This window comes from Sminthopsis crassicaudata, chromosome 1 (genome assembly GCF_048593235.1).
Source record: "Sminthopsis crassicaudata isolate SCR6 chromosome 1, ASM4859323v1, whole genome shotgun sequence".
In the NCBI taxonomy this organism is placed as follows: domain Eukaryota; kingdom Metazoa; phylum Chordata; class Mammalia; order Dasyuromorphia; family Dasyuridae; genus Sminthopsis; species Sminthopsis crassicaudata.
In genome coordinates, this window is record NC_133617.1 from 697,471,019 (window position 1) to 697,613,265 (window position 142,247).

General features: G+C 43.8%; 4 protein-coding genes across 13 annotated transcripts; 1 reads left to right on the plus strand and 3 right to left on the minus strand.

The window, feature by feature from the left end:
- Positions 1-1,941: 1,941 nt before the first annotated feature.
- On the minus strand, positions 1,942-14,372 carry ABTB1 (ankyrin repeat and BTB domain containing 1). The gene is made up of 12 exons (XM_074283761.1): positions 14,091-14,372; positions 10,573-10,635; positions 9,625-9,680; positions 9,038-9,182; positions 8,351-8,510; positions 7,994-8,039; positions 7,243-7,359; positions 7,011-7,129; positions 6,774-6,872; positions 6,150-6,317; positions 3,580-3,780; positions 1,942-3,399 (listed from the first exon to the last, which is right to left on the minus strand). The coding sequence occupies exons 1-12, from the start codon at positions 14,144-14,146 to the stop codon at positions 3,193-3,195; spliced, it is 1,437 nt and encodes a 478-aa protein (XP_074139862.1). The 5' UTR covers positions 14,147-14,372; the 3' UTR covers positions 1,942-3,192.
- A 3,092-nt stretch (positions 14,373-17,464) lies between these two features.
- On the minus strand, positions 17,465-55,280 carry PODXL2 (podocalyxin like 2). 6 transcript variants are annotated; one of them, XM_074283773.1, is made up of 10 exons: positions 50,300-54,709; positions 45,959-46,028; positions 43,501-43,579; positions 35,259-35,537; positions 27,775-28,589; positions 27,331-27,405; positions 25,134-25,290; positions 23,918-23,979; positions 21,767-21,946; positions 17,465-20,562 (listed from the first exon to the last, which is right to left on the minus strand). In XM_074283773.1, the coding sequence occupies exons 3-10, from the start codon at positions 43,520-43,522 to the stop codon at positions 20,350-20,352; spliced, it is 1,803 nt and encodes a 600-aa protein (XP_074139874.1). In that variant the 5' UTR covers positions 43,523-43,579; positions 45,959-46,028; positions 50,300-54,709; the 3' UTR covers positions 17,465-20,349. The 6 variants fall into 6 exon arrangements, with proteins under 6 accessions (XP_074139874.1, XP_074139875.1, XP_074139873.1 ...); XM_074283774.1 differs by lacking the exon at positions 45,959-46,028; XM_074283772.1 differs by having other exon boundaries at positions 43,501-46,028.
- Positions 55,281-56,417: 1,137 nt separating this feature from the next.
- MCM2 (minichromosome maintenance complex component 2) lies at positions 56,418-70,857 on the minus strand. Of its 2 annotated transcripts, none has more exons than XM_074283770.1 (16): positions 70,758-70,857; positions 68,699-68,943; positions 67,709-67,884; positions 67,020-67,280; positions 66,199-66,418; positions 65,557-65,764; positions 64,451-64,585; positions 63,814-64,005; positions 62,578-62,671; positions 61,933-62,183; positions 61,654-61,780; positions 59,840-59,952; positions 58,855-59,103; positions 57,919-58,101; positions 57,488-57,643; positions 56,418-57,378 (listed from the first exon to the last, which is right to left on the minus strand). In XM_074283770.1, exons 1-16 carry the CDS (start codon positions 70,761-70,763, stop codon positions 57,268-57,270), a joined length of 2,727 nt encoding a protein of 908 aa, XP_074139871.1. In that variant the 5' UTR covers positions 70,764-70,857; the 3' UTR covers positions 56,418-57,267. The 2 variants fall into 2 exon arrangements, with proteins under 2 accessions (XP_074139871.1, XP_074139870.1); XM_074283769.1 differs by lacking the exon at positions 70,758-70,857 and adding an exon at positions 69,921-69,939.
- A 34,111-nt stretch (positions 70,858-104,968) lies between these two features.
- Positions 104,969-134,542, plus strand: TPRA1 (transmembrane protein adipocyte associated 1). Of its 4 annotated transcripts, none has more exons than XM_074283780.1 (12): positions 104,969-105,342; positions 117,321-117,448; positions 117,624-117,756; positions 121,376-121,462; positions 121,803-121,875; positions 122,010-122,089; positions 123,370-123,480; positions 123,749-123,809; positions 124,149-124,251; positions 124,383-124,463; positions 133,003-133,023; positions 133,123-134,542. In XM_074283780.1, the coding sequence occupies exons 2-12, from the start codon at positions 117,339-117,341 to the stop codon at positions 133,241-133,243; spliced, it is 981 nt and encodes a 326-aa protein (XP_074139881.1). In that variant the 5' UTR covers positions 104,969-105,342; positions 117,321-117,338; the 3' UTR covers positions 133,244-134,542. The 4 variants fall into 4 exon arrangements, with proteins under 4 accessions (XP_074139881.1, XP_074139879.1, XP_074139878.1 ...); XM_074283778.1 differs by adding an exon at positions 105,886-108,619 and having other exon boundaries at positions 104,971-105,342; positions 133,003-134,542; XM_074283777.1 differs by having other exon boundaries at positions 104,971-105,342; positions 133,003-134,542.
- The last annotated feature ends 7,705 nt before the right edge of the window (positions 134,543-142,247 follow it).

Genomic DNA, 142,247 nt, shown 5'->3' on the forward strand with positions numbered 1-142,247 from the left:
GGAGTTTGAAATGTTCATGAGACACCTACATGAACTGCAGCCAGCAGCTGGAAATCACGGGCTTTGGGGTTGGGGGGACCATCACCAAACTCGTCTCTTTATAAAGAAATTGGGCTTCCATGGGGCTGTCATTTGTCTAAGGGCACATGACTATTAAGTTTCAGAGCCCAAGGTTGAAGCCAATTCTTGTTAATATAGGGCTGGAGCTTGAAAGTTTGGAGCTGAAAACAGAAATTGGGGGAATCACCCACATTAAGACAAAAAACACGGGGAAGAATGTTGCGGCCAAATGCAGAGAAAGGGCAGCCAGTGCCGCCTTTGAGGGAGCGGGGCCTTGAGGGGAGAAGGTTCACAAGAGCTAGTGATACTGGGAATTAGCCGAAGGTAAGTGAATCCATTAGGAAGCAGCAGTGGAGGCCCAGCTGAGGCAGGCTAGCTGGAATTTTTAATGGAAACAATAAGCTCGGTTGGGTTTCCTTCTCTAAGAACACAGCAGAGAAAGCAGATGGCTGAATTGTCATGGCAGCCACAGGGGAGGGGAGGGTTGGTTTTAAGATCCTGGTGGGAGAGCATCACTGAGCCCGTGAGTTCCTCCTGGCTGGGTAGGGAAGCAGGTAAAATGAGAAGCCGTTGATAGAATGGAAATAGAGGGCAGGATAAAGACCAGAAGACCATAAAAAGGAGGCCAGGCTCAGGTGACTTTAAAGGAAGCCCAATGTGGAGGATTAAATAATTCGCCAGTCAGAATACAAGCATGCTTCTCACTTGAAGAATTTCTTTCCTGCCCTTCCCCACAGGAGGGGTCACAGGCCCACTTACCCCATGTTTTTGGAGGGAAATCTGACTACTTAGAACAGCTCAGGCCAGGAAGTCAAGGAATCAGCAAAGTGAAACCCCTAAATATCAACCAAGTGAAATCCAGAGATTTCCAGGAGGAAAAAGTGAGAAAGGACCCTGATTGCAGTGCTAGGAACACATGGCGTCCCGGAGGGGCTTATCCATTCAGATTCTGACAGCGAGTTACCTAGGAAAGGGTTGTAGGCCTCTGCTGGGGACCAGGAGGCAAATGTGGCCGGTCTGGACAATGAGCCGAGAGGGCTGCGCCCTCCCTCTCCGAGTTCCTCTTGGAGCTAGGGCCAAGGGCCCTGCAGGAAGAGAGCATGCTCATGTTTCTCTTAGGCCTTTATGGTTCCCCAGGAGAAGATTCAGTGAAGGAGGCAGAGCAGGTACTGGCCCCTCTCCCTTCAAAGTGAAGCAATTTTGCCCAGAACCACACAGTGAGTTGGCTCTGGGGTCAGGTCTTCTGGCAACAAGACCAGTACATGACCCATAGAATGCACTATAATCCACACCACTAAGCGCCTTTGGAAATCTGGCTCCAGACCCCCACTTCTGCCACCGGAACAGTGACACACCCCCTCCACGGCAAGCCAGTGGTGTAAACTGATGGAGACGGCTCTGCTTCAGAAATCAGTCTTCTCCCCAGAGCTCGCACAGGGAACTTGACACACTCAGAAGCTATTGCCAAGCATGCCCAGGCTGCAGACCAGGACCCCATGGCCACACAGCAGGCCACACCCCCACCTCCTCATCAGGGATTCATCCTTCCCTCAGAAAGGCTGATGCTTCTTCCCCAAGCTGGTTTGTGCCAGTCCTGGGCCAACCTTCTCCCAGCAACCCCATCAATCCCCTGTGCTGGGACCCAGCAGGAGCCTAGAACCCAGAGCTCCAGAGCTGATGCCTCAACGGGCCATCAGAGCTAAGAAACCAATGCCTTCAAAGGCTGGTGGATTTGCTGGAGGCAGAGAAAACAGATCTTGGCTGGGAAATGAGGAAGACAGAGCCCCAGGGAGCAGCTTCCAAAATAAAACAGATGAGAAAACGCAGCCAAGCCCCAGATATAATAAACCCCAGATAATTAACAAGCCGTCGCCGAGATAATCATAGGGAAATATATTTTTATTGCCGCACACATGCTCTTCTGTTTTATTTTTAAATAGTATATATTAGAATAGATCTTAGCTCTGAAAACCTGCAGTTGGGTTTTTTTTTTTGTTTTGTTTTGTTTTTCTTTTCTGAGAGAAAGGTGCTGGGTAGCCCTCAGCCCCTCTCCTCTCCTGTCTGAGCAAGGGTACCTGGGGAGGCCTCCAGTAACTAGTGCCGGGGGGAGGGGAGTGAAGGGGAGGGGGAACAAGTCTCCTCACAAGCCCAGATCAGTTTTCTCTGGGGTAAGCATAATCCCCAGGCTTTACCTGGCCTTGGAGTCCTGGGGAGAATCCAGTTTTCCCTAATCCCAATGTTCCCAGGATTTTAACCAAAAATCACTCTCCTACATCCCCCCAGGAAAGTCTGGGAGAAACCTGTTTGTGCTTTGAGAAAACAAAAGGAAAGCACCCATTACAGGCCCCAAGGACCAGAAGGACTCAGCTGGGCCCCAAACTGTACCCTGACAGTCAGGGAAGAAGCCTCCGGTGTCCTGAGTGGGGCCCCAGCAGAGCCACCTGCCTCTCTCTCCCTCCCACTCAGAGCCTGAGCTAGAGACTACGGCCCATGGCCAAGGGGCCACACGTCGAGGGGAGGGACATTCCCTGATGCACTCCACTCTCTGGGACCAGGACTCTCCGGTCCTTCTAATCAGAGGAAGATGATCCCAGCTGACAGGTCCTCCCCCTACCCAAGAGGCAGCATGAGGGCAATCCTGCCCCCTACTAAGCCTTCTTTTCCCCACAGTGAAAGGGCCAGAGGGGAAAGCTCAGTAACCTGGATGGAGTAAGGCAGGCTGGGTTAGCATGAGTTACAGAGCCCACGTCCCAAAGCAGGGGAAAGCACATCTGCCCCGTAGCCAGGGGTGCAGGGAGGGCTTTGCCCACACGTATGTGGTCAGGAAGAGAAGTCGACCTTGTCGACGCTTCTCTCCTTTGCCAGCAGAAAAATACATTCTTAGCTTCTAGAAACAAAAATTCAAGACCTACAGTGAATGAGGTTTTCAACCCCAAGGATATAATCAGTGCTTCCCCTCCTAACACTCCCAGATTCAGGGGAGGGGCGTGCTGAGACAAAGCTGTCCAGACACCAGAGCCGGGTGCCCGCCTTCAGGCTGATGCTTCTTGGCAGCAAAGGGGAAGCCATACCAAGCCCTTGGCAGAAAGAGGAAGGGGACGTTCGGGACCCCCGGGCATCAGCATCTACAAGTCAACAGTCCAGGCCAATGTTGGCCAAGAGCTCCTCCAGGACCTGCAGCCTCTGACTGGCCTCCTCGATGGCACTGTAGGTCTGCACGTTGCTGGTGATGTGGAAACGGATGTCGTCCACCAGGGGGATGGAATCCGTCTCCTGACGCTCCGCCACGGCTGCAGCCTCCTCCTTCACAGCTGCCACAAACTCCTCCCGCTCCACCAGCTGGAGAAGGGAAAAAGGACAAAGATCTGGCCAGAAGTCCTGGGTGGGAAAGTGGAGGGGGTGGGGGGGGCAGACACTGCAGCTCAGGGAAGCTCCATCTCTCCTACAAGGAAGCAGCTTGTACTGAGCCTTCCACACTAATTCCTCCCAACCTCACTGACTCCCAGCCTTGGCTCCCACCTTCTCGATGACCTTGGCCATGAACTCCGTGCACTGGTCCTCCAGTCGGGTCAGCTGGAACAGCTTAGCCACCTTCCAGACACCAACCACGCTGTCCTCCTCCAGCACCTGAGCCAGGCTCCGGCCACACAGCCGCTTCAGGCCAGGCAACAGGTACATATCAGCCACACACAGCACATCGTAGGCGATGTCGGGAGACAGCTGCAGGGCAGACGGGGGATGGCCTCCTGGGTGAGGACCCTCGCCTAGGACGCCATCCCCCCACAGCGGGACCACTGAAAGAGCCCCCGAATTGGACCCCTCCAAACAGGGAGGAGGAAGTGATTCAAAGCACTCCCTAATAGGACTACTTCCCTGCCTTAACAGCAGAATGAAGTCATATTCTTTAGTGTAACATTCAAACCCTATAATCCAGCCCCTGGCTACCCGGTGAGACTTCTCTCAACCAATCAATAATCATTTATAAATAAACACTATTATACTATTATGTTACATTATATATTTCATATGTAACATAATAATTCTAATAATCACATTATAAATAATCATTTATACTATGTGCTAAGCACATGACATGCTAAGTTCATGCCTTAGATTTAGCCCCACCCAATTCAACACCAGGTACTGGAGTTACAAAAGCAAAAATGGCAACAGTCTGTCCTCGTCCTCCCAACGACATTCTACTAAAGGCCTGGAGGCTGGCATGGAAACAAGTACACAGACAATTCAATATCAAACATGGCCAAACCAAATCTAAAGTAATTTCAGAGAACAGGATCAACTGGAAACGAGGGAAGGACTCCTGAGGGGAGCTCGGTTTCCAAGAAGCATTCCAGGTGAGGGGCCTCCTTGTTCACAGCTCCATATGGTGGGGTGAGGGCTGACCCAGAACGCCTTTCCTCCCCACCCCTACATCTTCACTTCTCTAAATAGCCCAGTTGTTCTAGAATATCTTCGTAAAGGGATGGCCAAGCCAACTCCTCCCTGTAGGGTTATTCAACAAACACGAGGGGGTGCTCTATCCAGTCTGCTAGATGGGCATTATATATAACTGTCACTCATGCTATTCCTATGGACTGGATAATAGGGCAGGCAGAGGTGAACTTGGACTTGGCTGGACAATCAGACCCAGAGAGTTGGTCAACAAAGGTTCTCCATCAACTCGGAGAGATGTCTCCATCTATGCTTGTTCTAACTTTGTCTTTAAAAAAAATTTAGCTAAAGGTATAGATGGTCTGCCCACCCAATCTTTAGATACACAGCTGTGAGGGACAGCAAACTCTTGGGCAACAGAATTAAGATCCAAAAAATTCATGGCAGCCTAGAACACTGGGGGGCAGCAAAGTACAGTGGGAAGAACAGTGGGAGACCCGGGACCTGAGTTTATTCCCAGCTCTGCTATGGCTCATTAGCTATATAACCATAGGGGAACGGCCTAACCTCTCTGAAACTGTTTCCTCATCTGTAACATGAAGAGACTGGGTCGCTAAGGTTATAATCCTATTATTAAGCAGCATCTAAGAAGAAGATGTTTAAATTTTAATTTTAAAAAAGATGAAATTTAATTGTAAAGTAAAATGTAAACTTTTGACATGGATTTTTTACTCTTTTTTCCCCTTCTACCTGGGGCTGGGATAGAAGGGAGAGGAAATAAAAGCCTGTTAACTGAAAAGGACAATAACAATTCTCTTTCACCCCAGTAGAAGCTAAGCTCGTTAAATTCAGAGATGGGCTTATTTTTGTAACCTCTGCCTAACACAGTGCTGAGCACAACTGAGGTGCTTCATAAATGCTGAATCAGATTCAGAAAACGATTTCACAAGGACAAGACGAGAGCAGCCGAGCTAAGAGCAGCCGCTCATCTGGAGGAAAGCCGGGGCTTTCTTGGAACCTGGTGATGAGGCAGCCAGAGGAATTAAGGCTTCCTTAGGCTGTAGCTTCCAAGTGAGGGAAGGACAGACATTCTAGGCTCCCTAGCTGCGGTCAGAATACGCTGAGCAGCCAGTTCTCAGTCCTGAGTGCTACATTTCAGGAAAGGTATCAGTAATCAGGAATGCCCAGCAGGGGGCACTGAGGACAAAGATGGGTTTTGAAACAGCCATCTGAAGTCATCCTGGCTGAAAGAACCAGGATATTTAGCTTGATGGCCCAATTCCTAAGTGTCGGAGCTGTCCCAAAGTGCTGTGAGCTGCTGTGGAGGGAGTGAGCATCCCATGCACAAAGGGCTTCAGGCAAAGGCTGGATGGTCATTTGTTGGAGACGCTGTAGGGAGCTGGTTTGGCTCAGAGTTTCTGTCACTCAGGAACGGTCCAGCTCTTCCTCAAAGGTCTAGTGTGAACATCCATTCTCCCCTACGAGCAATATCTGTCCCACACAGAGGGTCAGCCTCCTGTTACACGCCCAGTTACCTGTACGTCTTCTCTGCTCCCTCCCCCAACCAGGTAATAACCTACTTGCACAAGGGTAGGACCTCTTATTCCTTTTATCTCCTTCCCTGCACTCCACTAGCGGGCATCCCAAACCCAGTCTGTGTGTAAGGAAATAAATGCCTGCAGAATGGGGAGCCTGACCTCCGTGTCATCGCTGTACACGTAGTACAGCACACGGGTGAAGATGTCAGGGGAGATGCCATGCAGAGTGACCGCAGGGAGGCCAGGAGAAGCCGCCAGCTCTTCACTCTCGCTAAAATGGTCATCCAGCAAGGCCCGGAAGTAGTCACTGCGGCCACAGAAGAAGGCCTAGGGAAAGTGAGGAGGGGGAGAGGTCAGCCTGGAGGGGGCTCCATCACACCATCATGGGACCATAGATAGAACTAGCAGGTGCCCGGGAGGGTACTCAGTCCAACCCCCTCAGGCTAAGCGACCTGGGGGAGGCTGGGACCTCCTGCTGCCAAGGCCAGCACTTCCCCCCCACACTGCCTGTATTTATCCCCTAAGGGCCCAAGTCTTTTCTCCAAGGTCTTCACCAAAACTCCAACCTCGGCCTCTCCCCACGTACCGCCAACCTACCATCAGGGAGCCTGTGTAAAGGATCTGGGAACAGGCAAGCTCTGGAAGACGTGAGGTCAAGGAAGAGAAGGAGCAGGCACCGGTGAAGGATTGGGAGGACAGGGACAGGTTTTGGAAACTGGGATAGAGTGAGGTCTGGATGAGCTTATTAATAAACACTTGGGGGCAACAATCCGGGGCAGGCACCTTGTGACATAAGAAGTTGTAATCACCCACACGAAAGCAGACATCCGGACAGCTGCTAAAATTGTCGGTGCTGTCAAAAGGTAACTCTCCGAAGCCCACCTGAGGAATCAAGGAGGAGGCTGGGATTGCAGCCTGATGATGTCCCAACACCAGCCTCAGAATAAAGAAGTCAGGACACGGTCCAGCACTACCCTAGATATCCCACCCTCAGGGCTCTGGAAAGGGGTCTGGACATACCCGGAGCTCTGGAGGCAAGGCACAGTCTGCCAGCAGCGCCAGGTCTTCCCGGAGCCGGCAGTCGGCAGAGGGTGACTCAATGGTCAGCACCTTCACACAGGTCCCTGGCTTAGAGGCCACTGCCAAGAGAAGAGCACAGCTTCTTTCTGTCTCTATCCCCAGCTTAGTGCCAGGCTGGCCTGATCCGGTGCCACCCCAGGCCTGCGTGCTTCCAGTGGCCAAAGGGACTCACCAAACTCATAGGCCTTCTTGCACTTGGTCTCCAGGCCGGTGATGAGCTCCTGCAGCTGACACTGCTTGGCCAGCCTCTTACAGTCACTCACATGCTCCACATCTATGTCCAAGCGACCTGCAGAGAGAAGAGCCGGCTGGCATTCAGAGGGATCCTTAGTTTTCCTAGTCAGGCAGGATGTGGGGGGGCAAAACTCAGAACAGAAGGACACCTGGTCTCTTCCTCTAACTTGCTGAACAAAAGGAGGCTGCACAGCAACCTGCCTCTGTCTCCTCATCAGTAAATTTCAGAAACGCAGAGCTGCTCAGAAGTAGGGAAAAGTTTGGTCAGGACTTGTCTCTGATCTATCCACTAGGAAACTGATCATCCAGGACAGAGAGATGCAACACACCTGGAGGGTGACTGCAGTCACAAACATGCCAAGGGACACTGTGGGTAAGGGACCAAGTGAGTGCAGGGAACCCCTTCTCAACACAAAAACTTACTCAAGATTAAGGAGGAGGGGCAGACCACCAAACTGAACTCTGTTCTCAAGCCAACTGTCCCATAAGGGACTCTGTCCTAATCCCCAAGTGGTCCCAACTGAAGGCTAAGATTACTAAGTACTATGGAATGAGTTCTGACTGTTGCCCATCTCTTAAATGGGCTAAATGGACAGAAATGAACTGATTGATAGAGATAAATGAGTTATGTCCACCCCACCACGGCCACCCCAGCTCTGCCAATCAACAGCCCCCAGGAGAGGGGCCACCTGTGTAGAGATACTGCAGAAGGGAGCCGAAGGCCATGGGATTGATCTGTGGAAAAAAAGGAAAAGTCAGAGCACCATGGGAGCTCAGAGTTCCCCTTCCCACCCTTGGGAAGGACACCTTATATTTCCTAAGTATCCCCTCTCCAAAGACCAGGCTGACAGTTCCCCTCTAAGACTTTGCACTCTGCTGTTTACCTTGGTGGGGTGGAGACAGCGGGGGCAGGAAAGGAGCCCAGGATCCCACAGAAAGGAGACGTCACCCAGGACAGACACTGTGACTTTCTATTCCTGAGCATCTGAAGTCTAGGGGCAGCCCCTTTCATGGATGAGTTCTCAAGGCCATGGCCCAGGACATACCAGTGGGTGTTTGAGTGCAATCACACTTTTCCCCTTCCACTTGGTATCAAACATGTTGGCAAAGTAGCTGCTTCGGGCACTGAGGATGCATCGGTGGGCACAAAAGGATTTCCCATGGACGATGAACACGATGTCACTCTGGTAGCCTTGCTCCAGGAGCCTGGGGGGAGGGGGCTGGGTGGGCAGGGGCACGGAGGGGGAGGGGGCCATGGGCCATGAGGGGGAAGTGGCTATGATCTCCCCCACCCCTCCCTGTCCACTCCTCAAGCCCCAAGTCCTGCAAATCCCTCTTTTCAGAGCCAGAACCCAAGATTTATAAACAGGACAGCAGCTGGAGGAAGCTTATCTCCCCCCAACACTCCCAAGCCCGTGAGTTGGCTCTTTTTGAGTCTGTACAGCTTAGTCTCTGATATGAGGAAAAATGATACTCAAATTTCCAGTTTTATGCCTTGAGAGGACATCTAGAAAAAAATCTCAAGTTGGCGTGGGGACGTCTGCCACTTTTTGGCCTTCTCATAGCCACGGGAAATGGCACGATGAGCTTTGGCCCGAGAACGATTCTGAGGCATAAAAGGAGGCCCCCTAAAATGCTCAAATGGGCTGGTGACCCTGAATTTCCTTCTCCTCCTCTGTCCTAGAGAAGGGAGAAAGGAGCCCACAACCCTAGGCCCTCCCCCAGCCCCTCACCGCTGCAGGAAGTCATCATAATAATCCCTCTGCATTCGAGTGGAGGTGATCTGCTTGTAATCCTTCAGCTCCCGACGGATAGTATCGCTCAGCGCCCCATATAGGCAGCGCTCCCCATCAAAAGTGTTAGCTTCACACCTGGCACCTGAGGGATGAGGCGAAATGAGCACAGTCTGCTCTTCCTGCCATCTGCCCAACCAACCCAGTCCCCGGCCCCACTCTAGATACCCTCCAGTCCAGCTAAGGCTCCCTGGGGCTTCATCCTTTCTCAGCCCTTCAGTGGGGGTCCAGGCATAAATGCCACGTGCTCCAACAAGCCCCAAATGGAGTTTTTACAGGGTGAGAAGGAGGGGGTGCCATAAGGATTTATGCTAAAGCAAAAGGCAGGACTCTGATACAGATGGATGGTTACCCAGGGCATGGCCCCAGGCTGGCAAGAGAGGAAAGAGAAGGGTCTCCACTGGGCCCCCTAGTAGCTTGCATGCGCGCGCATACACACACACACACACACGCATACACACACACACACACACACACACACACACACACACACACACACACACACACTCATGCCTTCCTGTCCTTACCATTGGCCAGGAGATAACGTACAAGCTCCTCATGTCCACACAAGCAGGCATAATATCTGTGAGGGAAAAAAATCCACTCTGCAGAGCTCATTATAGCACATTCTGCCCCCTTTCCCCCTCATATTGGGGCAAAAAAGTATCAATAAGGTAGTGGAATGAGCAGGAGCTACCTCTGGGGAGGCCAGAATTCAGATCCCAACTCTCCCACTGACTAGCTGGGTGGCAGTCTTCCCAGCTCTCAAATGAGGTGGGGGGAAAGGAGGGAACATCACACTTAAAAAACCTGCCTCACAACTGTTACAGGAAGTGCCAGGAAGCCTTTAAAGGCTCTAGAAATCAAATCACACCCATGGCCAGCCCCTCCTCAAGAACCCAGCTTTTAGCTCGGCCTCCCATCCTTCCTCCCCAAGGCATGTTTCTTCCTCTGACATTGAACTCTAATGGTTTCCTGTTGCCTCAAGCACAAAAGAGGAACTATAATTAGCCTTTAAAGCCCTACAAACCTGACCCCAACCTATCTTTCCATCCCAACAGCCATTCCTTCTTCTACTCACTCTGCAATCCAGCCTCATCAGCCTTCGCTCTGTTCCCAGGACAGGAGACTTCACCTCTCAATTCTATACCTTATTATCAGCCATCTTGCCATATCTTCCTCTATTTCAAACCATCTTTCCTTTTCTTTTAAGACACTGCTCGAGCACCTCCCATCACCCACTACCCACTAGTGCCCTCCTTCCCTTATACAACATTGTATAAATCTTTATTTATTCACCTTACATTTGTTCTGGGTATATTTACATATGCCTGATGAGAATATCACATCTTTAGAGTAGGGCTTGTCTCATTCTCTGTATTCATCCTCATTACTTACCCTTTAATAAATGCTCAATGATTGACTGATATGAGATTGGGGGATTCTTTCCCCCTAAGGGAGGTGGAGATACTCACAGAGGGGTACTGTCCCATTTGTCCCGGACGTTGATCTCCACATCTCTCTGCTCCAGAAGGTACCTGAGAGCAAAGAGGAAAGCAAAGAGTGATTAATGCCTCCTCAGTGGAAGTCATCCATCCCCTAAAGGAGGAAAGGAGCTCTACTGATCCATGAGACTGGGGGGCTCAATGGGGAATGACTAGAGAAGAGGACTCTTCTCACAGGACAGATAATGGCCATGGGAACAGAAAAGATGGAAGTATTTAAGAGCAAGATCATGAAGGAAGAATCTACAAGATTTCATGACTGATTAGCTATAGAGGGCAAGAAAGAAAAAAGTGAACCAAAGGACAGAAATAGGGAAGTTGGAAGGAAGAGATGATTTCAGAGGATAAGATAAGCCTGATTTGAGAAACGCTGAACTTACAATCTTAGCAGAATGCTGAGTAGGAAATTCTCAGAAGCTAATTGGAAAAATGAGGCCTGAAATGCAGGGGAGAAGATGGTGTGGGAGACAGAGTTATAATAAGAGCTGCAGAATGGTTAGAATCCCCAATGGGTGAGGGGAAGGGGCTCAGGGTCAGGAAATCCTGGACACAAATCCTGCAAAGACATACCCTGCATATTATTCTGGACAGGTCACTTCCCATGTCAGTGCCCCCAGCAAGGGTTCAGGTTCTCATTAGAAGCTTCTTCAAAAACTAAAATCACAAGTATGCCAAAAAGGATAATAGCAATTGAAATTTCAGAGGCCCCCCGGAGACAGAGGCATCAAACACAGGGCCTACTCCTGCCCTAACCAGATGCTGAGAAATATTTAACAAAATAATTAAAATTACAATATAAAACAATAAAATAGAATAGACACTATTAATATGTGGTTTGCTCATTTAATATGTGGCCTGAATGGATCCTCATATATATTTTAATGGTCCCAGTTCTATGAGAAATTGATACTCCTGCTTTAAGGTATCAAAAGCAGGCTTCAAGGGTCAGCTAGATGGCTCATTGGATAGAGCACCAGCCTGGAAGTCAGGAGGACCTAAGTTCAAATCTGGTCTCAGACACTTAACACTTCCTAGTTATGTGACCCTGGGCAAATCACTTAATCCCATTTGCCTCAGCAAAAAAAAAAAAAAAAAAGCAAAAAACAAAACAAAACAAAACAAACCAGATTTCAAGGTGTTCCAGTTGCTATTATTGTTTATAGGTGAGGAAACTGAGGTTTGGAAAAATTAAATGTCTGAAGTACCAGATCTATTTGAACTAGAGCCTGCCCTGCTTCTGAGTCTGAAATCTTTTCCCCACATCTCATATATATATATATATAAAGAGAGAGAGAGAGAGAGAGAGAATATATATATATATATATATATATATATATATAAATCCAGTGATTGCGAGGTGTGTTGGTGGGTCACTGGTGCCACGGAAAATAGTCCTAAGACCAGTGATTGTAAAGGATAAGAAAAAAAAGTGAATAGAAGCAAAGCATGTGTTCCATTTCATTTCTCAACAAATCTGGAGGAGACTAGAAAGAGAAATACCAAAAAGGAGAGCAGCAGGGAGTAAAGACTTTTTTTTTTTTTTCATTATAGAGACTTGGGACAGTTTGGAGAAAGAAGTCAGTGGACAGAGAGTGACTAGATTTGCTAAAGGGAGAGAAATAACTGATGGAGTAGACTCAGAGGAGGGAGAGGGAAGCAGGGACAGGAACATGAGGTACTAAGATGAATCCCAAAGGCAAGAAAGATAAATATGCTAGGTAGAAGGAGGCAAGGAAATGAAGTCCAGAGCAATGGTCATTTTCTCTTAGGGAAGCAAGAGAGGAAATCTTTGGCTGCATATCAGCTGGAATTTCTCCTAGGGGAATAGTGCATTAGGCACGCCCTCCACCAACCCCCGGTTCCCAGTTTGGGATACTCCTAGTATTTGGGATGTTCCTAGCAGTGAATCAGGGAGGCTTCCTATGAGAAGATAGCTTAGCCTGGCTAGAGCAATCAAAGAAGTAGAGTTTTCATACATGAGGATGATCCCACTCGGCAAGACCTCAGACTGACAGGTGATGAACCAGGGTGAAAGGTCTCCTCTGGGGCCTCTCCCACTTAAGTGTGGTACACTACCCTCTCCCTCCCCCTCCCACCCCCAGGCCTTCTTGCTCTGTGTCCAAAAGGCCTATCTCAGGTCCCCGAGCTCTCCCACCAGATACATAACCCCTCCAGTTCCCCAGGAATTGGGTTCCTCCTATTAAGACCGTTTTAGGAATCTGGCCCAACCTCAGGCTGGAGAGGCTCTGCCTTGATTCTACCTGGCTCATGCAGGTGGGAATGCTTGCAGTGGACAGGGCACTAATGGACCTAGAAACTGAGTACTTGTTAGAAGGACCTCCTTCGAGGTCTGCCCAGCGTCAGGTTTAGAGGTGCTGCCGTGATTCTATCTGGCTCATGGAGGTGGGTATGCTTGCAGTGGATAGGGCATTAATGGCAAAGCCGGAGAAAGAACAGACTTTTGGTGCTCCTTGGGTCAGTTTCATGCAGTGCTCAGGGAGGCCAGCAGAGGGAGGAAGGAAAAAAGACTGTCCTGATGGCTGATCTCACCTTTATACAGGCCTAATTCTCAGGATATATTGAGGTGGTCACCTCTATTAGTTGCCTAAGTTGGGCCCTGAATTCCCTTACAGGAAAACACAGTTCTTCTCCCTCCCCAAAGACAAGAAGCAGAGTTGGAGGGCAGGAATTTGGCCGGGGAGCTCATCCCTTTCCGCCCCTCTTCCTTCCATCTCCCTCCCCCCTCCCCTTCCATCATTTACTCTCCTGCTTACAAATACACTGGGCTATCGAGATGCCCTCGTCTTGGCTCTGGGGAAGAATGCGGCCCATGATCCTCTTTGTCTCCATGGAGAGCAAAACTGCTATGAGGAGGACCCTCAGGAGCTACTAGTGTGCCCCTCGCCCCTATTCTTCAGTCTTGGCTTTGCACCCCAAAACTCCAGGGCACAGCCAGAAGGGATTCTGAGACTCCCCCCCTCCTCAGTCCTTCTCAGCCTCCACGCCCATTACGGCGTCACCCTCCTTCCCAAAGCTCCTGGAGCATACAATCCCTGAAACTCTCCAGTGCTCCTCCCTCTCCCCACCTCCCCGCATCTCTCTCACCTTTACCCTCCCCCCTTCCCTCTACATACTCCTCCTCCTCCTCGACAACTTCTGCCCAGTCCAGGCTCCCCAGATCTCTGCCCGCCTCTCCCCGTCCCCAACCCACTCTCTCTAAATATACCCCCTCTCCCTCCCCCGGCGCGTCATCTCCTTCTCCGCGCACCAGCTTCCATCACACACCTGATCCCATCCCCCATCGCCCTCATTCCTACACATCTCCCATCCCCCACGTCTCCCAATCTTTGCACACTTTCTCTCATCGCGCGCAGTCCCTCGCGCCATCCCATCCTCTATCCCACCTTCTCCCATCCCCCAGTCATTGCAGACCTGCCTCGCCCCCACGTTCCCCTCCCCCGTTCCCCCGGACCCCCGGCCTCCCTCACCGGACTCGGCATACGTCTCCTTTCTTGCAGCTGATAAAGAGATCGCTGGTGTCCATGGCCCGGAGCGCTCATGACCCGGTGGGTTCGGGCTCGGCGGGGGTTCGGGAAGACTCTGGCGGCGGCGACGGCGGCGGCGGCCCTTCCCTTTTCCCGGCCCTTCCTCGTCCCAGTCCCGGGGCGGATGTAAACACTGCAGGCCCCAAGGCCCGGCTCCGCCCCCAGGGCGGGGCGGCCGCTGCGGCTTCTGGGGCCCGAGGACCAACGACCCACTGCCCGCACGCCGGGTTCTAGGTGTGGGGAGTCCCGCCGCCGTCGGGCTCTAGAGCGGTCGCTGCGGCAGCGTTCTAGGCTGCGCGGCCTGGGCCGGAAGGGAAGCCCCCCGCCTCCACGAGATTTTAAGCTCCTTTCCTAAGGACAGGAACAGGACTGCTAGACGTGGAGCCAGAGGACTCGGGTTCGAATTTGGGCTACGCCAATTTCCTGAACCTCTCTGGGCCTGTTTCCACGCTTACGATAGTGAAAGCGATCACCTCTGTGGTCCCTTCCAGCCCCCAATCCACAGTCCCGATCCCTGCGGGGCCTCGGCCAAAGCACTGACCGAAGACACAGGGACTTAGCTTTAAGGCCAGGACTCTGCAAGTCTTTGGGAATTGCTTGTGGCGGCTATTTTGTATCCTTCCTCAGAGGACCGAGTGTGCTTATTGTTGCTACCTTGTATCTCCTCCACTTACTAGTATAGCTTTTGCCCTAGGTAGGCACTTAATAAATGATTAATTCTACAAGGACACAAGACCCTCCCTTCCACCATCTCTTCCTAGTGCTGAGAACTTGTCTAACCTCGGGCCTGGGGTCAGAGGTCATGGGGTTCTCAGAAGATGGACTTTGGCCACCTGAGGACTTGACCTGGGTATGGGATTGACATTTGCTTTCAGAGGTCCTCTTCCCCTTCCCATTTAAAGGGCCATGGGCTTTGCTGGCTTTCAAGTAATTCCTTCCAGGGTAATTCCTTCCATTCCCCTGGCCACTAAAAGGACCCCAAAGTGAGAGTCTCAAAGGAATCAATCTCTAAATCAGTGATCCTCAAACTTTTTAAATAAGGGGCCAGTTTACTGTCCCTCAGACTGTGGGAGACCCGGACTATAGTAAAAACAAAACCTTACACTATGTCTCCCCCCCTCAGCCCATTTGCCATAACCCGGAGGGCCACATATACGTCCTCAGCAACCGCAGTTTGAGAACCCCTGCTCTAAATGATAGAGAGCCTGGACAAGTAAGTTAAGTTTATTCATAGAATGTTAGAGCTGAGAGGCTCTTTAGAGATTATCTAGTCCAAACCCCCACATTTTCTATATGAGGAAACTCAGAGCAAGACAGGTAAAATGGTGTATCCAAAATGGAACAGTTGATGGGTGGTGAAGCTGCAGCCAGTCTATATGTTTTCTATCATAATAGAAAGGGTTAGGGAGATCCATACTCTGTGTCCAGGATCCTCAAATTATACCTTGTTGGCCAACTTTAAGGATAGTAGGATAAGGATGACTGCAGCAAAATACCTGGTGAAGGTTCAGGAAAGGCTACTGACATATCAAAGCCACTTTAGACACACTTGTCCACCCTGTGGGTATGTCTGCACTAAGTAATCTTTGGTGACCTTAAAGAAGGTTCAGGGTCTGGCCATGCTACGACAAAGGAAGCTTCTGAGTTTGACCTCCAGCAAATCCCTGATTTGGTGGTTTGGGGGTAAAATGGGGACAAATGAAAGTGCTGAGGCCTTCCTTAGCTCTCTAGCTGAGAGAGGCTGCAAGGAGATGAGGCAAAAAATCAGAATTGAAGCTGGAAGTCATCTGGTATCTAGTCCAACTTGGACCCATTGTGAAATTATTAGTCACCCAGATTCTCTTTAGAGCTCTCCCAACCTCCCAAGTCAGCTTGCTCTAATTTGGAACATCTCTTACTGTTAGGATGTTCTTCCTTACATTGTCACTTCTGCCTCATTATTATTAGTCCTTCTGGGACTGATTCCCACAGGACAGCCCTTCAAATACTTCAAGATAACTATCCTGTTCCCCTGAGACTTCTCCAAGCTAAGCACTCACAGTTCCTTCAGGTAAGGCTTGCTCTCCTTTTTTTCTCTACCTTATCAATCAAGTACTTAATGTGGACTATGAACTTTGAGAAACTTTGAGGTTACATAAAAGTCCCTGCCTTCAAGAAGCTTACAACAATATCTTTGTTAAAACTGGTACTTGAGGCTGAACACATTGTTCCAGCTGTTATCTGAACAGAACAGAAGGCAGAGGGATTATCATCTCTATATTCTAAATATATGGAAAACAAGCTCACATTAGAATTTTGTTTTTTGGGGTTTTTTTGGGCTTCTATATCATACTGCTGACTCATATTGAATTTAAAGGTCACAAGAACCTCAAAATTTCTTACAAATAATTGTCTTACTGTGCCTCCTTCCCATCCCTCTCCCTTCCCCATCTCATATTTTTGAGGTTAATTTTGTTTAACTCAAGTGTATACATTCACCTCTATTGAATTTCATTTCATTGGATTCAATCCAATATTCTAATCTCTTAAAATCTTTTTAGATTCTGTTTCTCTGACTATTTCCTTTTCTTCTCCTTGGTAGTCCAGGAATATGGCATCTCTACAAAGTAGGGAAGTGCATTCTTCTTATACTGTCCTCCCATATATTCACAATCTCCTGGATGGGGCCTTTCTGCCAAATTGCTCTGGGAGCAATGGCTCCTATTTCTCTGGTCAAACCCAGATCTTGTTATGAGTTCCTTTCACTGACCCAACCACGTATCCTATAGGTCAACTAAGTGGGACTACTGACACACTTAGTTGCCCTATAGAATCCTTGGTTGGATCCTGTAGGATGGTGATGTGATGGTTCTCAAGATCACACATATTCAGTATGCTGTAGTGATGTAATTGTACTAAGGTATATAAGGACTGGAAATGAGACAGTCCATTTTTGACCATCCTGCTGGTGGCTTCTCCTGCCTCTTGCACTCCTCTACTAAGACCAGGGACTCAGGCTGGTCCTGAGGTCCTCCAGAGAGCTAGTCTGGATGGTATATTTTGGCATCCTAACTCAGGGGCTCTAGAAAGCACATTGCACTTTCCCTGGAGACTAATGGCCAATGTCTTTTGTCAATTTCTTTCCAAATTCTTCTGTATTGTATTATTATCTGTTTACATTTCTTCATCTTTCCTATGAGAATAGTTTAAGAGATTTTGTTTTGTTAAAATCCAGATATATTTCTATATGAACATTCCCGTGGTCTACTAGTTTAATAATTTTGTTCAAAAAAAAAAAAAAAAAAAGAAAAGAAAAAAAGAAAATGAATCTAGCAAGCCCTGTTCAAAGTGAATGAGTTAATAAAGAGAATGGAAAGAAAACACGGTCTTGTTTCCCAGTTTCCAAACAGTAGAATACTCTGTGGCTCTTTCTGAGAACTAAAAGGAGGTGATTAGGGGACAATGGAAGACATACCTCCTTTATCCAAAAGAATGTTTGCTAAGGTAGAATTAAGTAACTCCCTTTGACAGAGAGCTATTTAAATTTTTGTCTAGATAGCCACAATGCCTTACACTGTGTGAATATTTTATGAAAATCTCTTGAATTGGAAGAAGCTTTGAATTGAAAATATAGTCCCTTCTCTACTGATTCATTGTGTTACCTTGGACAAATCGATTCTCTGTGTCTCAGTTTCTTTGGCTATAAAATGAGGGAGTTAAATTATTTGAAAGATCCTTTCCCAGCTTGGAAACTCTATGACTTTGCTGGGATTGAAAAGCAGGGTGTTGTAATAGGACTCTCTGGTCCCCTGATCTTTGGGGGGGGGGGGGCTGGGTCAGAAAATCCTGAATCTTCTGGTTCTGGCTCACCCCCACCCCCACTCAATTCACCTGGCCTCAAAAAACTTCTAAAATAATCACCCTCCTTAATTCATCTGGAAATTACTCCCTAGACCACTACTCTAGGTTCATCCGGAGATCGCTCCCTGGCCCATGCTACAGACCACCAAATAAAATTAAAATCTGTCTCTCGATTCCCTGCTATCTTCCAAATCAGGATCCTACCCCTCCCCCCCCCAACTCTCAGTGTCAATAAACTCTTTTGCCAAACCTTAACTTGGAGACTGGGACTTCGAATTCTTTTGCAAAACCTGCGACATCGGCCTGAGAGCCCCCAAACGCTTTTAGGGTGTCTCATTCCTCAACAGGGTTCACATAATTTAACCAAATCACACATTAGTCTGTGATAGCATTTGAACCCAGCTCTCCTGACTTCTGAGTGGAACACTCTCCGAAAGTCAGACCTTCTCTCCCTAGAGTTGGAGCTGCTTTCAACTTCGGGGATGAGTGGGGTCGCAAACAATGGCCTCCGACCCCATTACTGTCCGCTTCCATCACCAGGTGGGCTGCTGGGCTGAGTACAGTTGGGGAGAGAGTGGAAAGACCCTACTTCAACCCCGCAAAAGACTCCACATACTCAACTAGGAGAGAGGATTATTCAACTGAGCATGCGCAGCTACCGAACCGGAGCTAGGCCCAAATGAGCATGTGCAGACCTAGGCGGTGACGTGAGTTGAGGGTCTCTTTAGAAGTGTTCAAGAGCTTCCTTTGAGGCTTCCGCGCCGCCCCCTCCCTCCAGCTCCGCCTCACAGATGAGTCCCCGCTATTGAATCAAGACAATACATCCCGAGCCCACTTTGCTATCAAGCCGAAAGTGGGACCAGCTCTCGGGATATGCAGCCCCGCGAGTGACAATGAATTCTGGCTCTGCAGGGTGGGGCCTTAGGTGCGGGCAGTTCTATGCCTCTCCTGATTGGCTCCTGGCTCTCTGACCCCGCCTCTTTGGTGCTCTCGAGGCCCGGTTCCCACAATTGTAAGTGCTCTATCCCCATCCCTGACCGAGGCTGGCTCTTGTTATCATGACCAACCATTTCCACGGGCCTAGAAATGACCTAGCTGTCGAGAAAAGGGACAGGAGGCACGTTTCTGCTCAGCATCCTTAATCCAGGGCCAGTTTAATCAGTTCCACAGTGCCTGGAGGAGAGCTGACTAGAATAGGGAGAGGATGTCATCCGCCCTTTCTTCCCGCTTCCCATCTCCCCACCCCATAACTATATAACAGCAGCTTCCACCTTCGGGCACCTTGCCTCGAGCCTCAGGGGAAACGCACCGAATGCCTGCCCTGAAGAGCTTAGAATAAATCACTGCTGCTACTGGGGGGTATGCAGGGATTTTGAAGAAAACCCCATCAGCAAATTGAGGTCGATCAATAGCACATGAGAAGTCAACTTGGCAACAGCACAAGAGATCGAGAGGGGCCGGAAGTGAAGAGCTGTTTCTCTAAACCAAGTTTGGGGAACCGGGATTGGGCAGGCTTTGTGGGCTGCTTCTCAGACCTTGGTTGCCTAGACCAAGGGAAGTCGTCATGGCTCCAGAGATAGCTGGGGACAGGGAGGCTCCCAAAGAAGGGGCAACATCATGTGCTAGCTTTGGCATACGGACCAGGATCTGCTCCACACAGCAGAGGGGCAATGGGGATTTGTCGTGCTAAGGTTGTGAGAAGCAGAGTGGGCTGCATAGTCCTAATCCCTAGCAGGTTTTGGGCACCCAGTCTGTGCTTTGGGGTTAGCCAAAGCAAGATATGGAAGACTGAGGCTGAGGAAGGAAGTGGGGGGAAGGGCTGTAGCTTATTCGGGTTTCTTGGTGGTGCTTTCTGGAGGAACAAAAAATGAAGGGTGACCTTTCTCTTTATCCCAGGTGCTTAAGCCAATATTCTAGATTCAGACACCTCTGCCATCATCTACAGTGTTCTTTCTTCTGGGCCCCTTTTTCACCTCATCAATCAAGAGTTAAACAAGGGGAGTTTCCCATCTTGGAGATGGGGGGAGATCAGGTCATCGGCTCTCTGCTTGGGATGCACAGGGCCAGCAAAGAGATAGATGCCAGGCTGCAAGGGAAGGGTGAGAGGTGATTTAGAAGAAAGGGGAGAGATGTGATCTAGTGGTGGGTTTGAGCAGAATAATAGAGTTGTTTGTAAAGCGGGACAGAATTGGGTACTTCTCTCTGCTACACACCTAACCTGGCCTGACTATGTTCCAATCACACTTTCAGCAATATCATTCTGGTTTTGTCCAGAGTTCTGGTCCCAAGTTCTAGGATGGAAAGAAAGGAGTGTGCCTGGTAGTGATGGAGGGCAGGGAGGGGACTAATCCCCCAACCCAATTCACAGGTGTGTGTCCTCCTCAAATACATCAGAGTCCTCAGGGTCTCTCTTGCCCCCCATCAGCACAGTCCAGCCTCCAGGCCCATTGACCGTGCTGCCTCCATTCAGACTGGGCTGTTTCTCCTGCATCTCCGACTGGCTGTCACTGGCCACATCCAATGTGGGGTTGTCATGGCATCCATTCTCCACAAAACGAAGCTCTTCTCCATGGGACTGGGAAGGAGATAAGAAAATCAAAGCTGTTAGAAAAAAGCTCAAAGAACATTTCCCTCAAATGCCTCCCAAGCCTCCGAGGAGACAAGATGGAGGAGCCATCCCTGGCCAGGTGTGGAGTATAGTCTTCTTAGGAAGAGTTTGTATCTTTCTTGTCCCACAGCACCCTCCTCTTTGGATAGTGCTTTATAGTTTTTCAAAACACTTCCCATATACTAGTCTCTAATTGGATCCTTGCTACAACTCTGTGAGGCAGGAATGGCAAGTACTATTACCCCCATTCTACAGAGGTAAATCAAGGCCTGAAGAAGAGGAGACCGGAACAGGTTTGATAGTAAAAGGCACTGCCTGGGACCACCTGGCCTATAGCTAGGCCTTTGGATTCAACTATATTCTTCAGATGTATGACCATAATAGGAGTGGCTTTAATGTACCCTTCCTCTTGCCCCTTTTGGAAATCTTCTTGGAAGTCTAGATCTCTTCCTAGGCCCCTTGGAATTAATCTTGGTTATAACTCTATGCCATTTCCTCCTCTTTTCCCATTTCTTATATTCCCACCTGGATTAGTCAGAACCACTTCCCCTTCTGGACAAACTAGCCTTTACTGAGTTCTGTAGCTCCTTCTCTGGAAACAGTTCTTTCCTGGTAAGCTTGGATTCTGCTCATCATGGGAGAGACATAGGAGGCCAAGTACCCTCTCTCCATCTTGCTCTAACTCTTACTTCAGAGAAGCCAGATATAAAAGATCAGCCATTAAACTATCATGAGGTGGGAGAGGAGAATGTCCAGCCATGAGAAAAATCTAGTTCATATTCTCGCCTCCTCACTCCCTATCCAGATTCTATTACAAATTTTTGAAAGCCTGCTCCTCCATGAAGCTGTCATGATTCCTGCTATCGAGGTACATAAGGTTTCACAGTGCTGTCTCATGTTATGCTCATATACCACTGCTTCTTAGCTTTGTCTCTTCAACCACACTGTCAGCTCTTTGCTGGTTCATCTTTGAATCCTCACCTACACTGGGCATGCTGAACTGGGATCATATCCTCCCTAGCCCTAGCCCATGACTGAGCAGCCTGCCCCTTAGCCCATTGGCCACTTTTCTGGCCATCACCTTCCCCACTAGCCACCCCGACTCTGTCTCCTGTCCTATCCTCTGCCAGTCCTCATGGTCTCTTACCCATGACTGACTCTGGTCCCTTACCATGTTCTTGAGCTTAGGTAGGCGACGCTGCCAACAGTTGTAGATGAGCCCCAGCACAATGATGATGACACAGATGGAGCCGATGACGACCAGAACAACAAAGAGCTTTCCATAGTCACTCCGGACCTGGCTCGGCCGGGCCTGGCAGCTGGTGGTAGTGGAGTAGTTTTGGATGCCAATCTAAAGGGGAGTTAGGAGGATAAAAAAAAAAATAATGACGGCATTTCCCCTGGATGCACCAGTCATTTGCTTAGTTACTCTGGGGTGAACCCCCAGAATGACCTCCCAGTGACTAGTCAATGGCAGAAGTGAGTCAGAGAGCAGAGAGAGGCTGGGAGGAGCCAGGAATCCTTGGGAAAAGCAGAGGTGAGGCAGATGCAAAGGGTGCCCACAAATCATCCACTGTCCTACTGTCTCCTAAACATACAACATTCAGAAAAGGGGCCATTTAGTCTTTGCTTGAAGATCTCTAGAGAAAAGTAGTTCACTGCCTCCTGGGTATCCCATTTCCTTTTGGATGGCACAAACTGATAGCAAATTTTTTCTGACTTTCATTCAACTGAAACCATCCCTTTGAGACTTCTCCCTATTGTTTCTAGTTTTGATCTAAGTCCTTTGATGAATCTTCCACATACTTGAAGACAACTCTTGAAACCTCCCACTAATTCTTTGGACTAAGTAGTCCCATTCCTTCAATCAGTCTTCTTGTGACAAGTATCTATCCTATTCTATTGGTTAATTCCTTAGGATCTGGATTGTGTCTGTGGTGTCTCATTCTTCCAGGCATCCAAAAACTAAATAATGAAGAACCTGGCAGCCCATACCAAGAAGGGGAAAGTGAACGTTATTAAGAAACAAACTCAACCAAGAAAGAACTTATCCTTAAATCCAGTCCCAAATAAAGCTTCCTTTCTGATTCTCTCTAATTGGGTTAGACTACAGAGCTCCAGGGTTTTCATCCCTTCTTTCTTTAAAATGAAATAAAGCAATAACTCTTTGCTGCTGAAGCTAGTTCTTGTCTAGCCAATTCTTGACTGAAAAGACATTCGGATGTCCTTGGCAAAGATTAGAAAATTGGGCTCCCTTCTATCAAATAGGCCAGACCTCTTGCTCCTTTCCCCACCTGTCCCCACCCTTTAGTCTATGAGGCTAGACATGAACTTGCTCCCAAGTTCTCCTTCCTCTGGTATTCACATGGTATTTTCTGATATTCACACTCCTCCAATTTCCTAAAGCATCATGTTTAGACCTTCCTGTCACCTGGACCACATTCTATCTCTCATTAGACTTATTTGACCTTGTGATATTTTGCCCTTGAAGATGTAAGCTCTTTGAAAGCAAGTACTGTCTTCTTTAAAACTAATATAATTGAGAAAGAACAAGATTAAAAAATAAACAGCTATTACTTCATGAAGATACTAAAGAACAAAATAACAAAATAAAATGGGATAGAAAGAAAGTTCTTCCATTTAAATCTTCCATTGACATTTGCTGGGTTTGGAAAATCTCCAGCTGTAATTTATAGAAAAATCCTTAGAAATGTTTGGCTTGGGGTTCATTGGGAGGAAGTTCATTAGAGGAAGAGCCTGATCTAGGAATGAAATGTTGGCTTTGCATGTGAAGACAACACCTTCTCTGCCCATTCCAGGAATTAGGACTGATTCTTAGCCAAATGGTGAGGTCCACAAAGTCTTTCTTAGGTACTCTTTACTCTCCCTCATTTCTCTAACATCTCCTACTCTTGCCTGGCCTTAGAGTTGGCTGCCAAGGGTCTTTTACCAAGTAGTTATTACTCCCTCAAATTTCCGGTGTTCTCTACCATATAGGGTTACAATGGATAGCAGAAGATTATTACTTAGGATATATAATTTCTACTAATGTATCTAGTAGGAATGTGTAAGTATCTCCTAGGCAACAGACAGGCTTAAACTAGCTAAAATACTGGGCTCTTCCAAGAGATCTTTAAATAGAGGCTGATAGTGGGAATTTCAGATACAGGAGGACCAGACAGGCTAAATTTTGAAGCTGGCAGCTATTTATTTCCCCAAATCACAAATGTGTAGGCAGTTACCTAAGTATGTCTAGTGGGAAGGCCCTTGCCCACATGACTGTGCAATATGAAGGAGGCCACTTAGGCTCTAAAGCTCTTACCTCCACCAAGCTTCTCCGGATGTCACCCAGAACTGAAAGGACATCTTTAGTTGGAACCACTCCTACAGAGAAGAAAAAAGAATTGTCAATATTGCCTTGGCCCCCAGAGCTTCACATCAGCAGGAAATTCGAATCTGAGTTCCCTCCATTTTTAGCCTTGGCTTCCCCTCTAACCCTGCTGAAGTCCCTCTCTATTATATACCATGTAGGTACCATAGTCCTCACTCACACCTTTTTCCCTCTATATAGATTGCCGTTTTATTCTTCCTATACACATGCTTCTCTCTTACTTCAATGCCTTTCTTTCCTTGTAAATATGATACATATGGGGAACCTGGAGAGCACTGCCAGGACAGGGAGCAGTCCACGGCAGACACTCATCTGAGCTGTAACTATAAGGCTAAAGGAGAACAAGTGATGTCAGCGCACTCTAACTTTCAGTAACCTAGTAAGCCTCAGTGTTCCAACCTAAGTTATGACTCTGGGTTATGACTCTGGGTTAAGGATGGAGGATAGGACCTGTGATTATACTGGTACAGGAAATTCTTGCTTATCATTTATACCAGTACAGATCAGCACTTTCTCTTCAACTTAAAGTCTTAAATAATGTCTACAGAACTTAAGGTTAAATGACTTACCCAAGTTCACACAACCAGTATCTGTCAGAGATATGACTTGACTCCTGGCTTTCCTAGATTTGAGACCAACTTTCTGTCTATGAAGACAGGTTTTTATGAGTCTGAATGAACTTTATAGTGTATGCTCTCTTCTTTTTCTCTCTTTATAAGCTGAAAATCTGGGTTTATAAAATTTCTCTGTAGCTTCAAGGTTTTAGAACTCCCAGACTGAACCCTGAATGTAGGATTGACACTCTCAACGGTGACTTCTCTTCTACCTCTCCCAAAAGCCCTAAAATAAGGGAACATGTGAAAACCTAAGGTTTCACTTTTTTTTTATTTTGAAATTCATTCTAAGTGAAGACTCTCTTGTGCCCTGAAAATAGTGAATTGGCCAAATTATTGTTGTTTTTACAAGGCACCATAATAAGATGCTAAGCCTTCTGAGTGAATTAGGACTCCTGCTGAGGTCTGTGCCTAAGCACAAGAAAAAGAAAAGAGCAAAAGCTTCTTCTTCCACAGCTTCGGTTCCACCCACTACACATAGCTTTTCCCAAGCCCTCCCAACTCTTGCTCCGTCCCCAGCTCTGACTACTTACCCTGCTCTCCCACTAGGGTCATCAGCAAATGTTGCTCATTTTCACTGGGTTTGCTCAAGGAGATGTGCCAGTCCCCAGGACGCCCATCCCCCTGCCGGGGCAGCACCTCTTCTACCAGGGCCAGGAGCCGAAGCCCTCTGTGTTGCCGGAATACCTCCTGCCAAAAAGATGAGATTTCCCTAAGACCTAAGCTAAACAAAGCCACCGTGAATGAGACATTATTTTCAGGACCTATCTCCCTTTATCCTTCCCCTTAGAAACTCTGCTCAATGGCTTTGCATCATGCAAACTTGTCATATTTGCTGGAAGGAGGTCAACTAGCCCACAGCACAGTCTCCTCCCTGGCTCCATTTCTGTATTGTAGGGGAAGTACCACTATGAGCACATGCTCCAGAGAAGTCTGGCATCAGGCTCTGACAAACTTCGAACCATAGCAATAAGTTGTCTATACTACTCACTTAGGCCTTAAACATATATTGATGACGATTCTGGATTTCTTGAAGAGGGACTATCTTATTTGTTGCCATATCACAAACAATACCCAGCAGAGATCTAGACACAATATGGAATTGTAAAATGCTGGTTGAGTGAATATGAATGGATGGATGGATGGGTGGATGAATGAATGATGGATGGATGTTGTGCAGCCCTATATAGAGACAAGTAACCTACATTCTCCCATTGGGAAATCCCATCCTCAAGTTTTTATTTGGTCCTGTCACTTCCTGAATCCCTCTGCTATAGGTCTATTTCTCTCAGGAAGTCTCTCCCTTCCATTTAACACAATCTCTATGTGTTTCCCTAATGGATCTACTTTAGTCTCTTCCCCAAGAGAGCAGCCAGGTGAAGTGAGAGTGCTCATCTCTATCTGTCTCCTGTGCCTTGTGACTGGGTTGGAAGAGCCTGAAGGCACACATGACATTAAATTTGGATCTGTCTCTTGAGGTTTCTCTGCCATTTCCCAATCCCTCCTTTCTCCTCTATTGCCTACATTGCTGCCACTGTTGCCATGCCAACTTAAAGGTCACCAAGATGATTCAGAGCCCTGACTATCCTCCTTGTTTACCAAGGTAAAAGTCTGAGACTCTTCCTGGCCTAATGGGAAGAGAGAACTAGTTTCTGGATTTAGGAAGGGAGAGGGAAGCTAGTTTGACAGACTTGAAGGCTCTCAGAAACAGTCTGACAACAGCCAACCTGAGGTGGCCACTCTAGAGAGCTCCTAGAATTATCCTGTCAATCCCCTAAAAAAGCTGACATTAACAGAAAGGACAAATGGCACCTAGTAGCCCCAAGCCAACCAAGTGAGGGAACAAGATCTGGGAAGGGAGTAAGTACCGTATTTCACCATCTAGCTTGGGTTCTCTTCACCACTCAGGTCCAGCTTGCCTGGAAGGTTCTCTCTGCAGACCATTCGAGGAAAACTGACACCCTCCTAGAGTGAGTGACAGGGAATTCCATTCGTGGAAACCTCACAGGACTTAGAGACAAGGATGGGCTCTTAAGCCAAGGCTGGTTGGCAGATGGGGGATCAAAATTGGGCAAGCAAGGGGTGAAGTTGTAAGAACACTGCCACTCTCCTCTCCCCAAAGTTCCCACCAAAATCGAAAGTCTTCAGAAACATATTTATGGAATCCCATCCCCCAGTAGCATCAGCTTCTTTAAGCCTGCCCCTCAGAATGCTCATGACCCACTATGACTCTCCAATACTTTGTTACTGATGTGTCATGAACCCATTGTAGGCTCCAGCTTCATGTTCATTCCCACTATCCCAAAGGCAACCACTTTGAGAAGGTGTAACCAACCCTTGGCCCTGAGGATACATATGGTGGTTTAGTGCTTCAAATGTGCCCCTTAAAGCAAAGAGAAGGAAAACAAATGCCATTATAAATTACTTTGTATTTTCAAATGCAATAAAAACATCATTAAAATAACAACTAGATTTGGGGTGCAAATGAATAAATGGGTGAATGATGTAATCCTTTGTTAATTATATTTAGCAAAATGAATGAAGTAATAACATTTTTAAAAATAAAATATGACAAATTTTTGTCAATGAGACTGGTGAATGTCGATAGCCGCCTTCTTGCTGCTTTCTCTTGATCCCCATCCAAATCCCCTACTTGTTCTATTCTGTGCCTCCAAATCATCTTGAGGTAAGCCCTCTCTCCTAAGTCCCTGTGCAAGACCCACCACTCACACAGTCTATGTTCTCTGTCATATTCAGGATGATGTAGTTCTTTCCAGCTAGGTTGCTCCAATCTTTGCAGATAACCTGGACATTGAAAGAGAGAGAAATGAGAAGGTAGAGAGCAGAGTGATAGCCTGAATGCCAACTTAGGCATGTATCATGTAGGAAGCCATTGGTAATGAAGTAGAAGTCTGCCCACCTCACCAAACTATAAGCATGCCATGAAGCATATTCCTAGACGGTCTCTCAGAGTAGAAATATCACTTTCTTCTTGCCTCTTGGCTATCACTTACTTACTTAAAAGATTTCTTCCTACAAAATCAAAGCTCCCCTGTAAGAAACCACCTCAGTGGCCAAACTTTGTGAGTGGATTTTTGAGAGTTCCTTTATGTAATGTTAGATCATCCTATCAGAATCCCAGCATTTCCCAGTCAATAAACCCCTTCATGTTACCTGAGCTGGGTCCCAGGATGTTCTGGTGGGTACCCCAGGAGCCTTCCCATCCTCAACTTGAAGAGGAAGGTCATGTTGCCCTGTGGCAGCAGCAGAGGATGTGAGATCTATTCCAGTGAGATCCAGTGTGGGAGAGGCAGAGATACCTGCTTGGAAAGGATCCCCAGATGGCACATTTCTTTGAAAAGGTGATAATGAAGGAAACTCATCTCCTTGCTTGACCAGAGGCCCTTTTGTCACCACTGTAGCATCCTCCTCTATTCCCCCATGGATTTCTAACTCCTTTGAATGTCCCGTCTCTTGTTCTATCACTCCCACAGTTGTCTCTGCCTCCTGTTTGGTAAAGTTTTGGCTACCCAGGGCTACTGTAGCTGGGATGATTGGAAGTGATGATAAGCTTGATTCCATGCTGCTCCCCACTTCCACACCCTGGTCCACAGGATCTTCATGTCTGTTTCTGGGAGTCTCTGGCACTGAACCAGGTGGAGTACTGCTGGTAGAAACAGGGCCAGGGACCTGAGATTGGGGTGTCTCTTGGGAACCATTCACTGGAAGTAATCTCTCTTCCTGTTCCTTTTCCAGTTCCTTTTCTTCTTCCTCTTCCCCTTCCTGTTCTTCTTCTTCTTCCTCTTCCTCCTCTGCTTCCTCTTCCTCTTCTTCCTCTTCCTCTTCATCCAAATCCTCAGGAGGGTTATGCCAAGGTGGCTCAACCAGATTCATTGTGGGCAGGGGAGAGGAGAGGCTTAGAATTTCTTGGTCCTGGATCTTATCCTCTCCTGGTACTGCTTTCTGTGGTGAGAGTGGAAAGGTATAATCTGAAGATAAAGATAAAAGGTTAGTTCATTCATGTTTAACTTATTAAATATAACATACAAAAGAAAGGTAGAAAATATTGTTGGGGAACAAAGAAAAAATCAGTTCAATCAGAGTGGAGGGATCATTTTAGAGACTAATAAGAGATATATTTGGTCACATTTCTGACTATCAGACGAAGTTTGGGCTTTATTTCATAGGTCGTGAGGAACAACAAATTTATGGATTTTAAAAAAGAAAAACCTCACTGATGTATATGATGAAATAGATTAAAAATGGGAAATTAGCAAGAAGGCTGCTTCAATAATAAAGATGAATGGTGAGAACCTAACTAAAGTGGAAGTAGTAGGGATGGACTGAAAAGTGATCAATTTGGGAGCTATTTTGAAGGAATGCTCCATATGTCTTAATAATTGACTTAATATGAATGACAAATGAGAGAAAAAGAGTCAAAAGATATTTCTAAGATTCAGAAGTCAGATAACTGGGAGACTGGTTGGGGACCCTACTATAAAATGAATGCTATAAGGAAGTGGTGATTTTAGTTAGATTGTGAATTCAGTTTGGGTAACATGTTGAGTTTGAAGTGACATTGGATCATCCAAGTAGAGATATTGTGTAGACATTTGGAAATGGGTTTTCAGTATCTACAGTTTCTCAAGTTCCTTATCAGGATAAGCCTGGGTAAGACTACTCCATCTGCTCTTGGATCATTCCCAAGAGCCTCTTCCCCAAAACAAATTAAGAGGGACAAAGTCTCAAAGGCCAGAGTGGTTGTTATTAGAAGGGGGCTGCCAAACTTGAAATTATAGGACCTGAGTCACAGAAGCTTCCTGGATTTCAGTAACTTAAGTTGTAATTATAATTGTAGATTAGATGACCTCTAAGATCCCTTCCAGGTCCAGATCCAGAATTTGGGATCCAATGATCTTTTAAACTGTTGGTTCCTGGGAGAAGAGCCATGGACATGCCTATTCTATATACCATTTCCTAAAACTGTGAAAAGCAATAATGATCAGCCTCCAATTTTTTAAAATCTATTCTTCTGTTGGTTAAGAGTAAAGAATCAGACCCACATATGCCAAAATATTTATAACAGGATTTTCTGTACTGTAAGAACTGCTATGAAGAACTAGAAACAAGCAAATGCCCATCAGTTGGGAAATGGGAACAAGTAACAATTAATGAACATTATTATTACTGTACTGTTAGGAACAAAAAATATAGAGAAACATGGAAAGATTTACATGAACTGATACAAATTGTAGACAGTCAAAATGACAATATACATAATGACTACAACATTTTATATAAATGGAAAAAAAAACATAAAACAACTGAAAATGAATGTTACAAAATAACTAAGCATAAGCATAACCCAAAAAGAGACAGAAGACATCTTCACTATACCATTTTATAGAAGCAGAAGGTCCACAAATGTGGAAAATGATATACATTTTCCAATTTTTTAAATGTACTAATCTTTTTTGCTGTTTGTTTTTTCTTTTTCTTTTTTCTTAAAAAATTATTATATAGAAGGCTCTCTGGGAGAAGGAGAAGGGATTCCATGGGAAATTTAAGTGATGTAAAAACCAAAGCTATCAATAAAATTTTCATAAGAGTAAAGCTGCAGAGCTCTATCCAAAGTACTTACAGTTATTGGCTTTATTACTTTAAAGGAGTCCCTACTGCCAAATGCCTGGCAAAAGCCAGAAAGCATTTTCTGATTCTTGGGAATAAGGAAGCAAGAGGAACATAGAGTCATGGCCCCACTACAGTTTCCACTGGACATCATTTGCATATATTAAGAATCTACATGTAAATAGGCAAGTAATGGTTACTCTGTTTTTAGTTTAATACTATATTGTGACATTATGCGTGTGGGTTGGGTATATATGTTTATATATGTAAGTGTGATTTTGTGTGAGCATGCACACAGGAATGGAGATGTTAATCAATCAACAAATATTTATTAAATGCCTACTATGTGCTGGGCATTGTGCTAAGGGCTGTGAAACTGAAACCTAACCCTGAAGGATTCATATTGCTAATGAGAGAGACAACACATAAATAACTATACACAAGATATATGCCATGTAAATAGAGGGAGTTTGGGAGGAACTGGGAAAGTCCTTCCACAAAAGATAAGATTTGAGTTGAATCTTGGAAGGAAGTCAGGAAGTTATGAGGTCCTTTTGAGGACCAGCAAATAGGCAGAAGAGAGGTCTTGGAGAAGAAGGGCCAGGTAGCATATGATTTTAAGTTCCAAAACAAGCATTTTTGCTTCCATGAGTCTAATTTCTTTTCTTCCTTCCTTCCTTTCTCCTTCCCTCCCTCCCTCCCTCCCTCCCTCCCTCTCTCCCTCCCTCTCTCCCTCCCTTCCTTCCTTCCTTCCTTCCTTCCTTCCTTCCTTCCTTCCTTCCTTTCTTCCTTCCTTCCTTCCTTCCTTCCTTCCTTCCTTCCTTCCTTCCTTCCTTCCTTTTCTTTTGAGAGGCAACTAAGATCAAGTGACTTGCCCAGGGTCATACAGCTAGTAATAAGTATTAAGTGTCTGAGGCCACATTTGAACACCTGATTCCAAGGCTGGTACTCTATCTACTGTGCCATCCAGCTGCCCCTAGAATCATTTCTTGAAGAAGTATAGGAAGTGGTTGAAAACTCCAGAAAGAAGAGAGGAGAGTTGAGGGACCCTCTACTATCATAATCTCATCAAGAGTCCTGGCAATCCAGACTCTGGCCACCCCTTATGGGGCCTAGCCTTGTTTTCTACTCACATGATTTCACCCAAGATCCTTTGCTGACATCAAAGAACAGAAGAGTTGGCTTCTGATTCTACCTCTAATTCACCTTGATTCAATCACTACATCACTGGGTCTCAGTTTCCTTAGCTATAAAGTGAAAGGACTGGACTAGAGTATCTTATATGTAGAGGGATACAGACATCTGTAACTGAAGGATCTGTTTCTCTGAGGAGCGTATGGGCCAGACCTTCTGCTCACCTTCCCACTTTGACCTCTTAGAAAAACAAAAGCTTCTGGGGTACAATTTCAGGTTTATGAAGACAAGAAGTGTTTCTCCCTTTGCATTTGTGTGCCCAGAGCCCAGGATAGCATCTTGCCCTGTGAAAGCACTTAATAAATGTTGCCAACATTGAAACTTTTTGAACTGAAAGAAGCATTAAATCACTGACCCACAGTGGGCAGTGGGGCAAGGTATGCAAATGATGATTCCATAAGCATGGTGAGAGCTGCAAGAAAGAAGCATGTTTTTAGTGCCCAAAGAGGAAATGGTCTCTTTTTTTATCCATGATATTGGGGCCCTAAAGCAAAGCTTTGGTCACTTTAGTTATGGCTAAAAGTATAATTATATATAGATTAGAAATATGATGAGACTGAAAGAGTCTGCAGATAAGAGATTAAAAAGTTTGTTCATTCGTTTATCCATTCAACCATCAAGAAATCTCTCTGAAACCTTAATCCTGAAATGTATTAGGACTGGGTGAGACTGACTGTTCTAAAGAAAGAGACATCCTACTTCTCCAAACTTATTTCCACTAGTCTCCAATGTGAAGAATTGCTTGAGCTAACCCAGGCGTAATGTTATGCAATTTTAATGATAATGCTCTAATTCAATTCAAAACCACATTAAGAGCCTACAATGTACAAATCATCTTAATGACAATAAATTTTACCCCGCAAGATTCAATTTTTAAATGTGTTCTCAATCAAGTCCGGATTCTGTCCCTGAGAAGAAAGAAGATAGAAGATACAATGAGCATTGGTTTTCTACTTGCTCAGGAACATTGAAAACAAGGACACAAGAAATGCTTTTCTAAAACATCGATAAAATTTTGAGGCTTCTCAAGTTGAGATAGGAAAATGATGACCTGAGAAGGAAATGACGGTCTGCTTAAGTAGCAGAGTTGAGATTAGAATTCAGTAGTTGCCACTCGTCTCAGAGAGAAACAATTAAAAGAACTGAAGATCTTTATAGCCTGAAAAAGAAATGACTAGGATGGAAGGGACTTTAGAGCTGATGTCACACAAAGGTCCATTATCTGAAAGAGACAACATATGGACCTTGAAAACTATAGTTTCAAGTTTTATTCTTTTCAGAAACATTTAAGTAACTATAAATTCTCTTGGAAAAGATACTTTAAAGAAAAATTAAAACATTGTCTTAGAATATAAAAACTTTAGGAACTACAGAAGTTAAAAAAAAAAAAAATCCTCCTAGGACTATTTTGAGTATTTAAGGTTCACCCAACCAAAACCAAGATAAAACAAAACCAGATGGAGCCTAGTCACTTTATCTATAAGTCTCACTTTTTTATCAATAGGAAAATCAAATTACATTAGGCAATCTTTAAAGTCTCTTTTAGATCTGACATTCTGATTTTGTGTAACTACTGAAAGCAAACTAAGATTAATGGATAGAAGTTACCAAGAGACACATTTCAACTCAGAATGAGGGAGAAAATTTCTAACAATTTGAAAAGATGTTGGTCTCCAGATTTAAAGCTGGAAGGACCCTCCAAGAACATCTAGTTCAATCTCATTTTACATATAATGAAACTGACAGCCAGGGAAGCAAGGACTTCCTACTCATAGTCATGATTGTAACCATTAGAGTGAGGATTGGAATCCAGGATCTTACTCCAAAGCCAGTGTTCTCTCCATGAATTAGAGTTGGCTAACAATAATATAAACTACTCAGAAAGGTAACAAGTTACCTGACACCAAAAGTATTATAATTACATGTTATGAAGCTGTAGAACAGATTCTTGTATTGAGTGGGAATTTATATTAGATGTTCCCTAAAGTCCTTTACAACTCTGAGATTTTATGAAATGCTCAGGAAAAGAGAATGAATGACTCAGAGAGAAAGACATACATTTGAATATAAGCCTACAGACACATAGCCATTAAAGTGTCTGCACATGTACATATATATGTATATATATATGTCCTCATGTGTATGTGTTGTTCACATATATGAAATCTATTTAAGACATTAAGGAATAGAAATAAGGGGATTATAAGGTAAAGGGGGGGAAGGAGAAACAGAAAGTAGGAAGAGACAGAGATTGAGAACTTTGCATAATGTAAGATAAAGGTCCATCTTATCAATTTCTCAAAAATAGATCCCTCAGGTAGGGGGGAAAAAGAGACAGGAAGCACAGCTTTAACACTGGATTTTCCTCTTCTTGGGGGTCTTCTGAGACGGTTTTCATCTCAGGCTAATAATATCTCACATTTATGCAGCCATTTTATAGTCCATATTGGGTGGGTGCTCCTTTCAATCTCTCCATTCGAAGCAAATACTACAAGTATTATCATCTTCATTGTCCAGGTGATGAAACTGGCATCCAGAGAGGGACTTAAGAGTCAGTCTGAGGTTTAGTAGAGTGCATCCAAGATTCTCATATCCTGACTCAGGCCCAGTGCTCTTATCAAGTTGCCATTCTAGAATTTTAATAGCCTGAAATCTATAAAGAGTTCTTGCTAACCAAGCACATTTGCACAGCTGCTAGAACAAACTGAGGAATACTTTGTGAGTAATTTTTAAATCTTTCATGTGAATTGCTAGGCACACTGGCTCATATTCTCCAAATCTCAGAGTGCCTCTGGGAGTAAAGATTATGTCAGGCTTAGGGAAGGTACCCTCAGACCACAGATATCTGGAACATTACTGATAGCTAGGCAGGCAGTCTTGTAAACTCAGTGCAGAAAAAAATCCTGTATCCAAGTGTAAAGGTAAGATAGTGGATTTATTCAAACTTACCCCACTTGAAGTGATCAGATGCCCAATCAACTTTATAGACCTTAGACTAAGTGTAGAAAAGTCTTTTAAACCGTAGTGACACAAGAATAGCATTTAGATAGGTCGAAGAAATTTGGCTATGATTCAGGGTCATCTATAAATTATCAAACTAATCAGAATCACATTCATCTAAGAAGTTGGAGCATCAATGGTAGAACTGAACTGTAAAGGTGATGTCAAGATGTATTGGTTTTAAAGGTAACTCAGAGTAGAAGACCTAGCTAAATACGTCCTCAGATAAGGCTGGCTTTTCCCCAAATTTTTCCCTCTGGTGCCTATTTATCTATCAACACTTTAAAATAATCTACCGCTTTGTTTCTATAAAACTGAATTTTATCTCAACCACCAAGCAGCCATAGGTTAGTTCGGGATATATATAAATGTAAATGTATATATAATGTACAAATGTAAAATATATATAACCTCTGCCTAAATGTTAGAAAATTTCCTAACTGAGGGCTTGGAGGAATTGTGAATAAACTTAGAATTTTTTTCATCCAAAATAAACTCCTTGAATGAAAAAGAATAAAATAAAGTGGACCTTAGGAGCCATTATATTGGTGCTTTAAACTCAAAATGAGCTAATTATTATGATAGGATAATACATAATAAGCTTTCCTATGTTTGCCTCTATCACCACTTGACTCCCAAAGGTAGATGAAGCAGTTCACATTTAGTGCACATGGAGGGACAGGACCTCTACATAACTCTGACAGTAAACATTTGGTATAGGGGATGGGAAAATGTGGATTATAATGACCTCAGGAGAGTAAGACATTTGCACCCTTGTCTAGAACCATGCCATACACAAAGCTAGCATTCAATTAGTGTTATTGGAGAAAAGTTACCTTCAGTGGGTCCTAGATCCAAGGTGGAGTCATTTAGCTCTCCCTCATCTTCCCAGAAATACTGTGGTGGCTGCAGAATCCTGGACTCTTCATTCTCTTCACTGGTGAAGCCTGAACCAGGGCCTCCCAACCCAACTCCTGGCCCAATAGCCTCACTTGGCTCAACTGGGTCTACTGACTCCAGTCCACTTGGCAGGAGGAGATCCAACAAAGAAGTAGAAGTGAGCCCCTCAGGCCCAGGTTCTTCAAGCCCTATCAGGCACATACTCAAGGACACACCTGTGCAAACCCAAAAAGAAAAGAAGCCCTAAGAGTTTGGAAGGGACAGAAAAGGGGAACCTAGACTGAAGAATTACTCGAACACAAACTTTACACAAGTTTTTCAATATCCTTATCAATCTGGTCTTCAGTCAATAGAATTTGAGAAGACTGAAGTGAGGCAGAGAGTAGTTGCACATAGGTGTGGGTGAGGAATGGGTTGAGGATAGGGCTCAGGATGGCACAATTGAGGTGCAGGAAAATGCTTTGTCTCTTTAGGCAGGGCTGGTGAGTTCCTGAAAATGGCTGTTCAGTTCTTTTGGGAAGAGAGAAGAGTATTTGAGACCTAAGAAATAGTGTTAGTGGATGTGTGAGGATAAAAAGAGAAGGAATATTGAATTATAAACTAACCCCATCCATACTCATGTCTCCCCAGGATTTTCTGCTGATCAAAGATGTGACTAAATTGGTTACTTTTAAAAACTTGCTTTGTATTTTAGCTGCATAGTATCCTGAATATTTTCCTTACAAAGCATTGTAGTACAAACTGATGAATGGTTCTAGGATTCACTTTGCAAATTATTCAGTGTAATATACAAATTAGTAAGGCCCCAACAATTGTCTTTTCATTCCTTTTAAAGATGGAACTATAAACTATAATAGTTTGTCTGTTTTATTACATGAGAATTGTTCCACTATCAGCCATCTTGGCTAAAGCCCTTCACCTCTGTTCCCAATGCCCTCCCCTGTAAAATGTGACAGATGGAGATGGACTAGGAAGCTGATTGAAGGTGATGTCAGAAGGGATCTCACTGAATCTTTTACAAGAGAATAAGTTGTTTTCTTGTATCCAAACTACCTGACTTGTCTTTTCTGGGTACAGATGATGGAAGTCAAAAGTTGGCTCTTTTCTTGAGTTCTCAATGCCAGGAATTCCAATTTTTTATGTGTGAAAATTGATGACTTTGGCCTGACTTTCTTTGTTTAACTGTGGGAGTTTAACTTGTAAAGCATTTTATATCTTACATTCCCCATCTACTGTCTGTGTATGAAGTCTCTGTATGGGTCTCTGGACATAAGCAAAAACCAGTTACCAAAAAAAACCTCTCTTTCTTTGTCTTCAAAGCATGAGGAACTATTAAATTAATTTACAGACTGCCCATAACATGAGACTCAAAGAGATAACCTGACAGGTCAGATTCAGAGAGCAGAATGTTTTCCTTTTCTGAGGATCAAGAAGGACCAATTCCATTAGAATAACCTTGCCAAGTAGAATGAGGGAGCTCTGGATTCTGTTGGAGGGAGGGATTATATTGATCTAAGTTTACTTTTATCATCTCCCTGAAATCCTAAGGAAAAAGAAATGGAACCCCCAGCATGCCAAGGGATTTCCCTACCTGTACTACATGAGTGGGTTCCATAGCTATGGGGGTTGTATAGAGGAAGTAGAATTCTGTCTCTTGGATTCCTATTGTTCTAGAAGCAAGGATGCTGAACATAATGTAAGGAATATGGTACAGTAAAAAGGGTCCTGTATTTGGAGGCAGAGAACCCGGGTTCAAAACCCATATCTTTTCTTATTCTGTAATCCTTGCCAAACAAGTCACTGAATTTCTGTAAATCCAGAAGCCTAGACTAAATGATCTCTAAAATCCCCTTCTAGCTATAAGTCTATTATGCTTTGATAATTGGTAAGAGTAGAGAGACACAAATGGTCCAAAAGAACCTATGAACCTATAGGAAGACTTTTAGGAAACAAGCCCCAGACTTGGGAGCAATAAGAAAACTTTTAGCTTCATGGTATAAACTTTACAAGTTGAATTTTCCTAAGTAGGATGTCAAAATTAGACCTGTTTCCTATTGGATCTATGCTGTCCCAAATAACTCACAGTAACAAGAGAGAGTTTAGTTCTTTTGCTCCCCTGTATAATAGATTTAGTCCTCTATTGAGTATGTAGGTGAGCACATGGGTTCTCTTCTATTCAATAGGCCAGTATTGCCCACAACCACTCCCATGCCTTTTCTGTCTCTGGAATTCTGGCTCCCCAAACTTTTGAATTTGTCAAGGATAACACTTCTCAGAAGACTGAAGCTCAGGAACTCTTGACACTTTTCCAGACAATTTAGTTCAGGAACTCCTGGTCCTTGGACCATGTGGTTCCCCTCTCTATAGGTGGTATCTCTTAGGCAAAGAGGCTACACCATTTCCTCCATTTTTACCTAGGTTGAACCTAGAAACTTGAAGGTCATGCATTTTTGGCTGCATATATTCAAGCATGCATCCAATTCCCATGTGCTTCTATGGCTCAGAAACAGTTGTTACCCACCATTGGGGAGGAAGGGAGTTGGGGAGGTTAAATGCATACACAGATTGTTTACCCATCATTATCCCTCCCCAGGTCCTAGGATTCAGGTTCAATTTTATATCTATTGCTTTCTCAGCAACTCTCCAGAAAAGACAAAGGGATAAGAAAACTAAAGTTTTCAATTAACCAATATGCGTTTATTAAATATCTACTATGTATTAACACTGTACTAGACTCTTGGCACATAAATAAAAAAAAATATGGAGAAATGAAAATGAAAATTTTTTTAAAGTCTGAGCCAACCAAGTCATCACCAATCACTCCACATTGAGTTATTAAGACTCAAATAACTATGTCTCTACTCTTCACAGGGAGAAATTATCAAAGTTCCAATGAGTACAAGTGTTGATGTTGTTGTTGAGTTGTTTTCACTTGTATCCAACTCTTCATGACCCCATTTGGGATTTTTTTTTTTTAGCAAAATACTAGAATGGTTCATCATTTTCTTCTCCAGATCATTTGAAAGATGAGGAAAGTGAGCCAATCAGAGTTAAGTGACTTGCCCAGGGTCATATAGCTAGTGAGGCTGTATTTGAATTCAAATATTCTTAACTCCAGATCCGTTGATCTATCCATCTAGCTGCCTTTAAGAGCTAATCACCTTGTAAATTCATCAGCATCCCTAATCAATTCCTCATGTGATACTTTTTTCTACACATTGAGCCTAATTCTATTTCTCTGCTTCCACCTAGGAACAACTGGGTGGAGCAATGGGTAAAGTACTAGGCCTGTAGTTAAGAAGATTCATTTGCCTGAGTTCAAATCTTTACCATCCTAGGTACCTTCTTCTGTATGCTTTCCAGATTGTCAAATGTCCTTCATAAAGTAAGGTCCCCAGAACTAACATAATATTCTAGATATGATTTGACTAGTCCAGAGAGGGTTTTATTATGGACTTTCGGGCTCTTAGTGAAGCCTAAGATAATATTAGTATTTGTGGCTGCCATGCCACACTATTAACTTAGAATACTTTGCTAAAGTCAAAATCATTTACTAAAATGGTCTACTAAGGACATAGTTTAAAAATATTGCCCTCATCATCCTAGGTGCACTTTCCTACAAATATACAAAGCATATGTGAAGGAGTGGGTAGCCCAATAGGTACAATATTGGAAAAGTATATAAGGAGGAAACACGCATGGCCAAGGTGACTTCCAGCACAGCAGTGTCCTGATGTCTTTTTTCTTTTTATAACACCCCAACACTGTTTCCCCTCAATGTTTCTGTTAAGTATGTCACTCAGATTCCTGGGTCTGCTCCTCTCAACAACTTAACACAGTACTACAACCCCCCTGGGTTTTCTCTTTTTTAAGCATTATATCTCCTTCTAGGACAACTATTCAGTTGTCAGTGCTGTTGGGAGGTGAGAGAAAGTGTCCCCTTCTCTATATTAGGAAGAGGTGCAAGGTAAAAGGCCAAGTGTTATTCCTTCTAAAGAGTTTTATCCTTTCTTTGGGTTATTTCTTCTTAAATACCAGATAGTGATAACTCTTAACTGAGCCAGAAAATTTTGGCTTGCTTTTTTAAGGAACAAGAGAGATCCTTCAGCTAGCTATATAATTCTTACAAGTTGATTGAGGAACATCTTCATACTTCCTAAAGGGTAAGGAGGTGTGAACGCTTCTTTTTAAAGATTCAATTTCATTTTATTTTCAAGTCCAAATTCTCTCCATTGAGAAAGCAATAAAAACAAAAGCTCTATGACAAATAAATATGTATAGTAAAGCAAAATAAATTCTCTCATTGGCTATATCAACAAAAAATATATACTTCATCCTGCATTTTGACTCCATCATTTTTCTATTTGGAGATAAGCAGCATGAAACTGTGATTGGTCACAGTGTTGATCAGAATTCTTAGGTCTTTCAAAGTTGTGTGTCTTTGTAATATTGTGGTTATTGCATAAACTGTTTTCTTGGTTCTGTTTCCTTTCATCTATATCATTTCATATATTGGATTCTGATGATGATAATGATGATGATGATGATGATGATGATGATGATGATGATGATGCCCATGAATGGGTAGAATTTATATAATACTTTGAGGGTTGCAAAGTGTTTTACAAAGACCTCATTTTCTCCAAAGTAATTTGGAGAAGTAATTTTGGGATATAAGTAATATCACTGTCTCCATTTTATGGATTATATGAGGAACTGACATTTTCCATGTTTCACTGAAATCATCCCCGTTATCATTTCTTCGAGCACAATATTAATCTATTATATTTATATACCATAATTTGTTTAACAATGCCTCAATTGATAGGTGCTCCCTCAGTTTCCACACACATAAAGAACATCAGGGCAGCTAGTTGGTGCAGTGGATAGAGCACCAGCCCTGAAGTTAGGAGAACCTGAGTTCAAATCTGGCCTCAGACACTTAACACTTCCTAGCTGTGTGATCCTGGACAAGTCACTTAACCCCAGTCGCCTTAGCAAAAAACAAATAAAAACCCTGCTACAGATACTTTTATACATGTGGACCTTTCTTCTTTCTTTCCTTTCTTTGGATCATGAACAGAGTAGTGGTAGCATACACACTTCTTTACATTGGCCTATCAAAGTTTGAAAGGGATTCCTACCTTTACAGGGTAGAAATGGGCCACTCTTAATTTCCCTCTTTGTATATTAAATCTGAAAGATATTTGCCCCCTTATAGCCTTTGATTTCATGCTGTGAGTTGAAGAGACTCAACTGCTCTGGGATTTGCTGATTAATCTCTCACTATATCTTCTTTAACTCTAATTCTAAGCTGTTGAGATCAGAAAATTACAGAATCTTAGAAGAAAACCTCTAGCAATCTAGACTATTCCATACCTGTACTGGTGGCATAGTATACAGTGCCGGGCCTAAATTTGGTGATACATGAATACTAGTTATTATTATTTTGTTAAAAGAATCCTCCTGATAAAACATCCAACAAGTGGTCATCCAGCAGTCCACTCTAGTTTTAGAAAACCTGAATTGGAAGTAAGCTTTTCAGGAGAGCAAGTCTTATTTTGCTCCTGGTTCTGCCCTCTACAGCCAGACAGAATAAATCTAGTCCTGCTTCCACATGTCTTTAGACACTTGAACACAACACATTTTCAGACCTTCCTTCTCTAGGCTAACCATCTCCAGTTTCTTTAATCTATCCTAATATGGTATGAACTTATGGCTCTCTTACCATTCCAACTGCTCTCCTCTGGATAATATCTGGTTTACTTTTTTAGGATCTTCTGTAACTGTCACACAATGTGTTGTCTATCCCTTCCTACTCTGTGGCATCTGGCTTTATCTAAATTATTGATAAAAATGTAAGCCAGATCAGGGACAAAAAAAATCCCTGGAGTATTTCACTGGAGACATTCCTCTAAGCTGATTTCAAGATATTATTGATATTCTTTGAGGATGACCATCCAACAAGGTCTGAATCTATCTAAACTGTATAATATCTAGCCTATATAATCTACATCTTTTCCATAAGAATAGCATGAGAGACTACTGAATATTTTGCTGAAACCTACATATACTGAATCTATAGCATTCCCCTGATCTAGTTACATTTTTTAAAATAATAATAAATTAAATTGATATGACTTGACCTATCAGAGAAACCAAGCTGCCACTTAATGATCACAGATTTCACTTATAAATGTATAATAACAAATTATCTTTTTAATAATATGCCCTATGAATAACTTACATCAAATTGCTTACCTTCTCAGTGGAGGAAGGAGGGAAGGAAGGGAAAGAATTTGGAACTTAAAATCTGAGGGGAAAAATGTTAAAATTATTTTTACATGTAATTTGGGGAAAACAAAATATTAAATAAAACAAGATAAAAGTAACTTTAAAAGAATACATCCTAGATCCTTGTTAGGAGTTGAAGCTCACCAGATTAATTCATAAATTCTACTCTCTTTCTTTTTTTGAAAACTGGGGCATGTGTCCTTATCCAGACTTGTAGCACTTCTCTAATTCTTCCCAGTCTCTCAAAGATGGCTGCCAATAGCTCAGCAACAGATTGGTCGGTTCCTTCACTACCCTACAATGTACTTCTTCTGCTACATCTTGAAAGCAATTAGATTCTTCCATTGCTATCTCATTTAAAATGGGTTCAATTTCCCATTAATCATTTTTGTTTCATCCTTGTTAGTCCAACCATCATTCTCCTTGGCAGAAAAATAGAAACAAAATAAGTTGGGTAGTTTTCATTTCTTATTATTGTTAACCATCATTATCACTTTGAACAGTGACATAGGATTTGTTTCTCCACAGCATCACTTTTTCAAAAAAAATCCACTTTTTGTCATTCTTTACATTCTATCAATCTCATAATCAGATTAAGAATAGCAGTGGTCCTCGATGTTTTCTCCACCACTTGAAAGATATGGGGATGTTGGTGTGTGTGGGGATGTAACTTCAAGTAAGGGCCAAAGGCAGCTTGTCCCTCAGTAATACACAGTAGAGGCTGCCACCCTTCCCGATTCAAGTCTCTCCCCATTCCAATGCATTCCACATTCAGTTTCCAAGGCAATTTTCCTGAAGCTGTAGGCCCAACTTAATACTCTTCCTGCTCAATCAACTTCAGTGACTCCCTATTACTTTCAAGATCAGTTTTAAAGTTATTTGATACTGAAATCTCCAGCCTCATCCCTTGGACAATCTTCCATTCTTCTTCCATTGCATTCCCCTCCACAATTTGTACAAGCCAGCCATAGTGGCGCACATGCTCCTCAGACACAACCTTCCATTTTCTGTCTCCATGACTTTGTACTGGCTGTTTCCTGCACCTGGAATGCTTTCCCACCTCACCTCCTCCTTGTAGAATCCCTGACTTTTTAAAAGCTTCAGTTGAAGCAACACCTTGGTGAGGCCTTTCCTCCTTCCCTATTGCCAGTGGCATTCCTTTCAAGTTACTTTCAAACTATGCTATATTGATCTCATTTGTATATTCATATTTAAATATGATATTTCCGGTATTAGAATTAAGTTATTTGAGGACAAAGACCATTTTTGCTTTTTATTTGCATCTCCAATACTCAGTGCCTGGAATGCAATAAGCATTTGTATGTACTGGTGGGTAAACTGTTCTTTTAGAAGAAAGTCTAATCTTCCCAAGATCTATTTTAGTTCTGATTTCTATCTTACTATCTCAGTGATATCTATGAAGTCAAACTTGCATTCTTAGGTTAGGCTCCAGAAGTCACCCATCCTTCTGACATTTGTATGCATAAATCTAAGGTTGTCAATTTTTATTTCTGGTTCCTTTCTTGGAGTTTGTTTTCTATATATTACAATATGTTTCTAATGCTATTTTTACCATATTATAGCTGCTACTGTCTGGTATACATATCACGTTTTTACCTTCTTGTTCTCATCCCCAATCAAAGGCTAATTACCATTCTCTTTTAAGTTGTGATAAAAATTCTAAATTGTGTTCTCAGACTCCATATTTTTAATCAGCAGTTTACTTTCCATATCTGCCATTCTTTCTCAAAGTTCCAGTCTTCAACTAGTAACTGTGGGGAAAATCTCACTTGTGCCCCTGGAGATCTTCACCTTCTTGCCAAACACTTTATTATCTCAAGAAATATGTTTTCAATTCCTTCTGGTAGTGCTATTTGCCCCCACCTGTATTTCTGGCAATCAGCATCAGTCACCAAGTTACACATGTCCTGTAAAATTCTTCATCATGTCCTGGATATATAAGCTGGGAAGATGGCAGACATCAATTGTTAATGTCAAGTCAACAAAAAACCGCTTGAGCATTTCTCACATAGAAGTCACTAATCACTACTACATATATATTTTCCCTTTAAACCTTATTGGCTGATCTCCCTCCAGGCATTTAAATGTCAAAAAATGCAGCCATAATACAATTTAAAATTTAATTTGAATTATTAACATTTCCCTCATCACTTTCTTAAGTCTAGACAATCAACAAAGTAATAAATCCAACCAGTTTATAGTTTTTGCCAGTTGTAAATGCTCACATTGAAAATTTAATAATCTGTTCATAAGTCAATTTGAGCTGACTCCAGCACACCTCTGCATATACCAGAGGGTTCAATTCCTCCCTTTGCAGAGATAACTGCATATGTATAGTTAGCTTTTTCTCTTCTTTTTCATGTCATAATATTCTACTTTCCAAATCCCTAACACAGAGATTATTTTCTGTCTCTTCAAATCTTTTTTTGTTTTTTCTACATAAAGTCCTTCTAATTTCACCCCAAAAAATTTTTTTACTCTCTCTCAAAACCTGGAAAATGGAGAAGCATTTCTCAAGTCTCCTTTTTCCTCCTCTGCTAAGGAGGAAATCAAGCAAACCACTTTTGCATACTTAGCGGTTACTTGAATCATAGCTGAAAGAAAAATATTGTGCCCTTTCTTCAGTTCTTTGTAAAATGTTCTTTGCCTTCTGGTTTAAGCATTTACTATTTCACAAAAATTGCTGAGAACACTAGAAAATAGTAAGTTAGAGACTTGGCATAAACTTACATCTCATATCCCATACCAAAATAAGATCAAAATGGGGACGTGATTTAGGCATAAAGAGTAAAACTATCAGAAAATTAGGAGATCTTTGGAGAAGAGAAGAATTTGTGACTAACAAAGAATTAGAGAACATTATGAAAAGCAAAATGGATAACTGATTACCTTAAGTTGAAAATGTTTTGCACAAACAAAACCAATGCAGCCAAGATTAGCAGGGAAACAGAAAGCTGGGGGGAGGGGGAGGGGGAATTTATACCCAGTGTTTCTGAAAAAGGCCTCATTTCTAAAATATATAGAAATGAATCAAATTTATAAGAATACAAGTCATTCCCCAACTGATAAATGCTCAAAGGATAAGAACAGATAATTTTCAGATGAATAAATTAAAACAACCTATAGTCATATGAAAAATGTTCTAAATCACTATTCATTAGAGAAATGGAAATTTAAAACACTCTAAGATACCATCTCACACCTATCAGATTGACAAAGATGACAGGAAAAGATAATGATAAATGTTAGAGAACATGTGGGAAAACTGTGACACTAATGCATTGTTGTTGGAGTTGTGAACTGATCTAACCATTCTGGATTGCAATTTGGAACTAAGGCCAAAGGGCTATCAAAGTGCGCATAACCTTTAATCCAGCAGTGCTACTATTAGGTCTGTATCCCAAAAAAAGTCACAAAAGAGGGAAAAGGACCCACATGTGCAAAAAATGTTTGTAGTAGCTCTTTTTGGGATGTCAAAAAATTGGAAAATGAGTAGATGCCATTGGGGAATGGCTAAATAAGTGATAGTATATGAAATTAATGAAATATTATTGTCCTATAAAAAATGATGAGCAGGTTGAGTTTAGAAAGGCCTGGAAATATTTACATGAAGTGATGCTGAGTGAAACAAGCAGAAGAAGGGAACCATTGTACACAGCAACAGCAAGATTGTGTAATGAATGATCAACTATAATAGACTTGGTTCTTCTTGGTGGTTGAGTGATCCAAGGCAATTGCAATAAACTTTGGATAGAAAGTCATCCACATAAAGAAAAAGACCTATGGAAACTGGATGTTATCAAAACATGCTATGTTTATTTACTATTTTCTTCCTTCTGGTTTTTTTTTTTCTCGTGGTTTTTCCTTTTTGTTCTGATATTTCTCTCCTAATATGAGTCATATAGTAATAAAATGTAAAAAACGAATGTACATATATAACCAAAAAAACTATTGTTTTACATGCAACTGGAGAAATGAAAAAGAAAAAAAAAGAGGCTCTACAGGATAACAGAAAACAATAAAATTAAATAAATGAAAAATATTTTTAAACACTGTTACTTTTCCTAGTATCTGGAATCAAGATTCTCAAACCCCATCTAAACATATACTCTGACACAAACTATATCATATCAACAGTTTGCCTGTTATGATATCTGTGGTCAAATCCTAGCCACTAGGAAAGAAAGAAGGGAGCAATAAAAGCTATTTTGGCACTGAGTGGCAAAAGTAAATTGCCTTGCCCCTCTGTGGGTATCTTCCTTTCTTTCCCTCTTTTCTCATTCTTTCCCATCTCCAGCTCCCCTTGATGTTTTGTCTTCACCTGTGAGAATTTAAGCTTCTTGAAGGCAGAGATTGTCTTGTTTTGGATACCTCAGCACTTAGCAGAATCCCTAGTAGATATATAGAGAAGAGAATAAGCATTTATATAATGTCAAAATCTTCAAAACAACCTCATGTGTTATATACTATTATTATCCCCATTTTACAGCTAAAAAAAAATAAGAAAAACAGAAGGATCATGCCCAAGGTCATATCACTAGGATGTAACTGAGGCTGGATTTGAACTTGGGGCTTTTCTGCCTCCAGGACCAGTCTTTCCTCTACCTGCCTCTCTTGTGTAGAGTGCTTTATCCATCTCCCTCTGTCTCTGTCTCTCTGTCTTTATCTTTCTTTGTCTTTCTCTTTCTCTCCCTCTCTTTCTCTCTCTGTCTCTCTCTCTCTTTCTTCTTTCTCTCCCTTCCCTTCTCAGTGTTGGTCTCCCCAGGACTCTCAGGACACAAGGTAGATGAATGTGTATCTCCACTGCTCAATTCCCAGATGCCAGGCCTCCTTTTGATAGAACAACTGTCATTCAGGGGCAAAGAAGTAAGAAAATGGAAATTAAATCTGGATGACAATGTTCAATAAATCAATAGTAAAATAAACTCAGTGGTATTCTTTGTTATCCTAAGCCATAATTTGACTCTTTAGCTTTCCCTGTGTCTTAGTTTTTCTCTCTAGAGTCACACAGAACAAGTTCATCCCTTCTCTTGGACATTACAGTTCTCCAGGTGAATCATTCTGACTAAATCTCTAGACTAAATATCAAAGAGGGAAAAGCCTGCAATAAATACATCTTAGATGGTTTTATATCTCCTAGGCATACTTGAACAGTAATTCCTTGAAAGTTCTATGATGAAGATCTTTGTACTCCATGCACCTGACTCTAAGGAAGAACAACAGGCACGTGAAGTGCAGTATGGACAATAAATAAGGAAGTAAGGTATATATAGTAGAAAGAATACTACTGGATTCAGAGTCAGAGAACATGGATTCAAATCCTGGCCCTGTGTGATTTTGAAAAGTCACTTTACCCCTCACTCTTGGTTTCCTCATTTGTAAAAAAAAATAATAATAATAATAAAATAAAACAAACAAACAAATAAATAAATAAGAGAGGGATTGGACTAGATGACCTCTAAAGTCCCCTTAACCTTTAAATTATGATCCTATTACTGTTAATATTATGATTAGAACTGTTACTCCAATAAGTCATTCCCCAATATATAAATGGCCAAATAATAGGAACAGTTTTCATAAGATATATAAGTTATCAACAATCATATAAAAAACCTCTCTAAATCACCAATAATAAGAGAAATATAAATTAAAACAACTCTGAAGTTGCATTTCACATAGGCAAATATGACGAAAAAGGAAAATGACATTTGTTAGAGTAGCTATAGGATGGCAATCACACTAATACATTGTTGGTGAAGCTTTGATTTCCTTGGATCATTCTGAAAAACAATTTGCAAAAATACTCCAAAAATCACTAAACTGTGCATACCCTAATGGTATATTTCCCAAAGAGATCAAAGAAAGGAAAAGGATCCATAAGGTCAAAACATTTATAGCAGTCCTCTTTGTTGGCACAAAGGACTAGAAATAAAGTGATCCCATCAAATGGGTACTGTCCATCAAATGGTCAAATTACATATAATAATGCATTGAAAGATTAAGAAATTATAAAAGATATAAATTTAGAAAATCCTGGGGAAACTTGCATGAACTGATAAGAGGAAAACAATGGTTATATTGTAAAAGAAAACAACATTCAAAGATTAAGAGCTTTGACCAATCAAAACTCTGAAAGAATCCAAGACAATCCCAATAAACTTTGAATAGGAAATGTCATCTACATCCAAAAAAAGAAATATGGAAATTGAATGTAAATCAACACATGCTATATTCACTTTTTCTGTATTTCTTTTTCTTGCATGGTTTTTCCCTTTTGTTCTGACTTTTCTTTCCCAACATGATTCATAAAGAAATGTTTCTAAAAAGTTAATATATGTGTATAAACAGAAAAACTAAAACAATCAAATAAAGAAAAAAATAAAGGCTAGAAAAAAAAAAACAAAGAAAAAGAAAACTCTGAATGAGGGTATAAACTATATTTCCTACCTTTTGAAAAGTAATGCATTATAAATGCAGAATAAGATGTGTTTTATATATGGCCAACGTGTAGGTTGTTTTTAATTCTTCCATGTGTATTTTTTACAAGGGAAATCTGTCATTTTTTGGACATAATAGATATGTGAGAGGATGCTAAGGGGTCGAAAATGACTCAAGGAAAAGACATTAGTGAGACAATTTTAAATGTGCAAAAGAGAAAGGAAATTCAGAAGGGGACACAATTAAGCAGAGTAATGTGAGTATTGTTAAATTTGAAATATACTTTTTAAAAGGCAACCAGTGCATAATATTCATATTTTTAGTCAACCAATATGCATTTATTTAAGAGCTTATTATGTGCTACTTTTGGGGGGGTAGGGAAAAAAAGCAAAAAGAAAAGTATATATCCTCAAGAATTTTATATTCTAATATATGTAAAGAAATAGATACATATAAAATACATATACATAAAATAGATAGGAGGTAATCTTAGAAGGAAAGAACTCTAGTAGCTAAGGGATGAGAAGAGCATTAGAAACAGTAAGAGATAATGGTGGAGATAAGACAAACACATCTGGCATGAGAGACAGCTAGTTTAAAGAGCACAAAAAAGGGAGTGTTACTTTTAAGGGCCCAAGTAGCTAGATCATCTCATGCACCAAGAGTTAAGTATCAGAATACAGGAAAGAGATAAGGAGACCAAATTACAAAAAGAAACAAAGAACTTTATATTTGGTTGTAAAGTTAATAGCCAGCCACTAAGAAGGTGGGAACTGTATATGACAAGATCATACCTAAACTTAAAGTCCTACAGTTGGGAGCTGAGTGGAAGATGGATTGGAAAAGAAAAGAGACTAGAGACAGAGACGAACTAGATTTCAATAATCAAAACAAGAGATGATGAGGGCCTGAACTAAGTCTTTACCATGTCTTGGAGAACATGGGAATGGATAGCAGAATAGAAGTGGATAGAAGAAGTATAGGAAAAATGTTTTAAAGGTACAAATTACTAGTTTTGGCAACAGATTGGAAATATATATATGGAGAGACAGAGACAGTAAAGAGAGCATATAGATAGTATGGGATGAAAAGGGAAATAAGAGACACACTCATGGTTAGTGGGTATGACATATACATTTCAGCAAAGAAAACTGAGAAGAATAGTCACACAATAAGAGAAGAGAGTACAATGTCCTAAAAACCTGGGGGAGGAGAAAGAATGTAGGAGGTAATTTAACTGTATCAAATGGTACAGAGTTCAAGAAATATGAAGACTAAGAAAAGGCCATCAGTTTTGGCAATTAGGGGATCATTGGTAACTTTGAAGAAAAAAATATTTTTATTTGAATGATGACATTGGAAAGCCAGATTGAATTGAATTTAGAAGAGAATGAGAGAAGTAGAGGCACTAAATAGAGAACTTAAAAATAATGAGAAAAAATACAAATTTTAAAAATTTTAGATTTTATCTCATATCCAGCAAATTGGCAAAGATGACAAATAATGGAAACAACCCGTGTTGGAAGGGCTACAGAAGATAGTTGCTATTGAGGGGCTATAAGATAGTCCAACTATTCTTGAATGAAATTTGGAATTGTGCCAAAAATTTACTAAAATTTTCCTGTTAACTAAGATATCCTACTGTTAGGTGTGTGTATATATTATATATTATTATATATTACATAATACATATTAAATATAATATATGGTTATTTCACCTATACTTAAAAGAGATGTGTATTTTTAGATATGTATATGAATATACATACGTAGTTGTGTGTGCACATATACACACACATGTCAAAGATAGAAAAAAAGTTCCATAAACACCAAAATATTCATAATAGTATATTTTGAAAGCTATATGTGGCACATGAATGCAATAAAATACTATTAATAATATAAGAAACAATGAAAGCAAAAGATTTGAGAAGCACAAGAAGACAAATAAATTAAAGGAGAGTGAAATAAGAAAACAATAATAAGAAACAGGAAAACAACGTCTACAAAAATATAAATGGAAAAATTAAAAAAAAAAACTGTCAGTGGCTACCTGTTTGCCACACCCCTTGACTTGACATTTAATTTTCTGTATAATCTTTACCAAACCTACCTTTTTACCAGTTTCATCTTTCCATTACTCTTCTAAACAAATCCTTGTGTCCAGGAAAACTAAACTACTTCACATATACCAAATGCTTAACACACTTTCCTACTTATATACCTTAGCTCATATTATTCCTGCTTCTTTGAATGTCCTTTTCCTTCCATATCCATCTAGTGAAAATCTACCATCTGGCATGGGCTGGACCTGATTTATACTTATTGCATGGTTGTTTGGATCTGAAACAGAAATGAAATGAGACTCTTGTAATCCATCTAAAAGTTAGTTAGCAAGAAGAAATTCATCCAGAATAAAGCATCAATTCAATTGGATACAGATTCCCAGTGTATTTCATGTTGATAGTCTGTAGTCATAAGGCAGAGAAAGGAGCTCTAGCCCATCACATCCTAGATGTTTCATACTCAAGTGGCCAGATAGCCACATCAATGGCTCAAGCTTTTATTCTATGAGTCAATTATATCTTTTTTTTTTTTTTTTTTTTTTGCTGAAGCAATTGGGGTTAAGTGACTTGCCAAAGGTCACACAGGCCAATTATATCTTGAAGGCAGTTTTTATACCTTTTAAGGAAAATTAGGCAAATTTTCTGGGAGGGGTGAGGGTAGGAGAATTAATTACTATACATCATTTAAGGTGCATTTCTGAAAGGTACTACCTCCTCTAAGAAATCTTTTCCTTCAATCTCACCATCCCAAAGCAATCTCTTCATCCTTAGTAAAACCAAAGTATTTGGATATAACTCTTTAAAAAAATTTTAAATATCATTCTTTGGATTAGTTATTTTCACACAAATCATGTTTCTCCCATTATATTGTAAACGTGTTTTTCTTTATATGCCTATATGCCTAGCATAGGGACTGGACACAGAAAGCATTCAATAAATATTTGTGGAGTGATTTTTAATGGATAAATGAGAAAGAGCCATTTGTTTCCCCCAATCTTTTTAGAAAGAAAGTCTCGTTGGACATTTGGCAAAATATCTTTCTCACAACATCTTTGCTGACAAAAGAAAAAGGTGTTAACTAAGTGGTCCTTCATTTGTTAGGTTTGGAATTGATTCAGTGAGAACAAAACATGCTTACTTGTGAGCCCAAGACATTAATGGATGGAAGTCAACCTGAAGAGCTATTTCTAGTGCAAAGATACACTATATTCTTGGCACTATTCAATTTAACATTTTTACCAACAATTTGGTATGCTAATTCAATGTGTAGATGAGAAGAAAAACACATGTTGGATGATAGAAACAGTATCTAGAAAGCTTCTAATAGGATGATCAAATTTCATTTAATAACATTAAAAATAATAAGCTAAAAATCTCATTCTTATGTTAAAAAATCTAAGTACATTTTACATATAAATGTATATTCAGCTGACCATTTCATATATAATCTTCTTTTTCTGTTCTACCATGAGGAGGGAATGATCTTTTCTTTGGTGTTTATGAAGTTCAGATTAAAAATAAATAAACGTAATGACCTAAAAACCTAATTGTACAAGTATATGGCACAGGAGAAAGCTGTTTGACAACATTTCATTCAAAAGGACCTGGAGGCTGCAAGTTCATTATTGGTCAACAGGGTGAAGTTGTGAGGGGTGGGAAGGGGAGGGGGGAGAAAGAGGGAAGGGGTACAGAAAGAGAGAAAAAAGAAACTCCTAATAATTTTAGGTTACAATTATAGAAATATTTGGAGCAAAGAAATATATTTCTACTGTAATTTTCCTTGATCAGATGACATGGAGAGTATACATTCAGTTCTGGATAACATATTTAAAGAAAGATAATGATAAACTGTAACAAATTGTAACATATTGTGAGGTGGGTGACAAGGATAGTGAAGGAATTGAAAGACATGAAATTGAGGCTTTTTATTGAAGAAATTGAGGATTTTTAACGTGAAGAAGATAAAACTAGGGGGCAACATGACATATATCAAATATTTGAAAGATTTACATGTGAAAGAGGATTAGATTTCTTTTGCTGGCCCTAGAAAGCAGAATAAGAAGCAGTGACAAATGAGAGATAGATTTTAGCTAAATACCAGCACAAAACTTCCTAACTATGAGAGCTGCCCAGGTGGGACAGACTGCCTCAGGAGGTACTAGGTTTTCCCATCTCTGGAAGTTGTCATAAGGAAACTGAATCCCCATTTGTGAGGGATTCATTCCTATTTCAGTCATGTGTTGGACTCAATAACCTTTGAGGTTCTTTTCACAATGATAAAAATTCCATTATTTTTATGGTCACTGAATCCTCTATAGAACACTCAGGATTGAATGTGCATCTGAAGGACTTGTGGGCACTATGTTTTCTGTTCCATTCTTGACTCAGGTGGAGGCTCAGGCCAGTCACTTCCTTCTCCTTGACCCAGATCCTTCACCTGTAAAGTAAGGAGAGTCAGTTTCTCGGCAACATTTCTCTTTCCTTCCCTGCTTTCTTTCCAGTCTCTTTTGGGTGTGTTGAGATAACCATAGGCTTTGGAGCAACTTGAATGAAAAAGGTGGGGGGAAGAGGGGAGGAAGGGAAAAGGGTGTAAGAGAATGTTTTCTGGTTTTTCATCTCTAGCTTTTAGTTAATATTTCTCTAGGAGGCATCGCACTTTCTTTCATGATTTTGCTTCTATGATGATTATTTTGCCTTTATATAGACTCTGATATTTTCAAAGACCTTGACAGTAGGTAATTATTTAGGTAATTAGATGGGAGTCCTCTCTCTTCAAATATGCCTAGAATAAGATTACACCAAAATAGTAGCACAGACATAACCATTCTAAGTATAATTACTTTCACACTTAATAATTAATGTGCCTTAATTAAGACCACACCCAGAATGATATTTCAGGATTTCACTCTGACTAGTTGATTTTCTTTACCCCTCAGCACTTTTAATTTTCTGTTACTTTAAGATTCTTGACAGAGTGGGTGGAGTAAAAGAAGCCGATAGAAAGGACTTTGGTACAGGAATCAGAGGCCCTGGGTTCAAATTCTGCTTCTGAGACTTGACAGGACCTTGTGGACTAGGCAGTCTCTGAGATCCCTTCTAGCTCTCTGATCATATAAGGATCCTTGCAGACGTCTTCGCAGTAACCGCCCCCAAAGCTGACTACCTCGCTGATTAGGCCAGACTGCTCAGCTCATTCCCGATTCCAAATTCCGCCCCAGCGATCAGCTCCTGACCTCAGCAGTCAGCACTATCTTGTTTTTATTTTTCCATCAGTGCTTCTGAAATCCATTTCATTCTAACCACCTTTTTGGTAGACACAGAGAAAGATGCACCAATTCCCTTAGGATGTCCCTGCTTGGGGGTGCAAAGCAGGGCCGTGAAAAGCACCACACTAAGTCAGGATGACGGGATCCCGGGGAAAGCAGAGCGCGTTCACTCCGCTGTTTCGCATTTCTCTGCAGAGCCTCGGCTGGCTGACCGGGGAGACAGCCTGCAGTCAGCACAGGGACGGGAAGAAGGCTGGGGCAGCAAGTGCTTAGCATAGTTGTCCAACAGCATTTAGGACATAGCCGAGCACAGTTCTGAGCCCTTCTCCGATAGCCCTGTCACAGTGTACAGCGGTACGCGTCTCTCAGAGTGCTAATTGTTCTGGAAGCGGCTACGTCGGCTCCCACTGTGTAACACCGACACACGCACACACAGCCCCCCCCCCGTGTAGTAGTCACGTGCGAACCGCCCCTCAGCGGGGGAAATCACAAAGATGGTGATGGATTCAGACAGAACCCAGAGTCCTCATCCCAACTCCTGTACCAGCCGGCCACGTGACTACGAAAGAGCCTGACGCTCTCTGCGCCTTAGTGCGCTCGTCCGTGAAAACGAGCTCCCCGGGAGGCTTCCAGGGGGGCGGCGAGATGCGCGGGAGCCCCCTCTGAGACAGCACAGCAGCTTAGGAATGGGCGTTCTCTCCGCGCTCCGAGCCACGTACTTCCACCCGTCCGTACCGCTACTCCATCAGTGGCCGTTAGACAGCCAGCATTCACACCCCTAAGCGCTGTCCCAGCCGCACTGCTTTCTCCTTTGTGTGAGAACCCCGAGGAGCGGCGGGGCCGCCTCTCTCGTGCGCCGGGTGTCCTCGGGACTGCGGCGTCAGGAGCTGTCCAGCATCCGCGTGTATTTCTCCCATAAGGTCACGCCCCCGGGTCATGGGGTCAAAGCCCCGAGGGAGCGTGGGAGACGCGTTTCCCGAGCGAGTCTGTTTGTTCTCCTCCTCACACACATGCCCGCCCGCCCCCCGCAGCAGCGGCCACACACACACCGGCTGCCCGGTAACCTCGCACTGCCATAGGCAAATGGACCTGTCCGGCCGCGGGCCACCTCCGGGAGGGTGCCTGTCCCAAGCATGCGCTGTGGGGGCCGCGTGGGGGCCGTCCGGAGAGGACGGCCTGTCACACACACATACGGCGCTGTCCAGCAGTGCGACTGACCGCTCCACGCTTCCCGCCCCCCCAGTTATACACCCGTGCTCGGCGTGAGACAGCCCGGCCTCGCACACGCGTGTGTCAGGGCACCGGGAGCTGTCCAGCAGCGTCACACACTCACCGCAACAGCACTGCCACACACCCGTGTCTGTCACACCCCCCGCACAGCGATGTGTCACACTAACCCCCCCCCCCCCCGTAAGCCTCCCATACCGTACAGAAACCCTTCACACACCCCCTCCCCCCGTGTAGCAGTGCCACGCGCGCGTGCGTGTGCACACACAGGGGCTCTGTCCGGCAGCGTGTTTCACACATACGTGTGTGCACACACCCCCGGTACAGCAGCATCTCACGCACACCCCCCCCACATACACATCTCATACAAATGTCACACATACACACTCAGTCGGGCGCTGTCCATCAGCACTATGTCTATCACCGACCCTCCCCCTCTCACTCTCCCCTCCCCCTTCTCTTCAGGCTTCCCCGACATCGCGCCCGTAGGCCCCAGACACTCACCCCAGGTCAGCAACAGGGCGGCGCGCAGCAGCCGGCCCATGGTGCAGCCTCACTTGGCTCCCACAGCTGCCCCAGGCGCCCTCCTCCCTTGCAGCCGCAGCAACCCCAGAGCTTCGCCTCGGGCGTAACCGAGCGCGGAGGGCGGGGCCCACCAGGCGAGCGCGATAGGACTGTAGAGCTGTCATTCACATTGGACCCCGCCCCCCTCTTCCTTCCCTCTCTCTTTTGCCGGGCCGCGTGCTTCTCGCCTCGACCGGAAGGAAGCAAGTGCAGAAGAAATCGACCATCCCCCCTTCCGCCCCGCCCCTTTCTGTCAGAACGAACCAATCAGGAGCCGAGGTCTGTCCCACGTGCCTCGAAATTCTTAAAGGCCCCTGGTATTGGCACATGAGCCTGGCTAGGGGCAAAGGAGCGTTTCAACCCCGGCCACAAGGTAAGCCCGGCCTGGCCTTTAGAACTCCGGGGACAGGATCCCCCCAGCCAAGGGATGGTCTGTTTGGCCGCAACCATGCTTGCACCAGATGTAGACCTAGTCCTTGGGGTAGTTTGGAGGCCCTGGTAAGCTGGGCAGGGCCCGAGGCCCACTCTCAAGTAAGGAGCACAGCTTCGTAGTCAGCCCCATAGCACAAGGTCCATTCTGGCGCTTCCCTGAGGCTCCACACCCACTTATGAGCAATCCTGCTAGTACCCATGGCCCCCTGCAAAATGGGGACCCGGAGCTGGGTGACGCCCGGGGCCTCCTCGGCCTGACACGTGCGCTCCAGCGGGGCAGTGAGGTCCCAGTCAGTAAAAGCGTCTGTTTCAAATACTCGGATTTGGAGCTGAAAGGGCCCGTCCAGTCCAACTTAATGCAGATGAACAAATGAAGGACCAGAAAAGCTACAGCGTGATTTAATCTTCCCTCACCATTCAGCCGATGAAGGACAAGGGACCCAGAGTGAAGATACTGTCAGAAATGCTCAAAATTAACAACTGATTTAATGCAGCAAAAGCCAACTCAAAGTCTCACTGGCATTCCTAACTCCCGGTGAGCAACTGCTGCAAACACTGTCTCCATTTTACAAATAAACCGAGGCTTGGAAATATCTTCACAGCTTCAGGTCCAACTCCTCTCTCTGTGCTCACCTTCTCATGGGACCCTGAACAGTGCGATCCCCAAACGCTGAGGGCTGCGGCTCTACCTCCAGTGGAGTGGCAGAATTAAGGACTAGAATGTCATCATTCCAGGTTGTATTTCTACTGTGCTCTGGTACCTCAAAGTAAATCTAAGATGCCAGCATTTCTCAGTAAACACTTTAATCATCTTATGCAAAATGAAAACTACAAAAGTGAACACAATGTACAAACACTAATGGTAAAAAGGAAACAGCAGGGAGGGGAAAAGGTCGATGTGGCAAAGCCAGCTGAACCTTTGGCGCTGATGATCACATAATCTAGTCACAATTTGCTGTTTGATTCTCCTCAGTTGAGGAAAGTCAGGTGGGGTCAAAATTAGACACCTTACATTGCCAGGTTTCTGGTTTGTTTTATACAGACATTTACCTCTACACAGATGAGAATAAGCCATGGTTCTTTACAATTCACTTGTAACTGCTATTAACTAAAAGATGGCAGGAACTGAAGATGAATAAATGAAATACCAAGAGGGGAAGAAACCATTCTAATTACCTCATCTGGCCAAAGTTAGCGAAGGGCAGGGCCAGGGTATCTCATGCCATCAAAATATTATATATGAATTATTTTTTTAATTTTTTTTTTTTTTTTTTAACCAAAACCAATAAGAAGGGACCCTTTTTTTGGATTACAAATCTTGAGCTCAAGCTCCAGAGAAGCTAGAAAAAAATATACAAAATATAGGCATCTAAAGCAGCAAAGGGAGAGAACTTATAAAATGACCATTCTATAACACAATCACAGTGACCAACAGAACCACAGCCAAGGGGACCCTGATGGTCAAATTAAGGTGTTCAAACCCTGAACCAAAAAGACTCCACCATTCTCCTACAGCCACTAGTGATTTAACAAAGTTCTTGGATGAGGTCTCCCTAAGGCACAAAGCAACAGGGTGCTCAATGGTGACTTGACCTTCTAGAAGCAAAGTGCATAATTAGCTACAGTGGTCCAAGGTCTCAGAACTGCTGGATAATAAGTTTCCGTTTCAGATCATGACTGAATTTATTCATTCTGAAGAGTTCACTGTCATAAAAAGCAGCAAGATTGTGGATGTTGATCTGACGAGCCTAAAAAAAGATGAGGTATCAGGGAATTAAAGCATGCTATATGATAGCCCATGTTCCCCAAATATGGTTCTAAGATCCAGTTCAACAAATCCCTGTCTTTAGTCCCTACCTTGTCTACTAGGTCCTTCTCAGGTACCTCAATAGTATCTTGCTGGGCACCATAGCGGTTGCGCTGGTAGATCACCTGTTCTGCCACTAGTTGCTTCAGGATGAAGAGTAATAGCTCGTTGTTATCCCTCCGGAATGATAAATAACGGGCAAAGGTCTGCAAAGAGCAAAGACAATATGAACCCATGTGCTCTCAACCACTTTTCTACAACATTATTTCCCCACTAAAAAGTTTTTTGCTATGTCCCCCTGTCCTCGCCTTTTCTACTTGCTCACAACAGTGAGACCAGTCTGGCTTCCACTGAGCAGAGCACCTTGGGGCAGGGTGAGGACCCCATCTGTAGGACCACAAGTCCCCCAATGTTCTAATGAATTCTTTCTCAGCAGGGCTGGCTTGACTGTTTCTCATCTAAACCCACATCTGCGTCCCACCTTCCGCATGCTGCGCATGACACTGAATTTCTGGGTGTCGATAAAGCTCTCTAGCATCACCCGGATAGCCATGTTGACATCATCTTCCAGCACATAGTCCCGAAGGTGAATGCGGGCATGGGCTTCTGCCATTCGGATCATTGATTCAATGTGTCGAACTGTGATGGGGATGCTGCCTGTGGCCTGCCAGAGAGAGATCATGTTTAGGCGTTAGGTGGAGGAAAATCCCACTGGAGAGTTACAGTTTAGGAAAGTATAGTGTAGCAAGGAAACTGAAGAAACACTCCCTCCATACTTGTTCAACAAGTCTAGAACAACTACCTTGGTGACGAGTAGGCTCATATTATTAAACCTGGCATTTAAAACCCTTCATATGAAACGGTAACAGCTCTACCCTTCCAGATTGAATTCATATTGCTACCCTTTATACCTACTATAGCAGTGACAAAATGAAGTACAAAAGATCTCTACGGGCTAAATATTGACTTAGAAAATTACATGTCAACATTATCTATGTTCCACTGTATTCGCTTAAATCTTTCCCAGTTACATTTGAATCTAGTATTACATTCTCCTTCCAGCCAATCCAATTTAGCAATACATCACCTTTTTGTGTGTTTCATTCAGGCTTTCTGTCCCAATGATCTTCCTCACTTCATACCTTAGGATCTCCAGATTCCTCTCAGGGTCACTTCAGATACCACCTCTCCTAGCTCTTAGTATTCTTTCTCCTCAAATGTATTATTTGCTTCCGTGTCTAGTGCTTCCACTATCTGCATAGTGGTATCCTCCAGTAGAATATAATCCCAAGGGTAGGGACTACTTGCTTTTATACACTCAGTTCCTAGCACATTTAGGCTCTTGGTAAATACTTGCTTAATTGAACTGAAACCACCTTTCTTCCTGGTCTAAGTTTTACCTCTCTAGGGTTCTCACCATGGATTCTTTCCGTAGGTCACTATACATCTTGGCAACTTTATCTTGGTCCATCTGGTTAAGTTTTGGGTGGACCTTCTCCTTGGCATAGATGATGTACTTCTTCAGTATCTCCTGAGGCAAAGGTTCTACACCATATGTATTAGGCAGGGCTGGTTCTGGTGTCCTACCATTGGCCAGCTCCTCTTCCTTATTGCTGGGGTGATGTTTAACATGGCTGCCAACCACAAAGCGGGCCAGCATTTCATCCTAGTGAAGGGCAGAAAAAGTTCCATTAGGACACTGCTTTTCTAAATTCATATCTTGTAGCAAGTCATCCAATCTTAACTATAGGAAGCCAGATAGGAGAAATGAGATGAAATGGTCCTGAGAGGGCAACCAACAGAATGGTATCCCTGATCTGATCATCCATTTCTTAAGAAGCTCAGTACTACTATTACATTGGACCACATCTCCAAGCACCATCCACATGACAAAGGAGGAATAAGAGTGGCTCATTCCCTAGAATCTCTAGAGTCCCACAGTTAAGATTCTTGTTAACTTGAATAAAAAATTACATCTTTATTTTTGGTAACCACTAACGTAAATTTAATGTTTCCTCTTCAATTTGCCTTTTGCATTTAACATAATTCTAACAAGGGAGTAACACAATTTATCAAACTTCCAAAGAGGTCCACGACTCAAAAAAATAAGAAACCCTAATCTGAAAAAACTCCTGAGGGAAGAGTACTGGGTCTGGAGTCAGAAGATTTTGATCTGAATCTTGGCTATGATACAAGCACCGTGTCTTAACCAGTCAGTCAGTCAGCCTTCCTCAGCCTCAGTGAATCTGTAAAATAGGAAGGCTGTTACCTGCAGCTGCTCATTTCACAAGATTATGAAGAAAACATTGTGTTTATAAACTATGAAGTACTACATAAATGTTGAATTTTCATTATTAATAAGCCTCATTGCTCAAATCTCATGGAGCACAGCAATTTTATACCTGAACAGGATCCACAGTGTCCCTCACAACACACAGGACGTCAAAACGGGATATGATGGGCTCTGTGAGGTCCACATTTTCTGAGAAGGTCAATGAGGGATCATATCGGCCTCCTATAATATAAGGGTGAGTTAATTAATTCATACTGCCTCAAGGCTCTATACTTCTACACAGTTTTCAGAATGCTTTCTCCAGCCCAAGGGAGATACAAGGACATAATGCTCCACAAGGCAAATAGATGTCACAGAAACAAAGGGAGATGTGCTATTTCTGTAAGGGTTAAATGCCCTAGGAAAATATTCAGAGTGTGCAACTCCTTCCCAGGGAAGGAAAGCTACTAATAAAAAGATGCAATGGAGACCAAATGCTTGCTCTGTGAGGCAGTGTGGACCTGCCTTTTCTCTTCCACAATTACTAAGAGAGCAGAGTGTAGATGCATATGAAATATAACTGTTCGGATGAGACCCTAAGATTAACTGTTTGGTTCATGCCATTTTCATCTTTTCTTAAAAAAACAGATCTCAAAAGAAATGTATAAATGTAAAAAGTACTTTTACTGATTTGATTATATTAAACCTACAAATTAATTTAGGCAATATCATCATCTTTACTGGTGCAACCATGTCAAGTACTTTGAAGATCTCTCAAATTACTTAACCTTTCCCTTGCTACTGACAAAAAAAATTTTTTTTTTTTTGTTTTCATTTTTTCTTTTCCCTGAGGCTGGGGTTAAGTGACTTGCCCAGGGTCACACAACTAGGAAGTGTTAAGTGTCTGAGGTCAAATTTGAACTCAGGTCCTCCTGACTTTAGGGCTGGTGCTCTATCCACTGCACCAACTAGCTGCCCTGATGTTCTTTATGTGTGTGGAAACTGAGGGAGCATCTATCAATTGAGGCATTGTTAAACAAATTATGGTATATAAATATAATAGAATTTGAATGGATTATTTTGGTTAATTTTGTCTCTTGGGTTTTCTAAACAAAGTGTGTCACCCATAAATTAATATTTGATATCTTCTTTGCTTTCTATGCCATTAAAAAAAACAACTTACTGCATAAGCTAATGTTTATAAAACTATAACTAATAGTAATGTTGATAGAAGGCAGCCTTAAAATCCTTCTTAGAAAGCATCTCACCTGGCTCCATTTCATATAAGCTCTAAGTTTCAAATACTTTCATATTTAGGAAAAACTATCCAATAAGATAAAAAAGAAATGTTACTGAACACAATTGGCAAAGCACTTGGCTCAAACCATTTGTAACGTGCTCTCCTGGCAGTTACAATTACTAGTCTGTCCTAGACCCACCAGAGTACCTTTGACCACTGACCTTTGCAGTGTGAACTCTACCCGGCTCGCCTCCTCTGAGGCCTTCAAAGGTCTCTGGCCACAATCTCTTGAATCTATAGCTTAATAACCGGTAGAGCACTCAAGAACAGCCACGTGTAATCTTAAAAGCCTTTATTATACCTACTCACATAATGCCCTAACTGATGCCCTGACTTGTTGGTTCCCGAGTGAACACCTGGTCAGAAGACCCACGTGTTCACTACCAAAACCCTTACCTCTTTTGGCTATCCATCTCGGCTTGGCCACCCAGGCTAGGAAGCCAGTGGTCAAAGGTACTCTGGTGGGTCTAGGACAGACTAGTAATTATAACTGCCAGGAGAGCACGTTGCATGTACAGACCAGAAGAGAACAGGCCACATGGGCCTAGGACACAGAGGTAGCCTCCCATAGACACTGCCTTTCACTAGGAGTCAAGCCCACAGTCCCAGAGAAGGAGCCGTTCCCACCCACTGTGTTCTCGTACCTATGGGGTTGGCAGCAGCGATGACAGTGCAGCGGGCTTGCAGGGAAGTGACGATGCCAGCCTTGGAGATAGAGATGCTCTGCTGTTCCATGGCCTCGTGGATGCTGGTCCTGTCCTGGTCATTCATCTGCACACAGGCAAGTGTCCTGCTTAGTCCACATTTCTGTTTTCTCAATGTTCTGGTATACCAGACTTTATACCAGGGTCAGCCCAGATCTTTCTCCATAAACCAAGAACTCTGTAAGGTATTTCTACACCTTAAAAGGCCCAAGCACCCACCTTATCAAACTCATCAATCAGGCACACCCCTCGGTCAGCCAGAACCAAGGCCCCGGCTTCTAAGGTCCATTCTCGACTGACAGGATGCCGCTGGACATAAGCAGTGAGACCTACAGCTGAGGCCCCCTGGCCAGTGGTGAAGATGGCTCGACTAGACACTTTTTCCACATACTTAAGGAACTGAGATTTGGCTGTGCCAGGATCCCCGCACAAGAGCACGTTGATATCGCCTCGAACCTTGTGCTTGCCACCTGAGAGAAGAAAAGGATAAATGTTTGGGCAAGAACTAGACTCATCAGACAGCTGAATTGTCACTAATTCCTCGCTCTGCTGTGGGCAACAGGAACAAAGAGACAGCAGATACCACCAAGATAACCAGTGGATGGAAAAAACAGAGGGCCACCAAAGGAGAGAGGCTGTCACTCAGACCCTTCTGGTTAGAGTATGAAGAGGGAATCCTGATCAGCACATGCTACCTTTGAACACATGTCCTCACCCTCAAATTGCAAACTACAAAACACTTACTTCTACAAATCAGTCACATATCAGAATACTGTTAAATAAAAACACACACTAAAATAATTACAGGAGAAGAATTAGCATTGAAAAAGCCACGAGCCAGTCCCATGGTCCATTACCACTAACCTGGGTTTTTGGGTTCTCCTCCAAACAGAGCCAAGGCAAGACCTCTCTTAATGTCTTCATGCCCATAGATAGAAGGGGCAATGCTAGCAAAAACCTGAAGGAATCAATCAGTGTAAGAGTCAAGAGGCAGCAGCGTCTAGAGTCCCTGAAAGCTCTTATTTAACCCAGAAAAGCCAATCTTAAGAGAGACAGGTGATTTCTAATAAGCAATTCTGAAGAGTGACCATCAGTTAATCGGTCAATCCACAAACACACACAAAGTGTCATCTATGTGTCATATGTTGTCCTAAGCATTGGGAATACAAAGAAAGGCAAGCTTCTGCTGGGAGCTTATAATATACGGAAGGAGATACCATGCAAACAGCAATGTACAAACAAGAGAAGATGCCTTACAGAGGCACTCTGTAATTAAGGCGAAGTAGGAAAGACTTGGTGCAGTAGCTGAGACTTTAGTAGCCTAAAGGAAGCCAGGAGGTAGCAATGAGGAGGCTGAATATTCCAAGTAGAGAATTTCCTAACCCCATGATGTCTACGTTCTTTTCCACTCGAATTCTCCTTCTATTTTATTCTACATTAATAGGCACAACTTCCTAGAATGAGGTAACCTCACTAATTCCCTAATGAGTCTTTAACACTGAATGTTACAAGAATGAGATGTGCCATACCCCCCCCCCTCCCTTGAGCTGTCATGGTTCTTTAATCTTCCTTGTGATATATTCTCTTTATACATTCTGTGATCCCCTCATGTCCCAAGGAGAACATGTACCCGATAATGTGAATCTCACACGAGCATCTTGAAATATGACACCTAGAACCTTGGGCACTAATTTTTTTTCAAACAAACAATCCTGGAAGCACTTCAAGGAAACAAAAGTTAGAACCCCAAGAGGTCCTGGCTTCCAAGTCAGCATATACTTAGCCTGCAGACACTCACTAAGGCACTGCATGCCTTCAAAGGTCCCTTCCTCTGGTTTGGTGATACATCAGCTCCACACAGTGGAAATAAAATTATCTGCAGTTATGTGTTCCAAAAAAGAGATCTCAACAACTCAAGACATTCTTGTCCTATCTTGGGGGTTTCTTGGACACATTCACAGTTCACCTGAGATCTGATATATCCACTGACCAGTTTGAGGAGAAGACAAATCCAGAATTAAAGACTCAACCAGGAGAGGTCAAGGTAATTTAGAAAAAAAGAGTCTGACTGATAGACAACAAGATTTCTCCCTAACTCACTTTCTCTCCAATCTGCTGATCCTTAGAGAGGCTAATAATAGTTTTTACATCCTCATCTGTCAGCTCCCCGACAGCTACTTTGTCATCCTTCTTGGCCACATGATTGGCCAAGATAACCGTAGCAAAGACAGGGAAGCCATTAGCAGTATTGAGGGAGCCATCATAATTGTTGTGGTAGATGCCAGTCAACTCCTGGATGGGAGAAAAGGAGAAAGCGGTCAATGGTCCTAGTGGAGGAGCAAGGCTAAGAATTAGATCCCAGCCCACAACTGCCCTCACCAATTTATTATTTTTTCATTAAGCCCCCTAACTTCCTAATCCTGAAATACCAAGATTGAAAATTATTTAGAACTATAGACATCATCCAAGTTATTTGTCTAACAAGAGTACAAATAAATAAGTTATCCTATCCTAAATTATTCAATGCATGAATGTCTGAGCAAGATTCCCCTCTGCTTTTCTCATCACACTGGGCTTCCTCATTTGACTGGTTCAACTTACTATTTATACATCACCCATTACCAACACTGCCACAGCCAACCTCAACCTCCAACCTGTACCTACTCTTCTACATTTCCTAGTGTTCAGTCCTGAAGCCAAGGTGGCTCAGCGCCATCTCTTTCTCCTGCTCACTTACAATTTCATCTCCTGGCTTGCAACTGTCCACTAGATCAGCAAGAAGGATGGCATCTTTGGAGCGAGGAAGCCTGCCCGCAGCCACTTTGCCAGGACTCTCTTGGATTCGGATGCGCTGGTAGTTTTGGTAGATTGTCTAGAGAGGACAAAGGACACTCAGTGAGAGAATACTAATGAGGGCTCTCTAGTCATGTCACTGCCATGCTCCCCAGTGCCTAGGAAGGATCAAGTCCCAACTCCATAGGAAATTCAAAGTTTATGCTGTTATCCCCAATTTACCCATTTAGCTTCTGTCACCTACATATATTTTATATTCCAGCTGTACTGGAGTACTTGCTATTTTCCTAAAAACTCTTTATTTTCTCTCTGTTTTACCTTTATTCACTGTTCCTTCTACTTGAAATGCCTCCTCATCACAGCCTATCAAAATCCTACCCATTCTTCAAGTTTCAGTTCAAAGCACCATCTTTCATAAAGTCTTCTCAAACCCTCAGGATTTATGGTCTGACTTCCCCTAAATCCTTAAAACATGAGGGCACTCACAGTATCCTTCTTTGTATTTTACTTACTTGTATAGCTATCTTACTTGAGAGATATTCTCTTCAGTGCTGAGCATAGTGCCTTGAATGCTGCAGGCACTTAATATTTAATGTAATTGACAATTCTAATTCCTCCCCCTTCTGGGATAGTAATGCTTTATATTTCTTATATTGTACTTTTAATCTGTCAAAGCTCTTTCATATACATTATCTCATTTTATCCCCATATCCCTGTGGAATTGGCCAAGATACGTAGATATGAATATTTACATTGACATATCCAAATAATTAAATTAACTACTAATGTTTACATAGCATTTACTATGACCAGGCCCTGTGCTAAGCACTTTAGAAATAATTTCTCATTTGAACCACACAGCAACCCTGGGAGATAAGGGTTATTATTTATTATCCCCAATTTACAAATGAAGCAGTTGAGGCAAACAGGCTAAGTGACTTGCTGAGTGACACAGCTACTAAGTGTTTGAGGTTGGATCTGAACTCTGGTCTCGATGGCCTGTATTTGCTGAAGCACCTACCAAGACTGAGATTTGACACCTGAGCTCACCTCTTCCATGTTGACTTCAAAGGGACCAGCAGACTGACATTCTGGACAGGAGCCGGGCTTCACCTCCTGATTCTGAGACTGACAGAACGGCCCCAGGACAAAGTTACATTTATTGCAGTTGTACTTGACCATGCTGAGCTGGGGCAGGACTCCTGTGCAGCTGGTCACCACGCCACTGGTTCGAATTAACTGATTTAGATGCAGCTGTCTGTGGGGAGCAGAAAAGGGAAGATACTCAAGAGGCCACAAGCTTTGGTCAGGGCCCTTCCCCAGGGAAGACCAGGGCAGGGAAAATCCTCAGATGGGGCACAAAGGAATCCTGTTCCAGAAAATGGAAGCCTCAGTTGTCCTACTGGGTAGAATTGTGCACACTGATCTTTATATATCGCTGCACAGACAGAGCTCGTTAGGATTTTCTTTCCACTGGATGACCCCTCCCTCACTCCCCAAGGGTCCAGAAAATACAAAGGGTGATGAGACTTCAGTTACTAACCCTACAATCCCATCCAGTTCCAGACAGGGTGAAGTAAGCACCACAGAGACCCAGCTTTCAGATGGTCTGGCAGAAAGAAATGCCAAGCAATCCCTGTCACCCATTCCCTGGGCTCTGGCCCCTGGTCTGTACCTGGTTCTCTTTCTCACCTGAGGGAGCGAAGTTCCTCCACTAGGGGAAGGTGGGAGATGCGTACATGGATGTGACTGGCAATTCGATCATACTTTGGGTACATGGCCAACACCACCTCTCGGGCAGCTTCATCAAAGATTCCTAGGAGCTCTGCTGGGGCCTCAGGTAAGAAGTAGGCCAGGACATGTTCTCGGGCTGCCAGGTCTTCATAATTCACTACCAGGCTCTCCCTGTTCTCTGGGGAGGTAGAAAAATGAATGAAGAGTAGATGAATGAATAAGCAGTAAGTGCCTACTAACAGCAAGCACTCTGTTAAGTTCCAGAATATCAATGGAAAAAGTCAGATAGTTCCAGCTCTGAAAAGCTCACTCACTAATTAGAAGATACAACATATGAAAGAGAGCTCAGTCATGGGGCAGGTGGGCCAGCTGAGCGGTCTGAAAGGGGAGGGGGGGGGGCAGAAATGGTTTTGTAGACCCCAACGGCTCTTTCTCAGGGGCCTGAGCAAAGCAGGGAGGTGTCCTTCTACCTGTGCTGGGGAAAACATGGCCCTAACCTGAATGTGATACAATGGGGTAGACAGCAAGCATGGAGAAAGAGCACTGAGAAAGAATGCTCAGAAATCATGCACTCTAGGTCTAACCCAGCCCCTTCAGCTTGATGAGCTTTTACAACACAGTGGAATTCCTCGTGTCCTAGTTTCTTCATCTGTAAGAAGTGTTGTTATAAGGCTAAAAATAGCATCTTGTTGGGAAAACAGAAATAGCAAACAGGAAGAAAGTGCTGATGAGAAATGAGTCTGAGAGCTGGGAAAGGGAACGAAGCCCCGGCCACAAACCTTTACACATGTCGCTAATCCGTTCCTTGAAGACATTGTGACCGTGTCCATCCACATGTGTGCGTAAGAAGTTCTTGAATCGATGGTGGATCTCCAGTCGAGGGCCTGCCATGCTCACCCATTCCCTGACAGTGTGGCCTTTCAAATCTTCCAGATTCTCGATGCTTTCTATCATGTCCTCCTCCTCTTCACCCTCCTCAGTGCCCCGCTCCACCAGGCGCCGCTTCCGGGCTGGCCGATCGTCATCTTCTTCATCACTGTCTGAGAAGCATAAGGAACAGGCCTGTCAGCCTCCTCCATCTCTCCCCTCTTCTGATTAATATCCCCCTTCCACAAGATTGATCCCTCTCAACCACCAAACCAGTGGGCCTGGCACCATACCCACCTATCCCGCTTTTCAGTGAACATGATCCGCAGTCATTAACCTACAGCTGAGACAGGCAAACGGAGGGACCACAAAGCGTGAATACATGTGGAATACATTTATGGAAATCATGGAGGCTCCAAAGGAGGTGAGACCTACTGGATCAGGTCTCTCTACCTTGGCTGAAATGCCATATTCCTCCTTTCTTTCTCCTCTCCCTTCCAGGGTTTTACTCCCAGTCCAGGAGGGGAAGAGACAGATAACAGAATCCAACACTGAGCGGCTTGCTCCGGAAGGACCCAGGCAAGAAACCCCAAGGACTTACCATACAGCAGCCCCCGGCGCATACGCCCCAAGCCTCGGTCAGTCTCCCGGTCTCGCTGCCGCATCACCCGCTCAGCGGCCTCCCTCTGGCTGGCCGTCAGCTCCTCCACATCTTCATCCTCAAGGGCTAAGCCTTCTGCCTCATAGGTGTCTAGCTCGGGAATGGCTCGGTAATCCCTAGGGTGGCCCAGAGCAAGGACAGTTAATGCAGAGTCAGACAGACAGCATAGTGCTCAAGTCACATAGACAGGACTCCCGAGGACAGCCCCAGGGCCACCCCAGAGATGCCAAAGGCACTTTACTGATGGACATAAATGTTTATGACTGAAAGTTAGGCAAGAAAACTTCAGCATTTTATGGTCATGCATTTCCACCCATCACCTTTTGATGCTGCCATCAGAGAAAGAGTGCTGGGTGAAAAGAGCACTGCTAAAATCCAGTACAGAATCTCTAATGTCCTTAGAGCAATGTGTCTGCCTAAGTACAATCTAATGCTCAAAATACAGGGTTCCAAAAGTCTTACTGCAGTTTGTGCTCAATAACTGTAATACATTATCTCAGCAAGGGGGAAATAACTCTCCACGTTTCAATGTTATTGATCCAATTTTTAAAAATTTTATTTAAAATTTATTTTTATTTCAATTTTATTAATCTTTTTGGTGTTTTGAGTTTTTAAATATATTGGTTATCTAATTTTATTAGTTGCATGCCCAATTCACTGACCTGTTCCTTTCTTCTGCTGATGAAAGTGTTTAGACAGAAACATTTTCCCTAAGAATAGCTCAGTTTACATACAAAAAATTCTACTATGTTGTTTCATTGCTATCATCATCTCCATATATCACGGGAAGGAAAGACGCAGCAGGAAGAAACTTGCTGAAAAGCAGTAACAAATAGAACTAACCTCTGGCATCCACCAGAGTAGTCAGTCCCATAGAATAGGTCTAGAATGATTCTCAAATGCCTTGATCCTCTCATCCCCAAACCTCACCTCTCCATTCCATCCCCAATAAGCTCTTCTCCATCCTCTTCCTCTTCATCAGGAAGCCCTTCAGTGCCCAGAAGGCCTTCTGATTCATCTTCAAAAGGCGGCAGGTCTCTCCCAGGGCTGGAGGTCAAAGCATCAGTGCCCCCACGCCGGGAACCTCGCCCAGGGCTGGAGGTCAAACCATCGCTGATGCGTCTGTATCTTCGGGCTGGACTAGACGAGGCTATATTTAAGGACTCGGAGGAATCCTGAAAAAGGACCAGATTGGTCAACAATGCTGCATCTTGTAGAGGCAAGGGCAGGGAAGCTTTCCTAGGAGGACTTGCTCTGGCACAACAGCGGGGATCCAGAATAAGATCTATGGGGTGAGAGCTGAAGTGGATGGAAACAATTTTTCTTTACTCTTAAACAGGGAATTCCTTTTAGATAGATATTTTTGAAAGAAAAAAAAATCCTCGGTCAAAGCAGAGAAGGGGGGGAAAGTGAAAGGAAGATAATAAATTGGGCACTTTCAGTACAGGGGCCAATTCAAGCTATACACTTAAGCACACCAAAGACCCTTTAAGGCAGTAAGGAGAATTGCTCTCTTTAGTCTGCTTAGCCTGGGCAGTCTCAGGAGCCTAAATCATGGGACTGAGCTCTTTCTTCTTCTAAAGAAGTCCCTTCCTCACAATTCCCTGCAGCTGCGCCGCTGTAGGCCTTCCTTCTTCGCTTAATTTCTATCCATCCTGTAAAAGTACAAATGCCTCCTCCAGGAAGCCCCAGAAGAACTTTCTGATTCCTGCCTCTTGGAACCTCCCAACTCTCCCTTTTCAAAGCTCAGCTTAAAACACCACGACCTCAAGGGATTTCTTCTGATCTCCTTTGTTCTATCTCCCCTCCTACCCACACTTCTGCAATTTCTTAGTATTTTGTGATTACTCACCATAAACCCATTTAGCCAGAGTAGAATTCCTTGAGAACAAACTTTTTTGCCTCAATTCAGGGGTGGGAAAGGGCTAGTAATCTAACAAGTGCTCAGTAAGTTATAACTGCTGTTCTTAATCTCCCTACCTCTAATTTCCTTCTCCCGGGCAGCGTCATCCCTCTAATACACTTGTGGTCTTTGCCCCCTCCCAGGCTTTAGGTTCCAAAGAGAACAAAGACTGATTCTCTTCTAAAGTCTGATTAAAAATCAGAGACCCCGGCACTGGACTCGGGCAGCAGCTTCTCCTAGTTTACTTACCTGCCGGACCTAAAACAAGGCATCCACCTTTCGGGGGCCAAGACTCCTCCCTCGTCTCCAAGTGAGGATGCTGCACCACGAGACCGTCCCTCCCAGCCCTAAGCCAGCCAAAAGCACTTAACTCTGACTCATCTCAAGCACACTTGGAAAACGGGGACTTCCAGAAAAAGAGCTGCCTTCTGGTCCTGTCTTTCTGCCCCCACCCCACCTCTCTCTCCGGCCCCAGCACTATCCCCGCCCCGACTCCATATCCCCGTCCTGCCCAGCACTATCCCCGCCCCCACTCCATATCCCCGTCCTGCCCAGCACTATCCCCGCCCCACTCCATGTCTCTCCTGCCCCAGCACTATCCCCGCCCCCACTCTATATCCCCGTCCTACTCCGTCACGGTACCCGCCTCCGCCCCCACGGCCACCTTAATACCTTCCTGCGGGGCCTACACAGTTCTCATCCGCTCCCACACTTCCTTCTCTCGCACACCCAGTTACCCCCACCCCATAATGACCTCCCATCTACCCCCTACTACTGGGCTCGGTTCTCTCATCCCCGCTCATGACTGCAGGGCCCTAAACAATAGGCGCTTAACAAATGTCGGTGGAACTAATGCACAACCTTCACTACCCGGCTCGCAGGAGCCACGAGGGCCCCTCGCCTCTTCACCGCGCATGCGCAATTTTTTTTCTTCTACCCCCCCCCCCTTCCCCGCTTTTCTTTATTCCTAAATTCACCTCAGCTCCCACCAAATGCCTCAAAGTCCCCCGAGTCCGCTTCACGGATCTCCCTAGGTCACGTCCCTCCACCCCCCCGGCCCTCCAGTTAATCCTCCTCCCCGCTCACCGCCATAATTGCTTCTGCTCTGCACCGGCAGCCACAACTCCTTCCTACTCCGGCAAATAGTTTTCGCGCGAAAAAGCCCACGTGACCCGAAGGCGCCTGCGAATCCTCATGAATAATCAATAAGCTCCCCGCCGTACATCATCAATATGCATGAGGGAGGCGGTTCCATTGGTACTCCAGCAATCCGATGCCGTCCTGAGCATGAAGCCCCGCCTCCTCTGAGTTGCTCGGCCCGCTCCTGGCCTCTTCTCGGTCCCGCCCCTCGAGAGCCTCCGGTGGCGCCCCGCCTCTCCAGCTGTTGGGCCAGCCTCTCCAGCGTGAGTGAGCATGTTACTTCTTTCTGGAAAGATTCGCAAAGGCAGCTGTTTGTTTTGTTTTTAATAAAATTAAACAGAGAGCTGCTTCTTTCCGGGAAGGAACCAGGATCTCTGGGCGAAGCCGCATCTCTGGGACCCCGGCAGCCCGTGGGCGGGCATTGGGGAATCCCAGGGAATCTCGATGAAGCCGAGGCTTTGAAGGCCCCATCCGCCTCGCATCTTTCTTGGGAGTCTGGGCCTTGTACCTGGGACCCGAGAGAAATAATGAGCCGTGGGAGACTTCCTTGTTCTAGGCTCCGAACTCCCTTTTCCTGGTTGTTCTCGTTTTATCATTCCGCCGTTCCCTATGCCGCCTTTGATCCCTCGCCCTCGTCCTCTGGGTCCTTCCATCCTTTCTATGTCAAGGTGAAAACTGACCGACCGTCCAGGGGCGGGTGGAAAGCGTGCCTAAGAAATAACAACGGAGGCCTGACTCCCCAAAATGGCGCCTCTGACGCGAGAACCCGCCTTGCAGTTTGGGCCGTGTGGAGCCAAGCGCAAGTCCAGGGCTGTGAACAGATACGGCCTAAAACCGCACACCCGAGCCCCCTCTTACTGACGGACAAGCGAGGAAATGGAAACTGGAAGAACTTCTATGGAAGTGTTTTGTATAACCACGTGTGGTTTCTCAATTGTGAGTGGGGAGGAAGGAGAGAGCCTAGAACTCGAAAACCTTAAAAACAAAGGTAAACAAATTATTTTGTCCGTAACTGGGGAAAATATTTTTTAAAAAATTTTAAAAGAAAAAGATGGAAGCAGATGGTGTGGAGCACTTAGAGCTGCATCCCAGGCACGCTGACTTTGCCCCGCCATTGGACTTCACGACTGAGTGAGAGGAGGAGGCCTCGCTCAGGCCCATTGCCAGTTGGAGTAAGACGTCACCCTATGATGTCATCGGTCCTCTGAAAATAGACAGACCACCACAGTTCTCCCACCCCGGTGCTTTCCCCTCCACGAGCTACGCTCTCCTCGCTTTCCTTGGGCCCTTGGTGACCGTTCTACACTTACCCCTGATCCTACTTGTCACAGTCGTCATCACTCACCTCTCCCGCCTCTTCGTGGGCTTCGAAGGCGGTGCTGCCTGGGCCCTTACAGCTGTTATCCGTCTCAGCGGGCTCCTCATTACAGGGCTAACTTTTTTATTAATTCTTTTAGTCTTGTTTTTTCTATTATCCTAGCTGCCCTGCCTCGCATCCTCCTACATTCTCCCAGAGAGCCGTACCACATAACGGTGTTTTTAACGAGGAAAGAAATCAGCACAAGTAAAATATTTAAAAGTTAGAAAACGTGTATTACGCAATAACCTGGAGCGCGTCCTTGCGCATCTCTTCCTTCTGGTCACGTTTGAGCTTTCTTGTTACATTCCTTGGGAGTCTTTTTGTTGTTTTTTTTCCCTATTCATATTGTTGTAGTTAGTACATATATTGTTTCCTGCTTAATTCACTCTGTGTCAGTTCATTTACATCTTCCCATGTTTCTTTGTGTTCCTCGCGAGCCTTGGGTTCCAAATTTTTGTCCCTCTGCTTTCTCTCCTTCCCCTCCTCAAGAGAGCAAGCAATCTGATATAGGTTAAACGTCTCTCTCCTTTCTAAACGCTATAATCAAGCTTCCAACTTCATCAATCCATGAAAACTTCCTTTTCCAAAGTTACTAATAAAATGACTTTTTCTCAATTTTCACCCTTAACTTCTCCCCAGCATTTGACATTGTCAGTCACCTTTTCACTTGGTTACTATTAAAAGTTGATTTTGTGATAGTTAAAAGTGGTCCGCTAGAAATTGACATAACTAATTCAATTTTATTCTATTTTTTTTTTTTCGATTTCTTATGACCTCTGCCTAAACGACAGAAGCAGCTGCAACAGCTGGTTTCCTTCAGTGTCTTTTTTCCTCTGCTAATTGATACAAAAGACTTAATTCCTACAAAACGAGGACTTCAGTAGCCCAAGGAATGCTACCCTTCTTTATCCTGTCTGACATAATGTATAGTTCCTTCTGATTTGGGACCACTAGCTGCACTAACAAGGCCACATTCCCTTCTCCATCTCCTGTAGCTAGTGATATACATGAGCACGCTTTTTTCTTTGTATTACTAATTGCTCTATAATAAAGAGTCATCTTTTCTTCTTTGTATTATATGAATGCTACTAGTTAAATTGTGAATGAAACAGACTTCCATCAATTTTTGATGGAGAGGGTCACCCTGAGTAAATGCGCTACAGTAAAAAGTTGTCTTTCTCTTGCTTAGTAATATAGTGATAATGCTTAGTCAATAGACTCATGCAATAATGAACTTTCTTCTCTGGGTTTTCTTTTTTCTTTAATATTTTTCCTTAGTTACAGTCAAAACAAAATTTTTTTTGCATTTATTTAAATTTTTTTTTGAGTTCTAAGTTCTCTTCCTTATCCCCACCCACAATTAAGAAACCATTTGTGAAGTTATGCAAAACATTTCCATAAAAATCAAGTTGTGGGAAAAAGAAAAAAAAAACATCTCCCACCCTAAAGAGAATAAAAATCCTCACGAGAAATTAAATTACAGAGAGAGATGGGGAGGAGGGAGGGAGGGAGAAGAAAAGGAAGAGAAAGAGAGAGGGAGAGAGAATGCCTCAATCTGTATTGAGGCACAATCAATATGGATAAGATTTTCATCTAAGTCCTCCAGAGTATTCATAGATGGTTGTACTACTGAGAATAGCAGTCATTCACAGCCGATCATCCCAGAACATGGCTATTACTTTGTATACAGTACATGTCACTTTGAGTTCATGGAGGAGTTCCCAGGTTTGTTTGTCTTTTTTCCCTGAGAGCATACTGTTCATCCTTTCTCACAGAACAATGATATTCCATCATAAACACACACCACAGTGTATTCCCTAATTGATGGATATTACCTTGATTTTTTTTTTGCCCTGAGAAGAGAGTTGCTAGGAATAATTTTTTAGTACTTAAAGATCATTCTCCCCACATCTCCTTTATTATTCATGCCAAGGAGAGGTGCTGTTAGGTCAAAAAATATGCATAAAGTTATAACTCTTGGGGCACATCATATCTTTTGATGATTTATCAATTGAAACATGGCTCTTATTTTTTGTAAATTTGTTCCCTCTATGTTTAAGAAAAGAGGGCTTATCAGAGAAACTTGCTTCTTAATTCATTTTATAATTACTATTGCTAACTGTATTTATTCTCTCCTTTCACCCTGTCCCTCTTCAAAAGTGTTTTGGCACTAACCACTCCTTCCCTCCCTGGATTTCCCCTTTGTTTTATCACTCTCCCTCTCTTCCCATATCTTATTCCCCTCCTATTTTCCTTCAGGGTAGGATAGATTTCTCTGCCCTTATTAAGTACATATGTTATATCTTCTCTGAGCCAATATTGATCAGAGTCAGGTTCACTCTCACCCTTTAACTCTTTGTTAAACTAAGGCTCTGTTTTCCGAGTGGAGGCTGGATTGTCAACAATTTTGTGCAGCTGTTTTTAGAGCTTCTTCTAGGGACCAGACCACAAGCTCTCTGTCTTGCTCTGGAGCTGTGGGGGATGGGATTGCTGACCAGGGCTGCACTGAAGGAGCCTGAGCTGTGATTGCATGCTGGACTCCCACCTTGTTGCCACAGACCCTCTCTACTGACCTTCCAAGTCCTCCCTGGTGTTCCTGAGGTGAGAGGTCCAGAAATCCTCTCACAGAGCTGCTGACTCAGAGGTCTCACCTTGCTGATGCTGGAGCTAGGGCTGGGGCTGCACTGGTGCAGCCAGAGTTGGGATTATGCCCTAGCCTCCCATAGACCTTTTCTACTGACCTTCCAAATCTGCTTTGGTATCTCTGAGCTGAGAGGTCTGGAATCCACCAGTACTGCCTCTGATGCAAAGTCTGGTGGAGCCAGATCCAGGATAGAGCCGGGTCCGCTACTGCACACTGGATTCCCGACTTGATGTCACATACCTTTTCTGCTGACTTTCTAAATTGCCTTCAGCTGGAAAATGTTTTGCTCCGACTTTTTGGGTGTTTTGATAGTCTAAAATTTGCTTAGAGTCATTATTATTATTATTATTATTATTATTGGTGAGGCAATTGGGGTTTAGTGACTTGCCCAGGGTCACATAGCTAAAAAGTGTTAAGTGATTGAGAGCACATTTGAACTCAGGTCCTCCTGACTTCAGGGCTGGTGCTCTATTTACTGCACTACCTAGCTGCCCCTAAAATTATTATTCAAAGGAATTTGGAGCAGTTTGAGGGAGAGATTGGGTGAGTTCCTGCTTTTACTCCCTCCCCCCATCCTGACAATATTCTTTTTTCTTTCTGTATTATACTACTTTACTTAGTGATCTCCTCACTTCCTCTGACTTCAATTATCATTTTTATGCAAGTGATTCCCAGATCTACATATTCAATTCTGTTCTTCCTCTCATGCTACAGTCACTCATGTCTACATGCTTTTTGAACATCTCAAACTGGATTCCCCAAAAACTTCTTTGAGAAAAAAAATCTTACTTTGTTTCTTCAGAGAATCTATATAGTAACAAAATTGTGACCACCAAACCCAGGGTCTGAGATCAAGATAGCAATCTCCTTATTCTGCTTCTCTGACATTATTTTTGTTGTTGTTGGGGAAGTTGGGCTACATTACTTCCTCCTACTCTGCCCTCTTGGCTGCTCTTTCCTATTGGCATCTTAAACCTACATGCCCCAAACAGAACTCTTCATATATCTATCTCTCCCAAATAGTCCTCATTTCCAACTTTTCCTATATCTGTTATTTTATTTTTCCAATTACACTTAAAGATAGTTTTCGACATTCATTTTTGTAAGATTTTAAGTTCTAATTTTCCCCCTCCTTCTCTTATATTCCCCCTTCCCCAAGATATTAAGCAATCTGATACAGGTTATACAAGTACAATCATTTTTAACATATTTCCATATTAGTCATATTGGGAAAGAAAAATCAGAACAAAAGGGAAAAATTTTACAAGAAAGAAAATCAAAACAAAACAAAGCAAAAAGTGAAAAGAGGATACTTCGATCTGCATTCAGTCACTATTGTTCTTTCTGTGGATATGGATGACATTTTCCATCCCAAGTCTATTGGAATTGTATGCTGAAAGAAGCTAGTTAATCATCACATAATCTTGTTATTGTGTACAATGTTCTCTTGGTTCTGCTCAATAGCAACAGCACAATGAGAATCTTTCTAGGCTTTTATAAAATCAGCCTACTCATCATTTCTTACTGCATTCATATACTATAACTTATTCAGTCATTCCCCAAATAATGGGCATCCACTCAATTTTACTCTTGCTCTTCATATCCAAAGTGTTGCTAAACCTCATCATTTCTACCTTTACAATATGTCTCCTATAGGTCTCCTCTTTTCCACTTTACAAAAACCATCTTAGTTCATAATCTGGACAACTGTGATAGGCTTTTAACTAGTCTGCTTGCCTCAATACTCTCTCCATTCTATTCCATCCTCCACTCAGCAAGCAATGAAATTTTTTATAAAGTTTATGTCTAATTATGTTTTTTCCCCACCCTATACAATGAGTTCCAATAGCCCTTTATACGATTTCTGTTTGATATAACATTTAAAAAGTTTAAGAAGCATAGTTTCTTAACCATTTCATTAATAATGCTAGCATTTTATTAATAAAAGAATCAGTGACACTCTGAAATGCCAAAGACCAATCATGATGGAAGATTCACAGTTTATATGCCCTTAGAAGAGTGGGTGTTCCTGAGGGTAGCAATCAACTCTGCTTGGTTAACAATTAATGAGAGAGTATAAATATTACAACAAGAGGTGGACCTATTTTAATTAGAGACTGGGGGAATATAAATGTCATTATGTCATTTGCTTCTAAATTTCCTAGCATTGGACAATCTAATGAGAGAATTCATCCCCATCCATACTTGCTCCTTGGTTGTTGTCCTTAGTTCTACAAGAGGATCAAATGACATCACTATGTCTTAACTAATGCTAACTAACTAACCAAATTAGTATGTCTGACTGTGGCTGTCAGACCAATGGGAGTTCTGAATGTTCTGCCACAGGTCAGACTCAAATAGTCCCTGTAAACACTTGGGGTGGATTCTCTAATTTTGCACAACTTGAGTTTTTTTCTGAGCTAATTCTAATTCTGCTTTGTTCATAGAACACAGCATCTTCTTTGATGAGGGTACACCATATTGGGTAGTCCCTGTGTCAGTGTCTCCCATGTCATACAAAAGTTTTTTTTGTTTGTTTGTTTTTTGGGTTTTTTTTGGCTGAGGTAATTGGAGTTATGTGACTTGCCCAGGGTCACACAGCCAGGAAGTGTTAAGTGTCTGAGGTCAGATTTGAACTCAGATCCTCCTCACTTCAGGGCTGGTGCTCTATCCACTAATACTAAAGTTCTTAACAGAGAACTTGAGAGTCTCCTTGTATTGCATTGCTTTTTCTGACCATCTTGTGACCACTTTTCCTATGTGAGTTCCCTATAAAATAATTGTTTTGGCTAGCATACATTTGGCATTAGAACAATGTGGCCAGTCCAACAGAGTTGTGCTCTCTGCAGAAGAATTGGAATGCTGGGCAGTTTAGTTCGAGAAAGAACCTCAGTGTCTGGTACCTTATCCTGCCAAGTGATCTTCAAAATCTTCCTAAGGCAATTCAAAAGGAGGCGATTCAGTTTCCTGGCATGTATTGTCCAGGTGTACTGTCCAGGTTCCACAGGCATACAACAATGAGCTCAGCACAATGGCTCTGAAGGCTCTTGGTTTGGTAGTCAGTATAATACCTCTCCTCTTCCACACTTTTTCTTGGAATCTCTCAAACATTGAGCTAGCTCTAGCAATGTGTGTGTCAACCTCATTCTCAATGTGTATATCCCTGGAAAGTATACTGTCAGTGTAAGTAAACTTACCCACACATTAAAAACTTTTTCATTTGTTGTAACCAATGGTTCCACAGATGGATGGTCGGTGCTGGCTGATGAAAACCTGTGCTTTCTTGGTGTTAATTGTTTAGGCCAAAATGAGCATATGCAACAGAGAATCAATCCATACTTTGGTGCATCTCAGCTTTGGAGGCTGCATTGAGTCCATAATCATCTGAAAACAAAAAAAATCATGTATCAACACTCCCTCCACTTTAGTTTTCATTTGTAGCCTTTTCAAGTTGAAGAATTTACATCAGTGTGGTAGCTGATCTGGATGCTATGTTTGTCCTCATTGAAGTCATTTGACATCATGGCTGAGAATATCATGCTTTTTTCCTTTTTGATCTGATTTTACTTGTGCAGCATGATAATTGTGGAAATACGTATAGAAGAATTGCACATGTTTAACCTATATTAGATTACTTGACATCTAGGGGAAGGGGTGGGAGGAAAAGGGAGGGAGAAAAAAAATCTGGAACAAAGTTTTGCAAGGGTGAATGCTGAAAACTATGCATATGTTTTGAAAATAGAAAGTTTTATATAAAAAAGGGAAAAAAAGAAAAATGTTAAAAAGCATGGAAGCTTAAAAAGCACACAGCCTTGTTTCTCTCCATTGGTGGCTGGGAAAGCTCGAGAGCATTGTCCACTGTCCAGAACCCCAGCATGCCATCATGAAACTGATGCATTATCCTGCTGAACTTCCCTGGACAACCGAATTTTGAAATAATTTTCCATAAGCCCTCATGATTGATAGTGTCAAAGGCCTTAGTCAGATCTATAATTGTTGTGTATAAGTCAGTCCTCATTCTGCTTCTGGCATTTCTCCTGGAATTGTTAAATAGCAAACACCATATCAACTATTCCTCATCCCTTTTGAAGCTACATTGTCTCTCATGTAGATGACTTTCTTCCAAGTTTAGAATCAGTCTATTAAGGAAGCTACTCAAGGACAAGAATCATGCCAGCAATGACTAAGACAGAGACCCTCTCTGATTTCACAGGACGTACATTCCTTTTACCTTTATACAGATGGACAATAGAGGCATTCTTGAACTCCTGGTATATAGCTTCCTTTTGTCATATAATTTGGAAAATTTATAATAGGAAAATTTAGCTTTTGTATGAACAATGGACCTCCACCCCTACCTTATAAATCTCAGCAGGAATAAAATCAGCACTAGATGCTTTGCCACACAAAAATAGCCTAATGGCCCTCAAAATCTCTTTAGTTGGAGCTTCAGCTAGGAAGTGATTGATTTACTTGCTAGAGTAAACGGTTTCCCCCCTTAGATTAAATTCCTTATAAAGCTGAGAGGGGTCTGAACTAGATTGTGGAGAAAGTTAATTTAATCTCATTACCAGCAAAGTCCTTCAGAGACTGAATAACCCATGGGCTTCTAGAAAAATCCTAGTTTAATAATTGATTAATAATATGAGAGAGAAATAATCATTTTTCTTCATGAGGAACAAGAGGAAGTCCATTGCCTATATAATCAGTAGGATAGCAAGGGAAGGTCATATGGGATTCTGGATCAGCACAGTTATTTGGTCCTTTCTATACTTTCCTATTGCCAAGAAGGATATTAGACTAAAAATGTATCTACCATAATATCAGTACAAAAAAGTATTCAGAATAAAAAGCACTTTACCCGTCATTGTCAAAGGAGGCTTCCTATCTCCAGTTTCACTCCCTCCAACCAAAATGATTACACAAAAGACCATGACAAATGGCTGGTAAAATTCTTTATCAAAGTAAAAAATAAATAGGGGGGAAGTTATACAGATTAGAAGAGATCAAAGAATGTACAAAAACTCTTCAGATAGTAGCAAGATAAAACTTCTGCTCAAATAAAGAACAATATATCTAGAGGAATTTACCCTGGGTACTGGGAATCAAAGGAGGTGGTGGGCCCAGCTTCCCCCAGTCTGTAGCTCTAATTAGAATATGAACTCTTTAAAGACAGGGTGATTTGTCACCTAGTTTAAACTGTTAACTTTGAGGAAAGGGGCTATTTCTTTTTCCCCCCTTTCTTTGTGCCCATAGTACTTAGTGTCTGTTATTCCTGTTCAGTCATGTTCAACTCTTTGTGATTCTGTATGGGCTTTCTTGGCAAAAATACTGGAATTGTTTGTCATTTCATTCTCCAGTGGATTAAAACAGACGTATAGGGTCACACAGCTAGTGAATGTCTGAGGTCACATTTGAAGTCAGGTTTTCCTGACTCCAGACCCAGCACTCCATCCACTGAGCCCCCATAATAGACACTTCATGATGCTTTTTGACTGACTGAAATTAATCAAATATTCAAATGGACCTGGGATTTCATTATTATGAATACTTTTCTCTACAAAGTAGCTAGAAATATCCTATTCTTGATCATTCTTAGCAACTCTTGTTCACCTTATCCCATAAATATTGCAATATGACCCCCCAATATACTAGGGGCTTTTCTTGATTCTGTTTATAGGATAGATTTCAATAGAGCTAATAGACTACTGATTAAACATCATTCTGGTCAGCCTATCATTTTAGCTCATACATTTCTTTGAAGGCATACATATGTGTAAATATATATATATATATATATATATATATATATATATATATATATATATATATTGGTATATATATATGGTATATATATATATACCAATAATGAGTTGTGCTATCCACTTCCTGACAGAGAAGGGACTTCCCAGAGGTCCCTAAGTACTCAACTCTTTAAGCACATCTGGGGATCCTAAAGACCACTGATCCACTTACATATCAATTGCGCTTACCTGACCTTCCTAGGACCCTTACAAGAAGTGGTAAACATTTTAGGCATGGCCAATGTGAGAACTGAGAGCAGCTAGGCAGTATAGTGGATAGAGCTCAGGCCTGGAGTCAGGAAAACCTGACTTCAAATCCAGCCTCAGGCTCTTACTGTATGATCCTGGACAAGTCACTCAACCCTGTTTGCCTCAGTTTCTTACTCTGCAAAATGAACTAGAGAAGGAAATGGCAGATTACACTAGTATTTTTACCAAAAAAAAAAAAAAAACCCAAACGGGGCCATGAAGAGTCAGACAGGACTGAAATGACTAAACAACAATCAGATTAGGTTCTGTCCAGAATTCTATTAATTTTTTTTCTCCTCTTCCTGTCCCAAATATTGTTCCTCTGGAAAATGAAAAAGTCTCAACTGATTTCTTCCAGGAAAACTTTACATGGAAAAGAACTTGACCCAGAGATACTTAAGGGCAGAAAGCTTCCTTGTCTAAAAGCAATACAATATCTCTGCAATGGTCAGGGTTTGGTTTAAGTGGGAGACCTTGAGTTATAAACATCCTCCACGTATGATCTTAAACAACTTCCTTTTCCTTCTCTGAGGTTCAGTTTTCTATTCTTTAAAGAAAGAGTTAGAGACAGAGACAGAGGGAGAGACAGAGACAAAGAGGAAGAGAAAGACAGAGAAGATAAGAGACAGACACAGAGAGACAGAGACAGAGGGAGAGAGACACAGACAGACAGACAGAAGGAGAGGGAGGGAGGGAGAGGAAAAAGTCATATGAAGTGGTCTCAGAGGTCCCTTATCAGTTCAATTCAACAAAAAAGTATTAGTTGACTGCTGTGTGCTAGTCACTGTGCAAGGTTTTACAATCTTGTACAAGGGTAAAAATGAAATATTATCTATTTGCAAGTAGCTTCCAGTCTTAGAAGTGGGCAGTGGAGTGGGTCAACATGTACCCGGAAAAATACGAAAACAAACACAGGATAAATACAAAGTAATTTTAGAAGGTGTCAAACAAGCTTGATGGAATTAGAAGGTGTGTAAGAAGTAGATCGGCCACCAGGTGGCTCCATTGTGCACAGAGCTCTGGCCCTGATGTCAGATTTACCTTCATGAGTTCAGATCCGGCCTCAGACACTTCCTAGCTGGGTGACCCTGGGTAAGTCACTTAACTTTGTTTGCCTCAAATAGGATCACAAAGAGTCACTCGTGACTGAAAAACAATAGTAGAGATGGACTCCTGACCCCAGAAAAGGGAACCATTTCTGGAAGAAGTCTTTTCTCTTGTACCTCTACCAGAAAGTCAGCAGGTAGTGTCATGGTACATGAGGCATTGAATCCAGAGTCAAGAAGTTTCCATTTCAAATCCTGTCTCAGGATTTCTCAGCTATTTGCTAATTGAATGACTCTGGAAGGGTCACTTACTGTCTGTCTGCCTCAGTCTCTTCATCTGTAAAATTGGAACAAATAATAAATAATAGTACTTACTTTTCAGGGTTGTAGTGAGGTAATATTTGTAAAATGCTGCATAAATGCTAGAAATTAGTGGGGAGTGGGTGTTATTTCTTCCTCTCAAGCCACCTGTGGCATTTTATATAAATGTTGCTGCTTTAGAAGGAGACATAATGTTGAGGTTGACAGGGGGACCTCAAGTTTGGGGTCATAGACTGATGTTGTCAGGTGTCTCAAAAGAATTTGCAGGCTTGAACTCATTTCCTAGTCAAGAGGCAAAGTTTATTGTAATCTTAATGCCATTAATGATAAATGGGCTAAGTTCCAAAAGAAATTAGCAAGGAAACAGAAGCAAAGAGGCACATTTAGCCAGCTTTCTATCATTGACATGCCAATTGTATGGCCCGGAGGAGGGGTCTCTGGAATTTGGTTCTCCCTAACCAGATTATCAGTCAGCAATGAATTGAGGAGTGGTCTATTCAGAATCTGACAGATTGTTGTTTTTAGATTGAGAGTGTGGGAAGTCCCTGAGGCAGACTCCAAAGCCATACATAAATATAGGATAATTTAATAAGAAAACTAGTTTTTACACTTTCGGTAAGGTAGGAGATTTTTCTTTATTCCCAGTGCTTAGCAGAATACCTGGCATATGGTAAGTATTTATTTTTTATGTCTTGGGCCACTTTGGTAGTCTACTGAAGCCTACAGAGCTGTTCTCAGATTAATATTTTTTTTAAATAAGGAAGAAAATGCTAAATTCTAAGTAGTCTTCAATGAAAATAAAAAAATCTAAAGTTCTCAAATCCCTTGAAATTTATCCCATATTCAGGTCAGTTCCGATGGTCTTGTGATGGAGAGAGCCAGATGCACATAAAGGACTGTGGGGACTGAGTGTGGATCACTATATAGTATTTTCACTTTTTCTTTATAATTGTTTGCTTGCATTTTGTTTTCTTTCTCATTTTTTCCCCTTTTTTATCTGATTTTTTTTGTGCAATATGGATAATTGTGGAAATATGTATAGAAGAATTGCACCTGTTTACCATGTATTAGACAATCTGCCACCTAGGGAAGAGGATAGGGAGGAAGGAGAGAGGAAAAAATTTGGAACACAAGATTTTGCAAGAGTGAATGTTAAAAATTATCTATGCCTATGTTTTGAAAAATAAAAAGACTTAAATTAAAAGAAAGAAAGAAATATATCCCAGGGATTGCTTTGTGGACTCTGGCTTAAGAATACGTGGCTTAATACTTTTAAAATTTTAATTAATTATTTTAATTGATTTGCAATATTTAATTGATTAACAATATTTGTTGATTTACAAAGAAAGGCTCCCTCTAGGAGATGGCAGCTGAGAGGAATGATGAAATAAGCTAAAGATTTGAAGAGGTGGAAGTGAGGAAGGAGTGTATACCAATCATGGAAGATAGCTTGTGCCAAGATTTAGGCTAGGGAAGATAGAAGATGACATTAGGGAAAAATATGTAGGCCATTTTGCCTGGAGAATAGAAGGTAATCAAATCAAGTCAATAAACATTTATTTGGATTACTATCAGATTATTGTTACCTTTAAAAATCAAGGTAAACTGAGAAGCAATAGTTTTGAGCATAATTAATTTATTAACCAAAGCTAGCAGTAAGATGGATCAATGGCCTCTCTCAGTAATGAAAGACCAAAGTGAGGCTGACAGAGTCTCTTAAAACTCTAGATATGTCTTCCTTCTAATTGATCTGATCATACATCATTTGGACCCTCCCTAACAAAGGCAAAACAATTAATAGACATTTGAATGAGAAGGTAGCAAGAGAGTTACCTTAGCTCTTCCTTGTTCAAAAAAATGAGAATGAAGAGGTTTCCTCAGACATTTTGTGACCCTATTTGAGATTTTCTTGGTAGGGATAACAGAGTAATTTTCCATTTCCCTCTCCAGCTCATTTTACAGAGGAGGAAACTGAGGCAAATGGGGTAAGTGACTTGCCCAGAGCCACACAGACAGTAAGTGTCTGAGGCTAGATTCTGCAGGAGTAGTCTGCAGCAGCTTTGATCTAATCAACAAGATTTAAGCGGGTGGTGGGTGGGCTTTTGTATGTCTGTACACAAGACATTTTGTAAAACAGTATTTCAACATTCCTTAGGCAGAAATCACATTATCCCAGTCCTGGCATTCCTTGTCACACATGCCAGTCATATACATTCGTGATTACAGGGTTACTTTATTGCTAGGTCTCTTTAGGATTCCTTTTTATTTTATTTTTTTAAAAGATACTGAAATAGGGGGAAGCTAGGTGGCGCAGTGGAGCACCAGCCCTGAATTCAGGAGGATCCGAGTTCAAATGTGATCTCAGACACTTAACACCTCCTAGCTGTGTGACCCTGGGCAAGTCACTTAACCCTAGCCTCAGGGGAAAAAAAAAGATACTGAAATAATAAACTGTGTGGAATTAATTGAGTGAAAACACTCTTATGGGAATATAGCCTTAAACTATACCTTAAAATTGTGACTTGAAGAAACTTTATAATAGCAAATAGAGCTATAGCTAAAAAAGTTGCTGTGTTTGTCCCCACCTGTTTCCTATCAACTCTTAATTTGCATTTAAGTACCTCTTTTTAAAAAATTCTCTTATTTCTGGGTTAAATTTCTGCAAATAAATGAAAGCCTGGACTCCCCCAAACTAGAGAAATGGGAGCTTCTAAGGGGCTTCTGCGTTTAGGCTATTTAATTTTGTGTTTTGCAGTTTTTACTATGTGCTCCTTTGATGCCTTATCGGGTGGGAGATGCCCTTTCTCCCGAGATTATGATAAATCCCTTTTTTGTTTTTTCTTACTCTGAGAGTCTCTGATTGTTTTTGTAATCCATACTGCCTACACAATAACCTAGCTGTCCTTTACCTCGCTGATCTCCCTCTTAACTGAAAAACCATAGAAACTCCCTAAAGGTATAGATTTAGGGGGTTTTCATGATCAATCTAAGACTAAAATAAGATAAGGATATCAAATCATTGTTTTTACATTGTATTTTATTGTGATGTGCCACTATCTAGAGTTTAGGAATAGAGTGTCCTAGATCTGAATCTTCCTGGGGGTATTAGGACTTCATTTAAATGAGTTTGCAATTTGCATCAAGACAAAATAATCAACTCGACATAGTCTTTAAAAATAAATTGTTTAGTAAGTCAAGTTTTACTAGCTGTTCGCTAAAAGAGTAGTTGATATGTTCTTCACTTGATTTAGTAATAATTTTTTTTTTAATTTAAAAGATGGGTAAAACAATATGGGACACTCTTCGTTACTAAGATGACAATTAGCTATTGCTGTGGATAGAGCACAGAACTAGGAGTCAAGAAGACCCAAATTCAAATTTAACCTCAGACACGTGCTGTGTGACCATAGACAAATCATTTAACTCTATTTGCCTCAGTTTCCTTATCTGTAAAATAAGTTGGAAAAGGAAATGGTATCTTTGTGGTATCTTTGCCTAGAAAAAACACAAAAAGGGTCAAGAAGAACTGGATATACCAGTCAACAACAACAGCTAGTAGACAATACAGGGTGGAGATAGATTAAAACAAAAAAACTGAGATTTAAATGATCTGAGGCTATCTGAGTACCTGGAGGTAATTACATGAAAAAAACTTGACCTTTATGGAAGTTTCTCCAGAATGAAGTAGAAGTAGATGAAGAATAAAGTTTGAATGTAGGTAAAGGTAAAGAGTTTGGACTTAGATGGTATGGGAAAGTATTAAAACCAATGTCAATTTGAATTGATTCTTTCTGGCTGCTTGAAATATTCTCTCCTTGATTTGGGGAGCACTAGAATTTGACTATATTATTTCTGAGAATTTTCATTTTGGGATCTCTTTCAGGGAGGAATCAGCAGTTTCTTTTAATTTCTATTTTGTTCTCTGGTTCCAAAATATCAGAGTATTTTTTTTTCTAAATTTTTTCTAATCTTTCATTTTTTCTAAATATAATTTTTAAAAAATCTAAACTCTTGCCATGTGCACAGCAGTCCACAGGAAAAAATTCAATAAAGGACATTAAGTTTCCATTCCAAGAAAACCAATGTAATAAATGATGGGGTGCAGTTTCCAGGGGAGATGTAGTAATAACCCTAAGGTCCCCTGGCCTTAGGAGTATAGTTGTAGAACAAACCTTGCTGGGTTTCAGATAACAATCTAATCACTGATAACAACATTTCTGTGACAATAATGAGGTGCATACCAGACCACTCCTCAAATCCGTCTGTTAGCCGTAAAATTATATATCAGCACCTGGTCTCTCTAACTTTTTCCTATAAATTTGTCTTGCTCCTGGTTCTTTGCTAAATTCTTTTGGAACTTAGCCTGCTATAATTGGCATTACAATTATAATAAACTTTGCCCCTTGACTTGGATATGGATCTGAGCCTGCAGATTCTTTTGAGACACTTCACAGCACTAGTCTGGAATTCCAACCTTTTGGGAGTTTCCTTTAAATCCTCAAAATAAATACTATATATTGTTTTCAAAACTGCCCAACTTTTCTTTGCTTCCTTCTTGGCTCTCCTTTGTTCTCTCTGTACACTTTTTATTTTAATTTTTTTTTACTCTCCTCACTCCTTAAAACTCTCTTCTCCTCTCTCTCTCTCTCTCTCTCTCTCTCTCTCTCTCTCTCTCTCTCTCTCTCTCTCTCTCTCTCTCTCTCTCTCTCTCTCTCTCTCTCTCTCTAGCAATTAATTGGAGTTAAGTGACTTACCCAGGGTCACACAGCTAGGAAGTGTTAAGTCTCTGAGATCAGATTTGAATTCAAATCCTCCTGACTTCAGGGCTGCACTCATTGCACTGCACCAACTAGCTGCTCCTCTTTCTCTTTTTTTATATATGTGAATATATGTATATACATATACATCCACATACATATATGTGTATTTATATATGTGTATGTATACATAAAGTGAAGTATCAGGTGGTAAGAGAGCAGTTTGGAATGTAAAAAATTCACAACAGATCTTATCATAGTCACAAGGGCCTTTTACTGATTTGAAAAGGCTCACAGGCTAATCAAAATAATTAAGCAGTAGTCTGTGAGAGAAAGGGGTCTACTTAAAGGTCAGAGGTAAAGAGTAAGGATGGGAACTAGAGAGTTAGGGAAGAGTTAGGGAGGAAGTTTTTGAAGAACAAAATGGCATGGGCCTTGTATCTATGTCAGCAAGTGCAAGATGGGGCAGGAGGAAATAGGGTATGGTCATAAAGATAATGAGATTGCTTTGGTCATGAAAGTTATTCATAGAGTGAGAATGTGTCTAGTGTGCCAGCTCTAAGAGAGGTCCCTTATCTGATTTGGTGAGTTGAATATGTCTTAGTCAAGCTGACAAGACAGTCCCAGGAATTTGGTCTTCCTTTGTACATGATAAGATAGATAATGGGAGCAAGATGGACTCCGTTAAAATTCACATCATTCCTAACAATGACTATCATCATATATATCTATAAACATATATATACATACTCATATACATATATGTAATATATGCTTATTTCCACTTGTCATCTGTTTCTCTGAAGGGGGATAGCATCTTCCGTCATAAGTCCAAGGCTTTCCATGCTTTTCTAAATCAACCAGCTCATCATTTTCTATGCCACAGCAACATTCCAACCCAATTACATCTATCTGAGAGATTACCTATGAGTTTTCCTCCAATTTTCTGCATTCCTTCTATTCTTGGATACATAGGTTTTATTTGTACCAGAAAAAAAATTTATTTTATATCAGAAAATTTTAATTTAAAATAATTGAAATTACCCTTTTTACATTTCAACAATGCTCTTCCTTTTAATATAATATAAGGTCTGATTCTGTTGGATCTACTTTTTTACATCTTTTTTCCTGATTTCTTTGAAGTTACTGATCTTTTGCTCTTCCAAATGAACTTTAGTATTGTTTTTTCTAATTCAGTAAGATAATTTTTAGTAATTTATTTGGGATGACATTGAATAAATAGAGTAGGTAGATAAAATTATCATTTAAAAATTATATTGGTTTTACCATCTGTGAACAATAAATATTCTTTTAATTATTTAGATTTGATTTTCTTTTGTATAAAAAATGTTTTATGTTTATGTTCATATAGTTCTTGTGTGTGTTTTGGCTGGTATACTCTCAGTATTTTATACTGTCTAGATATTTTAAATGGTCTAAAACTATATTGAATAATATTGTTGACATAATGTAGTTTCTTTATTTTTTACTTTTGATTAAATTTTTTTAATTTAATTTTTTTGAGACTATAATTACTATCCCTATTTTTATGTATTTAGTTAAATTTAAATAGAAAATGCAAAAACAAAAAACTCATTAACATGTACACAACAGAATGAGAGAATTCAAAATACAAAACAACAAATATCTTTATCAATTTGTTTATTAATATCATATTATCATATCAATTTAATTATCAATACATAAATTAAAATATCATGTAATATTTATTAATATCAATAATATCTTATCCTTTTCCAGTTTTTAATAAATACTACACATTGTATTCAGAATTCTCTAATCTTGGAGCTTTGAGACTTGGCTGTGATAGTCTTGTAAATTTACTCCTAGAACTTCTTTCAAGGGGTGATTGACAGATTTTTCCCTTCTCCTTCTCCCCCCATTTCTACTTTGCCTTCTTGTTTTAGAACTTCAGGGCAATTTTCCTTAATAATTTCTTGTAATATTATATCAAGATTCTTTTTTAAAAATTTTTTCAGGTAGTTTGACTATTGTTACATTATTTTTCCTTGATCTGTTTTCCAGATCAATTATTTTTCTGATGAAATGTTTCATTTTTACTTCTATTTTTTCATTCTTTTGATTTTGTTTTATTATTTCTTGATGTCTTAGAATGTCATTAATTCCCCTCGTCCAATTCTAGTTTTCATGGAATTATTTTCTTCCTTAAGTTTTTGATTCCTTATTTCAAGTTGGTTAACTTTTTTTTTCATAATTTTCTTTATTTTCTTGGATTGCTCATTTTTTTTTCTAATTTTTCCTCAATCACTTTTATTTGATTTGTGGAGTCCTCAATAGTTGCATATAAAAAAGCTGATGAGATGATTGAAAAAGAGTGAAAATAAACCAAAGTAAACCAAATCAAACATATATTAAGTGCCTACTCTGACATTAAGGAGGAGATGCCATGACATGTAAGTTAATTGGATTTAAGTGAGGGAGGACTGTGCAAAGTCACCAGACTTTTCCCCCTCCACAGCTACCTGGGTCCAGTTGCCAGATATAGATCAGGATGACTGGAGATAGTCCTTAGAGCTAGAGTAATCTTAGAAAGAATGGTGAAAGCAAAAGCTTGACTGCATAGAGACAAATAAATAGAAGGTAAGAAAATGAAAGCCAATCTTTCAGGTGATTTTTTTTTTCCCTATAAGGATTTTGATTATAAAATAATATAGAGGGACAGCTAGGTGGTGCAGAGCACCAGCCTTGAATTCAGGAGGACTCGAGTTCAAATCTAGTCTCAGACACTTAATACCTCCTAGCTGTGTGACCCTGGGCAAGTCACTTAACCCTAGCCTCAGAAAAAATAAAATAAAATAAAAAATAAAATAATATAGAATAAAACCTCAAATTTAAATGGGATTTTTGAAGTCATCTAATCTAACCTGAATAGAAATCTTTTTTAGAATAGGACTACAAAGTGGGTAGTATAGGCCACCTTAAGCTATGAAAGCTTTAAATCTGCTTTCTCCTTTCCTAGGTCTTTGTTTGTTTGCTTTTTAGAATTTTGTAATTGCAAGCCTCATCTCTTTCCTTTGGAATGCAAATAAATTCATATTTGTTTGCTAGCCAAAATAGACATACATGAATACATTTATACATTAGCTACATTAATACTTGAGGCTTTTTTCTTATGTTATTCCTTTTCCCCTAGAGGATCTGAGTGAACATTCCTTTGTAGAATCCCAAGGGAAAAAAATGAGCATTTTTTAATCAGACAGCCTTTGATCCTTACTTGTGAGAATAACCAAGCATAAGCAATTTAGAGACAAAGATCCCTTGGAAGACTCATGCCCATACTAATTGGCTACTATGCTGTATATGTTTGTGGCTTTAATTGCTTCCCACTTTTTTTTTTTATTATTATTATTTTACATCCCAAATCAGCTAAGAAGCCCCAATTATGGCTCCATAGATGTTCACTTAGGCTTACACAGCCACCATTCTATGCCTGAAACATAGTAAGTGTTTAAAATAAATGCTTATTGACTAATTCACTAACTGACTAATATATTCCATACCTTTTGTGGTCAATTTTGAATAAATTGCAAGACTTTTCAATCCTATAACTCTCATTCCCTTTAACCAATTATTGTGTTCCAAAAGTCCAAATCATAGTCTTGGAAATGATGGTTATAGCCCTTTGTTCTCCATCAATATCTACCTGGAAGCCCTGGAGGGGGAAGGAATATCTTAAATGCATGTCAGAAATGGGACTTTCTCTCTTTCAAAAGAACACTTGGGTGATAGATTAGGCTCTTTTCAACAATGAAGTGAATCAAGGTAATTCCAATAGACTTTTGATAAAAAGTACCATCCACATTCAGAAAGATAACTATGGTGACTAATGTGGATCAAAGCATAGTATTTTCACTTTTTTTCTTCTGTTTGTTTGCTTGTTTTTTTTTTTTTTTAATCTGATATTTCTTGTGTAGCATGGTGAATATGGAAATATGTTTAGAAGAAATTGAACATGTTTAACCTACATCAGATTGCTTGTTATCTTGGAGAAGGGGTAGGAAGGAGGGAAAAAAAATGGAACATGAGGTTTTACAAAGATAAATGCTGAAAACTATTTTTGTATGTATTTGAAAAAAAATAATTGCTACTTTTCTAAAAAGGGAAGCCATCTTAGGATCTATTACAGAATTACCCCAAACTGGATGCAAATTTATAGAATTTCAGCACCTTTCTCTCATCTCCAAGCTTCCTGAATCTTTGATTAGATATTTTGAGTAATTTTTTAAATGAATCCCTTTTCTGTAGTTTGCTGGTAAATGCTTAATAACTGACTTTCCAAGAAAAATTAATATTTTCTCTATCACTTTCTTAAGTCTAAACAACCAACAACATAATAAGTCAAGTTCTGATTTGTAGTAGTTTGTCATTTACCAAGTTTAAATGATCAATCACATTGAAAATTTTAAAATTCACAGTCAGGAGCTGATTTTGAATTAAATCTATCAATCCTTGTTCTTTTTGCATAGGTGAGTCTGCTGTTTGAATTTTAGTATGATAAATACTTGCTTGCTTGATTAAATTAAAGTAGAGTTAAGGGATTTTTATACAACAGCATGGGCCAAATTGAAATTAAATAGAATGCTATATTTCTTTTTATCCCATATATTTCTTGTTTGTGTGTGTATGCATACATATATATATTTGGTAAAAAATATTTTTTGTTTGTTGTTTTATGGATATCAAAAAAGTTCAAGACCCATGATTTCTGGGTAATTTAATCATTTTATTAATAAGAGTAGTATTTTTATTAATAAAAGGATGGTCATTTGGCCATCTCTCTTAGACCAAAGACAATCATGTCAGGCTCACAATACATACTTTGAAGAGTAGGTGATCCCCAGGGTGAGAATCAGTCCTTCCTGGCTAACAATTAGTGACAGAACAGATTATTTCAATGAAGGTCTGACAGTGACATCATGTCATCCTTGGATTGAGAGACTATCTCTATACTCAGACTATCCCTAGAATTAATGCCCTACATGTGACCAAAAGGAGGGAGGAGGAGAGAAACTCCTTCCCCATATGTTCTCAGTTGTCATTTGCTTCTTTTTGTATCCCCAGCAGTTAAACTGCACACTGTCTCGCAGAGTAGGCACTCAATAAATGTTTACTTATTTTGTATATTGAAGTATCTGAATACAAGTGCAGAAGTTGGGGTGTCAAGAATTCTAAGCCATTTACTCAATTCCTAGAGAAAGAATTCTTTGGAATTGGCCACAATTAGAATCTAATTGACAGAAGGATTGAGAAAAGAGATTAGTGAGTGGTGGCATCTCAGGAATAGTCTGGAAGTGGCAATGAAAACCAGAAAATATTTCTTAAGCAAGGTATGGGAGATTTATGTACTAACCCAAACCAGGCAAGTTTGTGCCTTGTATTTGGCCCTAAGAGTAATAGAGTGCCACTGGAATTTATGGAGTGATATAATCAGGATGGGACTTTAGGAATATCACTCTTCTGTGTGCCAGATGAATTGGAGAGGGGAAAGTCTTAAGGCAGAGAGACTAATGAGAAGCCTTAGTACCAAAGTCCATGTGTGAGGAGACCTGAGGTAGCCTAAGGGGAAGATGGAAGAAGGATGTGGGGGATGTTGGAGATTTGGTAACCAACTGAGAATGTGAGGAATCCAAGTTGACTCTAAGGTTGTAAAAATGGAAGGTTGTAAAGATGGTGTGGCCTTGATAGAAAGAGGGAAGTTCTAAGCCAAGATGGTGGAATGAAGCCAGAAAGCTGCTCAAGTTCTCCCAGTTTTCCTCAAAACCACATGAAAATGAGCATCTAAATAGTCTGATGGAATGAAATAACTCTTCAGCTGAAAGTAGATTGGAAGGACTTCAAGAAAGGTCAGTATCACTGAGGTGAAAGGGGTGCTCAGCCCAGCTCTGATGGAGTTTGGGAAAGCCAGTGAGAAGGTCTTAAACATAATAGATTAGCAACTAAGACCATTGGTCCCAGCTTAGTAGTGGAGCAGCCCCCAGTATCAGATCAGAAGACAAATTCTGGGAAACCAGACTTGCTGGAAAGAATAGGTAACATTAGCCAATGCTGTGAGCAAAACAACAAGCACAAGGGGCCCTTGTGCTCAAAGCTAAGACTCAGAGTGCCTACTCTACAGAAGCTTGGGACAGCATTCCTTTTACCCCAGGAGCAGAGCTTGACCATAAAAGTTAAAAAAGGAAAAGAGGAAATACAAAAAGAAAAGAAAAGAAAATGAGCAAGAAAGAGAAAAAAATCTTGACCACAGAAAGCTATTGTGGCAACAGGGAAAACCAAAACATTAACTCAGATGAGGACAAAATCTCCATAGAAGAAATCTCAAAAATGGATATAAATTGGTCTCAAGCTGAAAGAGGCTTTTTGGAAGTGCTCATAAAAGACTTTAAAAGGCAAATTAAGAGAAGTAGAAGAAAAAGTGAGAAAAGAAATGAGAGGTATGCAAGAGAGAGTCAACAGCTTGGAAAAAGAAGGCAATTCCTTAAAAAATACAATCCACAGGGGCAGCCAAGTGGCGCAGTAGATAGAGCACCAGCCCTGAATTCAGGAAAACCTGAGTTCAAATTTGGCCTGATACCTAATACCTTCTGTCTGTGTGACCCTGGGCAAGTCACTTAACCCCAACTGCTTTAGTTTAAAAAAAAAAAAAAATCCACAGAAGAAATAGCATCTTGAAAAGTAGAATTAATCAAATACGGGAGGGAAAAAAAAAAAAAAAAACTGAAGAAATTGTTATGAGCCAGAACTCTGAACTTGAAAAAAGGATGCTTATAAGATTATTGTATAAATATGTATACATATATTGGATCTAACATATATTTTAACATGTTTAACATATTTTGGATTACTTGCCATCTAAGGGAGGGGGTGGGGGAAAGAGGGGAAAATTTGGAACACAAGATTTTGCAAGGGTCAATGTTGAAAAATTATCCATGCATATATTTTGAAAATAAAAAGCTTTAATAAAAAAAACTGTATCTGTTATTGTGGTAGTTAAAAGGGGCTATCACATGAACAGAAGGTGTGTTGTGAATGACTCTGATGTGATAATATCAAAGAAAAAGACAGGGATGGAAAAAGTATTGTATTGGGAGAATAGGAAAAGGGGGGTACAAGGGGACAAATTGGAGCCCATGAAGAGGCAAAAAACACCTATTACAATAGAGGGAAAGAAGGGAAGGGGATGAACATTGTCTGAAGCTTGATCTCATCAGTTTTGACTCAAAGAATAAATAACTTAATCATTCAGTTGGGTATAGAAATTTATCTAACTCTATAAAGTAGGAGGAGAAAGGGGAAAGAAAAGGGAGGGGCTGAATAAAAGGGAGGGCAGAAACACTAGGAAAAAGGGGTAAGAGAAGGGATGAGGGGTGATAGAAGATAGGGCAGAGAGTGGATGAGGTAGACTAAAACCCAAACACTACTAAGGAGAGACAGGATGGAAAGAGAGAACAAAATTATATACAGGGGAGAAAATAAGATGGAAGTAAAGATAGAGCCAGTGAATGTGAATGTGAATGGGATGAGCTCTCCATAAAACAGAAGAGAAGAGCAGGGTGAATTAAAAAACCAGAATCCTACAATATGTTGTTTACAAGAAACACATCTGAAATAGAAAGATACATACAGAATAAAGATAAAAGGTTGGAGCAGAATTTATCTTGCTTATGCTTCAGTTGAAGCAAAAAAAGCAAGGGTAGCAATTCTGATCTCAAATAACGCAAAAGTAAAAATAGATCTAATTAAAAGATTTAAGGAAGGAAGGAAACCACCTCTTGTTAAAAAAAAAAATATATATATATATATATATATATATATATATATATATATATATATATATATATATGTACCAAGTGGTAGAGCATCCAAATTCTTGGGTATCTTTTTTTTATTTCACAGGATCCTGATAAGCAAGTAACCCAAATGGGCTTACATAATACCAATTAGACATGTAGTAAATGCTATGCTCTCAGAAGGAAATTATCTAATTATTTCAGCATCCCAATTCTATTTTTTAAGCATCCAAATTCTTACAGAAGATACTAAGTCAATTAAAGGAAGAAATAGACAGCAAAACTATATTATTGGGGGACCTCAAACTTGCCCTCTCAGAATCAGACAGATTTAACCACAAAATAATCAAGAAAGAAACTAGGGAGATTAATAGAATTCTAGAAAACCTAGGTATGATAGCTCTCTGGAGAAAATTGAATAGGGACATAAAGGAATACACCCTTTTTTCAGCAGTACATGGCATCTACAGAAAAACTGACCATGTATTAGGACATAAAAATCTCACAATCAAATGCAGAAAGGCAGAAATAATAAATGCTTCCTTTTCAGAGCATGACAACAATAAAAATTATAGTCAATAAAGAGTCAGGGAAAGATACACTAAAAATCAATTGGAAATTAAATCTAATTCTAAATAATGAGTGGGTCAAACATGGAAAAAAAAGCTAGAAAAAGAACAAATTACCCCCCCCCAATTAAATACCAAATTAGAAATTCTGATACTCAAAGGAGAGAGTAATAAATTTGAAATTAAGAAAACTATTGAACTAATTAATAAAACTAAGAGTTAGTTTTATGAAAAAACCAACAAAATAAATAATTCTTTGGTTAGTTTGAGTAGAAAAAGGAAAGAAAAAAAAAAGTTATCAGCATCAAAAATGAAAAGGGTGAACTTACCACCAATGAAAAAGAAATTAAAGCAATAATTAGGAGCTATTTTGCCAAACTATATGCCAGCAAGTTTGAAAATCTAATTGAAATGGATGAATATGTACAAAAATATAAATTACTCAGATTAACCGAAGAGGAAATAAATTTCTTAAATAATCACATTTTAGAAAAAGAAATTGAATAAACCATCAATAAACTCCCTAAGAAAAAACTCTCAAACACTTAAAGAACAATTAATTCCAATACTATGTAAATTATTTGGAAAAATAGGTAAAGGAATCCTGCCAAATTCCTTCTATGACACAAATATGGTATTGATGAGGAAGAGCCAAAACAAAGAAAGAAAATGATACACCACTCTCCTTAATGAATATTGATCCAAAAAATTCAATAAAATATTAGCAAAGATGAAAAATTATCCATGCATATGTTTTGAAAATAAAAAGCTTTAATAAAATAACTGTATCTGTTATTGGGGTAATTAAAGGGGGCCATCACATGGACAGAGGGTGTGTTGTGAATGGACTCTGATGGGATAATATCAAAGAAAAAAACACTTAGGGATGGAAAAAGTATTGTATTGGGAGAATAGGAAAAGGAGGGGTGGGTCAAATTAGAGCCCATGAAAAGGCAAAAACCATCTATTACAATAGAGGGAAACAAGGGAGAGAGCAACTTATCAGTGGGATTAATACACTATGACAAGGTGGAATTTATAGCAGGAATGTAGGGCTGATTCAATATCAGGAAAATTATTACCATAATTAATGACATCAATAACAAAACCAACAGAAACAGATTATCATATGATAATCTCAATAGATGCAGAAAAAGCTTTTGACAAAACAGCACCCATTCCTATTCAAAACACTAGATAGCATAGGGATAAAGGGAATTTTCCTTAAAATGAGCAAGTATCTATCTAAAATCAACAGCAAGCATTATTTGTAATGGAGAGAAGTTCCCAGTGTTGGCTTTAGCAATAAGAAAAGAAAAAGAAATTAAAAGAATTGGAATAGATATTAAGGAGATAAAATTATTACTCTTTGTAGATGACAAGATGATATACTTAGAGAATCCTAGAAAATCATCCAAAAAACCTACATGAAACAATAAACAGCTTTAGCAAAGTTGCAGGATATAAAATAAACCCACACAAATCATCAGCACTTCTAGATATTACTGACAAAGCCCAGCAGCAAAAGATAAAAAGAGAAATTCCATTTAAAATAACTATAGACAAGATTAAAATATTTGGGTGTCTAATTGCCAAGACACACCCAGAAATGATATGAACACAATTACAAAACACTTCTCCTACAAATAAAGTCAGATCTAAACAATTGGAAAAATCTCAATTGCTCATGGGTAGGCTGTAATAAAATATGACATTTCTATCTAAAGTGGTCTACTTGTTCATACTTATCAAACTACTAAAAATTATTTTATAGAAATAGAAAAAACAATAATAAATTCATCTGGAATAACAAAAGGTCAAGAATACCAAGGGAATCGATGAAAAAAAAAAAAAAACATACAAAGGATGGTGGCTTAGCAGTGGCTTAGCAGTACCAAATCTAAAAGTATATTATAAAGTGGCAGCCATCAAAACCATTTGGTATGACTAAGAAACAGAGTGTGGGATCAGTGGGATAGATTGGATACATATGACACAGTAATCAATGACTGTAGTAATCTAGCATTTGATAAACCCCCAACCTCCAGCTTCTGGGATAAGAACTCATTATTTCACTAAAATAGTGTGGGGAAACTGGGAAAACTGAAAAATAATGTGTCAGAAACTCAGCATAGATCTATACTTCATACCCCATACCAAAATAAGGTCAAAATGGGTACATGATTTGGGCAAGGGGTGATACCATAGGTAAATTTAGGAGGGCAAGGGATAATTTACCTATCAGATCTTTGGAAAAGGGAGGAATTTTTGATCAAAGAAGAACTAGAGAACATTATGCAATGCAAAATGGATAACTTTGGTTACATTAAATTAAGAAGTCTTTGCACAAACAAAAACACACAAACAAGAATAAAAACAAATACAAAGCTGGGGAAAAAAAATTTACAGCCAGTGTTTCTGATGAAGATCTCATTTTTAAAATATGTAAAGAACTATGTCAAATTTATAAGAATATAAGTCACTCCAAAATTGATAAATGGTCAAAGGATATAAACAGATAATTTTCAGATAATGAAATTAAAGCCAACTATATTCATATGAAAAAAATTCTCCAAATCACTATTGGTTAGAGAAATGCAAATTAAAACAATTCTGAGGTACCATCTCATACTTCTCAGATTGGTTAAGATGACACTAAAAGATAATGATAGATGTCGGAGGGGATGTGGGAAAATTGGGACACTAATGCATTGTTGGTTAAGTTGGAAAATGATTCAATCATTCTGGAGAGCAATTTGGAACTATGTGCAAATATACCCTTTGACTCAGCAGTGCCACTCCTGGGTCTGTATCCCAAGGATAAGGGGAAAGGACTCACATGTGGAAAAATGTTTGTAGCAGCTCTTTTTGTAGTAGCAAAGAATTGGAAAATGAGTAAATGCCCATCAATTGGGTAATGGCTGAACAAGTTGTGGTAATGTAATATTATTGTTCTATAAAAATGATGAACAAGTTGATTAAAAAAAGGCCTGGAATGAACTACATGAACTGATGCTGAGCAAAACAATCAGAACCAGTAATACATTGTACACAGTAACAGCAAGATTGTGGGATGATCAACTATGAAGGATTTGGTTCTTCTCAGTGCATAGAAAATGTCATCTGCATCCAGAAAAAGAACTAACAAGACTGAATGTCTCTCTCTCTCTTTTTTTTTTCTCTCTCTTGTGATTGTTTTCTTTTTATTCTGATTTTTCTTTCAACATGATTTATAAAGAAGTGTGTATTTAAAAAGTTAATATACATGTATAAAATAAAACAATAAAGAAAAAAAAAGAGAAGTTTTAAAAGAATGTGTGTGTATTTGTGTAAGATGGTGAGTTTTGTTTTAAATATGTGTTTGAGATGCTCAGTTCAAAATGTTTAATAGTTTGTGATGGTAATAATAATAATCATATAATAAAAATAGCTAACATGGATATAGAGTTTTAATATTTTCAAGTTTCTTTACATACATTATATCAACCATTTCCTATATTAATTTGATAAAAAAGGTGTTATGATCCCACTTTATAGATGATGAAATTGATACTGAGAGAGATAGAGCATCTTGCCTAGATCATATAGCTAGTAAAGATTTGAGGCAGGATTTCAATTCAGGTCTTTGTGACCCAAAGTCCAGTGTTCTGGGCTGAGGACAAAGAGTTGGACTAGCTACATAGATCTGAGAGTCATCTGCATAGAGATGATCATTAAAATCCATGGGAGCTGATGAGATCAACAAGTGAGAGAATGTATAAAGAATGGGAAGGAGGACCAGGAGAGAGTCTTGGGGGTATAATCAAAATTATAAGAAAGGACATGGCTGATGATCCAGCAAAGAAGTAAGAATAAGCAGGTGGACCTGCAGGGGAAGAACCAGCAGAGAGATGAAAAGAGTATACAGGAGGAAAGATCAGTCAGCAGTGACAAACACAGAAATGTCAAGAAAGATACCAAATGAGAAAAGGCCATTGGATCTGACAATTAAGAGGAGATCACTTAAATCATATTCATGGGTAAGTCAAGGCATCACCCTGTGATGTCATTGGTCTTCTTCAAAAATAAACAAGAGATCCCATCATCATTGGTGAGAATTTGTTTTACTTGATTAAACAAATACTTGGTTACACACACACACACACACACACACACACACACACATACGCAGAACATGTAGGGGGGTGTGTGTGTGTAGGTTTTTCTTTTTTCTTTTAAGTTTTGGAGTGGGAGAGAGAAAAATGCTTATTAATTGAAAAATAAAATGAAAACTAAAAAAGAGAGCATTGGTAATTTTTAGGAGAACAGTTGCAGTTGAATGAAGTATTTGGAAGCCAGAGTACAAGTGACTGACAAATGAGAAGAGGGAAGGTGAAAACATAGAGTTTAGACAGCTATGTAATCAGGATTCTAAGCTCTCTTATCTGTTACACTTTTAGAACTTGGCATTCCTTTAAAGAGCTGCAGGTAGATTAGATAGTGCAACCCCCAAAAGACTCTGGGAAATTGCCTTTTTCATGAGCAAACCTTCTGTCTCTAAGCAGAGCAGTGCAAAGTACTTGTTCAACTTACTTTAATCAATTAGTCTGTGAATATGTTACTTTCCCCAGAATGTTTTTATTTTATTTTTTTTTTATTTTTTTATTTTTTAATTTTTTATTTTATTTTATAATTATAACATTTTTTGACAGTACATATGCATGGGTAATTTTTTACAACATTATTTCTTGCACTTACTTCTATTGAGATTTTTTCCCTTCCTCCCCAACCCCCTCCCCCAGATGGCAAGCAGTCTTATATATGTTAAAAATATTACAGTATATTCTAGATACAATATATGTGTGTAGAACCGAATTTTTTGTTGCACAGGAAGAATTGGATTCAGAAGATAAAAATAACAGTTTACATTCATTTCCCAGTGTTCCTTTTCTGGGTGTAGCTGATTCTGTCCATCATTGATCCATTGGAATTGGATTAGCTCTTCTCTATGTTGAAGATATCCACTTCCATCAGCATACATCCTCGTACAGTATCATTGTTGAAGTGTATAATGATCTTCTGGTTCTGCTCGTTTCACTCAGCATCAGTTGATGTAAGTCTCTCCAAGCCTCTCTGTATTTCTCCTGTTGGTCATTTCTTATAGAACAATAATATTCCATAACATTCATATACCATAGTTTACCCAACCATTCTCCAATTGATGGACATCCATTCATTTTCCAGCTTCTAGCCACTATGAAAAGGGCTGCCACAAACATTTTGGCACATACAGGACCCTTTCCCTTCTTTAGTATTTCCTTGGGGTATAAGCCCAGTAGTAGTATGGCTGGGTCAAAGGGTATGCACATTTTGATAACTTTTTGGGCATAATTCCAGATTGCTCTCCAGAATGGTTGGATTCTTTCACAACTCCTCCCCAGAATGTTTTTAGCCCCAGATTGATCTGAGTCCTGCGATTTTCATTTATATATTTGAATTTCCAAAGATTATAAAGGAGCAAGGCATAGGAAAAGATAAAACCACATAAGACGTTATAACTGATTAAAAGAATCTCAGGATTCTTGATCATACAAGTGTGACACATATGGGGGATCAAGGGTATGGTCTTCTTTGTGGCTAAAGTGGAATGATATAGGTGAGTTAACCAATCAACAAATATTTATTAAGCATTACTTGTTGTTCACTCATTTTAAAGTGATAATATGAAATAGAAATATGAAGTGGATTTGGGAGCGCATAATAGTTCAATTGACATAAAGAAATCAAGTTATAGACAGCTATCTCACAGGTTACAAAGGTTTCCCATTTATTATGTGAAATAGCTCATGAACTTAACTAAATATCATCAAGCATAATGATAGTGATTAAGCAATATTGTGCTTTTGGGGAAAATGATTTTTAAAGTCTCAGAGGATAGGAGGAGTGGGGGCAGAGTCTAGGGAGTAAGAAGAGAAGTTGGGGAGAAACTAAGGAGGATAAAGGTGGAGCCAGGTGTGACTGATAAGGAAAATCATCTGTCTCAGAGGTGGGAGATGGGATGGACCGATTAACAATGGAGCTCACATGAGCTGATTTTGAGTTCCATCGTCACTTCATTCTATGCTAACAACAAAAGCTGGTTTAGAATTCATATCATTTTCAAGCTGTGTCCAACTCAGTTGTGATCCCATTTGGGGTTTTCTTGGCAAAGATATTGGAGTGCTTTGCCATTTCCTTCTCCACCTAATTTTACAGATGAGGAACTGAGGCAACCAGGATTAAGTGATTTACTCAGGGTCACACAGCTAGCAAGTGTCTGAAAAAGAAGTCTAGAAATGGTAATGGAAAAAAAAGGGATATTCCAACTCCCCAGCAGTAAAGGAATGAGTCAGAGGGTGTGAAGGAAAATGCATTTACTAATAGAAAGAATGTAGTCCAGGGAAGCAGTGTGGCTGGAAAGTGTTGGAGTCAAAGGAGGGAAAGAACTTAGATTCCTAAGACTGGAGATTTAAAACTTGAAGGAAACTTGAAAGCCTTTAAGATCAAACCCCTAATTTAACATATATAGGAAAGAAATAAACATTTATTAATCTCCTACTGTGTTCCAGGCACTGTGCTGAAAGCTTTAGAGACATTGTATCATTTGATCCTCACAATAACCCTTCAAGGTAGGATGCTATTGTTTCTCCTTATTTTATAGTTGAGGAAATTGAGACATACTGTTAGTAAGTATCTAAGGTGGAGTTTGAAGCCAGCTCTAACACCCTCTCCAGTATACCATTTGTCTGCAGTCAAGGTCAAACATAAAGAGAAGTTTGTAAAGGAGAGAAGGGGAATTTGAGCAGGCACAATGGAAGCCGTGTGCATGGTTGAATTGGACGTGGGAGAAATGGGGCAAAGGGGAGAGTTGAGAGGGACAGGTGTTTTTCACCCAGGCTGCCCAGAATCCTACATGACTGGGGCACAACAAGAAAGGGGTTAGCTGTAAGTGATGCCCGGAGTCTGTGATGGGAAAGTGAAGGCAAAGCTCTGGACCATGCAGAAATCCCTGCTTAGTGGCAGATTTCCTACCAAATTAGCTTTTGGCTCTCAGTGCCACCCAATGACTAATCCTTTCTGATGGGCTTTCCTGCCTTGTATCAGAGGGATTTCCCTTTGTCCTTTGCTGGAAAGTCCTTCACAGCTCTATTTCTCAGGGCTCCTCACTCTGTGGGATAATTATACCTTTCACTAGGGTCTCAGATCTGGTCTTTGTCTTGGATGATGTATTGAGTCAGCTTCAGTGATTATTATAACTTTGTTATTTTGGCTTCCTTCCTGTTAGCAGCTCAGGGGAGAAGCTAGGTGTTATAGGAACATGAAACTGGAAGGAATCTTAGAGACTACCTAATTCAACCGCTCTCACTTTAGAGGTGAGTAAACTGAGGCTGAGGGGAAAGGGGAAAGAAAAGGAACACATTTATTAAACACTATGTGTCAATCCTAGAATCTGGCCTCAGACACTTACTAGTGACCCTTAGTCATTAACCCAATTTGCCTTAGATTTCTCATCTATAAAATGAACTGGAGGAGATGTCCAGCCACTTCAGCATCTTTGCCAAGATGATAAATGGGGTCACAAAGAGCAGACACCACTTGAAAACAAATAGAATAACAAATAATATGCCTCAGGCACTGTACTAAATGCTTTACAAATATCCTCCTCGAAGGGGGTAATTGGCTAAGGTCACACAAGTGACCTTAGTGTGGGATTTGAACCCGATTCTTCAATACCAAGTACACTGCACTGTTGTGCACTGAATTTAGAGGGAGGGAACCTGGTTTGATCCTTGTTCTTATATTTTTATCGCCACACCTTAAAGTCTTAGACAATTGCTTTTGCTCTCTGGTCTCAATTTACTCATCTTTAAATTAAGGGAGTTGGATAAACTGACGTTCTGTGCTGTAAGAGCTGCTTTGCTCAAAATCTTATAACTTTTCAATAGCACTTTTTTTCCTTCATGTCCTCGGAAGTTCCTTTGAACTCTGAAATCCAATTATTCTTTGCTATAAAGGAAAGCAGAAGTGCGGTGAGTACTCATAGGGAAGCTCTTGGTTCTTAGAGATAGGCACTTTGGGCGAATTCTCACTAGAATTTTATGGCTGGGAAGAAATGGAAACTGAGGGATCGCCCATCAATTGGGGAATGGCTGAACAAGTCTCAGTGTGACTGGGATGGAGTACTATAAGAAATGATGAGGGGGAGCAGTTTAAAAATATGGCAAGACCTATAATGAACTGATGCAAAATGAGTGAGAAGAACAGGAAGCTCATTGTGCACAGCCCAGCAATGGCATAAAATGCTCGGCCCTGGAGGACTTGTCTTAGATCATTGTAATGAGAATAGCTAATTCCAAAACCTCATGATACCGCAGAGAGAAAATGTAGTGCAAACTGAAGTATACTTTTCTTTCTCTCTGTCTCTGTCTGTCTCTTTCTCCCCCTCTCCCTCTCATGTATAGTTACATCACATCGATTTTCCTTCTAAATGAATAGGAGAGGGATTGGAGGGCTTCCTAAATAAATATTTACTTAATATTTAAAAAATAGTATAAAAAAGCAAACCAAAGAAATGGCCTTCTGTAATACAGAGAGGCTTGAAGAGACTTACAGGAACTGATGCTGAGTGAAATGAGCAGAACCAGGAGATCATTATTCACTTCAACAACGATAATGTATGAAGATATATTCTGATGGAAAGGGATATTTTCAACATAGAGAAGATGCAATTCCGTTCCAGTTGATCAATGATGGACAGAAACAACTACACCCAGAGAAGGAACACTGGGAAAGGAGTGTAAACTGTGAGCATTTTTTTTTTGTTTTCTCCCCAGGTTATTTTTACCTTCCGAATCCAATTCTTCCTGTGCAACAAGAAATTCAGTTCTGCACACATATATTGTATCTAGGATATACTATAACACATGTAACATGTATGGTTCTGCCTGCCATCTAGGGGAGGGGGTGGAGGGAAGGAGGGGAAAATTCGGAACAGAAATGAATGCAAGAGATAATGTTGTAAAAAATTACCCATGCAAATGTACTGTCAAAAAAATTATAAAATTAATAAAAAAAAAAAAATAAAGTGTCAAAAAAAAAAAAAAAACCCAAAAAAACCCGGCCTTCTTGAGGTCGAGGAGAAGGCTCGTCACATCTGGACTGGGAGGGCTTCGAAACCCAGGTTGCACAAACTTCCCTCACCACTCGACCTTTAGCTGGTCACAGCCTCCTATACCTCAGCCGTATTATAAGGGGAATGGACTCCTGAGGCCCCTTTTAGTGCTGAAGGTCCGGATTGCAGCTTGGTCCAGCTCCTCTGGAGAGGTACGGCCGGGGGATACGGCTGGTGGGAGGATGGGCTTCCTGGAGGTGACCAGAGTGTCTCTTTAAGAGAAAATTTAACGCGTCCCGCCTTAGATGGCTCCCATTGGTCACTTCTGCTATTTACTTTCTCCTTTAAGCCGAGATCTCAGAGGGTTTCGGTCCTATTGGCTGCCCCGTGATGGAGAGGCGGGGCTGGACGTCACACCCAGGGGTGACAGATAAATTTTCAGTCCCAGCTGGTTGGAGAGTTTGGGTGTTTCTCCAGCCCCACGATCCCCTCCCCCTCGCTCCCACCCTTCACGGACTGCCTTTGGCAGTCCCGGGCCAGATGACGGGAGTCCAGGAGGGGCCGAGCTCTCCCAGACGCGGCCGCGACTTCCGCGTTTCGCTGTCCGCGAGGTGAGGCTCTTGGACGACGGTCCTTGCCCTGCCGGTCGGGCCGTTCGTTTCCCCTGCCCCTCCTCCTTCTCTCCTCCGCGTCCTCTGGGTCGGAAGCGGTGGAGGAGCCGGAGGAGCCCGAGGCTGCTGGGCCTTTGAGGGCCGCCGAGGGGGCGGCTGATGGGCCGCCCGGGGGTCGGGCGCTGAGCGACTGCGGATTCGAGGAGCTCAGGTAAGGAGGCCCGAGGGCCGGCGCCCCTCTCCCCGCCCGCCCCCTCCCCAACAGCCTGGTCTCAGCTGGACGGGGCGCCGCCGCCTCCCAGCTGGGGGCACAGGTGGCGCGGGAACCCGCGGCCCCCTCCTGTCACAGCTGGAGAGCGGGATCCCCCCTCCCCGCGCCACATCTGGAAAGAGAATTCCCCCTCCTTGCCAGTCTGGAGATAGACCCACAACCCCCCCCCCTTGTTAACATCTGGAGAGAGCCACCCCCACATCTGGATAGACAGTCACCTTGTGCGCCTGGAGAGAGCCACCCCATGGAGACGGACAGGCAGACACCCCCTTCTCACATCTGGAGGCCGAGCCCACCCCTCTTAGCCTCCTGGCACAGCCGGACGGAGGAGCAAGGAGGGCCCCGGTTCGAATCCCGCCTCCCCGCCTGTGCCCCCGGAGTGGAGGGAGGGAGCGGGACCAGAGCCCGCCAAAGCCCTTTTCGGTTTCCTATCCGTGTAGTCCTGTGATCTCTGCTCTTCCTCTTCCTCCCCTTGGGTCACAGCTGCAGCCGAGTCAGGACCTACAGCCGCTGAATAGACAACATCCTCCTATTTCTCGCTTTACCGAGCAGGAAACGGGCCCTTCCACCCACTTCCCGCAGGGCGTCCTGGGCCCAGGCTAAACCCCGCGTGTCCACACACCCCGGGCCTCCCGCGTGGGAGAACAAGCCCGAGAAGCTAGGCGTCTCCGTGTGTCACAGACACTCAGAACAGGAGCTGGAACAAGCCTGCCCGCCCGTCAGTCTGCTGAGACAGCACAGCACTTCTATAAACGCCCAACGCGGTTCTTGACCTAAACCAAGGCAGGGAAAGCGCTTCGGTGCTCATGGGTGGGCCGTGTCAATAGGTGGGCCGTGTCAATATCGTTAAAAATAAACTAGAAATGGATTCCTAGATCAGCCACTTTGTACGACCAGATGGAATAACCAATGTGGCAAAACAAAAGCCAAGGACCTCAAGGAAGATCATGAAAAAGATGCAGGGCTGCGGGTGACCCGGCATTGTTACTGCATCTCAGATCGCACTATCAAACCATTGCTGGCTTTTAAAAAAATGGAAAAGTACATACTGGAACAAGAAGTACCTAAAAGTGATTGAGCAGAGTGGCCCAGTGCTTTGTTTTTTAAATTTTATTATTATTATTTTTTAAAAATAAAAGAAAGAGCTGCTAGTCATCAGGAGGGCAGCCTGGCAGGGGAGAGGATTATACTGCATGTGACTTAAACATGATATGTGAGTATATACTCACAGATATACGAATACATAATCAAACATTTGTGTGCATATAGGCACATGTGTGTATCACTGTGTATGTACACAAAATGCCACAATCTCCAAATGACTGTATGACCGAAACAGAAAAGGTCCCATTATAACAAAGTTAGAGGACAACAGAAGAAACCTTACAGAAATATGACCAGGAATAGAATTCTTAAACAAATGAAGGATGAAAGAAACAGTAAAATAGTCAATTAATATATAAATTTAAAAATTTTTTTCATGAATAAAGTAGAATCAGAAGTTTTCTTTAAACTATTTTATAGAAGTCTGATATTCAAATTATTTATTCAAATAAGGAGAGTTAACTCTAATATAGGATTAACATATGACTCTAATAAGTGAATAAAGGATATAAAGAGATTTGAAAAGAAGAAGACTGGAATCTGAATATCCCATTAATGGAGCTGTGGATTGATCCTATCTTTCTGTATAAGTAAATTTACATGAAAAAGTTACTAAACTGTCCATCCCCTTTGACCCAACAATTGCACCACTGGGCAGTCTCCAGAGGAAGTCAAAGACAAAAGGTCTTATGTTTGCCAAAAATATTCCAACCGGCTTTTTTGTGGCCACAAAAGCTGGAGACAAAAGTGACTGCCCATTGATTAGGGAATGCTTTTTACAAATTGCGGTAGATGAAGGTAATGGAAGTCTGAGATTTTTCCATTCCTTTTCCTCCCTAAATACTACTTATTTTGATCCCTCAGAGTCCTCTCTGGCCACTTTATCAGTTTGGCTGCCTTTCCCAGCTCTTTGGATTTTTTCAAGTGCTGTTGCTGACTTTGGCAAGCAGTGTTTAGCCATGGACCACATCTTGATCATGTCACAGTTAATTAAAAGATGGACAGAATTTAAGGTCCCACAAGATGCATTGGCTTATTATTTATCAATTATGAAAGACATTTAATTTGGTAAAACAAAACACAGATTCTTACATTACAATGTGTCTGTCTCCTCACCATGTCAGCATCCAAAGATTCCTTGGGAAACACCACAGCAGAAATAACTCTGAGACAGCCAGGTGGTGCAATGGCTAATGTGGGGTTTTAGATACTTAGTAGCTTTGTGAGCCTAGGCAAATCACTTAATCTCTGCCTCAGTTTCATCTGTAGAAGTGGAGAAAATAACGTTTAACTTCCCAGCGTTGTGAGAATCTTATAAAATAATATTCTTAAAATGCTTAGCATCATGCTTGGCTTGTTTCCTCCTTTCTTTCCTTTCTGGTCAGTGATTCTCTGATCGCAAACGTTAGGTGAAGCATAAAATAGGAAGTTGTATGCTTGCCAAAGGCATATGCTGGAGATCCAGTGAAAGACACAAGCCAAAGAGGAAATTTCAGAGGAAGGTGAATCATCTGGATCCTTCTGTTTGCTGATGCTATTTTGCTTATTGCATCAAGCCCTAGAACATTGCAGAGACTCTGCAAGAGATCTGCAATTAAAAGATTTTAATCCTAATCATTCACATTGGAAAGATATGTGGATGAAGAATTTTTTTTTTTGCCCAGATTTCAGTATGTCCAAATGGACAGATCCTCCCAAGCGAGCTTGTTCATCACTATGAATATTTAGGACAAAAATACCGAAGACACTTGAGTTGGGCCCAAAACTTAGCTGAAAGTAGAAGAGATTGTGCTAGATTGCTCTCAGAAAATTGCAAAGCTCTTTTTTCTGACCCCATGCCTCATGGAAGTAAAGACATGGAGATATTTGGAGAATGAAAATGAGTCTGTCCCAGAGGATGGAAAGGCTTGTGATGGGCCTTAGCAGGATGGGATGTAGAACTGACAGGGAATCCTGAAGAAGAACTAGAGCAAAAGCTGTCTTCGGATCATCGATCATGTGGCAAGAAGGAGGAATGAGAGGTGGATAACCAGAGACCCTGAAAAACCAGGAGAAATACAGGAAGATCACAAGCACATGAGATGCCTCTTCCCTGTCAACCCGCCAACCCAGAGTGAGCTTCAGAATGTCTGTGGCCATAAGGTCTGGGGGGCTGTGAATGGGAAGAACTCCTGAACTGGTTAGACCCCAGAGTATTTGGGATTTATTGTTTCTAGCACTTTCAGATGCTTTTTTCCAACAAAGTATTCATGATATTCAGGCATGAGTCTGCCTTCTCTCCTTCCTTTTCTAATGTGTTTTTCACTGTTCCCAGTTCTTTTCTTCTGTGGATGACATTGATTTAAGTTGTAGGATTTCTGTGCTTCTCCACCCTTAGAAATAGTGGTCTAAATGCTGCTGCTATTCTCTTAGTTCCTAGTTACCTTTTTGCAAATATTAAACATGTGAGCAATACGAGATGTCCAGAGGTTGTGTGACATGGCGTTTCCAGATGCTTTTGAAATGAATCCTGACAAGTTGGCCTTTCTAAGGAGATCTTGAGAGCCATCCCACTGCTTAGTTGCAGCTCCCTTCTGTCTCTGCTCCTGTGGTTTATTTTTATTATGAATTTAATAATCTTCCACAAAAGAGATGATGGATTGCGTGGGAATCCACAAGCTTACGTACGATTTTCTTCAAGCATATATTACATCTAACAAGATAGTCACAAAGTTCTGTATCTACCCTTCTGACTCATTCTCCTTCCCCCTTCCAAATCAACACATAGTGGGCAGTCTTGCTTTTCTCTAATGGTTCATTTATGGTGAGAATGTCAGTGGTGAAGATGTTTTTCTTCCAATAGTGTGTCCCTCCTTGGCTGTGTTAAGGTGGTCTTTGTGGATGGCTGCACGATTGGGGAACTCTTAGCACCTCGGTCCCCGTCTCCATCACTGTCATAGTCCTGCCAGGGAGGGCAGGTCTCCAACAGCACTGAGTCTCTGGGTGGTGGTATGTTGAGTTGTGGTTGCCATGGCCAATGGGTTGCCTCCTGGGGCCTGACGAGCTTTCTTCCCCTTGGCTATCACTGGGCCCAAGTTCTTTTCCAGAGACAGATAGCTTGCCCTTGGCTGCCTTGGAGGAGCCAGGGTTATACACTTCTGTGACTCGGTGAGGATTTAGAGTAGGACTTGGGGAAGGGCAAAAACCTAAAGATGCTCCTTTTCACAACATGGCCTTTGATCTCCTTGGCATGGAAAGGATGCCTCCTGCCCTTCTGACCCTCAACTTAGAGTTGAAGTTTACCAATGTTAAAAAGAAAAAGAGAGATGTCAGCTGAGGCAAAACAGAGGGGTTCCGGGGTACTGAGCCAGAGGAGGCCTTGGTTTGTTGTTTTGGGAAAAGTAGATGGTCTGTTCATTTGTCCTTTAGGAAGCAAACCTAGAGCCAACTGGTTTCATTCAGGAATCACAGGAGGCTCAGGGTCGGGGCCAGCAGCCCATCTCCACCCGGGGTAGCAGCTTGGAAGGGCATCGAGGCACGCAGAGGAGCCCAGTCAGAAGAGTCACATTTGAGGCTGCCCTTCTGGAATATTTCCCTCCTTTGGGTCTTTGCTTCCTCATCCCTAAAGTCAGGGTTTTGGCCTGGAGCAGGTGTTTCTAATCTTTCTCTGTTACTCACCCTTTGGTCAGCAGTCCTATGAAATCTTTGGACCTCTTCTCAGAATAAGGCTTTTAAATAAAATACAGTGGACTAACCATAAAGAAACCTCTTATGTTGAAATGCTGTTTATTGTCTAGATGTTTTAAAAAAAGATAGAAACAAGGTCACAAACCCCAGGGGGAGAACTCCTGGCTTTACACGTTCTCTTTGGGGCATCTGAGGTTGCTGGATGTCTCTAAGGATAACAAAAGGGGGAGCACCTACAGGCTGGGCTGGGGCCAAGATGGCAGCATGGTGCGTGTGCCTCAAGATTCTCAGGGCACAGCGTCTCTGTGAGGAGCTGCTGGAGGCCTTATGCTGCCTGCTGGGTGGTGTGGAGGTTGGAGTATGGGATAGGCTGACCTTGAGAAGGAGGTGGGTTGCTTTTTTTCAACCTGGCTTTGTGGCTGCCAGGCGAGTGATGGGAGACTATGTCTGTCCTAAAAGCTGCTCTGGGAGCCTGGGCCATCTGATGGGCCCAGAGAGCCACGTTTTATAGGGTGAGATGGCCATTGCAGTGGGGAGGAGGATCCTGTCTTGGCAGCTGCGGGAGGTGGGGCACTCTTCACTTCTGGCTCAGGTGACCGAGAGGGCCTGACTGCCCTAGCAGGCCAGTCGCAGGGCTAGCCTTCCATCTGCCACCTCCAAAGGCTTTGGCAATGGAGAACCCCGCCCCTCCCCCCCCATCCCTCCCTGCCCGTGTTCCCCAGCCCTTGCCCAGGAGGTATCCAATTCACGGGTTTGTTTCACACAGAAGCGCAGTAAATAGGTCACATTTCTGTCCCTCTCCTGAACGTCAGACTGCCATATTCTTTTCTCTCCCCTTTCCAGAGATTGACCTTCAGTGTTTGGGGGAGGTGGGTTTCAGAGGAAGACCCAGGGGGAGACATCCCATTATACCCAAGGAGCCTGTCATTGCAGGTGCCGAGGAGCAGGGATGTGTGGGCACTGACTGGGATCCTTGGTGTTGGCCTCCATGATGCCCTGCTGGCTTGGTGCCTTGGGGCCCGAAGGGATGTCTCGAGTGTGCCCCTGGAAGTCACCAGGCCGGTAGAGCAAGTAACCAAGCCTTAGCCACCCAAGACTTATTTGTTCTTAGATTCCTGGGGCACTTCCTGCTCCTCTGGCCCAGGTGGCACTTCTGTGAACAGGCTCTCCAGCAGTGGCTTTACTCCTCTTCCCAAGGGGGGAGGCTGAGCAATGGAAGGCCAGAGGGCCGGCCAGAGGTTAGCGGGGCTGAGATCTCCCTTCATGCCCCTTGTTCCTTTCCCTCCCTGGTTGGAAGGCTTCCTGCTTCTTGTTATTTTCCCTTGGAGACCCGAGGCAGGGAGGCTTTAATAAAGAAGAACCACCACTAGGTGCATTGGGAGTCCCCAGACCCTGAGGAGGAAACTGAGGCAGAGAGAGCTCATGGCCCGAGGCCTCCTCTCCCACTGCAGTCGTCGTCATGGCCAGCATTTCTGTAGTACATGAAATGCTGCCAAGGGCTTACACGCACATATTTTCTCCTTGCGCCCTCCGAGATGGGCGCACTCACTGCCCCCGTCATAGGAAGCCGAGTAGGCGAAGTGACCAACCCGGCTAATGGGTATCTGAGGCTGCTCTGGAAGGCTGATCTCGCTGATTCCCGAGTCTGCCCCTGCCACGGGCGTCCTGTGGGCCGGGCTGATGGAGATAGAAAAGGGAGTCTGGGGGCAGGGGCTGAGGGAAGATGGCACTGGAGGCCCTAATTAGGTGGGTGTGGTGACTCTGAGGTACTTCCTGAGCCAGTTCATTTCTGAGCTTTTATGGGCTTAGTTGTGAATACCTGGGTAGCTGTTCATCTACATGGTATTCCCCTGCCAAACGGGAGAGGGGAAACTGAGGCCAGTGGAAAGCCAGGATGAGAGTTGTCACTTTGTTCTTGCCCATTAATGACCTCCCTCTGACTTCTGGACTATGGAAATAACTCCTTCCCTGAAATGGGCTCTGGCTCTGTTCAAGCATCTCCTCCCCATCCTCCCATTGCTTCATAGTTGCCATATAGAAATTTTGTGTTTGCTCCCACAAGTACCTAGCATCTCCCCTTCCCTTGGGATGTAAACTCATTGAAGTCTGAACTTGTTCGGTTTTTGTGTATACCACACAGTAGGTGCTTAATAAATGCCAAATCCTGCCCCTGCTGGGCACTATCAATGTGAGCTAGGCAAGTCACAACTTTCTCAGCCTTAGCTGGTCATCTGCAAAGTGAGGGCCTGAACCAGGGAGGCCAAGGCCCTCCAAGGTCCCTTCTTTCTCTGAAAGCACAACTGGAGCACACTGGCCCATGATGCTCAGCAGGGGAAGATCTGGGCCTCGAGATTTCCAGTCATTTGCCTTTTTCTGAGGCTGCCAAAGATGGAGCCCGACACCTGGAGCTGGGGGCCAGGGATAAGAACCTTCCCCCACTCCTTACTGCCTCTTCTGGTTCCTGCTGTGCTGCCACCCACAGCCAGGCCTCTTAAACAGGCCCACAGGTATTAGGTGCTTGGCCAAGATCACTCAAGTAGTAGAGAATCACACAAAAAGTCCCAGGATTCCTCCTTAGATTGATGCTTTCTGCCTTGAGAATGATACTTAAATACTGGAGCATCTGCCAATATTCCATTTACTGATGTCAGCTGCAACACCTCTGCATTTCAGCAGGCAGTGCTCCCTTGTTGGGGTGGCCAGAAAATTAATTAGCTGGTCCCTCCCCCCCTCGTTTAGCTATCCTAAGTATAATAGCTACCATTTATAGAGCGCTTTGCAAAGCACATTACACATAGATCATTTGATTCTCACAAAGACCCTGGGAGGTAGGTGCTGTAATTATGCCTGTTATTACAGATGGGGAAATTGAGACAAGTAGCAGTAGTGACTTGCTTAGGGCCACACCTAGTAAGTGTCTGAGATTGGATGTAAATTCAGGTTTTCCTGATTGCAGGTCCCTGCTCTACCCACCATTCCCTCCAGATAACTCAAGATCCAAAGACAAAACACACTCTCTCTGTCCTAGGGCCATATTTTCTACTTGTCCTCCATTGGCATCCAGAGCCCAGTGCTACTTCCGCGTAGTAATGAAAGATATAAAGGGTGGGCTTTAGTGAGAAGAAGAGCTCCCTTTTCCACAGAGCTTAAAAGTTCACCAAACCCTGATACAAAAATTGTTATCCCCATTTTACAGATGACACCGAAGGGACATGGGAGGGACAGTGATCTGGCCACGACACAGTAGCTGCTGGTCAGGATCCCAGCTCTGTTCACCCGGCTCACTCCAGTGCATGTTTCCTTGTGCCGATGGGGAGAAACACCAGCTCACTGGCTTTTAAAATCAAGGCCCAGAATCTCAGTCTTTATTAAGCTCACAAATAGACTCTGGCACAGTTCCCTTTTTAATAAGAGACCTGAGAGAGAAATCTTACATATGGACGGTGGTCTAGGAATTTAGCACAAGCCTGCTCACTATTTTACTAGCAGTGTAAGGTGAAATACAGACTCTTCCCCTGGGCCTTTGTAGGCCTCTGCTCTGACTTCAACTTCCTCCACTTAGATTACTTCCCTTCACAGACTTTGTCCTTGTCCCTCTGAGCTCCATCTCCCACCTACCTACCCTGGATGCTCTCCTTCCCTCCAGTCTTTAACTTCCTTCTAGGCCTTTCCTGGTAGAGTTGAATCCTTTAGGGTTAGAGTCTCATCTTTAATTGGTATCAATTTCTCTGTTTGCCAGTTGGATTTCCTTCCCCATCTCCCTTCTCCAAACCCTATAAATTAAGTTTCTTAAGAGCAAGAGCTATTTTCCATTTTGTCTTTTATTCTTTGCATCTTACACCTAATTGATTCTTAATGAGCTCATTAGATGAGAGCTGGGATTATAAAAGGGAGGATGCTGGCAGAGAGCTCAGAAATCATTTTGGCCTTTGTTCATTTTCCTGACACTGAAGCCCAGGGGTTAAAGGGCTTGTTCCAGATTGACCCCCATCTGTACTTGTGCTGGCTCTCAGACTAAATTTCATGTTTGGCTTCCTGGCTCATAAAGCACTTCCTAGGGGAGTATCTAAAGGTGCTCCATTCCTACGAATGTTAGAGTTCATGTAAGGAACTTTTCCCTCTGAATGATGGATGGGAGGGGATCCTTGGAGTGTCCTGGTAGCCTGCCCAGGGCTTCAGATCTGAATTCTAGTCCTGACTGATACAGTTTTATTATTTGGCCTTAGGCCAGCTGTGTCATTTCTGTGGGTCTCAGTTTCTCCATCTGTAAAATAAAAGGTTTGGACAAGATCAGAGGTACTGAAACTGTTGGATTCTTAGGAAACCACAAATTCACATTATCTGAGTTGTTTATATTTTTATTTAATAATGAAACATTCCCCAATTGTATTTTAATCTGATTGGATCAATAGTTTTACAGTCTGTAAGTTTGGAATAGATGATCCCTCTTGGGGCCATGGTTTTCTGTGACTTCTGGAGGCCTCATTTTCCTCCCATTGATTGCATTCTGACCTTTCTTTCTCTTGTCTCAGCTCTCTCTCTTTTTAGAGAATGTTTTCCCTATAAAATGATTTGATTTTAATTGGAGGGCTTTTTCTGTCCTTTCTTCACCCTAACTTCAGTTCTCAGTATACATTACCCTTGGAGCCAGTGGCTGGTTTTCAGTCCTGTGCATCTGCCAGTGAGTAATAATGACTTTAAACATTTGGCTTGTCCATTTCTTCCCTCCTGAATGTTTGGATTAGGCCATATCCTTGTCCCTTGAAAGCTATAACTCTGTGATGAATTTATTTAGTTTCCCTTGCTAACCTGAGGAGCTGAAAACCAGGTCTTCGTCATGGACATATCAGGCTCCACTTCTGGCCTTCAGGCCAGTCAGGTGGTACAGCTTCATTTCTCCATCTCTGGGCAGGAAGGGAGCACCCAGTGGATTTTTAATTTGAGAAACCTTGGGATGGACAGTGAATTGTAGGCCCAGATTGGGGGCAGGCCGCAGCCTTTCCTGCGCCTGTACCGCTCTAGGATGAGATAAGTTACCAGGGTTTCTGCCGGGATACAGGACAGTCTGGGTCTTCCACTGGCCTGCCCCCCTTGGTTCTGCTTCTGGTCTTCTGTCCTTCCCGGGCCGCTCCCTGAAAGCCATTCTCCAGAAGATGGGTGGCCATTGCTGTCCTAGATCTCCACGGGGCTTGTGGTCCCACTGGCAGGTAGGGCCTCCTTCTCTGGCCTCCAGCCCATTTTACTTGTTTGACATTATCTTATACTAAGTTCTTGTCCTTCCTCTGACTGTCAGCCTCCTCTTGTTAGTATGTTAACTAGCACTGATAAGAGAGCATTGTTTTGCAAAGCACTTCACAAATATCTCATTTTATCCTCACAACAAAGTGAGAGGTGGGTGTTCTTATTATACCTGTTCGTCTAAGGAGGAAATTGGAAAAAGTGAAGTGACTTGCCCAGGGTCACAGCTAGCAAATACCTGTCTGTGGCCAGATTTCTGCTCAGGTTTTCCTGACTGGCCCAGTGCTGTAGCCATCGAGATACCTGGCTGCCTCTTCTCCCCAGCTCCCCATCTGGGTGCCTTGTCTTTTGCTTTCTCTCTGCTTCCTCTCCTGGTGATTTCCATCCCCTCTGCACAGATGGATGCCAGATGTCCACTTCCAGTCTGACCTTTCTCCCAGCTCCCCGGCCTATTAGATTGCTTAAGGGAGCACTCTGGAGGGAGATGGCACTCAGTGGAAGTTTGTTGTCCCCTAGTCCCAACAAATAGTTTCTTTGATGGCCTCATTGATGACAGATTTGTGGGGGATTACAGGGAGAGTGTGGTCCCTCCCCAGCAATCCTCATCCCTCACCGAAGTGTAAACCTCATTTTACAGAGCTGGACTATTTGGGAGCTAGAGCTTAAACTCTGCCACTTACTTGCTGTGTGACTTTGGGGGAGGCTCTTACCTTCTCTGGGCTTCAGTTTCCCTCATCTATAAAATTAAGATGTTAGATTGCTTGCTCTTCAAGGTGGAATACAGCTTTGTGATTCCATGATTTTAAAAAATCCTTCTCTCCATTTTCAAACTCGGTGGGTTCTTATGAATCAGTAGCTCTCAGACTTGCCCTTTCTTTTGAAATGAGGGAACAAGAAAAATTGACTAAAGATCCAAAAGCTCTTTTATACATGAAAATTTGGCCTTAAATTTTGTGTTCCCCCCCCCCCATTTAAAATTTTGGTGCAGTTGTACAAATAATTGACAGAATACACAAATTAGACACCACTTCTCACCAAGCTTCAGTTTCTGTTTCAATTGTTAAAATGTTGAAGTTTACAAGCATAATAATCAGTAATTATGCAAATTTTAAAAATTGCCTCCCAGTAGAAAACAATCTCACGTGGGCAGTAAAAGTTTCTGGTTTTGGGCAAAACCTTCCGCTCACAGTCTCTGTCCAAGACAAAACATTTCCCATCTCCAGGCCTTTGCACCAGTAGCTTGCTGAGTCCACCTGGTAGAATCGCAAATTTCTGTCCAAGAACAGCTCAGGTGCTACTTCCTACAAAGAGGCTCCCCATTGTTATCATTTCCTTGAAATAATTTTTTATTTGCATTCATGCGTATCTGTTTTATTCTCTTCCTTCCTCACTGTAGAATGTCAGCTCCCCGAGAACAGGAATGACTCCTTATTCTCTCTTTACCTTTGTTCTTTCCTTTCTTTCAGGTCTCACCATAATCCGATAGCATCCTTCCTTCTCAGACTCTTTTGCAACCCTGCTCCACATTTCCCCTGTGACTTAGGAGTGAAAGGGACTTTTGAGGCTAGTCCAATAACTTCATTTTACAAAGAAGGAAACTAAGACACACTCAGGGAAATTGACTGCCCAAAGCCTCCTAGGTGGCAGAGTTGGTTTGGATTTGAACCCAGGCCTTGTGCCCTCAAATCCAGGGCTCTTTCTGCCATCCTGTGTCGTCTCCTCAGTATCCTGCCTTCTCCACCTCTGTGTTTGGCATTTTCCAAGACCCATCTCCTCCCTGAAGTGAAAAGTACTAACTGTTCTCTCTGGGGGTCCTACAGAAAGAGCTGCCTTTGAGGGTACCCGCGGCAGTTGGAGCTCTTATCCCCTGTTTCTGCTATTAATCTCTTCTTCTCTTGCTCTATCCTCAGGGTTACAGCAAAGGCAAGATGGCGGACTGGGACACTAGCAACACCACGCTAGCCCCCTCCCCTCTGCCCAACATTACCAGCCCACACCAGTGTTTGCTTCTTCTCTATGAGGACATCGGCACCTCCAGGTGAGTGGGAGGGGACACAGCTGGGGAGCCTGTGCTGCTGCAGGGCAGGGACATCCTAAGAAGCACCTCCCTGGGTCTTGTGGGGCCATGAGGGCCAGGGTGTCATGGTGATGGGAGGAGGGGGAGGAGGTGGGTTGGGCTGGCCTCCCTAATCTAGTCTTGGCCTGTGGCTCAGGGTGCGGTACTGGGACCTCGTGCTGCTAATCCCCAATGTGCTGTTCTTCACTTTCCTGCTCTGGAAGCTGCCATCGGCTCGGGCCAAGATACGTATCACCTCCAGCCCCATCTTTACCACTTTCTATATCCTGGTGAGTCCTGGGGCGTTCCTCCCCCCACCTCCAACACTGCCGGCACCTCATTTTTATAGTTGAGGAAATTGGGAACCAGAGAGGTCCAATTTCACTTGCCAGTCCCAGGGAATTTGCTTTGTTCAGACCCCTCTCTGGGAACAAAGGAGATAATGTTTGAATAAACAGTGCTTAATACATAGTAGGCACTTAATAAATACTTCCCACTGTGCCTCTACTGCTGCTTGTATGTTTTGTCTGGGCAGTTTCATAACTATGGGCTTCAGGGGACTGGTAGAGCAGGTAGTCCTTAGGGATCCCATTAAGCCGAGGAAGTGAGAGGCCTCCGAACTTGGGATCTCTTCCTCTGGGACCCCCTCATTATCCACACTGGCCTGCAGGTTGCTCCCACCAAATGCTAGTTTGGACAGCCCTAATTCTTGTCCTGCCATTGCATTTTAGAAACAAGTTTGGCTTTTGGTAGGGTCCAAGGCTGTATAGTCTGAGACTTAACTCCTGTCATGGTGTTCTTTTGGGGGAATCAGTGTCAGGAGGAGCTGAAGAGGACTGAAGGCCTGGTTTTATTCAGGTCTCTTGGTGGTAGCTAGGTGGCCTAGGGGATAGAATACTGGACTGGAGTCAGGACGCGCTGAGTTCAGATCCAGCCTCAGATATTAACTGTGTGATCCTGGGCCAGTCATTTAAATTTCTGCCTGCCTCACTTTCCTCAACTGTAAAATAGGCATCATAATAGCACCAGAGTTGTTGTGAGGATCAAATGAGATCATACTTGTTAAGCGGCACAGCACAGTGTCTGGCACGTAGTAAGTGCTTAAGAGAGGGTTGTTCCCTGTGCAGTCTGAGGCTGGGAGCAAGGATTGGAGGCACCTGCTCAGCTGACCCCAGAGAGGATACTGAATTTGGTGTCAGAAGTGCTGAGTGTGAGTTCTGTCATCATCTCTTCCTCACTAAAGGGCCTTGTTGGATAGATTTCATTTGAAGAAACATTTAATTAATGTGTACTATGTGCCAGGCATTGTGCTGAGTGCGGGCCCTAAGTTTTATTCTCAGTAAGCTCAGGTTGTGATAATAACTGCCTACATCCTTGGGTGAGAGTTTTTATGAACTGTGACATTAAATCACAAATTCCTGTTAAAAAATTATTTGAAACTTTTAAAACATCTTTTATTTTTATATTTACTTTCACTTTCTATTATATTCTTCTTTATTCCACTACCCAGAGAGCTATTCTTTAAAAACAAAGCATAAAAAAGAAGGAAGGGGAAAAGACAATTAAGCAAAACTAGCCAAGTTATCAACTGAACCGCAAAGCATATCCAGTGTTTCACACCCATGGGTCCCCAACTCAGCAAACAAGGGAAGAAGATGCATTTTCTCATCCCTTTTTTGGATCCATGCTTGGTATTTATAATTAGCACTCAGCTTTAATTGGGGAGGGAGAGTATTTCACTTTGTCATGTATATTCTGATTCTGTTTTACTCTGTATCAATTAATATGTTTCCTCATGCTTTTCCTGTTATTTTCAGATTCATCTTAGGATTGACACACAGCAAGCATCTGACAAATTCTCTATATGTTTCTCCCTATCTGTCTTTCTCTTTCTTTTGGTACAGTATCATTTCATTGCCTTCATAAGCCACCATTTTATAGAATCATTATTATGTGAGACAGCGAGGAAATACAGCTAAGCATTTGCAAATAGCTCTTGAGGCAATTTCTAGTCTGTCCCTTCTTGGTCCTTGGCACCCATCATTCCTCCTTCCAGAACCTCTTTATCCCAGACATCCTCTTCCCTGAGGATTTTCCCTTTCTAATTCAATTCCTATTGGATTATCCTGAGATTAGTCTACTCTCACTAAAGTACTGGAGCATGTGGGTAAGCCTACTTAGAGTAAGATCATAGGTTATGGATAGATTCATAGAGTTGTTACAGATGAAGAAACTGAGGTTCAGAGAAGTTAAATGATTCCCAGATTTCTACATAGCCAGTAAGTGTTTGATGAATGATTTGAATACAATCCTTCTGGATTCTGTTCGTTACATTAGGCTGCCTCACTGAGTACAACATGGCTTTGCTGGGTCTGGAGAGCTTTATGAATGTTTAAAAGTCAGTCTAACCAGCCTTGTGCACAAATCCCAATTGTTTGCAGCCCTTGCTTGGTGCAAGGAGCACAGGCTTTGCAGCACGTGCCGTCTCTTGTAGTAATTCCTATTTCTCTAGTACATTATGGCTTCCAAAGCTCCTTCCTCACAAGAACCTGAAGAGGATGAGACAAGGAAGAGTAGTATTCCCATTTTCCAGCTAAGAAAACCCAGGTTCAGAGAGGTAACATAGCTCGCTCCTTGCAGTCCTAAGGAATATCATGCTTCCTCATAAGCTTCTTCAAGATCAGGACTGTGTACTTTATCTTCTCGTCTCCAGTGTAGAACATTGTGCACTTCCTTGAGTTATCTTGAACTTCACAGCAAATTCAGTGAGGTAAAAAAGGACAGATGAGGAGACGACGGATCTGGAGAGAGAGTCAGGTAGTGAGTGGGTAGTACAGATGGGATCAGACAGGACTAGATGGGAGCAGAAGCCCATTCTCCCTGGTGTCTGGCCTAGTGCTCTATCCACTTCACTGCACTGTCCTACAACATGAGTGTGTGTGTGTGTGTGTGTGTGTGTGTGTGTGTGTGGTGTATGTGTGTGTGCAGCCCTGTTGGAGGGCAGGGAGAAAATCTGCTTTGTGTTCACCCTCCCTTTCACTCCCCCTAGTGCACTCAGCAAGATGGAGGTTAGTTTCCTGCTCCTTTAAACCCTGGATCTCCATAGGATTCCAGCCCAGCTCATTTTTTTGCTACATCCTTTCTCTGACTTGACTTGTGTCAAGTGAGTGCATGGGAGAGCACTTTCCATAGACACGTGCATTGGTAAATGTGAATTGTTAGTGGCTGTGCTTCCTGGGCTCTCTTCTGGGCCCTTCCATCTTGGGTCCAGAGGATCGTGAAATGGGAGCTAGAAGAGATTCTGGAGGCCATTTAGTTCAAGTCTCATTTTATATGTTGGGAAACCGAGGCCCAGAAAAGTTTTCCATGGTTTTACACAGGTAGCAGAATTGGGAATGAATTTAGGCCCTCTTATATTCTTTCCATTGTTCCACCTGCCATTTCCTTTCTTGTGACCTATTTGGTGGAAGTTTGCTCCCTGGACTGTGCTTGTACCTTTGCTAGGGCTTTTCTCTTTACCAAATCATGACCTACTTTAATAGCTCTTTAGGAATCACCCCACTGTGACGTCTTTCTGGATTTGCCCCCACAGTTGCCTTCAGCCAGTAGTTTTCAGATGGCTGTCCTCTTGACATACCTGTTTGTCTGGAATGGTTTGAGTGTTTCCTGTGTCCCTGGCTCTTTCAGCTCTGTGGGACGGGGCTGGTTTTGTCTCTCTCCAGTTCCCAGACTGAGCTACTGCACGGATGGGATGGGGGTGGGCACTGGAGGGAGAGAAAGTCACAGGTCTGGGGCAGTTCTGGACTGCGGCCCTTGCTGGGCAATCTAAGTCTGGTGGCCCCAGCTGGCTGGCTCCTGAGCCTAGGATGCGGGCGTCCTAAGCCTTAATCATCATGGCCTTCCCAACAGGTGTTTGTGGTGGCTCTGGTGGGCATAGCCCGGGCCGTGGTCTCTATGACAGTCAGTACTTCAGATGCAGCAACAGTGGCTGATAAGGTGAGTGTGGGCATGGGAGGAGAACCTACTTGTCACTGCTCTGTAGGAGTGGAACTGTTAATATCACAGAGGGAGTATGAGTGTGTGTGTGTGCGTGCATGCACAGGCATGTGTGTACATGTATCTATGAGTGTTCATGTGTGTGTGCACACATGTGTACATGCATGTGTGAGCATGTGGGCATGTGGATGGGAGGTAAGGGAAGAGGATTTGGGACTGGTAGGTGAGGGAAGAGAAATTAGGATGTGTCTGGCACAGGGGCAAAGAGTGGCAGAGATTAAGTACCTTGGGATCTATTTATTTCCTCTTTCACCTTTCCCTTAATTTCTATATTTTTCAGATTTTATGGGAAATCACTCGCTTCTTCCTTCTGGCCATTGAACTGAGTGTGATCATTCTGGGTCTCGCCTTTGGTATGGATTGAGCTGAGGACATTGGGCTCTAAGGGCAGCAGGAGGGCAGTTTTTTGGGGGAACAGACTAGGGAACCTCATGTGGGCTCAGCTTCCCAGAGGTGGCCCTCACTGGCCACTTGGGTCATCTTCCAGGTCACCTGGAGAGTAAATCCAGCATCAAACGAGTCTTGGCCATCACCACGGTTCTGTCCCTGGCCTACTCAGCCACTCAGGTAAAAGGGAGAGTGGGTTTCCGTGTGGGGAGGGCAGAGGTCAGATAGTGCTCCGTGCAATGAGCATATATTAAACACAAGGCAGTGTGGGCACAAGGACCAAAATGAGATAGGCCCTGCCTTCCAGGGGGTTACTTTCTAGAGGGAAATACAAAGAGACACAGGGCAAGTGCAGGAAGTAAATAGAGTAGACACAAAGTAATTTCAAGAGAGAGGATGCTATAGAGGGATATCAGGAATCGCATCCTGTAGGAAGGAGCATCTGGGCTTTGAAGAAAGCTAAGGAAGCTCTTATGTAGCAGTGAGGAAGGGCCTGTTTGGGCAAAGTGTTGTATGCATGCACGCATCCATCATATACACACACACACACATATACATAAATAAATAAAATATATATATATATATATATATATATATATAAAGTGTACATATGTAATATGTATGTATGTGTGTATGTCTATATGCATATAAATATGTATTTGTATATGTATAAGTGGAAACCCAAATCTGTTGTGAGAGGCGCATGTTCTTTCACTTATTTGTACAGTTGAATTTCTTTTAGATGTCTAAAACCAAAAACACCTCAGATTTTTCACGCTGTTTGTAGCCACAAAGAACAGAAATATTTGTTTAGGCTTTTGGGACAGATTTTGGTGTCTGACAGACACCTGTGTGACCCCTTCTGTTCCCTTATTTTGAAAAGAAAGGGCAGAGCCAAGAGAACCTCCCACAACCCTGACCTCCCCTCTCTCCCGGATATGAGACCTCAGCACCCTCATTTTACAGAAGGAAAAAGGAAGGGAAGGATTTCTTGGAGTCCGGTGGAATAAATCGGTGCCAGAGACCTGGGCCCAAGGCTCCTATGGCTAGCATGATGGAGTGTCTCTGAAGGGGAGAGGGGGAGAAGAGCACCCCCAAGAAATCTGTGACCAATTATTCCAGTCAAAGAAAGGGTACTAGCAGGCAATGAAGCCTTTATAAAATCCAGAGTTTCTGTGTGGGCGTCTGTCCCCCAAACTTTGCTTTAGCCATCACAGGCTGCCCTGGAACTCCAAAGGAGGCTCCGAGGGGAGACCATTCACCTTAGAAGAGGCAAGGCCTGTCTGCGTGGCGTGGCTGAGTGCTTGGCGCGCTGTGGCGAGAAAAGAAAGTGCCAGAGTACCAGGAAAGCAGGGCCGTGGCCTGATCGCTGCAGGGTGTGCCGAGAGCCCAGCGGGGCCGGGGCCTTTGCACAGGGAGGAACGAGCGGGAAATGAGCCCCCTCTGCTCTTGCCTCACAGGGGACCCTGGAGATCCTGTACCCGGATTCCCACCTCTCCGCCGACGACTTCAACATCTACGGGCACGGTGGCCGCCACTTCTGGCTCGCCAGCTCCTGCTTCTTCTTCCTGGTGAGTCTGGCCGAGGTGAGGGTGGGCGTCCCGAGGGGCGGAGGGAGACCCCTTCCCATCTACCGCCTGCTCTTTCTTTCCCTTTGCTCACAGAAATCCTGAGGCTGAGCTAAGGCAAACATTCTTGGCCCTATTTTCTAGGTGAGGGAAACCGAGGCTCACAGAAATCTAGTAACTTAGCACTTGTCCCACGGCCAGTCGGTGCTGGGGCCGGCTCTTTCTGCTCCAGGACTTCCACGTTTAACTCCCGCTGCGCTTGTGTCCCTAGGTTTACTCTCTGGTGGTCATTCTCCCCAAGACGCCGCTGAAAGATCGGATCTCGCTGCCATGTGAGCAGGCAGGAGTGTGTTAGGGAAGGGAAGGGGGGGCACTGGGGCAAGGGCCTGTGGGAGGTTGGGCGCCAGGGTGTGGAGGCGTCATTGGCTCACCTCCTTGGGGGGTCACACCTGGGTGGGACTCGGAGGTCATCGTCCAGGGCCCGCGTAGGGATGGAGAAGCCGCAGCCCGGGAGCTCCCTTCGCTTTCCCGGGTCCCCGGGGAGCCGGCCCTGCTGTGATGGCCTCAGGAAGCAGCACTCCTGGAGGGGGTTAAGGCTCTCCCCCTCAGCCTGTGGCTGGTGGCTGGTGGGCAGGGCACACTTTTACTCTCTCTGTGCTCCCTCCCTGCAGCCCGGAGGAGCTTCTATGTTTATGCTGGGATCTTGGCCCTGCTGAACCTGGTCCAAGGCCTGGGCAGTGCCCTGCTCTGCGTGGACATCATCGAGGGCCTCTGGTAGGAGGCGGGGGGTGATGGAGGGTGGGGAGAGTGCCGTGGGAACAGCCATCTGGAGAGCCCAAGAGGGGATGGGGGGCGGCTGAGGTCAGGAGCCTCACTCCTGACCCCCCCAATCTCTCACCTTCCAGCTGTGTGGACATGACCACCTTCCTCTACTTCAGCTTCTTTGCCCCCCTCATCTACGTGGCCTTCCTCAAGGGCTTCTTTGGGTGAGTGATCCTGCCCCCCAAAACCCCTGGAGAGAGGGGGAGGGTCTTCACCCAGAAGCTCCCCTAGTCCCAGAGCACAGCGGGAGGGGCTTTATCCAGGTGTGTGGCTGCCACCCTGTGGTCACATGTGGGAAAAGCAGTGTCTTCGTCCTGAAAGAGACAAGAGTGTGTGTGAGTGTGCAGGGTGTGCAGGTGTGTGTGTGTGTGTGTGTGTGTGTGTGTGCAGGGTGTGCAGGTGTGTGTGTGTGCAGGGTGTGCAGGTATGTGTGTGTGTGCAGGTGTGTGCAGGTGTGTGTGTGAGAGTGTGCAGGTGTGTGTGTGTGTGTGTGTGTGCAGGGTGTGCAGGTGTGTGTGTGTGCAGGGTGTGCAGGTATGTGTGTGTGTGCAGGTGTGTGCAGGTGTGTGTGTGAGAGTGTGCAGGTGTGTGCAGGTGTGTGTGTGAGAGTGTGCAGGTGTGTGTGAGGGTGTGCAGGTGTGTGTGTGTGCAGGTGTGTGTGTGTATGTGTGTGGGAGTTTGCAGGTGGGAGTGTGTGTGTGTGTGTGCAGGGTGTGCAGGTGTGTGTGTGTGTGCAGGTGTGTGTGTGTGCAGGTGTGTACGTGTGCAGGGTGTGCAGGTGTGTGTGTGTGCAGGTGTGTGAGTGTGCAGGTGTGTGTGTGAGTGTGTAGGTGTGTGAGTGTGCAGGTGTGTGTGTGTGTGTGTATGTGTGCAGGGTGTGCAGGTGTGTGTGTGTGGGTGTGCAGGTGTGTGTGCAGGGTGTGCAGGTGTGTGTGTATTTGTGTGTGTGTGCAGGTGTGTGTGTGAGAGTGTGCAGGTGTGTGTGTGAGAGTGTGCAGGTGTGTGTGTGTGCAGGGTGTGCAGGTGTGTGTGTGTGCAGGTGTGTGTATGTGTGTGTGTGAGTGTGCAGGTGTGTGTGTGTGTGCAGGTGTGTGTGTGTGCAGGTGTGTACGTGTGCAGGGTGTGCAGGTATGTGTGTGTGTGCAGGTGTGTGCAGGTGTGTGTGTGAGAGTGTGCAGGTGTGTGTGTGTGTGTGTGTGTGTGTGCAGGGTGTGCAGGTGTGTGTGTGTGCAGGGTGTGCAGGTATGTGTGTGTGTGCAGGTGTGTGCAGGTGTGTGTGTGAGAGTGTGCAGGTGTGTGCAGGTGTGTGTGTGAGAGTGTGCAGGTGTGTGTGAGGGTGTGCAGGTGTGTGTGTGTGCAGGTGTGTGTGTGTATGTGTGTGGGAGTTTGCAGGTGGGAGTGTGTGTGTGTGTGTGCAGGGTGTGCAGGTGTGTGTGTGTGTGCAGGTGTGTGTGTGTGCAGGTGTGTACGTGTGCAGGGTGTGCAGGTGTGTGTGTGTGCAGGTGTGTGAGTGTGCAGGTGTGTGTGTGAGTGTGTAGGTGTGTGAGTGTGCAGGTGTGTGTGTGTGTATGTGTGCAGGGTGTGCAGGTGTGTGTGTGTGGGTGTGCAGGTGTGTGTGCAGGGTGTGCAGGTGTGTGTGTATTTGTGTGTGTGTGCAGGTGTGTGTGTGAGAGTGTGCAGGTGTGTGTGTGAGAGTGTGCAGGTGTGTGTGTGTGCAGGGTGTGCAGGTGTGTGTGTGTGCAGGTGTGTGTATGTGTGTGTGTGAGTGTGCAGGTGTGTGTGTGTAGGTGTGTGTGTGAGTGTGCAGGTGTGTGTGTGAGTGTGCAGGGTGTGCAGGTGTGTATGTGTGCAGGGTGTGCAGGTGTGTGTGAGTGTGCAGGTGTGTGTGTGAGTGTGCAGGGTGTGCAGGTGTGTATGTGTGCAGGGTGTGCAGGTGTGTGTGAGTGTGCAGGTGTGTGTGTGAGTGTGTAGGTGTGTGAGTGTTCAGGTGTGTGTGTATGTGTGCAGGGTATGCAGGTGTGTGTGTGTGTGTGTGTGTGTGTGCAGGGTGTGCAGGTGTGTGTGTGTGTGTGCAGGGTGTGCATGTGTGTGTGTGCAGGGTGTGCAGGTGTGTGTGTGTGTGCAGGTGTGTGTGTATTTGTGAGGGTGTGCAGGTGTGTGTGAGTGTGCAGGTGTGTGTGTGTGAGAGTGTGCAGGGTGTGCAGGTGTGTGTGTATTTGGGAGGGTGTGCAGGTGTGTGTGCAGGGTGTGCAGGTGTGTGTGTGTGCAGGTGTGTGTGTATTTGTGAGGGTGTGCAGGTGTGTGTGAGTGTGCAGGTGTGTGTGTGTGTAGGTGTGTGTGTGAGTGTGCAGGTGTGTGTGTGACTGTGCAGGGTGTGCAGGTGTGTATGTGTGCAGGTGTGTGTGTGTGCAGGGTGTGCAGGTGTGTGTGTGTGCAGGTGTGTGTGAGTGTGCAGATGTGTGTGTGAGTGTGTAGGTGTGTGAGTGTGCAGGTGTGTGTGTATGTGTGCAGGGTATGCAGGTGTGTGTGTGTGTGTGTGTGTGCAGGGTGTGCAGGTGTGTGTGTGTGTGTGTGTGTGCAGGGTGTGCAGGTGTGTGTGTGTGCAGGTGTGTGTGTGTGCAGGTGTGTGTGTATTTGTGAGGGTGTGCAGGTGTGTGTGTGTGCAGGTGTGTGTGTGAGAGTGTGCAGGTGTGTGTGTGTGCAGGGTGTGCAGGTGCGTGTGTGTGCAGGTGTGTGTGTATTTGGGAGAGTGTGCAGGTGTGTGTGTATTTGGGAGGGTGTGCAGGTGTGTGTGAGTGTGCAGGTGTGTGTGAGTGTGCAGGTGTGTGTGTGAGAGTGTGCAGGTGTGTGTGTGCAGGTGTGTGTGTGTGCAGGTGTGTGTGTATTTGGGAGGGTGTGCAGGTGTGTGTGTGTGTAGGTGTGTGTGTATTTGGGAGGGTGTGCAGGTGTGTGTGTGTGCAGGGTGTGCAGGTGTGTGTGTGTGCAGGTGTGTGTGTATTTGGGAGGGTGTGTGTGTGTGTGTGTGTGTGTGTGTGTGTGTGTGTATTTGGGAGGGTGTGCAGGTGTGTGTGTGTGTATTTGGGAGGGTGTGCAGGTGTGTGTGTGTGTGTGTATTTGGGAGGGTGTGCAGGGGTGTGTGTGTGTGTGTATTTGGGAGGGTGTGCAGGGGGGGGTGTGTGTGTGTGTATTTGGGAGGGTGTGCAGGTGTGTGTGTGTGTGTATTTGGGAGGGTGTGCAGGGGTGTATGTGTGTGTGTGTGTGTATTTGGGAGGGTGTGCAGGTGTGTGTGTGTGTGTGTGTGTGTGTGTGTATTTGGGAGGGTGTGCAGGGGTGTGTGTGTGTGTGTGTGTGTATTTGGGAGGGTGTGCAGGTGTGTGTGTGTGTGTGTGTGTATTTGGGAGGGTGTGCAGGGGTGTGTGTGTGTGTGTATTTGGGAGGGTGTGCAGGTGTGTGTGTGTGTGTGTGTGTGTATTTGGGAGGGTGTGCAGGGGTGTGTGTGTGTGTGTGTGTATTTGGGAGGGTGTGCAGGTGTGTGTGTGTGTGTATTTGGGAGGGTGTGCAGGTGTGTGTGTGTGTGTGTATTTGGGAGGGTGTGCAGGTGTGTGTGTGTGTGTGTGTGTGTGTGTATTTGGGAGGGTGTGCAGGTGTGTGTGTGTGTGTGTGTGTGTGTGTATTTGGGAGGGTGTGCAGGGGTGTGTGTGTGTGTGTGTGTGTATTTGGGAGGGTGTGCAGGTGTGTGTGTGTGTGTGTGTGTATTTGGGAGGGTGTGCAGGGGTGTGTGTGTGTGTGTATTTGGGAGGGTGTGCAGGTGTGTGTGTGTGTGTGTGTGTGTATTTGGGAGGGTGTGCAGGGGTGTGTGTGTGTGTGTGTGTATTTGGGAGGGTGTGCAGGGGTGTGTGTGTGTGTATTTGGGAGGGTGTGCAGGGGTGTGTGTGTGTGTGTATTTGGGAGGGTGTGCAGGTGTGTGTGTGTGTGTGTGTATTTGGGAGGGTGTGCAGGGGTGTGTGTGTGTGTGTGTGTGTGTATTTGGGAGGGTGTGCAGGGGTGTGTGTGTGTGTGTATTTGGGAGGGTGTGCAGGTGTGTGTGTGTGTGTATTTGGGAGGGTGTGCAGGGGTGTGTGTGTGTGTGTGTGTGTGTGTGTGTATTTGGGAGGGTGTGCAGGGGTGTGTGTGTGTGTGTGTGTATTTGGGAGGGTGTGCAGGGGTGTGTGTGTGTGTGTGTGTATTTGGGAGGGTGTGCAGGTGTGTGTGTGTGTGTGTGTGTGTGTGTATTTGGGAGGGTGTGCAGGGGTGTGTGTGTGTGTGTGTGTATTTGGGAGGGTGTGCAGGGGTGTGTGTGTGTGTATTTGGGAGGGTGTGCAGGTGTGTGTGTGTGTGTGTGTATTTGGGAGGGTGTGCAGGTGTGTGTGTGTGTGTATTTGGGAGGGTGTGCAGGTGTGTGTGTGTGTGTGTGTGTGTGTGTGTGTATTTGGGAGGGTGTGCAGGGGTGTGTGTGTGTGTGTGTATTTGGGAGGGTGTGCAGGTGTGTGTGTGTGTGTGTATTTGGGAGGGTGTGCAGGTGTGTGTGTGTGTGTGTGTATTTGGGAGGGTGTGCAGGTGTGTGTGTGTGTGTGTGTGTGTGTGTATTTGGGAGGGTGGGCAGGGGTGTGTGTGTGTGTGTATTTGGGAGGGTGTGCAGGGGTGTGTGTGTGTGTGTGTGTATTTGGGAGGGTGTGCAGGTGTGTGTGTGTGTGTGTGTGTATTTGGGAGGGTGTGCAGGGGTGTGTGTGTGTGTGTGTGTGTGTGTGTATTTGGGAGGGTGTGCAGGGGTGTGTGTGTGTGTGTGTGTGTGTATATTTGGGAGGGTATGCAGGGGTGTGTGTGTGTGTGTGTGTGTGTGTGTGTATTTCGGAGGGTGTGCAGGGTGTGTGTGTGTGTGTGTGTGTGTGTGTGTGTGTGTGTGTGTGTATTTGGGAGGGTGTGCAGGGGTGTGTGTGTGTGTGTGTGTGTGTGTATTTGGGAGGGTGTGCAGGGGTGTGTGTGTGTGTGTGTGTGTATTTGGGAGGGTGTGCAGGGGTGTGTGTGTGAGTGTGCAGGTGTGTGTATATTTGGGAGGGTGTGCAGGGGTGTGTGTGTGTGTGTGTGTGTGTGTGTGTGTGTATTTGGGAGGGTGTGCAGGGGTGTGTGTGTGTGTGTGTGTGTGTGTATTTGGGAGGGTGTGCAGGGGTGTGTGTGTGTGTGTGTGTGTGTATATTTGGGAGGGTATGCAGGGGTGTGTGTGTGTGTGTGTGTGTGTGTGTGTATTTCGGAGGGTGTGCAGGGGTGTGTGTGTGTGTGTGTGTGTGTGTGTGTGTATTTGGGAGGGTGTGCAGGGGTGTGTGTGTGTGTGTGTGTGTGTGTGTGTATTTGGGAGGGTGTGCAGGGGTGTGTGTGTGTGTGTGTGTGTATTTGGGAGGGTGTGCAGGGGTGTGTGTGTGTGTGTGTGTGTGTGTATTTGGGAGGGTGTGCAGGGGTGTGTGTGTGTGTGTGTATTTCGGAGGGTGTGCAGGGGTGTGTGTGTGTGTGTGTGTGTGTGTGTGTATTTGGGAGGGTGTGCAGGGGTGGGTGTGTGTGTGTGTGTGTGTGTATTTGGGAGGGTGTGCAGGGGTGTGTGTGTGTGTGTGTGTGTGTGTGTATTTGGGAGGGTGTGCAGGGGTGTGTGTGTGTGTGTGTGTGTGTGTGTGTATTTCGGAGGGTGTGCAGGGGTGTGTGTGTGTGTGTGTGTGTGTGTGTGTATTTGGGAGGGTGTGCAGGGGTGTGTGTGTGTGTGTGTGTGTGTGTGTGTGTGTATTTGGGAGGGTGTGCAGGGGTGTGTGTGTGTGTGTGTGTGTATTTGGGAGGGTGTGCAGGGGTGTGTGTGTGTGTGTGTGTGTATTTGGGAGGGTGTGCAGGGGTGTGTGTGTGTGTGTGTGTGTGTGTGTATTTGGGAGGGTGTGCAGGGGTGTGTGTGTGTGTGTGTGTGTGTGTATTTGGGAGGGTGTGCAGGGGTGTGTGTGTGTGTGTGTGTGTGTGTATATTTGGGAGGGTATGCAGGGGTGTGTGTGTGTGTGTGTGTGTGTGTGTGTATTTCGGAGGGTGTGCAGGGGTGTGTGTGTGTGTGTGTGTGTGTGTGTGTGTGTATTTGGGAGGGTGTGCAGGGGTGTGTGTGTGTGTGTGTGTGTGTGTATTTGGGAGGGTGTGCAGGGGTGTGTGTGTGTGTGTGTGTGTGTGTATTTGGGAGGGTGTGCAGGGGTGTGTGTGTGTGTGTGTGTGTATATTTGGGAGGGTATGCAGGGGTGTGTGTGTGTGTGTGTGTGTGTGTGTATTTCGGAGGGTGTGCAGGGGTGTGTGTGTGTGTGTGTGTGTGTGTGTGTGTATTTGGGAGGGTGTGCAGGGGTGTGTGTGTGTGTGTGTGTGTATTTGGGAGGGTGTGCAGGGGTGTGTGTGTGTGTGTGTGTGTATTTGGGAGGGTGTGCAGGGGTGTGTGTGTGTGTGTGTGTGTATTTGGGAGGGTGTGCAGGGGTGTGTGTGTGTGTGTGTATTTCGGAGGGTGTGCAGGGGTGTGTGTGTGTGTGTGTGTGTGTGTGTGTGTATTTGGGAGGGTGTGCAGGGGTGGGTGTGTGTGTGTGTGTGTGTGTATTTGGGAGGGTGTGCAGGGGTGTGTGTGTGTGTGTGTGTGTGTATTTGGGAGGGTGTGCAGGGGTGTGTGTGTGTGTGTGTGTGTGTGTGTGTGTGTGTGTGTGTGTGTATTTGGGAGGGTGTGCAGGGGTGTGTGTGTGTGTGTGTGTGTGTGTGTATTTCGGAGGGTGTGCAGGGGTGTGTGTGTGTGTGTGTGTGTGTGTGTATTTGGGAGGGTGTGCAGGGGTGTGTGTGTGTGTGTGTGTGTGTGTGTATTTGGGAGGGTGTGCAGGGGTGTGTGTGTGTGTGTGTGTGTATTTGGGAGGGTGTGCAGGGGTGTGTGTGTGTGTGTGTGTGTGTGTGTGTATTTGGGAGGGTGTGCAGGGGTGTGTGTGTGTGTGTGTGTGTGTATTTGGGAGGGTGTGCAGGGGTGTGTGTGTGTGTGTGTGTGTGTGTGTATATTTGGGAGGGTATGCAGGGGTGTGTGTGTGTGTGTGTGTGTGTGTGTGTATTTCGGAGGGTGTGCAGGGGTGTGTGTGTGTGTGTGTGTGTGTGTGTATTTGGGAGGGTGTGCAGGGGTGTGTGTGTGTGTGTGTGTGTGTGTGTGTGTGTATTTGGGAGGGTGTGCAGGGGTGTGTGTGTGTGTGTGTGTGTGTGTATTTGGGAGGGTGTGCAGGGGTGTGTGTGTGTGTGTGTGTGTGTGTGTATTTGGGAGGGTGTGCAGGGGTGTGTGTGTGTGTGTGTGTGTGTATATTTGGGAGGGTATGCAGGGGTGTGTGTGTGTGTGTGTGTGTGTGTGTATTTCGGAGGGTGTGCAGGGGTGTGTGTGTGTGTGTGTGTGTGTGTGTGTATTTGGGAGGGTGTGCAGGGGTGTGTGTGTGTGTGTGTGTGTATTTGGGAGGGTGTGCAGGGGTGTGTGTGTGTGTGTGTGTGTATTTGGGAGGGTGTGCAGGGGTGTGTGTGTGTGTGTGTGTGTGTATTTGGGAGGGTGTGCAGGGGTGTGTGTGTGTGTGTGTATTTCGGAGGGTGTGCAGGGGTGTGTGTGTGTGTGTGTGTGTGTGTGTGTGTATTTGGGAGGGTGTGCAGGGGTGGGTGTGTGTGTGTGTGTGTATTTGGGAGGGTGTGCAGGGGTGTGTGTGTGTGTGTGTGTGTATTTGGGAGGGTGTGCAGGGGTGTGTGTGTGTGTGTGTGTGTGTGTGTGTGTGTGTGTATTTGGGAGGGTGTGCAGGGGTGTGTGTGTGTGTGTGTGTGTGTGTGTATTTCGGAGGGTGTGCAGGGGTGTGTGTGTGTGTGTGTGTGTGTGTGTATTTGGGAGGGTGTGCAGGGGTGTGTGTGTGTGTGTGTGTGTGTGTGTATTTGGGAGGGTGTGCAGGGGTGTGTGTGTGTGTGTGTGTGTGTGTGTGTGTGTGTGTGTATTTCGGAGGGTGTGCAGGGGTGTGTGTGTGTGTGTGTGTGTGTATTTGGGAGGGTGTGCAGGGGTGTGTGTGTGTGTGTGTGTGTGTGTGTGTATTTGGGAGGGTGTGCAGGGGTGTGTGTGTGAGTGTGCAGGTGTGTGTATATTTGGGAGGGTGTGCAGGGGTGTGTGTGTGTGTGTGTGTATTTGGGAGGGTGTGCAGGGGTGTGTGTGTGTGTGTGTGTGTGTGTGTGTATTTGGGAGGGTGTGCAGGGGTGTGTGTGTGTGTGTGTGTGTGTGTGTGTGTGTGTGTATTTGGGAGGGTGTGCAGGGGTGTGTGTGTGTGTGTGTGTGTGTGTGTGTGTGTGTATTTGGGAGGGTGTGCAGGGGTGTGTGTGTGTGTGTGTGTGTGTGTGTGTGTGTGTATTTGGGAGGGTGTGCAGGGGTGTGTGTGTGTGTGTGTGTGTGTGTGTGTATTTGGGAGGGTGTGCAGGGGTGTGTGCATATACCTCCGGACATGTACATATCTGAATGGTCTGTATCTATGTACGTGGGGGGGTGTCACGCGTATGTCTCTGCGTGTATCTGTTGATGTCTGTGTATTTTTGGGGGAGGGGTGCGCCCTGTCTCTGGGGGCGGCTTTGGCAGATGTGGGGGGCCTCCCCCGACCTCAGGGCTATGTCTCCCGCTTTCAGGGCCGAGCCCAAGATCCTGTTCTCCTACAAATGCCAAGTGGACGAGGCAGAGGAGCCCGACGTGCACCTGCCCCACCCGTACGCCGTGGCCCGCCGGGAGGGCCTCGATGTGCCCGTGGGCTCCTACTCCAACACGCAGATCGACACGGCCGCCTACCTGGACGACGTGGCCTCCATGCCCTGCCACGTGGGCAGCATCAACAGCACTGACAGCGAGCGCTGGAAGGCCATCAACGCCTGAGCCTCTCCCCCGGCTCTCCCCTCCTCCAGAAAGGGTGGGGGTCCAGCAGAGGGCGGCTCTCCTCTAGACTCCCCAGCTTCTTCCTCGCTGAGACCAGCCTAACCCCAGTTGCAGGCATCGAGCCCCAGCCCCGATCACCCGCTCCCTGTCGGCCACAGCAGCCGGGGGACCCCGGGAGAGGAGGGAGGCAAGGCCGGAGGATGCCCAAGGCGGGGGCGGTGCCGGCGGTACGGGACCCCAAGTGCAACGAGGAGTTTTTGGGAAGCCTCTGCTTGGAGGAGAGGAGGGAAAGAAAAGGGGCCACAGACGGGGCAGGAGCCCGGGAGAGGCAGGTGGGACAGAGCTGGCCGAGGGAGAGGAGAGAGAAGGCCGCTGGAGGCTCTGGGAGAGAAGCCCACCGCCACGGAGCCCCGAGCCTTCTGGGAACGGGCGTGGGTCAGAGCCAGAGCCGGCACCTCTGGGCGAGTCTCCCCGTGCTGCTAACCCCAGGGCCGCTGGGTGGTGAGCCCCGGAGAGCCAGACAGAGCGAGCCGGGGCGCGTGGAGGTGGGGCGGGGGGGGGGGGGTGCTTGATCTCTTTTCTCCTTCCCCTCTGAGAGAAGAAGCTAGCCAAGCCAGAGGAGCCCGTGGGAGCGTGGGAGTGCATGAGTGTGAGTGTGTGTGTGTGTGTCTGTGTCTGTGAATGAGTGTCTGTGTGTGAGTGTCTGTGTGTGAGTGTGTGTGTGAGTGTGTGTGTGTGTGTGTGTCTGTGAATGAGTGTCTGTGTGTGAGTGTGAGTGAGTGTGTGAGAGTGTGCGGTAGTGGGGGCCTGGGTCCTGGCCTTCAAGCCCAGGTGTGGGCCTCCCCTCCCCCTGCTCTGCCCTTGGCACGGGGCTGATGGGGCGCCTGGGCCTTGGATGGTAGAAGCGCTTGTTAGAGCCTTGTTTGGGTCTGAGGGTGGAGCCTGACTTGGGGCGGGCCCTCCTGCGCAGGCCTGGTGCTGAGGTCAGGTGAGGAGGGCACCAGGTCAGGAGCTAGCTTTCCCACCTCCCTTTGCCCTCCCCGCGGGCCCTGGTTAGGAGACCTGAGGCCCCCAGATCCAGCTCCGTCTCTCCTCCCCAGGCATGGAGGTGGCAGCTCAGCCTCAGCCTGGGGGACCATCTTCTCCCGGAGGAAGCTCCCCACCCCCACGGGCCTGCCCCCCCCAGTTGTCTTCCCTCACTGTCTGCCCCATCGTTTGGGCGGAAGGATCTCTGAGTTGTGCAAATTTTGCTGTTCTTCCTTTGTTTTTAAAAGAAGAATTAAGAATAAGGGGAAAAAGTCTCCGAATGATGTGGCATTTTGTCAGAAACAACTCCTCGGTCAGCCAGGGCTTGGGGGCTGGGAGGGCCCGAATGGGAGAGTCCAGCTCGGGGGTCTCTTCAGGAAGGATGGCTTTGCCTCGGGAGGCAGGTGCTGTCCTTGTCCCCATCTTGCGGAAGAAACCGCAGCCCCAAGCATTGGGGACTAGGAGTACCTGGGGCAGGATTCCGGCCTGCCGCTCCCTTTCTCCATGGCTCCGTCCCCCTGCCACCTCAGCGGGAAGAACACGGCAGGGGTTTGGCTGTGGGTCACTGCTGGTGCCTGGTGAAGAGGCCCTGGGGGGCTCAGAACCTCCCTTCCTGGCTTGGCTCTGTACCTGGATGCAGCTGGGGCTTCGCAGTGACTCAGGGAGACCACTGGCTCCCATAGACCTTAAATTGAAGGGGCTAGATTCCCCTCTGAAGAGCACTCACTCTACTGTCACCGGAATTACATGAAGGTAAATGAGAACATAGCTCTAAAACTCGTGGCCCATTAGGACCCTGGCGTCCGTGGGCGACCCTCTCCAGGGGCAAGGGCAGGGATGGAGAAAGGAACGCCCCCTAAAGGAAGACCACCTCTCCTCAACAGCCAGCAGGCAGTGGGTACCGGGGAGGGGGGACCAAGGGAGAGCAGCGAAACCCGAGTCTGAGTCTTGGACTGTCCAGTCTGAAAAAGATCCATGCAGCCATTTTACAGAGGAGAAATGGGCCAAAGGGAAGTAGGGGCAGGCCCAGGACTGGAATCCTCAGTCTGCAGACCCTGCGGCTGACCTTGGTGGGTGAGTGGGCAGACAGCGGGGCCGTGTCAGGAGTCCTTGCCCAGCCCTTATCCTGCAGCAGGCTGGTCTGGGAGCGTCCTGGGAGGCCACGGGCACCCCTCCTCCAGATCCATTCCCAGAGCAGGCAGCTGGCTGGAGGGCGGCGGGGCGGCGGGCCTCCGATTTGGCTCCCAGCTCCAAAACCACCTATGATACTGTGGCCTCGGGAAAGCACTTGCCCCCTCTGGGCCTGGGTTCCTTCAGCTGGAAGACTGTCATGGGTTGAAGTGATTTCTTCCAGTCCACAATTGCATGGGGGTTTTCCCCCTAAGACAGAGTAATAACCAGTCACCTAGCCTTTTAAGTGCCTACTTGGTACCAGGTGCTGGGCTAAGCACTGGGTAAAGCCCTGAGGGGAGACACATCGTGCAAAACGTCTACACGGAACGGGGCCACATGCAGGATAAATTCACGGGAGGAACATCAGGGATGGAAGGTGGGATGCCGCTGAGGCAGAGGTGAGGGAGGGCATCCCAGGCATGCGCCCCGGCCAGCGAGACACTGGAAAAAGAGAACCAGAAAGACAGCCGTGTCCTAGGGAGAAGGCAGTTAAGGGAAAGGGAGGCGCTGGGTCATGAAGGGCTTGGTACTTCAAATTGAAAAGCCTGTTATTGGTCCTGGGGCAATAGGGAGCCACTCGAGTTTATTGAGTGGGGAAGGGGCCGGTGTGGTTTGGTCAGATCCCCATTTTAGGAAGATCGGTTTGATGGCTGAGTGAAAAACGGACTGGAGTGGGAAAGGGCCTGCCCTGAGGAGCTGGCAGTGCTGGGGGGGAGGGGATATACAGCAGGTGTTTCAAAGGGAGAAAGGAAAGGACTTGGCCACTGCTGGGTTGGGGCTTGGGTGACAGGATGGTGGAACCCTTAGGGAGGGGGGGTGTGGTGCTGGTGGGGTGACGGGACCGGGATGGGCAGACCTGAGCACTGAGCATCATTTGCACAATGGTAATTGAAGCCCTGGGAGCTGATGAGATCACTCGGTGAAATGGAGCGGAGGGGTCAGGCTGCCCCAAGGCCATAAGCAAAGCTCCCAAGTGCCGCTGGACCGGATTAAAATATAACTGGCAAGTGTTTAACAAAGTCCAAACCCCACACAACATAAGGTGCATGTATGGCTTTCCAAGTGAATTCGGGGCCTGCCGATTTCTGTAGGAATTTGCACTGAGAGGGAGGGAGAAGAGGACCCCGAGCGCTGGGGACCCCCCCATCAGTGGGGGGACCATGTCTGACCAAGGAGGGAGCGGATCCTGGCCTGGGAGAGGAGGGATGAAGAGGAGGCTGATGGACTGTCAGAGGCCGCCCAGCGCAGGGGAGAGGAGGATTGAGGCGAGGCCCGCACAGTGGGCCATGAAGAGGTCTCCGCTGACTTGGGAGAGAGCAGTTTCAGCTGAATAAAGAGGCCAGCGGGCAGACGGCAGAATTGAGACGGAGCTCTCCTTGTGGGGGGTTAGTCACAAAAGGGAAGGGAGAAACGGGCACGTCCGGGGAAGGGCTTTGGACCACGGGACCCACGAGCGTGCTTGTAGTCGATGCCCAAGTGGGAGGGAGGGCTGAGAGTAGGAGCGATGGAGGGGGCTCTGTAGGCGGTGGGATGGAACCGCAGCCCCTGTGGATGCGGAGGGTGGGTCTGGCCAAGGCGAGGAGAGAGGCGGAAGGCATTGAACGATGGGAGCGCTCTGTAAAATGGCCGCATGTGCAAGATGAGGCAAGGTTATTAACTGAGGGTGGAAAAGGGGGGGCGTGGAGGCCGGAGGAGGAAGAAAAGGCCTGTAAGAGGCACGGTGGGAGTGGGATAGTGAGTTAATTAGGGAGGCGGAGGATTGCTGGGCTGTGTGAGTGCCCAGTTGAGATTATTTAACATAAACATGCAGCGGATCCAATCAACGCAGCTGAGTGATTTTCTCCAGCTTTGTTCAGAGGCACCTGAGAAGAAACAAAGGCAGTGGTGGTGGGAGTCCTCCGAGACTGGACTGCGGCAGGGTTCAGCTGCTTTATCCAGGGATCAGAAAAGGGAAGAGAATTTAGCCTGACCGAGGACTTTTTTTTCCCCTGAGGCTGGGGTTAAGGGACTTGCCCAGGGTCACACAGCTAGGAAGTGTGAAGTGTCTGAGACCACATTTGAACTCGCGTCCTCCTGACTTCAGGGCTGGTGCTCTGTCCCACGGCCCAGACTGAGAACTCTTTATGCCTAAGAGAAACTGCAGTTGAAGCTGAGACCCCAGGCTCATAGGCACAGAGCTGGCGGAGCCTAGGGACCCAAGCCCCTCACTTTATACATGAGGAAATGGACGTGGTAGCTACCCAAGGTGGGGTCTGACCTCTGCTCCTCTGAACAGAGTATCAGAAGCTAATAGTCTGTGTCCGGAAGTCCCAGCTCCATGGGAGGGAGCTGGGGACTGGCCTTGGGCGGCCTTGCCCTCCCATTTCCCCAGACCTCCTCGGCTTTCACTGCACTGGTAAAGGGGGGGCAACGTGGACCATGGCTCCTACCTGGAATAACCATTCCTTTCACGGGAAGTCAGCACTTGCAGAACCCCACCCAATGCCGGAGCTGGGAGGAGCTCAGAGCCGGCCTGGAGAGAGGAGGAGGGGCTTCCCGCTCAGGCTGGAACCCGCAGGGCCTGGCCTGGCCAGCAGCATCCTGCCCCCACGTCTTGATTATCCAGGAAATTTTCATCCAATCAGCTTATCAGGGTTCCTGCAAAGGATGGCAGGAGTCCCTGCAACTGCACCGGGCTCTTAGTCTTTTCTTGTATGGGTCATGGACCCTGCTGACACCTGGGTGAAGATCCCTTCTTACAATGATATTTTAAAGTAATTGAAGGAAACATTAATTTCATTGAGAAGTTAGTGAAATTAGAGAAGTCATATTTTTTCCAGCTCAAGCTCACAGAGCCCCAAAATCTATTTGTGTGTGGGGGGGTTACCTGCAAAGATCCTTTCCCTGGTCATCATTCTGAGTCCCTTACATTTTCCCCAGTAGAGCATAAGTCCCTTGAGGGCAGGGACTATATCGGTTTTTTTATGTCTCATCACCACCTGGCACAGTAACCAGCACCGTAAATACTGCTCTAGGAGATGGGTAATTTTTCCTTCCATCATGTCTAAATGTGCCCTTTTAGAGTTGTTTGGTTGAGGCAGCCGGGTGGCGCAGTGGCTAGAGCACCAGCCCCCGAATTCAGGAGGACCCGAGTTCAAATCTGGTCTCAGACACTTAACACTTCCTGGCTGTGTGACCCTGGGCAAGTCACTTAACCCCAGCCTCGGGGAAACAATGGTGTGCTGATCCCACTGAGAAAATCACGTAAAGAAGGTGGTTTGAGATCCACAGGACCAAAGGTCATAGTTAAAATAACATATCATGTTACTCCTTGACTTTCCGAAATGGATGGCCAAGCATCCTATCCTGTTGATCCTTATGATATCCCACCAAGGTGGGTGGTGGGAAGCTGGGAATGTTCCCATTTTGCAGATGAACAACCTGAGGCCCCCAAAGACTTGCAAGCAAAGGCAGAACCGGGAGGAATCCAGATCCGCTGCCTCTTAGCCAGCACACTTCCCACAAGACCACTCTGGAGGGAGAGGAGATGGAAAGAAATATTGCGAGATTGTGCAAGAACGTTTGTGAGTTGGAGAGGGATGTAATTGTCTCTGCAAATCAAGATGAGCTTGCCGGCTGATGAAGCGTGCCTGGCATTTTATTTCTGGTATTGTTTGGAGATGGCGATTCAGTTGAGCGCATTCAACAAATAAGGATCAAATAGCCTGCTGTGAATAATGTTTTAAACCCAGGTTCCTATCAGGATCTAGTTATAAGCTGATATAGTCCCTTGGATAAAAAATAAGTTCCACATGACTGGAAGCAGTATTGCTTTCTGTGGAAGAAGAAATCTGATTTGGAATAGAAAACATTGAGTTTCTTCTTGGGAGGGAACAGTCCTGCCCCCGCCTCCGGCAGGGCTGCCCCCGGAGAGGGAGAGCTCGCAGTTTTTCCTGAGAATTGTCTGCCCCGGAACCTTCTTCCCCCTCCTCCCGCCATTAAAGGCAGCCCCTGCTGCTATTCCAAGAGAAGGAAGATGCTTAATTCTCCCCTTGACTCCGGATAAATTGTCCCCTGGGAGTCACCCATTCCAGAACTCAGAAAGTGTCTCCAGATCCCCAACTTAATTTATTAAAGCAGGTCCCTTAAGTACTTCCTCTAGGCAATTCCTTGTTAGCCAAGTTTGAATGACTGGATGAGGTGAATTAGAGTTAAGGCGATGTGACTGCGTTTTTAACCATCACCCCACACCTCGCACATCTGAATGAGTATTTGAAGTCACCTTGGGAGGCTGAACTCATTCTGATTAGGCTGCTGTGGCTCAGCTGGTTGTAAGCCTCCTTGCGAAAGAAAGGGAAGGAAGTCCTCGTGCCTTCCCAAGCTCAGTGCTCCCAGGATGTGGCTTTGTTTTCTGGACATAGGTTCTTGGCGGGGCAGTTGAATCTGTGGCTACCGAAGAAAATAGACTGTCCCTGGAATCAAAGGTCCTGGATTCAAATCCTCTCTGACCAGTCAATGGATCTTTCCATCTCTTTACTTTTTAAAAAGTAGTTGAAATTATGATCCCATAATCCTCCTTTAGTCAATCAACAAACATTAAGTGGTTATATGAACTGGGTTCTGGGACAGGAATTGGGGATATAGATAGGGGAAAAAAAAAAAAAAGAAAGAAAGGAAACTTTCTTTGCTCTCAGAGTCTTACATTCTGTCACTCAGTGAGTTAATTCAGTTAACATTCAGCACCTGTTTAGGGTCCAGGTCCAAGGTACCAAGAGAGAGACACTGGGGAGAGATGGAAGAAGGGAAACTGACATAAGCTTCTTCAAGAAGCTTAGAAACTTAATAGATGAAACATATATGTGTATATATATAGTTTATAGTATGTGTAACTCAAATATAAAGTGGACTCAAATCGGTAGATCATTTTAAAGCACTTACCATGGTAGGTAGGTATGGGACAGATAGATGGCACAGTGTCCTGAGTGCTGCGCCTGGAATCTGGGAGAACTGAATTCAAATCCACCCTCAGACACTTGCTAGCTGATCCTGGGCAAATCATTCACCTTGTTTGCTTCAGTTTCCTCCTCTGTAAAACGAGTAGAGAAGGAAATGGCAAACTACTCCAGTATCTTTGCCAAGCAAACCCCAAATGGGGTCATTCTGAGCCAGACATGCCTGAAAAATGATTTTAAAAAGGTAGGTACTGTACTAAGCACTGGGAATACAGTATAACCAAAAGAAAGACAGCCCCTATCTTCGAAGAGCATATATTCTAATGAGGGATGATAATACATAAAAGATAATGATGTATGATGTAATGATGATGGTGATGTAATGGTGTATGGTGTAATGATGTATGCATGTATATATGGGAGTGAGGAGATATAGTCTGGGAAGTCACACACTGATCTGGGTGGGGAGTAAGAACGGTTGTCAAAGGTGTTTCCTTCATGGCGGTCTGGATGAGACTTCAGATGAGGAGCTGGTAGAGGTGGTGCCATCTTGAGAAAGTTGCTGAGGAAAGTGCCTTGGGAGAAGAGAGAGAATTATCATAGAAAGAGTTGAAAGGGATCATCCAACTCAGTCCCTAATTTTATAGATGCATGAGAGATTAAAGAGAAAGATCGTAAAATTTAGGACTGGAGGGGACTTTCAAAATGATTTAATTCAGCCTTCTCATTTTGGAAATGAAGTAACTGATTTGCTCCACAGACTCGTCCAATATCACACTGGACAAAAATAATCATTCGGACAAAAGGTTGCTGAGTTTAGTTATCGTACATATTGCTAAGCATTCTCACATAACCATTAAAGCAAGCCTTTAGATTTCTCTTCTAGACAATGCTAATTTAACAAGAATTACTCAAAGGAAAATGTGATTTTTAAAAAAACAAAAAAACAAATCAGATCTTACAGATTCTCATATGTTTTGTGCCTGTGGATGATATTTACTATTTATTCGGATGGGAAAGAAGTAAAAAGGGAAAAAAAGGAAAGGGAAATAAACAATTATAGAGACTAGTAGTCTCTATAGTAGTCTCTACTATATACTAAGTTTTTTTTTGTTTTTTGTTTTTTGTTTTTTTTTTACAAATATCTCATTTGTTGTCACAACAACCGTGCAAGGTAGATGTTATTATTCCCAATTTTATAGATGAGAAAACGAAAGCAGTCAGAATTTAAATGACTGCCTAAGATCATATAGCTAGTAAGTGGCTAAGGCTGGATTTAAACTCAGGTTTTACCAACTCCAGACTCAGTTTTCTCTCCACTCTACTACCACCTCTCAAAGGAATAACAATTGACAGGGCTAGCGAATATTTATTTTATCCATGGGAGAATGGCTGAATAAGTTATAGTATATGAATGTTATAGAATATTATTGTTCTATAAGAACAATCAGCAGGATGATTTTCCAATTTTCCCAGCAATTTTTGTCAATGAGTTCTTACCCCAGAAGATTGGGTCTTCTTCAGTGGTTATCATTGAATATATCTTGTGAACCTAACATATTCCACTGATCAGTTACTCTATTTCTTAGCCAATACCAAATGATTTTGGTGACTGCTGCTTTATGACATACTTTTAAGTCTGGCATAGCTAGATCACCTTCAACAAATATTTCTTGAAAGACATTGTTTTTGTTTTTTGGAAGGTAAAATTTTTGAGAATCCAAAAGCACAAAGGCATTCAGATCCAAATCTAATGGCTAATAAGAAGGATAGAGCAAGAAAATTGGTTTTTTTTTAGCAAATGCAGTCTAGGAATTATGGACTATAACCCTATGGTTTTTTCAATTTGGTTTCCAATTTGGCTCTGAAGGTCA

Bases quoted from the DNA above. Each gene is read 5' to 3' on its own strand.
- ABTB1 (XM_074283761.1), bottom strand. From the start codon at position 14,146: ATGGACACCAGCGATCTCTTTATCAGCTGCAAGAAAGGAGACGTATGC. The intron at 8,040-8,350 runs GTATGTCCTGGG...TTTTTTCCACAG, and splicing joins TTGCACTCAAACACCCACTG to ATCAATCCCATGGCCTTCGG. The intron at 6,873-7,010 runs GTATGTCCAGAC...TTGATTCCTCAG, and splicing joins CCTTGCCTCCAGAGCTCCGG to GTGGGCTTCGGAGAGTTACC.
- PODXL2 (XM_074283771.1), bottom strand. From the start codon at position 55,178: ATGGGCCGGCTGCTGCGCGCCGCCCTGTTGCTGACCTGGG. The intron at 35,538-55,138 runs GTGAGTGTCTGG...GGGTTTGCACAG, and splicing joins CGCCCTGTTGCTGACCTGGG to GTGTGTCCTTGAGTATGTGC. The intron at 25,291-27,330 runs GTGAGTGGTGGG...TCTTTTTGGCAG, and splicing joins TGACAGAGAACATAGACTGT to GAGGTATTCCGGCAACACAG.
- MCM2 (XM_074283770.1), bottom strand. The intron at 67,885-68,698 runs GTGAGGTTTGGG...GGGCCACCCTAG, and splicing joins ATTGGGGATGGAATGGAGAG to GGATTACCGAGCCATTCCCG. The intron at 62,184-62,577 runs GTTAGTGGTAAT...TTCTTCTCTCAG, and splicing joins AGGAGAACCCAAAAACCCAG to GTGGCAAGCACAAGGTTCGA.
- TPRA1 (XM_074283778.1), top strand. From the start codon at position 117,339: ATGGCGGACTGGGACACTAGCAACACCACGCTAGCCCCCTCCCCTCTG. The intron at 117,449-117,623 runs GTGAGTGGGAGG...CCTGTGGCTCAG, and splicing joins GAGGACATCGGCACCTCCAG to GGTGCGGTACTGGGACCTCG. The intron at 117,757-121,375 runs GTGAGTCCTGGG...CCTTCCCAACAG, and splicing joins TTACCACTTTCTATATCCTG to GTGTTTGTGGTGGCTCTGGT.